This window comes from Salvelinus alpinus, chromosome 29, assembly GCF_045679555.1.
Source record: "Salvelinus alpinus chromosome 29, SLU_Salpinus.1, whole genome shotgun sequence".
Taxonomy (NCBI): domain Eukaryota; kingdom Metazoa; phylum Chordata; class Actinopteri; order Salmoniformes; family Salmonidae; genus Salvelinus; species Salvelinus alpinus.
Window position 1 is genome coordinate 5,345,219 of NC_092114.1, and position 129,846 is coordinate 5,475,064.

A 129,846-nucleotide genomic window follows, 5' to 3' on the forward strand; every position below is an offset into this window, starting at 1 on the left:
CCAGCTCACAAGCTAACGTGAGTAGTTCAGCTAACCACAGCTAGCGCTTATCAGCTATCCTTTAGCTCGGAAAACTATTGCCAGTTTTGTACAACGCGACTCAGACCAGAGCATACCAGACCTATTTTCTCTCCATATCCCCGGATTTTTACCGCAAGCTCTGGACATTTACACCTGGATCTTGCAGCTAACTAGCTGCTATCCGAGTGACTATTGGCTAACATCAATTCCGGAGCAAACACCAATTATCCCGGAGCTAGCCAGCTGAAGAGTTCCATCAGCCACTCCTGGGCTACAATCACCTATCCGGACCCGTTTTACTGCCGATGCGGAGCCCCACCGGGCCTTCACGACTGGGATACCGACGTTATCTGCCCGAGGGAGTTATTCATCTAGCCAGAAGTTAGCCAGCTCACAAGCTAACGTGAGTAGTTCAGCTAACCACAGCTAGCGCTTATCAGCTATCCTTTAGCTCGGAAAACTATTGCCAGTTTTGTACAACGCGACTCAGACCAGAGCATACCAGACCTATTTTCTCTCCATATCCCCGGATTTTTACCGCAAGCTCTGGACATTTACACCTGGATCTTGCAGCTAACTAGCTGCTATCCGAGTGACTATTGGCTAACATCAATTCCGGAGCAAACACCAATTATCCCGGAGCTAGCCAGCTGAAGAGTTCCATCAGCCACTCCTGGGCTACAATCACCTATCCGGACCCGTTTTACTGCCGATGCGGAGCCCCACCGGGCCTTCACGACTGGGATACCGACGTTATCTGCCCGAGGGAGTTATTCATCTAGCCAGAAGTTAGCCAGCTCACAAGCTAACGTGAGTAGTTCAGCTAACCACAGCTAGCGCTTATCAGCTATCCTTTAGCTCGGAAAACTATTGCCAGTTTTGTACAACGCGACTCAGACCAGAGCATACCAGACCTATTTTCTCTCCATATCCCCGGATTTTTACCGCAAGCTCTGGACATTTACACCTGGATCTTGCAGCTAACTAGCTGCTATCCGAGTGACTATTGGCTAACATCAATTCCGGAGCAAACACCAATTATCCCGGAGCTAGCCAGCTGAAGAGTTCCATCAGCCACTCCTGGGCTACAATCACCTATCCGGACCCGTTTTACTGCCGATGCGGAGCCCCACCGGGCCTTCACGACTGGGATACCGACGTTATCTGCCCGAGGGAGTTATTCAACTGGCCCCTCCATCGCGACGTAACCTGAACGCCCATATGCTAACTGCGGCCCGCTAATCGTTAGCTGTCTTGAGCATATCGGCTGCTATCTGAACAGGTCTATCGAACAATCTTACGCCGCGGGCTAGCTTAGTGGAGGCCTCACTGCTCCATCTACGGCTGCCCCCTGGACACTATGATCACTTGGCTACATAGCTGATGCTTGCTTGACTGTCCATTAATTCACGGTACTCCATTCCGTTTATTTGTGTTTTATCTGTCGGCTCTGTGCTTTAACTCAGGATCTGTGTGTAGTTAATCCGACCCTCTCTGCCTAGCCGTCGCCATTTTTACCTGCTGCTGCTGTGTTAACTGACTAGCTGCTGTTATCTCACCTGTTGTTTTAGCTAGCTCTCCCAATCAAGACCTGCAATCACTTTATGCCTTATTGTATGTCTCTCTCAAACATCAATATGCCTTGCATACTGTTGTTCAGGCTAGTTATCATTGTTTTGGTTTGCAATGGACCCTGTAGTTCCACTCTCCGTACCTCTGATACCTCCTTGGTCCCACCCCCCACACATGCGGTGACCTCACCCATTGAGACCAGCATGTCCAGAGATACAACCTCTCTTATCATCACCCAGTGCCTGGGCTTGCCTCCGCTGTACCCACGCCCCACCATACCCCTGTCTGCACATTATGCCCAGAATCTATTCTACCACGCCCATAAATCTGCTCCTTTTATTCTTTGTCCCCAACGCTCTAGGCGACCAGTTTTGATAGCCTTTAGCCGCACCCTCATCCTACTACTCCTCTGTTCCTCGGGTGATGTGGAGGTAAACCCAGGCCCTGCATGTCCCCAGTCACCCTCATTTGTTGACTTCTGTGATCGAAAAAGCCTTGGCCTCATGCATGTCAACATCAGAAGCCTCCTCCCTAAGTTTGCCTTACTCACCGCTTTAGCACACTCTGCCAACCCTGATGTCCTTGCCGTGTCCGAATCCTGGCTTAGGAAGGCCACCAAAAATTCTGAGATTTCCATACCCAACTATAACACTTTCCGTCAAGATAGAACTGCCAAAGGTGGAGGAGTTGCAATCTACTGCAGAGATAGCCTGCAAAGTTCTGTCATACTTTCCAGGTCTATGCCCAAACAGTTCGAACTTCTAATTTTAAAAATTAATCTCTCCAGAAATAAGTCTCTCACTGTTGCCGCCTGCTACCGACCCCCCTCAGCTCCCAGCTGTGCCCTGGACACCATCTGTGAATTGATCGCTCCCCATCTAGCTTCAGAGTTTGTTCTGTTAGGTGACCTAAACTGGGATATGCTTAACACCCCGGCAGTCCTACAATCCAAGCTTGATGCCCTCAATCTCACACAAATCATCAAGGAACCCACCAGGTACAACCCTAAATCCGTAAACATGGGCACCCTAATAGACATTATCCTGACCAACCTGCCCTCCAAATACACCTCTGCTGTCTTCAATCAAGATCTCAGCGATCACTGCCTCATTGCCTGTATCCGCCACGGGTCCGCGGTCAAACGACCACCCCTCATCACTGTCAAACGCTCCCTAAAACACTTCTGCGAGCAGGCCTTTCTAATCGACCTGGCCCGGGTACCCTGGAAGGATATTGACCTCATCCCGTCAGTTGAGGATGCCTGGTCATTCTTTAAATGTTACTTCCTCACCATATTAGACAAGCATGCTCCGTTCAAAAAATGCAGAACCAAGAACAGATATAGCCCTTGGTTCACTCCAGACCTGACTGCCCTCGACCAGCACAAAAACATCCTGTGGCGAACTGCAATAGCATCGAAGAGCCCCCGCGATATGCAACTGTTCAGGGAAGTCAGGAACCAATACACGCAGTCAGTCAGGAAAGCAAAGGCCAGCTTTTTCAAGCAGAAATTTGCATCCTGTAGCTCTAACTCCAAAAAGTTCTGGGATACTGTAAAGTCCATGGAGAACAAGAGCACCTCCTCCCAGCTGCCCACTGCACTGAGGCTAGGTAACACGGTCACCACCGATAAATCCGTGATAATCGAAGACTTCAACAAGCATTTCTCAATGGCTGGCCATGCCTTCCTCCTGGCGACTCCAACCTTGGCCAACAGCCCCGCCCCCCCCCGCTGCTACTCGCCCAAGCCTCCCCAGCTTCTCCTTTACCCAAATCCAGATAGCAGATGTTCTGAAAGAGCTGGAAAACCTGGACCCATACAAATCAGCTGGGCTTGACAATCTGGACCCCCTATTTCTGAAACTGTCCGCCGCCATTGTCGCACCCCCTATCACCAGCCTGTTCAACCTCTCCTTCGTATCATCTGAGATCCCCAAGGATTGGAAAGCTGCCGCGGTCATCCCCCTCTTCAAAGGGGGAGACACCCTGGACCCAAACTGTTACAGACCTATATCCATCCTGCCCTGCCTATCTAAGGTCTTCGAAAGCCAAGTCAACAAACAGATCACTGACCATCTCGAATCCCACCGTACCTTCTCCGCTGTGCAATCCGGTTTCCGAGCCGGTCATGGGTGCACCTCAGCCACGCTCAAGGTACTAAACGATATCATAACCGCCATCGATAAAAGACATTACTGTGCAGCCGTCTTCATCGACCTGGCCAAGGCTTTCGACTCTGTCAATCACCATATTCTTATCGGCAGACTCAGTAGCCTCGGTTTTTCTAATGACTGCCTTGCCTGGTTCACCAACTACTTTGCAGACAGAGTTCAGTGTGTCAAATCGGAGGGCATGTTGTCCGGTCCTCTGGCAGTCTCTATGGGGGTTCCACAGGGTTCAATTCTCGGGCCGACTCTTTTCTCTGTATACATCAATGATGTTGCTCTTGTTGCGGGCGATTCCCTGATCCACCTCTACGCAGACGACACCATTCTATATACTTCCGGCCCTTCCTTGGACACTGTGCTATCTAACCTCCAAACGAGCTTCAATGCCATACAACACTCCTTCCGTGGCCTCCAACTGCTCTTAAACGCTAGTAAAACCAAATGCATGCTTTTCAACCGTTCGCTGCCTGCACCCGCACGCCCGACTAGCATCACCACCCTGGACGGTTCCGACCTAGAATATGTGGACATCTATAAGTACCTAGGTGTCTGGCTAGACTGCAAACTCTCCTTCCAGACTCATATCAAACATCTCCAATCCAAAATCAAAGCAAGAATCGGCTTTCTATTCCGCAACAAAGCCTCCTTCACTCACGCCGCCAAACTTACCCTAGTAAAACTGACTATCCTACCGATCCTCGACTTCGGCGATGTCATCTACAAAATAGCTTCCAATACTCTACTCAGCAAACTGGATGCAGTTTATCACAGTGCCATTCGTTTTGTTACTAAAGCACCTTATACGACCCACCACTGCGACCTGTATGCCCTAGTCGGCTGGCCCTCGCTACATGTTCGTCGTCAGACCCACTGGCTCCAGGTCATCTACAAGGCTATGCTAGGTAAAGTGCCGCCTTATCTCAGTTCACTGGTCACGATGGCTACACCCACCCGCAACACGCGCTCCAGCAGGTGTATCTCACTGATCATCCCTAAAGCCAAAACCTCATTTGGACGCCTTTCCTTCCAGTTCTCTGCTGCCTGCGACTGGAACGAATTGCAAAAATCTCTGAAGTTGGAGACTTTTATCTCCCTCAACAACTTTAAAAATCTGCTATCCGAGCAGCTAACCGATCACTGCAGCTGTACATAGTCCATCTGTAAACTACCCACCCAATTTACCTACCTCACCCCCCATACTGCTTTTATTTATTTACTTTTCTGCTCTTTTGCACACCAGTATCTCTTCTTGCACATGATCATCTGATGATTTATCACTCCAGTGTTAATCTGCTAAATTGTAATTATTCGATTTATTGCCTACCTCATGCCTTTTGCACACATTGTATATAGATTCTCTTTTTTTCTTTTTTTTTCTACCATGTTATTGACTTGTTTATTGTTTACTCCATGTGTAACTCTGTGTTGTCTGTTCACACTGCTATGCTTTATCTTGGCCAGGTCGCAGTTGCAAATGAGAACTTGTTCTCAACTAGCCTACCTGGTTAAATAAAGGTGAAATAAAAAAATAAAAAAAATAAAAAATTTGACCTGGTCTATAGGGAATATGGGGCCATTTGACCTGGTCTATAGGGAATATGGGGCCTTTTGACCTATAGGGAATATGGGGCCATTTGACCTGGTCTATAGGGAATATGGGGCCATTTGACCTGGTCTATAGGGATTATGGGAACTTTTGACCTGGTCTATAGGGAATATGGGGCCATTTGACCTGGTCTATAGGGAATATGGGGCCATTTGACCTGGTCTATAGGGAATATGGGTTCATTTGACCTATAGGGAATATGGGGCCATTTGACCTGGTCTATAGGGAATATGGGGCCTTTTGACCTGGTCTATAGGGAGTATGGGGCCATTTGACCTGGTCTATAGGGAGTATGGGGCCATTTGACCTGGTCTATAAGGAATATGGGACCATTTGACCTGGTCTATAAGGAATATGGGACCTTTTGACCTGACCTATAGGGAGTATGGGGCCCTTTCACCTGGTCTATAGGGAATATGGGTCCATTTGACCTGGTCTATAGGGAATATGGGGCCTTTTGACCTGGTCTATAGGGAGTATGGGGCCTTTTGACCTGGTCTATAGGGAGTATGGGGCCTTTTGACCTGGTCTATAGGGAATATGGGGCCTTTTGACCTGGTCTATAGGGAGTATGGGGCCTTTTGACCTGGTCTATAGGGAATATGGGGCCATTTGACCTGGTCTTTTTGGAATATGGGGCCTTTTGACCTGGTCTATAGGGAAGATGGGGCCATTTCACCTATAGGGAATATGGGGCCATTTGACCTATATGGAATATGGGGCCATTTGACCTGGTCTATAGGGAATATGGGGCCATTTGACCTGGTCTATAGGGAATATGGGACCTTTTGACCTGGTCTATAGGGAATATGGGGCCATTTGACCTGGTCTATAGGGAATATGGGAACTTTTGACCTGGTCTATAGGGAATATGGTGCCATTTGACCTATAGGGAATATGGGGCCATTTGACCTAGTCTATAGGGAATATGGGGCCATTTGACCTGGTCTATAGGGAATATGGGGCCATTTGACCTGGTCTATAGGGAATATGGGGCCATTTGACCTATAGGGAATATGGGGCCATTTGACCTGGTCTATAGGGAATATGGGGCCTTTTGACCTGGTCTATAAGGAATATGGGACCTTTTGACCTGGTCTATAGGGAATATGGGGCCATTTGACCTGGTCTTTTGGGAATATGGGGCCTTTTGACCTGGTCCATAGGGATTATGGGGCCTTTTGACTTTTAGGGAATATGGGGCCATTTGACCTGGTCTATAGGGAATATGGGGCCATTTGACCTGGTCTATAGGGAATATGGGGCCATTTGACCTGGTCTATAGGGAATATGGGGCCTTTTGACTTTTAGGGAATATGGGGCCATTTGACCTGGTCTATAGGGAATATGGGGCCATTTGACCTGGTCTATAGGGAATATGGGGCCATTTGACCTGGTCTATAGGGAATATGGGGCCATTTGACCTGGTCTATAGGGAATATGGGGCCATTTGACCTGGTCTATAGGGAATATGGGGCCATTTGACCTGGTCTATAGGGAATATGGGGCCATTTGACCTGGTCTATAGGGAATATGGGGCCATTTGACCTGGTCTATAGGGAATATGGGGCCTTTTGACCTGGTCTATAGGGAGTATGGGGCCTTTTGACCTGGTTTATAGGGAATATGGGGCCTTTTGACCTGGTCTATAAGGAATATGGGACCTTTTGACCTAGTCTATAGGGAATATGGGGCCTTTTGACCTGGTCTATAGGGAATATGGGGCCATTTGACCTGGTCTTTTGGGAATATGGGACCATTTGACCTGGTCTATAGGGAATATGGGGCCATTTGACCTGGTCTTTAGGGAGTATGTGGCCATTTGACCTGGTCTTTAGGGAGTATGGGGCCATTTGACTTGGTCTATAGGGAATATGGGGCCATTTGACCTGGTCTATAGGGAATATGGGGCCTTTTGACCTGGTCTATAGGGAATATGAGGATTTTTGACCTGGTCTATAGGGAATATGGGGATTTTTGACCTGGTCTATAGGGAATATGGGACCATTTGACCTGGTCTATAGGGAGTATGGGGCCATTTGACCTGGTATTTAGGGAGTATGGGGCCATTTGACCTGGTCTATAGGGAATTTGGGGCCATTTGACCTGGTCTATAGTGAATATGGGGCCATTTGACCTGGTCTATAAGGAATATGGGACCTTTTGACCTAGTCTATAGGGAATATGGGGCCTTTTGAACTGGTCTATAGGGAATATGGGGCCATTTGACCTGGTCTTTTGGGAATATGGGGCCTTTTGACCTGGTCTATAGGGAATATGGGGATTTTTGACCTGGTCTATAGGGAATATGGGACCATTTGACCTGGTCTTTAGGGAGTATGAGGCCATTTGACCTGGTCTTTAGGGAGTATGGGGCCATTTGACCTGGTCTATAGGGAGTATGGGGCCTTTTGACCTGGTCTATAGGGAGTATGGGGCCTTTTGACCTGGTCTATAGGGAATATGGGGCCTTTTGACCTGGTCTATAGGGAATATGGGGCCTTTTGACCTGGTCTATAGGGAGTATGGGGCCTTTTGACCTGGTCTATAGGGAATATGGGGCCATTTGACCTGGTCTATAGGGAATATGGGGCCTTTTGACCTATAGGGAATATGGGGCCATTTGACCTGGTCTATAGGGAATATGGGGCCATTTGACCTGGTCTATAGGGAATATGGGAACTTTTGACCTATAGGGAATATGGGGCCATTTGACCTGGTCTATAGGGAATATGGGGCCTTTTGACCTGGTCTATAGGGAGTATGGGGCCATTTGACCTGGTCTATAGGGAGTATGGGGCCATTTGACCTGGTCTATAAGGAATATGGGACCATTTGACCTGGTCTATAAGGAATATGGGACCTTTTGACCTGACCTATAGGGAGTATGGGGCCCTTTCACCTGGTCTATAGGGAATATGGGTCCATTTGACCTGGTCTATAGGGAATATGGGGCCTTTTGACCTGGTCTATAGGGAGTATGGGGCCTTTTGACCTGGTCTATAGGGAGTATGGGGCCTTTTGACCTGGTCTATAGGGAGTATGGGGCCTTTTGACCTGGTCTATAGGGAGTATGGGGCCATTTGACCTGGTCTATAGGGAATATGGGGCCATTTGACCTGGTCTATAGGGAATATGGGGCCTTTTGACCTGGTCTATAGGGTGTATGGGGCCATTTGACCTGGTCTATAGGGAGTATGGGGCCATTTGACCTGGTCTATAGGGAATATGGGTCCATTTGACCTGGTCTATAGGGAATATGGGGCCTTTTGACCTGGTCTATAGGGAGTATGGGGCCATTTGACCTGGTCTATAGGGAATATGGGGCCATTTGACCTGGTCTATAGGGAATATGGGGCCTTTTGACCTGGTCTATAGGGAATATGGGGCCATTTGACCTGGTCTATAGGGAATATGGGGCCTTTTGACCTGGTCTATAGGGAATATGGGGCCATTTGACCTGGTCTATAGGGAATATGGGGCCATTTGACCTGGTCTTTTTGGAATATGGGGCTTTTTGACCTATAGGGAATATGGGTTCTTTTGACCTGGTCTATAGGGAATATGGGACCATTTGACCTGGTCTATAGGGAGTATGGGGCCTTTTGACCTGGTCTATAGGGAATATGGGGCCATTTGACCTGGTCTATAGGGAATATGGGGCCTTTTGACCTATAGGGAATATGGGGCCATTTGACCTGGTCTATAGGGAATATGGGGCCATTTGACCTGGTCTATAGGGAATATGGGACCATTTGACCTGGTCTATAGGGAATATGGGGCCTTTTGACCTATAGGGAATATGGGGCCTTTTGACCTGGTCTATAGGGAATATGGGGATTTTTGACCTGGTCTATAGGGAATATGGGACCATTTGACCTGGTCTATAGGGAGTATGGGGCCTTTTGACCTGGTCTATAGGGAATATGGGGCCATTTGACCTGGTCTATAGGGAATATGGGGCCTTTTGACCTATAGGGAATATGGGGCCATTTGACCTGGTCTATAGGGAATATGGGGCCATTTGACCTGGTCTATAGGGAATATGGGAACTTTTGACCTGGTCTATAGGGAATATGGGGCCATTTGACCTGGTCTATAGGGAATATGGGGCCATTTGACCTGGTCTATAGGGAATATGGGGCCATTTGACCTGGTCTATAGGGAATATGGGGCCATTTGACCTATAGGGAATATGGGGCCATTTGACCTGGTCTATAGGGAATATGGGGCCTTTTGACCTGGTCTATAGGGAGTATGGGGCCATTTGACCTGGTCTATAGGGAGTATGGGGCCATTTGACCTGGTCTATAAGGAATATGGGACCATTTGACCTGGTCTATAAGGAATATGGGACCTTTTGACCTGACCTATAGGGAGTATGGGGCCCTTTGACCTGGTCTATAGGGAATATGGGGCCATTTGACCTGGTCTATAGGGAATATGGGGCCTTTTGACCTGGTCTATAGGGAGTATGGGGCCTTTTGACCTGGTCTATAGGGAGTATGGGGCCTTTTGACCTGGTCTATAGGGAATATGGGGCCATTTGACCTGGTCTTTTTGGAATATGGGGCCTTTTGACCTGGTCTATAGGGAAGATGGGGCCATTTCACCTATAGGGAATATGGGGCCATTTGACCTATATGGAATATGGGGCCATTTGACCTGGTCTATAGGGAGTATGGGGCCATTTGACCTGGTCTATTGGGAATATGGGGCCTTTTGACCTGGTCTATAGGGAATATGGGGCCTTTTGACCTGGTCTATAGGGAATATGGGACCATTTGACCTGGTCTATAGGGAATATGGGGCCATTTGACCTGGTCTATAGGGAGTATGGGGCCATTTGACCTGGTCTATAGGGAATATGGGGCCTTTTGACCTGGTCTATAGGGAATATGGGGCCATTTGACCTGGTCTATAGGGAATATGGGAACTTTTGACCTGGTCTATAGGGAATATGGGGCCTTTTGACCTATAGGGAATATGGGGCCATTTCACCTGGTCTATAGGGAATATGGAGCCATTTGACCTGGTCTATAGGGAATATGGGAACTTTGACCTGGTCTATAGGGAGTATGGGGCCTTTTGACCTGGTCTATAGGGAGTATGGGGCCTTTTGACCTGGTCTATAGGGAGTATGGGGCCTTTTGACCTGGTCTATAGGGAGTATGGGGCCTTTTGACCTGGTCTATAGGGAGTATGGGGCCTTTTGACCTGGTCTATAGGGAGTATGGGGCCTTTTGACCTGGTCTATAGGGAATATGGGAACTTTTGACCTGGTCTATAGGGAATATGGGGCCTTTTGACCTATAGGGAATATGGGGCCATTTGACCTGGTCTATAGGGAATATGGGGCCATTTGACCTGGTCTATAGGTAATATGGGGCCTTTTGACCTGGTCTATAGGGAATATGGGGCCATTTGACCTGGTCTATAGGGAATATGGGGCCTTTTGACCTGACCTATAGGGAATATGGGGCCTTTTGACCTGGTCTATAGGGAATATGGGGCCTTTTGACCTGGTCTATAGGGAATATGGGGCCATTTGACCTGGTCTTTTGGGAATATGGCACCTTTTGTCCTGGTCTATAGGGAATATGGGGCCTTTTGACCTGGTCTTTTGGGAATATGGGGCCATTTGACCTGGTCTATAGAGAATATGGGTCCTTTTGTCCTGGTCTATAGGGAATATGGGGCCTTTTGACCTGGGACAGAACCTTTGTTCATTCATGAAGCATTGTCAGCTGGTGTTGACACCCTCCATGATAAATGCTACAACAAATAGATGAATTGGCCTAGGTTAATGTTCTGTGAAGAACATGTAAAATAACACATTCATGGAGTGTACATTTACACATTTATATTGTGTGTGGGTGGGTGAAAACAAGTCAAATGAAACAAAGGTTTGCTGTGTGCTTTCACTCTGTCTTCCTCCTCCCTGGGCCTGCTGTTTCAACATAACACCAAGAACCTGTCTGTCTCACTCTTTCTTCCTCCTCCCTGGGCCTGCTGTTTCAACATAGCACCAAGAACCTGTCTGTCTCACTCTTTCCCCATTGTAGTGTGTGAAACTACACAATGTCTTGTGGGAACCTGCACAATGTTATTACAAGAAATGTTTTGATACATTGTAAATTGATACACAGTATTTTCCCACTCCACCCTAGCCAGGTACAACAAATAAATAACTTTGCATGTGTAGCTCCTTACCACACTCAATCATGGCAAAAATAATCTACTCAGAGGGCCTTAGAAATATTTTTTGCAGAGAAGCATCTTACACTTTTGGAAGATAAAGAAATTGAATGGTCTTCTTACCCAAGGAATGAGCCCCCCCGCATGGCTGCCAATGTAATAAGGATGCGACCAGGGCCGACGCAGATGGCGGTTAGTCATGTGCAGGACATATTTTTCTTCTGAACTGTTCATCCCAGACACCACCATCATTCTGGACTAATTTAGAGGGAAGGTGTGTTGTTGGAGAGAGGTAGAAGGAGATGGACCAAACTCATTTACATGCATACTCTGGGGTTCTTCTCCTTGGTGTTTTCAGATCCAATGGGGAATCCACAGAATCCCTATGGGATGCAGAAACTGGCAGAGAACTTTTCTGTGCAACAACGTCTCTGATAAACTTTCCAGGATTATCTGCTTCGATAACCGAGACACCAGACCAGCTCGGCGGCAGAGAGACACCAGAGCAGCGGCAGAGAGACACCAGACCAGCTCGGCGGCAGAGAGACAAGCTATCTGCAATCAGATCAGTGAAGAGAGACAAGCTAGCTGCAATCAGATCAGTGCAGAGAGATAAGCTAGCTGCTATCAGGTCAGTGCAGAGAGACAAGCTAGCTGCAATCAGATCAGTGTGGGACAAGTGGGTGGACCTCCTTCCCCTGGTTTACAACCCTGGGACCAACGTTACTGTTGATGAGCAGCTTATGCCATTTAGGGGCTGCTGCCCCTTCAGGCAGTACATACTGTCTAAACCAACTAAATATGGAATCAAGATCTGAGCTGCCTGTGATGCTGGTTCATCATATGTGTGGATCTTGCAAGTGTATATGGGGAATCCAGATGGAGGAGGAACACAGGGACTCCGTCGCCACACCATCAGATGCGCTAACTTTTTTACTAAACACAAGCTGGGACAGGAGCTCCTCAAGCGTAGGTTGATGATGGTAGGAACGGTATGAAAAAACAAGCCAGAGCTCCCACCTCAGCTGTTGAATACACGGAACAGGCCTATCAATTCCTCTAAGTTTGTGTTCACGGTCGACACGTCTCTAAGTGTCCTAGAGGCAAAAATGTGGTACTCATGAGTACGCTGCATAGGGATGGGAGAATCTGTGGCCAGGAACATCAAAAACCAGAACTCATAATGGATTACAATGCCTCAAAAGGACATGTGGACTATTTAGACAAGCTGGTGACTGGCTACAGCTGCAAAAGAAGAACCCTACGCTGGCCATCTGTGATATTCTTCAACACCTTGGCGTACAACGCGTTTGAACCCAGATTGGAACAGAGGGAAGCTCCGGAGACAGCTCTTTCTCGAGGAGCTGGGCAAGGCCTTGGTTAGACCTCAAATCCAGAGGAGGAAACATCCCAAGGACCCCAGCTTCTGCAGCCATCATGAGGTCTCAGGAGGATGCTGGTGGCCCATCCGCACGACCCACAGAACCAACAACTCCAATACAGAAAGTGTGTGATGATGTTGCATGTGTGTGTGTCTGACTCTCCTACCTTGGCCTGCTGTAACTGTATATGTGAGTGAGATGTTAGTAAAATTCCTGAACAAAGTGTTTATCATTCTAGATTGCAGCCGGTAGCAACAAGAAGCACTGCGATGTGTGTGGACCCAAGGACAGGAAGACACAGTACACATCACGTGCAATAAATACATTGACAACACACACACAGTAAAACTCTGTCCCTCATGTGGTGTGTAGACCGGCCTTAATTAGTGTTCAATGGGGCTCATTTATCATTTCCATAATATACTGTATGTAGACTTCAATAGGGATGAAAACTTTGTTTCATTTATATTTGTTCAAGATTAACATGATTTGATTATAATTGATTTCTGTTTATATTGCTTGTAACTGATCGAAGCATTTTTGCATAAATTGTTAAGGCTGTATTGTTTTAAACCAATATTGTTGTGGGCCCATCAGACCTGCGAACAACAAAAACATGAACACCACACAGGGGTAAGAGAAAGGGCCAGTTGCTACTGAGTTCTGGGCAGCATGTAACCCGATACAGTCCTAGATTGCAGGGCTTATGGGAAAAGACAGCATTGTAACCCGATACAGTCCTAGATTGCAGGGTTTATGGGAATAGACAGCATTGGAATTCACTGATGCATGCATGGTAAGGTAAGCCAAGGTGTTTCCCAGATTCTGTTGCTAAGGAGTTTGGTCATGGAGGTGAACCCTTGAGTGTAGTCTGATGGTTGACATTTTAAAAAGCTAGTTGCTGTGTAGCCCAGCAATACAAGAGTAATTCAACTTAAAACAAAGTCAAAGGGTATTTAAGGAAACTAGATAAAACCAGTTTATTCTTAGATTACACTTTTACATAAAGGAATTGTATACTTGACAATTTCATTCAAAAGAAACTGGTCATGAAATTTTGTTTTGTCTTTTAAACCAAATACAATGCCTGTTTCCATTTTTGTACAATGAAAAATATTTTTCCACTTCTTAAAAAGTACAGTATGTACATCATGGAAACATTACATGTCACTCAACTCCTGTCCTCAGACATGGTAGGACATTTCAAGTCATTTCTTATAAAAAATATAACATTTCATTTTGCCCTCTGAAAACACATGAACAGCATTACAGATTGGCAACGCATAGCAGGTCTAGTTCAGAGCTCTGCCTTTTCAACCTAGATGCAAAGCAAAATAGAATGGACAACGTGAGGCTAAAACAATAAAACAACCACACTGGTGATGCATTATTGTGACTCCATTCCACTACGGGGTAGCGGAGGCTGTCATAGCTGGTGTTTTAGAGGGGGGGGGGGGAATAGGAGGGGGGATATAGAGAGAGAGGGGATATAGGGGGAGTGAGGGAGGATAGAGAGGGGATATAGGGGGAGTGAGGGAGGATAGAGGGGGAGTGAGGGAGGATAGAGGGGGAGTGAGGGAGGGGGGATAGAGAGGGAGGGATATAGAGGATAGAGGGATATAGAGGGAGGATAGAGGGATATAGAGAGAGAGGATAGAGGGGGAGGGGGGATATAGAGGGAGAGAGGATAGAGGGAGAGAGGGGGACACAGAGGAAGGGGGGACATAGGGAGAGTGAGTGAGGGAGAGAGGGTGGAGAGGGGGATAGAGAGGGAGGGAGGGGGGATAGAGAGGGAGGGAGGGGGGGATAGGGAGGGGGGGTATGAGGTGGAGGGGGGTGGGATTCCTGTCAACGTCATCTCAGCAGCCAGATCAGGAGGAAGCTGGAGCCACGGTGGAGTCAGTTAGCGGTCACTGGTTCTCGGCCTGTCACAACAGAGAGAGGATGGGAATGGGGAAAGGATGTTGATTTCAGAAGAACACAATATACGGACATGCCATTTGACAGACCACAATAACAGATGTACTAAATGTAGGACCAATGCCTGCTTTAGTTCCACAACCACTGACTGCTGTGCTTACAGGTGGTGTAATACTGGGATTGAAATGAGAGCTCTGTTACAACCAACCAGGTACAGTAGTTCTATAGCCTGGTTCCCGATCTGTTGATGTACTCACAACTCCACCGCTGTCCTTGGCATGACAATGAGTGATAGCACAAACAGACTGGTACTCAGGCTAGTAGTTTGAGGAATTTGAAATGGAAGTACATGTTTAGTGCTAGTCTATTGTCATCATCATCATCATCAACATCATCAAGGCATGGATAAAACAGGGAGCAGTAAGCAGCTGTTATGGTTTAAAAAGCAGGTACTACCGTCTGGAGCCTTGTTTGGTGATATGGGATGTGGGGACCCAGATAAGTAACTGATGTCTGTCTGCCTATCCACATTTCCACAACTAAAACCATACTTGCCAAGAAATGTACCCTTACCCAAAGGACTTTAACGGTAACAAGTTCTAACGACACACACAGGTTGCATAAGACATGATGACCAGGCTTTATCCTGACAACATTGATGCTGAACTACAGAAACCTTCAGGCCATTGAGGGAAGAAGTCACATGATGCTGAACAACAGAAACCTTCAGGCCATTGAGGGAAGAAGTCACATGATGCTGAACAACAGAAACCTTCAGGCCATTGAGGGATGAAGTCACATGATGCTGAACAACAGAAACCTTCAGGCCATTGAGGGAAGAAGTCACATGATGCTGAACAACAGAAACCTTCAGGCCATTGAGGGATGAAGTCACATGATGCTGAACAACAGAAACCTTGAGGCCATTGAGGGAAGAAGTCACATGATGCTGAACAACAGAAACCTTCAGGCCATTGAGGGAAGAAGTCACATGATGCTGAACAACAGAAACCTTCAGGCCATTGAGGGATGAAGTCACATGATGCTGAACAACAGAAACCTTCAGGCCATTGAGGGAAGAAGTCACATGATGCTGAACAACAGAAACCTTCAGGCCATTGAGGGAAGAAGTCACATGATGATACATTGCAGTGTCTCTTCCTATAATCAAGTAATTTCACTCAGTCAGGCAGAGTAGAGGAGCACAGATCGGGGACCAGGCTAGGATGACTATAGGAAGAGCAGAGGAGCACAGATCTGGGACCAGGCTAGGATGACTATAGGAAGAGCAGAGGAGCACAGATCTGGGACCAGGCTAGGATGACTATAGGAAGAGCAGAGGAACACAGATCTGGAACCAGGCTAGGATGACTATAGGAAGAGCAGAGGAACACAGATCTGGGACCAGGCTAGGATGACTATAGGAAGAGCAGAGGAACACAGATCTGGAACCAGGCTAGGATGACTATAGGAAGAGCAGAAGAACACAGATCTGGGACCAGGCTAGGATGACTATAGGAAGAGCAGAGGAACACAGATCTGGGACCAGGCTAGGATGACTATAGGAAGAGCAGAGGAACACAGATCTGGGACCAGGCTAGGATGACTATAGGAAGAGCAGAGGAGCACAGATCTGGGACCAGGCTAGGATGACTATAGGAAGAGCAGAGGAGCACAGATCTGGAACCAGGCAAGGATGACTATAGGAAGAGCAGAAGAACACAGATCTGGAACCAGGCTAGGATGACTATAGGAAGAGCAGAGGAACACAGATCTGGAACCAGGCTAGGATGACTATAGGAAGAGCAGAGGAACACAGATCTGGGACCAGGCTAGGATGACTATAGGAAGAGCAGAGGAACACAGATCTGGGACCAGGCTAGGATGACTATATGAAGAGCAGAGGAACACAGATCTGGAACCAGGCTAGGATGACTATAGGAAGAGCAGAGGAACACAGATCTGGGACCAGGCTAGGATGACACATGCCCACCTCTGGAGTGACAGCAGACCAACAGACCGGCATAAACACAATGACACAGCATGTAGAGCAGAGCACTCAGAGGGTAACTCCACAAGACATACCAACAGACCGGCATAAACAAACTCCACAAGAAAAGCAATCACAGAAACCAAACCAGCACTGCTGACCAGAACAGATCAGACACAAGCTGGGATCTTTACGATGACGTACAAGTTGGGGTGTTCTTTTTAAATCTGATAGTGAACTTCTTTGCGTTATAGAATCATCTTAAATCGGTAGGTACGGAAGTGGGGGTTGCTATTACAAGAGGACAGTTACAGCGCCCCCAACAGGCCAGCACAGCAGCAGCCTGCACCACTTTGATGTCATGTACAGCAAATGCAGCCAAAACTGTCCAAGAAAGGTTTAGGCCGGGAGCCATACATTAGGAAATACAATGCCTTCGGAAAGTATTCAGACCCCTTGACTATTTCCACGTTGTTACGTTATAGCCTTTTTCTAAAATGCATTGGGAAAAAAACATCTTCAGCAATCTACACACACTACCCCATAATGACATCACACTACCCCATAATGACATCACACTACCCCATAATGACATCACACTACCCCATAATGACATCACACTACCCCATAATGACATCACACTACCCCATAATGACATCACACTACCCCATAATGACATCACACTACCCCATAATGACATCACACTACCCCATAATGACATCACACTACCCCATAATGACATCACACTACCCCATAATGACATCACACTACCCCATAATGACATCACACTACCCCATAATGACATCACACTACCCCATAATGACATCACACTACCCCATAATGACATCACACTACCCCATAATGACATCACACTACCCCATAATGACATCACACTACCCCATAATGACATCACACTACCCCATAATGACATCACACTACCCCATAATGACATCACACTACCCCATAATGACATCACACTACCCCATAACGACAAAGTGAAAACGGGTCTTTAGAAATGTGTGCACATTTAAAAACGAAATCAACGTATTTACATAAGTATTCAGACCCGTTGCTATGAGACTCGAAATTGAGCTCAGCTGCATCCTGTTTCCATTGGTCATCCTTGAGATGTTTGTACAACTTGATTGGAGTCAACCTGGGGTAAATTCAATTGATTGGACATGATTTGGAAAGGCACACACCTGTCTATATAAGGTCCTACAGTTGACAGTGCATGTCAGAGCAAAAACAAAGCCATGAGGTCGAAGGAATTGTCAGTGGAATCCGAAACAGGATTGTGTCGAAGCACAGATCTGGGGAAGGGTACCAAAACATTTATGCAGCATTGAAGGTCCCCATCGTTCTTAAATGGAAGAAGTTTGGAACCACCAAGACTCTTCCTAGAGCTGGCCGCCCAGCCAAACTGAGCAATCGGGGGACAAGGGCCTTGGTCAGGGAGGTGAACAAGAACCTGATGATCACTCTGATAGAGCTCTAGAGTTCCTCTTTGGAGATGGGAGAACCTTCTAGATCGACAACCATCTCTGCAGCACTACACCAATCAGGCCTTTATGGTAAAGTGGCCAGACGGAAGCCACTCCTCAGTAAAAGGCACATGACAGCCTGCTTGGAGTTTGCCAAAAGGCACCTAAAGACTCTCAGACCATGAAAAACAAGATTCTCTGGTCTTATGAAACCAATATTGAACTCTTTGGCCTGAATGCCAAGCATCATGTCTGGAGGAAACCTGGCACCATCTTTACGGTGAAGCGTGGTGGCAGCATCATGCTGTGGGGATGTTTTTCAGCTGCAGGGACTGGGAGACTAGTCAGGATCGAAGCAAAGATGAACGGAGCAAAGTACAGAGATCCTTGATGAAAACCTGCTCCAGAGCGCTCAGGACGTCTGACTGTGACGAATGTTCACCTTCCAACAGAACAACGACCATAAGCACACAGTCAAGACAAAGCAGGAGTGGCTTCGGGACAAGTCTCTGAATGTCCTTGAGTGGCCCAGCCAGAGCCCGGACTTGAACCCGATAGAACATCTCTGGAGAGACTTGAAAATAGCTGTGCAGCAACGCTCCCCATCCAACCTGACAGAGCTTGAGAGGATCTGCAGAGAACAATGGGATAAACTCCCCAAATACAGGTGTGCCAAGCTTAGCGTCATACCCAAGAAGACTCGAGGCTGTAATCACTGCCAAAGGTGCTTCAACAAAGTACTGGCTAAAGGGTCTGAATACTTATGTAAATGTGATATTTCAGGGTTTTTTAATGCAAAAATGTCTAAAAACCTGTTTTTGCTTAGTCATTATGGTGTAATGTGGGTAGATTGAGGGAAAAAAACGATTTAAGCAATTTTAGAATAAGACTAACGTAACAAAATGTGGGAAAAGTCAAGGGGTCTGAATACTTCCTGAAGGCACTGAAATCTGTCAGACACTGTATAGTCCGTCAGACACCGTAGAGCAAGAAATATACTCTGGTTTAGGCTTAGACTACGCGTCCTTCAGGCTCCACAGCCTTCAAGGCTACGCGCCCTTCAAGGCTACGCGCCCTTCAAGGCTACGCGCCCTTCAAGGCTACACACTGACTGAAAGTGGCTTTGGATAGAATCATCTGCTAAATGCAATATATTATATATACACACAGTAGATATACACTGAGTATACCAAACACTAGGAAGCTACTGTCTGGAGACATTATACACTGAGTATACCAGTATACCAAACACTAGGAAGCTACTGTCTAGTGACATTATACACTGAGTATACCAAACACTAGGAAGCTACTGTCTAGAGACATTATACACTGAGTATACCAAACACTAGGAAGCTACTGTCTGGAGACATTATACACTGAGTATACCAAACACTAGGAAGCTACTGTCTGGAGACATTATATACTGAGTATACCAGTATACCAAACACTAGGAAGCTACTGTCTAGAGACATTATACACTGAGTATACCAAACACTAGGAAGCTACTGTCTAGAGACATTATACACTGAGTATACCAAACACTAGGAAGCTACTGTCTAGTGACATTATACACTGAGTATACCAAACACTAGGAAGCTACTGTCTGGAGACATTATACACTGAGTATACCAAACACTAGGAAGCTACTGTCTGGAGACATTATACACTGAGTATACCAAACACTAGGAAGCTACTGTCTGGAGACATTATACACTGAGTATACCAGTATACCAAACACTAGGAAGCTACTGTCTGGAGACATTATACACTGAGTATACCAAACACTAGGAAGCTACTGTCTGGAGACATTATACACTGAGTATACCAAACACTAGGAAGCTACTGTCTGGAGACATTATACACTGAGTATACCAAACACTAGGAAGCTACTGTCTGGAGACATTATACACTGAGTATACCAAACACTAGGAAGCTACTGTCTAGAGACATTATACACTGAGTATACCAAACACTAGGAAGCTACTGTCTGGAGACATTATACACTGAGTATACCAAACACTAGGAAGCTACTGTCTGGAGACATTATACACTGAGTATACCAAACACTAGGAAGCTACTGTCTAGAGACATTATACACTGAGTATACCAAACACTAGGAAGCTACTGTCTGGAGACATTATACACTGAGTATACCAAACACTAGGAAGCTACTGTCTGGAGACATTATACACTGAGTATACCAAACACTAGGAAGCTACTGTCTAGAGACATTATACACTGAGTATACCAAACACTAGGAAGCTACTGTCTGGAGACATTATACACTGAGTATACCAAACACTAGGAAGCTACTGTCTGGAGACATTATACACTGAGTATACCAAACACTAGGAAGCTACTGTCTAGAGACATTATACACTGAGTATACCAGTATACCAAACACTAGGAAGCTACTGTCTAGAGACATTATACACTGAGTATACCAAACACTAGGAAGCTACTGTCTGGAGACATTATACACTGAGTATACCAAACACTAGGAAGCTACTGTCTAGAGACATTATACACTGAGTATACCAAACACTAGGAAGCTACTGTCTGGAGACATTATACACTGAGTATACCAAACACTAGGAAGCTACTGTCTAGTGACATTATACACTGAGTATACCAAACACTAGGAAGCTACTGTCTAGAGACATTATACACTGAGTATACCAAACACTAGGAAGCTACTGTCTAGAGACATTATACACTGAGTATACCAGTATACCAAACACTAGGAAGCTACTGTCTAGAGACATTATACACTGAGTATACCAGTATACCAAACACTAGGAAGCTACTGTCTAGAGACATTATACACTGAGTATACCAAACACTAGGAAGCTACTGTCTAGAGACATTATACACTGAGTATACCAAACACTAGGAAGCTACTGTCTGGAGACATTATACACTGAGTATACCAAACACTAGGAAGCTACTGTCTAGAGACATTATACACTGAGTATACCAAACACTAGGAAGCTACTGTCTAGAGACATTATACACTGAGTATACCAAACACTAGGAAGCTACTGTCTGGAGGCATTATACACTGAGTATACCAAACACTAGGAAGCTACTGTCTAGTGACATTATACACTGAGTATACCAGTATACCAAACACTAGGAAGCCGCTGTCTGGAGACATTATACACTGAGTATACCAGTATACCAAACACTAGGAAGCCGCTGTCTGGAGACATTATACACTGAGTATACCAGTATACCAAACACTAGGAAGCCGCTGTCTGGAGACATTATACACTTAGTATACCAGTATACCAAACACTAGGAAGCTACTGTCTAGAGAAATTATACACTGAGTATACCAAACACTAGGAAGCTACTGTCTGGAGGCATTATACACTGAGTATACCAAACACTAGGAAGCTACTGTCTAGAGACATTATACACTGAGTATACCAAACACTAGGAAGCCGCTGTCTGGAGACAATATACACTGAGTATACCAGTATACCAAACACTAGGAAGCTACTGTCTGGAGACATTATACACTGAGTATACCAGTATACCAAACACTAGGAAGCCGCTGTCTGGAGACATTATACACTTAGTATACCAGTATACCAAACACTAGGAAGCTACTGTCTAGAGACATTATACACTGAGTATACCAAACACTAGGAAGCTACTGTCTAGAGACATTATACACTGAGTATACCAAACACTAGGAAGCTACTGTCTAGAGACATTATACACTGAGTATACCAGTATACCAAACACTAGGAAGCCGCTGTCTGGAGACATTATACACTTAGTATACCAGTATACCAAACACTAGGAAGCTACTGTCTAGAGACATTATACACTGAGTACCAGTATACCAAACACTAGGAAGCTACTGTCTAGAGACATTATACACTGAGTATACCAAACACTAGGAAGCTACTGTCTAAATCAAATCAAATCAAATTTTATTAGTCACATACACATGGTTAGCAGATGTTAATGCGAGTGTAGCGAAATGCTTGTGCTTCTAGTTCCGACAATGCAGTAATAACCAACAAGTAATCTAACCTACAATTCCACAACTACTACCTTATACACACACAAGTGTAAAGGGATAAAGAATATGTACATAAAGATATATGAATGAGTGGTGGTACAGAACGGCATAGGCAAGATGCAGTAGATGGTATAGAGTACGGTATATACATATGAGATGAGTACTGTAGGGTATGTAAACATAAAGTGGCATAGTTTAAAGTGGCTAGTGGTACATGTATTACATAAAGATGGCAAGATGCAGTAGATGATATAGAGTACAGTATATACATATGAGATGGGTAATGTAGGGTATGTAAACATTATATTAAGTGGCATTGTTTAAAGTGGCTAGTGGTACATTTTTACATAATTTCCATCAATTCCCATTTTTAAAGTGGCTGGAGTTGAGTCAGTATGTTGGCAGCGGCCGCTAAATGTTAGTGGTGGCTGTTTAACAGTCTGATGGCCTTGAGATAGAAGCTGTTTTTCAGTCTCTCGGTCCCTGCTTTGATGCACCTGTACTGACCTCGCCTTCTGGATGATAGCGGGGTGAACAGGCAGTGGCTTGGGTGGTTGTTGTCCTTGATGATCTTTATGGCCTTCCTGTGACATCGGGTGGTGTAGGTGTCCTGGAGGGCAGGTAGTTTGCCCCCGGTGATGCGTTCTGCAGACCTCACTACCCTCTGGAGAGCCTTACGGTTGTGGGCGGAGCAGTTGCCGTACCAGGCGGTGATACAGCCCGACAGGATGCTCTCGATTGTGCATCTGTAGAAGTTTGTGAGTGCTTTTGGTGACAAGCCGAATTTCTTCAGCCTCCTGAGGTTGAAGAGGCGCTGCTGCGCCTTCTTCACGACGCTGTCTGTGTGGGTGGACCAATTCAGTTTGTCCGTGATGTGTACACCGAGGAACTTAAAACTTTCCACCTTCTCCACTACTGACCCGTCGATGTGGATAGGGGGGTGCTCCCTCTGCTGTTTCCTGAAGTCCACAATCATCTCCTTTGTTTTGTTGACGTTGAGTGTGAGGTTATTTTCCTGACACCACACTCCGAGGGCCCTCACCTCCTCCCTGTAGGCCGTCTCGTCGTTGTTGGTAATCAAGCCTACCACTGTAGTGTCATCCGCAAACTTGATGATTGAGTTGGAGGCGTGCATGGCCACGCAGTCGTGGGTGAACAGGGAGTACAGGAGAGGGCTCAGAACGCACCCTTGTGGGGCCCCAGTGTTGAGGATCAGCGGGGTGGAGATGTTGTTACCTACCCTCACCACCTGGGGGCGGCCCGTCAGGAAGTCCAGGACCCAGTTGCACAGGGCGGGGTCGAGACCCAGGGTCTCGAGCTTGATGACGAGTTTGGAGGGTACTATGGTGTTAAATGCTGAGCTGTAATCGATGAACAGCATTCTCACATGGGTATTCCTCTTGTCCAGATGGGTTAGGGCAGTGTGCAGTGTGGTTGCGATTGCGTCGTCTGTGGACCTATTGGGTCGGTAAGCAAATTGGAGTGGGTCTAGGGTGTCCGGTAGGGTGGAGGTGATATGGTCCTTGACTAGTCTCTCAAAGCACTTCATGATGACGGAAGTGAGTGCTACGGGGCGGTAGTCGTTTAGCTCAGTTACCTTAGCTTTCTTGGGAACAGGAACAATGGTGGCCCTCTTGAAGCATGTGGGAACAGCAGACTGGGATAAGGATTGATTGAATATGTCCGTAAACACACCAGCCAGCTGGTCTGCGCATGCTCTGAGGACGCGGCTGGGAATGCCGTCTGGGCCTGCAGCCTTGCGAGGGTTAACACGTTTAAATGTTTTACTCACCTCGGCTGCAGTGAAGGAGAGCCCGCAGGTTTTGGTAGGGGGCCGTGTCAGTGGCACTGTATTGTCCTCAAAGCGGGCAAAAAAGTTGTTTAGCCTGTCTGGGAGCAAGACATCCTGGTCCGCGACGGGGCTGGTTTTCTTTTTGTAATCCGTGATTGACTGTAGACCCTGCCACATACCTCGTGTCTGAGCTGTTGAATTGCGACTCGATTTTGTCTCTGTACTGGGACTTAGCCTGTTTGATTGCCTTGCGGAGAGAATAGCTACACTGTTTGTATTCGGTCATGCTTCCGGTCACCTTGCCCTGGTTAAAAGCAGTGGTTCGCGCTTTCAGTTTCACGCGAATGCTGCCGTCAATCCACGGTTTCTGGTTTGGGAATGTTTTAATCGTTGCTGTGGGTACGACATCGTCAATGCACTTCCTAATGAACTCGCTCACCGAATCAGCATATTCGTCAATTTTGTTGTTGGACGCAATGCGGAACATATTCCAATCCGCGTGATCGAAGCAGTCTTGAAGCGTGGAATCAGATTGGTCGGACCAGCGTTGAACAGACCTGAGCGCGGGAGCTTGTTGTTTTAGTTTCTGTTTGTAGGCCAGAATCAACAAAATGGAGTCGTGGTCAGCTTTTCCGAAAGGGGGGCGGGGGAGGGCCTTATATGCGTCGCGGAAATTAGTATAACAATGATCTAGGGTTTTTCCAGCCCTGGTAGCACAATCGATATGCTGATAGAATTTAGGGAGTTTTGTTTTTAGATTAGCCTTGTTAAAATCCCCAGCTACGATGAATGCAGCCTCAGGGTGTGTGGTTTCCAGTTTACAAAGAGTCAGATAAAGTTCGTTCAGGGCCATCGATGTGTCTGCTTGGGGGGGAATATATACGGCTGTGATTATGATTGAAGAGAATTCCCTTGGTAGATAATGCGGTCGACATTTTATTGTGAGGAGTTCTAGATCAGGTGAACAGAATGACTTGAGTTCCTGTGTGTTGTTATGATGATCACACCACGTCTCGTTAATCATAAGGCATACCCCCCCGCCCCTCTTCTTACCAGAAAGATGTTTGTTTCTGTCGGCGCGATGCATGAAGAAACCAGCTGGCTGCACCGACTCCGTTAGCGTCTCTTGAGTTAGCCATGTTTCCGTGAAGCAGAGCACGTTGCAATCCCTGATGTCTCTCTGGAATGCTACCCGTGCTCGGATTTCATCAACCTTATTGTCAAGAGACTGGACATTGGCGAGTAGTATGCTAGGGAGTGGAGCGTGATGTGCCCGTCTCCGAAGCCTGGCCAGGAGACCGCCTCGTTTGCCCCTTTTACGGCGTCGCACAGGGTCGCCGGCTGGGATCAGATCCATTGTATTGGGTGGAAGGCAAAACACTGGATCCGTTTCGGGAAAGTCATATTCCTGGTAGGAACGATGATGAGTTGACGTTAATCGTATATTCAGTAGTTCCTCCCGACTGTATGTAATGAAACCTAAGATTACCTGGGGTACCGATGTAAGAAATAACACATAAAAAAACAAAATACTGCATATTTTCCAAGGAACGCGAAGCGAGGCGGCCATCTCGTTTCGGCGCCGGATGTAGAGACATTATACACTGAGTATACCAAACACTAGGAAGCTACTGTCTAGAGACATTATACACTGAGTATACCAAACACTAGGAAGCTACTGTCTGGAGGCATTATACACTGAGTATACCAAACACTAGGAAGGTACTGTCTAGAGACATTATACACTGAGTATACCAAACACTAGGAAGCCGGTGTCTGGAGACATTATACACTGAGTATACCAGTATACCAAACACTAGGAAGCTACTGTCTGGAGACATTATACACTGAGTATACCAGTATACCAAACACTAGGAAGCCGCTGTCTGGAGACATTATACACTTAGTATACCAGTATACCAAACACTAGGAAGCTACTGTCTAGAGACATTATACACTGAGTATACCAAACACTAGGAAGCTACTGTCTAGAGACATTATACACTGAGTATACCAAACACTAGGAAGCTACTGTCTAGAGACATTATACACTGAGTATACCAGTATACCAAACACTAGGAAGCCGCTGTCTGGAGACATTATACACTTAGTATACCAGTATACCAAACACTAGGAAGCTACTGTCTAGAGACATTATACACTGAGTATACCAGTATACCAAACACTAGGAAGCTACTGTCTAGAGACATTATACACTGAGTATACCAAACACTAGGAAGCTACTGTCTAGAGACATTATACACTGAGTATACCAAACACTAGGAAGCTACTGTCTAGAGACATTATACACTGAGTATACCAGTATACCAAACACTAGGAAGCCGCTGTCTGGAGACATTATACACTTAGTATACCAGTATACCAAACACTAGGAAGCTACTGTCTAGAGACATTATACACTGAGTATACCAGTATACCAAACACTAGGAAGCTACTGTCTAGAGACATTATACACTGAGTATACCAAACACTAGGAAGCTACTGTCTAGAGACATTATACACTGATATTACCAAACACTAGGAAGCTACTGTCTAGAGACATTATACACTGAGTATACCAGTATACCAAACACTAGGAAGCTACTGTCTAGTGACATTATACACTGAGTATACCAAACACTAGGAAGCTGCTGTCTAGAGACATTATACACTGAGTATACCAAACACTAGGAAGCTACTGTCTAGAGACATTATACACTGAGTATACCAGTATACCAAACACTAGGAAGTTACTGTCTAGAGACATTATACACTGAGTATACCAGTATACCAAACACTAGGAAGCCGCTGTCTGGAGACATTATACACTGAGTATACCAGTATACCAAACACTAGGAAGCTACTGTCTAGAGACATTATACACTGAGTATACCAGTATACCAAACACTAGGAAGCTGCTGTCTAGTGACATTTAAGCCTTTTAACCACTGATCTTCTTATTTATGTTCCAGTAACAGGAAGAAACTGCAGACTCATGTGTGTATAATATATAATATCATTGTGTGTGTGTGCCATTCAGAGGGTGAATGGGCAAGACAAAAGATTTATGCTCTTAATGATCGGCTATGAAAAGCCAACTGACATTTACTCCTGAGGTGCTGACTTGCTGCACCCTCGACAACCACTGTGATTATTATTATTTGACCATGCTGGTCATTTATGAACATTTGAACATCTTGGCCATGTTCTGTTATAATCTCCACCCGGCACAGGCAGAAGAGGACTGGCCCCCACTCATAGCCTGGTTCCTCTCTAGGTTTCTTCCTAGGTTTTGGCCTTTCTAGGGAGTTTGTCCTAGCCACCGTGCTTCTACACCTGCATTGCTTGCTGTTTGGGGTTTTACGCTGGGTTTCTGTACAGCACTTTGAGATATCAGCTGATGTAAGAAGGGCTATATAAATACATTTGATGTGCCTTTGAAATGGGTGTGATAGTAGGTGCCAGGCACACTGGTTTGTGTGTGTCAAGAACTGCAACGCTGCTGGGTTTTTCACGCTCTACAGTTTCCCGTGTGTATCAAGAATGGTCCACCACCCAAAGGACTTCCAGCCAACTTGACACAACTGTGGGAAGCATTGGAGTCAACATGGGTCAGCATCCCTGTGGGACGCTTTCGACACCTTATAGAGTCCACGCCCCGACCAACTGCAGCTGTTCTGAGGGCAAAAGGGGGAGGTGGGCATGTGACTGGCTGGCTGACTGGCTGGGGTGTAGGGTGAAGTTCCCCCTAGATGCTGAACTTCAGTCAGTTTTATATTTTCCCCACTAATGGTTAAGGTTAGGATATGAGGAGGGGGAGCTGATTCTAGATCTGTACGTAGGGGAAACTGGATAGCTATCAGATGAAGTAGTATTTGATCATCTCATCTCCCCAGCAGCTATTCTGCTTATTGGAGCCATTCCAGAACTAGCACACCTGATTCCACTAATAAGGGCTTGATGGTTAGTTTGTTGACCAGGTGATACTAGTCCAGAAATAGATATGTGGAATGGCTCGGGTACTGGAAAAGAGGTTTGTGAAACACTACAAGAGAAATTAAAGGGGAATATATTATCCCAAACAAGAAGCTACGTTATGTTGAGGTGATAGTAGAAATATAGTCTATACATGTTTTACACACAAACTATTACCCTTTAACACAGGAAGTCCTAGTGAACAGAAAAACAATAAAACAAATTGTCCCTGTGAATTAATCACCTTTCAATAGAGACATGTTTGGATCCAAAACGATATCCTGGTTATTTCATGTGATGATGAGGGTAATTTAGTTAATGGTACAGTGAGTGTAAGGATACTGTATTTTAAAGGTGCAGTGGCCTGAGATGAATCCTCACCTTTTCCTCTTCTTTTCAGAGTCTGTTATGCTGGGCTTCGTCTGCTTGGGGTCTGTAATCTTGGGGGTCCAGTTAGACACCCTCTCATCTCGCGGTCTCTTGCGAGCACTGTGACAAAAGCAGGAAAAAATGGATGCAAGTCAATCAAACCTTTTTGCCACTAAGTTTAGCACCCTGATCAGGACAGAGGCAATCAATACAGGAAGCTTCTCCTTACATCCCCAGACTCTTTGGGACAGTTTCCCGTATCAAAATGTAATTCATGTCGAAAAATTATTGAATATGTTTTAGTCAAGGAATACACTTAATCTGTGTCCAGGAAACCAGTCCTTAGAGAAGATAAACACTGCAAAGACAACCAGCTAAAAGCAGCAGTGTCTCTTACAGCACCTCATCCCCCTACTACCAGTCAGCCCGTCTCTACTACATCTCCCTACTACCAGTCAGCCCGTCTCTACTACATCTCCCTACTACCAGTCAGCCCGTCTCTACTACATCCCCCTACTACCAGTCAGCCCGTCTCTACTACATCCCCCTACTACCAGTCAGCCCGTCTCTACTACATCCCCCTACTACCAGTCAGCCCGTCTCTACTACATCCCCCTACTACCAGTCAGCCCGTCTCTACTACATCCCCCTACTACCAGTCAGCCCGTCTCTACTACCAGACAGGCCGTCTCTACTACATCCCCCTACTACCAGTCAGCCCGTCTCTACTACATCCCCCTACTACCAGACAGCCCGTCTCTACTACATCCCCCTACTACCAGTCAGCCCGTCTCTACTACATCCCCCTACTACCAGTCAGCCCGTCTCTACTACATCCCCCTACTACCATTTACATTTAAGTCATTTAGCAGACGCTCTTATCCAGAGCGACTTACAAATTGGTGCATTCACCTTATGATATCCAGTGGAACAACCACTTTACAATAGTGCATCTAACTCTTTAAGGGGGAGGGGGGGGTTAGAAGGATTACTTTATCCTATCCTAGGTATTCCTTAAAGAGGTGGGGTTTCAGGTGTCTCCGGAAGGTGGTGATTGACTCCGCTGACCTGGCGTCGTGAGGGAGTTTGTTCCACCATTGGGGTGCCAGAGCAGCGAACAGTTTTGACTGGGCTGAGCGGGAGCTGTACTTCCTCAGAGGTAGGGAGGCGAGCAGGCCAGAGGTGGATGAACGCAGTGCCCTTGTTTGGGTGTAGGGCCTGATCAGAGCCTGAAGGTACGGAGGTGCCGTTCCCCTCACAGCTCCGTAGGCAAGCACCATGGTCTTGTAGCGGATGCGAGCTTCAACTGGAAGCCAGTGGAGAGAGCGGAGGAGCGGGGTGACGTGAGAGAACTTGGGAAGGTTGAACACCAGACGGGCTGCGGCGTTCTGGATGAGTTGTAGGGGTTTAATGGCACAGGCAGGGAGCCCAGCCAACAGCGAGTTGCAGTAGTCCAGACGGGAGATGACAAGTGCCTGGATTAGGACCTGCGCTGCTTGCTGTGTGAGGCAGGGTCGTACTCTGCGAATGTTGTAGAGCATGAACCTACAGGAACGGGTCACCGCCTTGATGTGAGTTGAGAACGACAGGGTGTTGTCCAGGATCACGCCAAGGTTCTTAGCACTCTGGGAGGAGGACACAATGGAGTTGTCAACCGTGATGGCGAGATCATGGAACGGGCAGTCCTTCCCCGGGAGGAAGAGCAGCTCCATCTTGCCGAGGTTCAGCTTGAGGTGGTGATCCGTCAGTCAGCCCGTCTCTACTACATCCCCCTACTACCAGTCAGCCCGTCTCTACTACATCCCCCTACTACCAGTCAGCCCGTCTCTACTACATCCCCCTACCAGAGTCTCTACCACCAGACGACGGCCCGTCTCTACCACCAGACGACGGCCCGTCTCTACCACCAGACGACGGCCCGTCTCTACCACCAGACGACGGCCCGTCTCTACCACCAGACGACGGCCCGTCTCTACCACCAGACGACGGCCCGTCTCTACTACCAGACAGCCTGCCTCTACTACACCAATACTCACTTAGCTGTGCTCGCGTCCACATCCTGTTCCTTATTTGGTGACTCTGTCCCCGTCGTTCTCTCCCCCAGCTCTCCTTCACCCCCGTCTTCCCCCCGGGACACCCGGCTGCCATTGTATTTCTCCAGGGGACACTTGGAGGGTGGCTGGGTAGGAAGAAGGGATTCAGAATCAGACACTGGGTCCTGGTCCTCTTTAGATAGCTCACGCCACATTTTCTGGAGAAAACAGAGAAAGAGGGGAGAGAAAGATTAACTCAAATAGAAGTTTGATGAAATCACTTGCCTCTGAGCCAGCCGCCCCACAGGTGCTCTACTTGTACTAGAGAGGAGTCCCCTACGATGTCTCCTTACAGCTAGCTAGGTGCGTTAGCCGCCTGTAGCCAGGTGCGTTAGCCGCCTGTAGCCAGGTGCGTTAGCCGCCTGTAGCCAGGTGCGTTAGCCGCCTGTAGCCAGGTGCGTTAGCCGCCTATAGCCAGTTGCGTTAGCCGCCTATAGCTAGTTGCGTTAGCCGCCTGTAGCTAGTTGCGTTAGCCGCCTGTAGCTAGTTGCGTTAGCCGCATGTACATTTACATTTAAGTCATTTAGCAGACGCTCTTATCCAGAGCGACTTACAAATTGGTGCATTCACCTTATGATATCCAGTGGAACAACCACTTTACAATAGTGCATCTAACTCTTTTAAGGGGGAGGGGGGGGTTAGAAGGATTACTTTATCCTATCCTAGAGCAGTCCCCCATGATGTACTTGGCCCCCTCCAGGACAGCCCTGTAAGAGAAGTATCTACTTGTCCTAGAGAGGGTTAGCTGTGTTACCTGTACAGAGCAGTCCCCCATGATGTACTTGGCTCCCTCCAGGACAGCCCTGTAGGAGAAACGTAGCTGGTCAGGAGTCTGGATCAGACCCATACGGTACTTCCTCATGTCCAGCAGCACAGCCTTGATGTCCACAGACGATGGGTCTTTCCTCTTGTCCATCTGACACCACCGAGACAGACAGACACCACGAGACAGACAAAGACACCACAGAAACAGAAAAAGACACCACAGGGTTTAGTGGTTGAGTGCTGAAGACGTATTTGTTGGCTGTGAACATTCCTTTTGCTTAAAATGCTCATCATGCTTTTTCCATTTAATCTAATTCAATTCAACTATTTATTCCCTAAGGGGCAATTAAGAAAGGCAATTTAGGTTACAAAAATATCCACATAAAATACAGTATAGAGACATCACTCTCACAGTGTTTATAGCATGGGGAGTCGTTGGCTCTGAACGAGCGGTGCTGGAACCTACACTGGTCCTCCTCCCTTATGAAGGAGTACGTCAAACAAGATGTGTAGAAATGATAATGAGCCTACATGTAGTCTCTTCACTCTCCCCAGCTAGCTAATGAGCCTACATGTAGTCTCTTCACTCTCCCCAGCTAGCTAACAGACCTACATGTAGTCTCTTCACTCTCCCCAGCTAGCTAACAGACCTACATGTAGTCTCTTCACTCTCCCCAGCTAGCTAATGAGCCTACATGTAGTCTCTTCACTCTCCTCAGCTAGCTAACAGACCTACATGTAGTCTCTTCACTCTCCCCGGCTAGCTAATGAGCCTACATGTAGTCTCTTCACTCTCCCCAGCTAGCTAACAGACCTACATGTAGTCTCTTCACTCTCCCCAGCTAGCTAACAGACCTACATGTAGTCTCTTCACTCTCCCCAGCTAGCTAACAGACCTACATGTAGTCTCTTCACTCTCCCCAGCTAGCTAACAGACCTACATGTAGTCTCTTCACTCTCCCCGGCTAGCTAATGAGCCTACATGTAGTCTCTTCACTCTCCCCAGCTAGCTAACAGACCTACATGTAGTCTCTTCACTCTCCCCAGCTAGCTAACAGACCTACATGTAGTCTCTTCACTCTCCCCAGCTAGCTAATGAGCCTACATGTAGTCTCTTCACTAGCTAACGGTCATCGTAACAAACAGCCAGGGAGAATCTAAAATGCCAAAAGAGATGCATAGAGGACTATTATTATATATATTTTTTATTTTAATGGCGAGGATATACAGTGCAATAGGAAAGTATTCAGACCCCTTGACTTCTTCCACATTTTGTTATGTTACAGCCTTATTCTAAAATGTATTAAATTGATTAGGGAAAAAAACAAATCTAAACACAATCCCCCATAATGACTAAGCAAACACAGGTTTTTAGACATTTTTTAAATAAATTAAATATCACATTCACATAAGTATTCAGACCCTTAACTCAGTACTTTGTTGAAGCACCTTTGGCAGCGATTATAGCCTCAAGTCTTCTTGGGTATGACGCTACAAGCTTGGCACACCTGTATTTGGGGAGTTTATCCCATTGTTCTCTGCAGATCCTCTCAAGCTCTGTCAGGTTGGATGGGGAGCGTTGCTGCACAGCTATTTTCAAGTCTCTCCAGAGATGTTCGATCGGGTTCAAGTCCGGGCTCTGGCTGGGCCACTCAAGTACATTCAGAGACTTGTCCCGAAGCCACTCCTGCATTGTCTTGGCTGTGTGCTTAGGGTTGTTGTCCTGTTGGAAGATGAACTTTTGCCCCAGTCTGAGGTCCTGAGTGCTCTGGAGCAGGTTTTCATCAAGGATCTCTGTACTTTGCTACGTTCATCTTTGCTTCGATCCTGACTAGTCTCCCAGTCCCTGCTGCTGAAAAACATCCCTACAGCATGATGCTGCCACCATGCTTCACCGTAGAGATGGTGCCAGGGTTCCTCCAGACGTGACGCTTGGCATTCAGGCCAAAGAGTTCGATCTTGGTTTCATCAAACCAGAGAATCTTGTTTCTCATGGTCTGAGAGTCCTTTAGGTGTCTTTTGGCAAACTCCCAGCGGGCTGTCATGTGCCTTTTACTGAGGAGTGGCTTCCGTCTGGCCACTCTACCATAAAGGCCTGATTGGTGTAGTGCTGCAGAGATGGTTGTCGATCTGGAAGGTTCTCCCATCTCCAAAGAGGAACTCTAGAGCTCTATCAGAGTGATCATCAGGTTCTTGTTCACCTCCCTGACCAAGGCCCTTGTCCCCCGATTGCTCGGTTTGGCCGGGCAGCCAGCTCTAGGAAGAGTCTTGGTGGTTCCAAACTTCTTCCATTTAAGAACGATGGAGGCCACTGTGTTCTTGGGGACCTTCAATGCTGCAGAAATGTTTTGGTAATCTTCCCCTGTGCCCTGACAAAATCCTGTCTCGGAGCTCTACGGACAATTCCTTCATGGCTTGGTTTTTGCTCTGAAAGGTTCTGTCAACTCTGGGACCCTATATAGACAGTGTGCTTTTCCAAATCATGTCCAATCAATTGAATTTACCACAGGTGGACTCCAATCACGTTGTAGAAACATCTCAATGATGATCAATGGACACAGGATGCACCGGAGCTCAATTTCGAGTTTCATAGCAAATGGTCTGAATACTTATGTAAACAATGTATTTCAGTTTATTTTTAATAAATGTGTAAATATTTCTGAAAAGTTGTTTTCACTTCGTCATTATGGGGTATTGTGTGTAGATTTAAAAATGTAATCCTTTTTAAAATAAGGCTGTAACGTAACAAAATGTGGAAAAAGGGAAGGGGTCTGAATACTTTCCGAACACCCGGACCTTGGTGAAGACCGAATGCAGCCCACGAGGGAAACGAGTTTGACATCACTGGTTTATAGTGTCAACTATAAAGGGGGCAGGGCTTACCAGGACCAGACAGGTGTCAACCAATGAGAGGGTCCCTGAGCGGCCAATTCCAGCGCTGCAGTGCACTACCGCCGGTCCGTGGTCCGCCCCCAACGAGCCAGACTCCCGCACCTTGAACAGGAAGTTGAGGAAGGACGCCGGCGATTCTGGGACACCAAAGTCAGGCCAGGTGGTGTAGTGAAAGTGATAGATCTCTCTCTTCTCCCCCGTCTGGAAGACACAGCAGAGGACAAAATACATTGCTTGTGTCCCAAATGGCACCCTATTCCCTAGTACATTACTTTTGGCCAGAGCCCCGTGGGCCCCGGTCTAAACTGCACCATAAATGGAATAGGGTGCCATTTGGGGCCTACTGTACAAATGGACAGGAGCAGGAATGCACTCAATTCCATTTCAATTCAGGAAGCAAACTGAAATACCAATTCTCATCCTTGAAAATAATAGACAGTGGTACACTGCATTGACCCTAACCCTATATAGTAGTACACTGCATTGACCCTAACCCTGGAGATAGTGGAACACTGCATTGACCCTAACCCTGGAGATAGTAGTACACTGCATTGACCCTAACCCTGGAGATAGTAGTACACTGCATTGACCCTAACCCTGGAGATAGTAGTACACTGCATTGACCCTAACCCTGGAGATAGTAGTACACTGCATTGACCCTAACCCTGGAGATAGTAGTACACTGCATTGACCCTAACCCTGGAGATAGTAGTACACTGCATTGACCCTAACCCTGGAGATAGTAGTACACTGCATTGACCCTAACCCTGGAGATAGTGGAACACTGCATTGACCCTAACCCTGGAGATAGTAGTACACTGCATTGACCCTAACCCTGGAGATAGTAGTACACTGCATTGACCCTAACCCTGGAGATAGTAGTACACTGCATTGACCCTAACCCTGGAGATAGTAGTACACTGCATTGACCCTAACCCTGGAGATAGTAGTACACTGCATTGACCCTAACCCTGGAGATAGTAGTACACTGCATTGACCCTAACCCTGGAGATAGTAGTACACTGCATTGACCCTAACCCTGGAGATAGTAGTACACTGCATTGACCCTAACCCTGGAGATAGTGGAACACTGCATTGACCCTAACCCTGGAGATAGTAGTCCACTGCATTGACCCTAACCCTGGAGATAGTGGAACACTGCATTGACCCTAACCCTAGATAGTAGTCCACTGCATTGGCCCTAACCCTAGATAGTAGTACACTGCATTGACCCTAACCCTGGAGACAGTGGTACACTGCATTGACCCTAACCCTGGAGATAGTGGAACACTGCATTGACCCTAACCCTGGAGATAGTAGTCCACTGCATTGACCCTAACCCTAGATAGTAGTACACTGCATTGAACCTAACCCTGGAGATAGTGGTACACTGTATGCGGTCCCTGGGGAGGAAGGGAGGGGATAATAGATCGAGATTAAAGCTTGGACGATAAACTGAAAGTTACCGAGACTGACATGTCCTTCCTCTAACCAAAGCAATTTTACTGACGTCCGTAATTTCGATGATTCTAAATGGTTCAAAAACCATTATTTGCCCTAAACCTGCTTCTTGCATCGAAAGTATCTGCCCTGTCTCACTGTAGGCTCTCACTCCCTCTTTGCACACGGAGTGAAGGGAGGGATGCATTTACTGTTGTTAAGAAAGAGGAGAGTGTCAGCTTTATGAGAGTATAGAACGTATTTCTCAACTCTCAATGTTAAGGAAATAACACCACTTTACTGAGTATGTAATTTAGATGATGCACCGGCGGTATGAAGTGTAGGCATTTGTTTATTTGTAGGACATTAAATGTACTGTTAGATCAATTGTATGGCTATTTAGCAACAGCTATATGCTACACAATTCACCACCTGAGGAAGTGGGACCTCAAAACACTTGAGTTCCTACTTCCTCAGGTGGTGAATTGTGTAGCATATAGCCTTGGCCAGCAATATGCACAAAAACAGGCAGGCACATGCCTGAACGTGTTAGATGAAATAGCTAACTTATTTCATGTCTTACTTGAGACTGGAAAAAGTAATTCTAGAGCCCTGCCGCTAATGATTTAAAAAAGATGAGCTGGGCTGGAGAGGCCTCTGCTGCTACCTACTGTAGTAACAGCTGGAGGTCGACCGATTAAATCGGAATGGACGATTAATTAGGGCCGATTTCAAGTGTTCATAACAATCGGTAATTGCCATTTTTGGACACCGATTATGGCCGATTACATTGCACTCCACGAGGAGACTGCGTGGCAGGCTGACTACCTGTTACGCATGTGCAGCAAGGAGCCAAGGTAAGTTGCTAGCTAGCATTAAACTTATCTTATAAAAAAACAATCAATCTTAACATAATCACTAGTTAACTACACATGGTTGATGATATTACTAGTTTATCTAGCTTGTTCGGTGTTGCATATAATGAAATCACAGCCTACTTCGCCAAACGGGTGATGATTTAACAAGCGCATTCGTGAAAAAAGCACTGTCGTTGCACAAATGTGTACCTAACCATAAACATCAATGCCTTTCTTAAAATCAATACACAAGTATACATTTTTAAAACTGCATATTTAGTTAATATTGCCTGCTAACATGAATTTCTTTTAGCTAGGGAAATTGTGTCACTTCTCTTGCATTCTGTGCAAGCAGAGTCAGGGTATATGCAGCAGTTCTGTACCACCTGGCTCATTGCGAACTGTGTGAAGACCATTTCTTCCTAACAAAGACCGTAATTAATTTGCCAGAATTGTACATATTTATGACATAACATTGAAGGTTGTCCAATGTAACAGGAATATTTAGACTTATGGATACCACCCATTAGATAAAATACGGAACGGTTCCGTATTTCACTGAAATAATAAATGTTTTGTTTTCTAAATTATAGTTTCCGGATTTGACCATATTAATGACCTAAGGCTCGTATTTCTGTGTGTTATTATATTATAATTAAGTCTATGATTTGATATTTGATAGAGCAGTCTGACTGGGCGGTGGTAGGCAGCAGCAGGATCGTAAGCATTCATTCAAACAGCACTTTCCTGCATTTGCCAGCAGCTCGTCGCTGTGCTTCAAGCATTGCGCTGTTTATGACTTCAAGCCTATGAACTCCTGAGATTAGGCTGGCAATACTATAGTGCCTATAAGAACATCCAATAGTCAAAGATATATGAAATACAAATGGTGAGAGAAATAGTCCTATAATAACTACAACCTAAAACTTCTTACTTGGGATTATTGAAGACTCATGTTATAAGGAACCACCAGCTTTCTCATGTTCTGAGCAAGGAACTTAAACATTAGCTTTTTAACATGGCAAATATTAAACTTTTACCTTCTTCACCAACACTTTGTTTTTGCAGTATTTAAACCAAATTGAACATGTTTCATTATTTATTTGAGACTAAATAGATTTTATTGATGTATTATATTAAGTTTAAATATATATAAATAGGCAGATTAATCGGTATCGGCTTTTTTTGGTCCTCCAATAATCGGTATCGGCGTTGAAAAATCATAATCAGTCGACCTCTAGTAACAGCAGAGGTGTACAGTAGGCATCCTGATAAATAAAAATACTAAATGTTCCCTAATATCCCAGCACATTAACCAAGAAGGCAATTTTCTTATGTTGAATTGTACTTTACATGGTGAAAAAAACACATTGATTTCATTGTATATCCCATCAGGGGCAAATCTAGATCACATCCACACAGGAAGTATTATTTTAGCAGGTGACCTAAATCATACATTCGACAAGATTAACAGACGTAGCAATAAAAAAAAAGCACATTTAGGAGCCTCCAAAGAGGCAAAAAATGTAATCTCTACAAATAATTAATAGGACACATGGAGATGTTCCCAACACCAAAAGACGACTCCTTTTTTCCCCTCAAAGTAAAAAAAGCTATTCAAGAATTGACTACATTTTTTCTCTCCAAAAATTCACTCAACAATTTACTGGAAAAAAAAAAAAATATGATATAGTGATATCGAATCATTCTCCGGCATCGTGCTTAATTACACCAAGAGAAAATAATCTTCTGGACCCAAAATTGTATAAATAGGTAAATAAATGTAGACAGAGGACAGACAGAGAAAAGCCAACCCCTGATACAATTTGGGATGCCTTTAAGGTGTACATTAGGGGAATGATAATTTCATACTCGGCAAAAGTTAAATCTGATTTAGAAATTTAAATGAAAGAAAATCAATCTTACAAAAAGCCCATAAATCTTTACAAGGTAAAGAAGTAAATACAATTTCTGAACTGAAGCAGGAATACAATCTTTAACTTTTGAAGAGAGCCAACAACTACAGGTTCAACTCAAATAAAGCATACTACTTAATGGAAAATAAACCTGGTAAATATCTCGCAGCTCTCACAAAATGAACACATGGTAAACCAAAGTGGTAATTAGAAACAATTCGATTAATTAACAATTTAAAAGCTTCTATGAAAATGTATATACATTAGAATTAAACAGTTTGACGGATCCGATAGCTTTCTTAGACTCAACAACTCCGAAGCAAATATCAGCAGACAAAAAAAAGCTTAAAACCGTGATCACTCAAGAAGAAATATTAGATACTGTTAAAATCACCAGGAACGGATGGCTTTCCCAAAGAAATCTATTCAACATTTTGGGACAAAGTAGTCCCCCTATTTACACAAATGACCACACACTGTCACACAATTCAGTACTTCCTAGTTCCATGTATCAAACAGTTATTTCAGTTCAATTGAAACCAGGAAAATCTGGAGAGTCCCCTGCTGATTATAGACATAAGTTCAATAAATTGTGACAAAATTATAACAAAGCTTATAAGCAATAGAATGGCAAACGTCTTACCAGACTTGTTACATATCAAACAGATGTTTCAGTTTAATACAATATGCAAAAAAACAAGATCTAGATTATTCAATTATGGCTGTTGATGCCAAAAAGGTTTTTGATCGTCTTGAATAGCCTTCTGTATTCAACACTTTGGAAGCTTTCAACTTTCCAGCTGAAATAATACATTTAATAAAACATATTTAATAATTGTCCTAAAGCAAAAATATACACAAATAATATATTATCTGGTGGAATTGCTTTAGAAAAGGGGGACAAGACAGGGATGTCCTCTCTCCCCTTCCTGTTTCCTGTTTGCACTGGCAATTGAACCGCTTGCAGAAAGAATTACACAGGACACAAACGTAACAGGTATCAGTATTGATAAACATGAAAATAAACTAAACTTATTTGCAGATGATCTCCTGAAATACCTGACAAATATCGAAAACTCAATGCCCCCCTTGCTAAAAATATTTTCAGAATACTAAAATCTCAGGTTATAGGAAAACAGCAATCCTTTCAGTAGACCACAAAAAATATGAACTACATAGGATGCTTAATAAGTGACAAAAAACAACAATTATATCAAATAACTTTACTCCATTACTCAACAATATGAAAGCAGATCTAACTAAATTGAATAATCTTCCCATAAATCTTACAGGTACAATAAACCTCTTTAGAATGGCTGCCAAAGTTTTGGTATTTATTTTCGGTAATACCAATTACCCCACAAAGACATTCTTTAAAAAAAGTATACTCGGTCATAAGACTTTTTATATGGGCAAATAAAATTCATAGAATAAAATGGAAAGCTTAACATCTTCCTAAGTCTGAGGGTGGTTTTAACCTTCCAGATTGTAATTGTATCAACTCACTACCCAAGGCTTTTACTTGTGACATATAGTTAAATGCACTAAAGAGGAACAATGGGTACATATTCAAGATGCGCATGCTCATCCCCAGAATCTTTTTCCATCTCTATTTTCAAAAGATAAATCTAAAAACATGAACAATTTCATAGTTAAGAACACTATAAACATATTCTACAAGAACCAATATCACTCCCTAGAAACACTACAACAATATGGAACACTACAACAATATGGAACACTACAACAATATGGAACACTACAACAATATGGAACACTACAACAATATGGAACACTACAACAATATGGAACACTACAACAATATGGAACACTACAACAATATGGAACACTACAACAATATGGAACACTACAACAATATGGAACACTACAACAATATGGAACACTACAACAATATGGAACACTACAACAATATGGAACACTACAACAATATGGAACACTACAACAATATGAAACACTACAACAATATGGAACACTACAACAATATGGAACACTACAACAATATGGAAGAAAATTAAACGGATTCTACAAGAACCAATATCCTTCCCTAGAAACACAATCCTATGGAGCAATCCTTGGATAGCTTTCCAGAATTCACTGATAAATTGGAAAATAGATTTCTTTACATGATAGAATGTAGATCGTTTCAAATACATACAACTTATAAGTTACATATACCTTCATTTTGATTTGAAATATATGTTAGACATCATCATTGAGTCAGAAAAGGATGCTCATATAATAGGGAAGATATACAAAACCTTGCAGAGATTATATCCAACTGACAATCTTTTAGAATTTTGGGGGGGAAACAAGACTTAAAAAGAACTGACGTTTAGACAAGATGGAGGGAAAGTTGGAGAATAACGAACGAAATTACAGTTAACAAAAATGTATATTAAATCCAGTGTAAACTAATGTATAGAATGTATTATACAAGAGACAAAATTCATAAATTCTACAGCACAATGGCAGAGTCATGTCTTAAGTGTAAAACTAGAAATGACTCAATAATTCATACCTTCTGGGAATGCTATAAAATCCAAAAGTTATGGATGGAGCTAGAAAGTTGGCTGTCAGAATTATTACAACGTAAACTTACTTTTAATACATCTGTCTGCATATTTCAAGACGTGGCATATGGGGGTGTAGTGAGATACCCAATGGACTGGACGATTCTCTTCTCATCACTCATCTTTGAAAAAAAGTATACTAAAAACTTGGACATCAATCATGGAAAATTAGTCTAGAGCCCTGCCACTAACGGAAAAGTCTGTATTTTATCGCTATATTACTTATTGTCCATATCGCCCAGCTCCAATAGAGATGTATGGAAACAATCTCTAATGCATCATATCACACCATTTTAGACATATGACTCGTTAGCATTCTGCTACTCCAGCACCTTGATCTAGCATCAGATTTAAGTTGTAGATCACACTGACCTGATCCTAGATTACACTCCTGCATTACTCAGACTTCCACCATGTTAAAGAGACTCACCTTATCATTTTGCAGCTCCAGCACTCTGGTTGTGTAGTAAGACTTGACGTCTTCTGAAACCAGCGTTATCAGGAAATGTGTATCTCTGAACGGCATCTCATGCTCGTCCTGCGTTGGCCAATACTGAGCACACTTTTCCTGTCAGGCGGGAAATACAGAAGACAGTCAGCCAGTCAGTCAGTCAGCCAGTCAGTCAGCCAGCCAGCCAGTCAGTCAGCCAGCCAGTCAGTCAGCCAGTCAGTCACCTTAGTTTAACGGTGAAGAAAAGAGAGGTGTTTCCAGTCTTAATAATATTCTGAATAAGCACTATAAGTCATGTTTTATTATAATGATTATTATTATCAACGTATGTGTAGCCCAGCATTCTACTTAATGCAGTGACAGTCCCTATAAAGACTAAAGCTACAAGGTTTCACTACATTTGATCAAGTGAATCATTCATTTTCTACAAGTCCTTCTAAAATATGGACAACTAGGTTACGTAATGTCATGCTATTAAAAGGCATCTGTTGGCCGTAACAAGACTGAATAGAACCTCATGACAACAATATTCACCCCTGGCTCCTCCTCTTCCAGGAAGAAGGGAAACTAAACTCATGATCCAACACCTACTGCTGCTACTGTGACACAAGATCGCATGAAGGAGAGGTCGGCTCAAGTAGCATCTGAGGCATAAAAGCCTGTGCTTGGGGAACTGTCAGGTCTCCTCTCACAGACCTACAGTAGTACAGACCTAACTGCCATCTCAACACCAGACCAGGAATTCACTCTCAACCACACAGAGTAGGAGGAAATACCACTCCACAGAAAGTGGCTTTTCACTCCCCCACCTTACCAAAAATAGTGTGATCTGTGTACCACATGCAGGCAATACTAGAAGATAGTAGTTATGTACTCACTGATCCCTTCTCTATGACTCTGTTCAGCATGATGACAGCCTTGGTATTCTGTTCCCAGATCATCAACCAGAAGTGACCACAGGTGTTCCTCAGAGGACCCTGTGGATAACACACAGACAGACCATACAGACACAAACCCATTAGCTAACCAAGATTACGCATTGGGAAATGTAAGTGCATTTGGGGGTCAGTCAAGTAATAAATAATACAAGATATCAACAGTTCTATTTGTAACTTTTCAGGCTTAGAAACATCATTCATATAATATCACACCACCAGGTCAGAGTGCAAACAGATTGTTTTAGTCAATGTGGTAACATTCAGTTCCTCCCCTCAACCCCTTCATCCATTTCCTGTTTTCCAGTCATTGCTCTGTAACAACATCACTGTGGCTGTGGTTAAACAGATCTTCCATAACAACCTGTAAAAACGTCACTGTGGTTGTTGTTAAACAGAACCTTCATAACAACCAGTAACAACACCCCTGTGGTTAACCAGAACCTTCATAACAACCAGTAACAACACCCCTGTGGTTAAACAGAACCTTCATAACAACCAGTAACAACACCCCTGTGGTTAACCAGAACCTTCATAACAACCAGTAACAACACCCCTGTGGTTAACCAAAACCTTCATAACAACCAGTAACAACACCCCTGTGGTTAACCAGAACCTTCATAACAACCAGTAACAACACCCCTGTGGTTAACCAGAACCTTCATAACAACCAGTAACAACACCCCTGTGGTTAACCAAAACCTTCATAACAACATCACTGTGGTTAACCAAAACCTTCATAACAACATCACTGTGGTTAACCAGAACCTTCATAACATCACTGTGGTTAACCAGAACCTTCATAACAACCAGTAACAACACCCCTGTGGTTAACCAGAACCTTCATAACAACCAGTAACAACACCCCTGTGGTTAACCAAAACCTTCATAACAACCAGTAACAACACCCCTGTGGTTAACCAGAACCTTCATAACAACCAGTAACAACACCCCTGTGGTTAACCAGAACCTTCATAACAACCAGTAACAACACCCCTGTGGTTAACCAAAACCTTCATAACAACCAGTAACAACACCCCTGTGGTTAACCAGAACCTTCATAACAACCAGTAACAACACCCCTGTGGTTAACCAGAACCTTCATAACAACCAGTAACAACACCCCTGTGGTTAACCAAAACCTTCATAACAACCAGTAACAACACCCCTGTGGTTAACCAAAACCTTCATAACAACCAGTAACAACACCCCTGTGGTTAACCAGAACCTTCATAACAACCAGTAACAACACCCCTGTGGTTAACCAGAACCTTCATAACAACCAGTAACACCCCTGTGGTTAACCAGAACCTTCATAACAACCAGTAACAACACCCCTGTGGTTAACCAGAACCTTCATAACAACCAGTAACAACACCCCTGTGGTTAACCAGAACCTTCATAACAACCAGTAACAACACCCCTGTGGTTAACCAGAACCTTCATAACAACCAGTAACAACACCCCTGTGGTTAACCAAAACCTTCATAACAACATCACTGTGGCTAAACAGAACCTTCATAACCTGTGTGTTCTGTGATTCACTCACTGTTAATCAAGTGTTCAGTTAATCAAGTGTTCAGTTACATCAAGTGTTCAGTTACATCAAGTGTTCAGTTACATCAAGTGTTCTGTTACATCAAGTGTTCTGTTAAATCAAGTGTTCTGTTAAATCAAGTGTTCTGTTAAATCAAGTGTTCTGTTAAATCAAGTGTTCTGTTAAATCAAGTGTTCTGTTAATCGTTACATTGGTTAATCAAGTGTTCTGTTAATCAAGTGTTCGTTCTGAAATTCTTCGGGACCGGTGTCCCTTCCACGGGACAGTTGAGCTAACGTAGGCTAATGTGATTAGCATGAGGTTGTAAGTAACAAGAACATTTCCCAGGACATAGACATATCTGATGTTGGCAGAAAGCTTACATTCGTGTTAATCTCACTGCACTGTCCAATTTACAGTAGCTATTACAGTGAAATAATACCATGCTATTGTTTGAGGAGAGTGCACCATTTGGAACATAAAAAGTTATTAATAAACAAATTAGGCACATTTGGGTAGTCTTGACAAAATGTTGAACATAAATAAAATGGTTCATTGGATCAGTCTAAAACTTTGCACATACACTGATGCCATCTAGTGGTCAAAATCTAAATTGCAGCTGGGCTGGTATAATACACTATGGCCTTTCTCTTGCATTTCAAACATGATTGTACAAAACAAATACAAAAGAACGGTTCATTTTTTCTTTGTATTATCTTTTACCAGATCTATTGTGTTATATTCTTCTACATTCCTTTCACATTTCGATAAACTTCAGTGTTTCCTTTCAAATGGTACCAAGAATATGCATATCCTTGATTCAGGGCCTGAGTTACAGGCAGTTAGATTTGGGTATGTAATTTTAGGAGAAAATTGAAAAAAATGGGCTTGTTCTGTTAATCAAGTGCTTGTTCTGTTAACAAGTAATCTGAGAATCAATTATTCTGTTCATCAAGTGTTCGTTGTGTTCATCAAGTGTTCGTTCGGGTTAATCAAGTGTTCTGTTAATTAGTGTTCATTCTGTTAATTAGTGTCGGTGCTGTTCATCAAGTGTCGGTGCTGTTCATCAAGTGTCGGTGCTGTTCATCAAGTGTCGGTGCTGTTCATCAAGTGTCGGTGCTGTTCATCAAGTGTCGGTGCTGTTCATCAAGTGTCGGTGCTGTTCATCAAGTGTCGGTGCTGTTCATCAAGTGTCAGTGCTGTTCATCAAGTGTCAGTGCTGTTCATCAAGTGTCAGTGCTGTTCATCAAGTGTCAGTGCTGTTCATCAAGTGTCAGTGCTGTTCATCAAGTGTCAGTGCTGTTCATCAAGTGTCAGTGCTGTTCATCAAGTGTCAGTGCTGTTCATCAAGTGTCAGTGCTGTTCATCAAGTGTTAGTGCTGTTCATCAAGAACTGATATAGAAGTCAGACGTAGTTGGAAAGAAACAATACAAAGAGGAAAACATACGAGAGGACTGTAGATGGGTGCAATAAAAACAAAGTAGACAAAAACTGAACGGACAACAATACGAAGAGAGCGGACAACAATACGAAGAGAGCGGACAACAATACGGAGAGAGCGGACAACAATACGGAGAGAGCGGACAACAATACGGAGAGAGCGGACAACAATACGGAGAGAGCGGACAACAATACGAAGAGAGCGGACAACAATACGAAGAGAGCGGACAACAATACGAAGAGAGCGGACAACAATACGAAGAGAGCGGACAACAATACGAAGAGAGCGGACAACAATACGAAGAGAGCGGACAACAATACGAAGAGAGCGGACAACAATACGAAGAGAGCGGACAACAATACGAAGAGAGCGGACAACAATACGAAGAGAGCGGACAACAATACGAAGAGAGCGGACAACAATACGAAGAGAGCGGACAACAATACGAAGAGAACGGACAACAATACGAAGAGAGCGGACAACAATACGGAGAGAGCGGACAACAATACGGAGAGAGCGGACAACAATACGGAGAGAGCGGACAACAATACGGAGAGAGCGGACAACAATACGGAGAGAGCGGACAACAATACGGAGAGAGCGGACAACAATACGAAGAGAGCGGACAACAATACGAAGAGAGCGGACAACAATACGAAGAGAGCGGACAACAATACGAAGAGAGCGGACAACAATACGAAGAGAGCGGACAACAATACGAAGAGAGCGGACAACAATACGAAGAGAGCGGACAACAATACGAAGAGAGCGGACAACAATACGAAGAGAGCGGACAACAATACGAAGAGAGCGGACAACAATACGAAGAGAGCGGACAACAATACGAAGAGAACGGACAACAATACGAAGAGAGCGGACAACAATACGAAGAGAACGGACAACAATACGAAGAGAGCGGACAACAATACGAAGAGAGCGGACAACAATACGAAGAGAGCGGACAACAATACGAAGAGAGCGGACAACAATACGAAGAGAGCGGACAACAATACGAAGAGAGCGGACAACAATACGAAGAGAGCGGACAACAATACGAAGAGAGCGGACAACAATACGAAGAGAGCGGACAACAATACGAAGAGAGCGGACAACAATACGAAGAGAGCGGACAACAATACGAAGAGAGCGGACAACAATACGAAGAGAGCGGACAACAATACGAAGAGAGCGGACAACAATACGAAGAGAGCGGACAACAATACGAAGAGAGCGGACAACAATACGAAGAGAGCGGACAACAATACGAAGAGAGCGGACAACAATACGAAGAGAGCGGACAACAATACGAAGAGAGCGGACAACAATACGAAGAGAGCGGACAACAATACGAAGAGAGCGGACAACAATACGAAGAGAACGGACAACAATACGAAGAGAGCGGACAACAATACGAAGAGAGCGGACAACAATACGAAGAGAGCGGACAACAATACGAAGAGAGCGGACAACAATACGAAGAGAGCGGACAACAATACGAAGAGAGCGGACAACAATACGAAGAGAGCGGACAACAATACGAAGAGAGCGGACAACAATACGAAGAGAGCGGACAACAATACGAAGAGAGCGGACAACAATACGAAGAGAGCGGACAACAATACGAAGAGAACGGACAACAATACGAAGAGAGCGGACAACAATACGAAGAGAGCGGACAACAATACGAAGAGAGCGGACAACAATACGAAGAGAGCGGACAACAATACGAAGAGAGCGGACAACAATACGAAGAGAGCGGACAACAATACGAAGAGAGCGGACAACAATACGAAGAGAGCGGACAACAATACGAAGAGAGCGGACAACAATAAGAAGAGAGAGGACAACAATAAGAAGAGAGAGGACAACAATAAGAACAGAATGGACAACAATAAGAAGAGAGCGGACAACAATAAGAAGAGAGCGGACAACAATAAGAAGAGAGCGGACAACAATACGAAGAGAACGGACAACAATACGAAGAGAGCGGACAACAATAAGAAGAGAGCGGACAACAATAAGAAGAGAGCGGACAACAATAAGAACAGAATGGACAAGTCACCTGAGTTAAAATGTAGCTCCTCTGGGCCTCCTCCATGACCACCAGGCTGGCGTTGATGTAGTCGTTCTCTGTGTTCTCCAGTTTAACTCTGCTGTGATCAACTACACAGACAACCACAGAGGAGAGAAGTAATATATGAACAACATATCCAAGTGAAAGACAAGTTCATGTATGTATTGCATTGCTGCAAAATGAATTGCCTCATTGAGGGCAAAGTTTTCTGAATCTGAAGTTGGTATCATACTGCAATCAATGTGGTATGGTTCAAGACAACAACAACAAAACATTTTAAAGAACAAGATATAAAGGAGTATGAAGTCACTTACATGGACTGACATCTCTGTATCGGTTCCGGTTGCGATTTTCTGGATATTTAGCAACTTTTAAAGGGCATTCATGGGACTGATTCCGTATTTCCTGCAAACAAACGGTTTAGTCATCACAGACTAATAGACTATGAATTGTTCCTCTGTAGGCCTACTGTACCATGAGGTTTCTGAAGACACACAGGGTCAGACTACTTTCGATATTTACAGAATCAGAACATGTTGAGTTACTGTAGATCCTCTGGTCACACTTGCTGATTGGATGGACGATGCTGTGGGAACTCAATAGAGCCTTATGCATTACTGGTAGGATAATGGTTTAGGTTTGGGGGCCAATTTGAGTAGTTTGTGAATAGTGGATGTCAGAAGAGCAGGAATTCCTTATCGATCAGGAATAATCTCATCCCTAAAAATAATCATGACAAAGGCAGGTTTCATCAGCACAACTAACTGGTCAAGGAGGGGAAACAAATTTACGGCGAATGGCAGTTCATCATCTTTAGGAGTGTCGTTAAAAGAATTAAACACAGCGGATTGCTATCAAATCATGATAACACAATTTGCCACACTAGGCAGAAACCAATGGATGTTTAAAAGGTTAAAACCGTTGACCAACAAATGCAGGAAATAGTTGTAATCTGCGATTCCTCAAATAAACACTTGTGCTAACTAGTTGGAACCACCAGCAAGGGTTTGAAGCTGTTGACAAACGACGTGTTTGTAGCTGTCAATCTAATCGTACTATGGATAAGAGAACAACCGTCAGCCAAATAGCTAGCTAGCTAGATAAACCTCTTAGCGAGGATATCGTTAGTAACCGCATGCATGCGCATGCATGCGCACGCTAAAAACTCCAGATTGCTGGCACTCGGCTTTGGAGTCTGGCTGAGTATTGTTGTGCGCCATCACCGAAAAGAGATGTCTAAAGACAGCAAAGTAAAAGGCAACAAGAGAACAATAAACATCCGTGCGTATTTCTACAAATAGCTGCTTTTTGCGTGCGTAAATAGCAGCTGACACTGGTGCTGCTAGCTGCATCAGCTAAGCTAACAGACAGGCCAACAGCTAGCTAACTTACTATGTATAAGTTCTGCCACCGGCCCTCTGAATCCATGTCCTCAAAGTCCTGGTCCATTTTTAAAGTGTTATTTTATCAATATGGATGATAACTAGAAATGATTTAAGTCATTACTTGTTATAAAACAAAGCCATTCGCCAAAAAAAAAAAAAAAACGATACAGACTTTGTCAGTGTAGTTGACGTCTAATACGGGCGTAATGTACGCATGCGCCAGAAAGGGTCCTTCGGTATCGTTTTTCCCTACTTACCACAGCCACAAACCCCGCCCATTTCTACAATTTCTCATTTTAAACTGTGATTTTGAATCTAGCCTTAACCCTAAACCAAACTGCTAACATTATGCCTAACCTTAAATTAAGACCGAAAATCTATTTGTATGCATTTTTACGTTATTGACTTTGTGGTTACTAGAGGAAACCTTCGGTATCTTTCAAAAACAAAGATTTTTTATGTCATTCGAGATAATAAATGCTCACTTTAAGGCACATAGTGACTACGGCCTGGTTTCGAGAGAATAATTCATTAATATAGTTTGGGACTATGATATAGTTTGCATCGGCACAATTGGGCAGACAAATATTATGAAGATAGAGGTGGCGTATTTCAGCTAAAGCTTGGCAGTGAAACTACTTTTTATAAAAATGGCGCCGACCAATGCAACCTGTCCCATAGTATAGTAAACTCACATGTAACGTGGTTTATTTGTTGCTACATTTATCGAGCAGGCTTTTCACCAAACAGCAATGTTTGTCGCTCGAAGTATTGCAGCGGACCACAAGGATCTTATTCATGATGTTTCATATGATTTCCATGGCCGGAGAATGGCAACTTGCTCTAGTGACCAAAGTGTCAAGGTAAAGTAAAGAAAGCTCTGAACTAGTTAGCCAGCTAACAACAAACCAATCCTTTTGAATCCCCTGATCTTACATTTACTTTCTAAGTACAAGCCAGCTAGTTAGTTCTTCTTGGCAAACCCATCTGTTTGAAATAACCCTGTCCCTTATATCCATCATTTAAGGTGTGGGACAAGAGTGACAACGGAGAGTGGAACTGCACTGCCAGTTGGAAGGTAACGTTTGTATTCCGTTTCACTGCCAGTTGGAAGTTAACGTTTATATTCCGTTTCACTGCCAGTTGGAAGGTAACGTTTATATTCCGTTTCACTGCCAGTTGGAAGGTAACGTTTATATTCCGTTTCACTGCCAGTTGGAAGGTAACGTTTGTATTCCGTTTCACTGCCAGTTGGAAGTTAACGTTTATATTCCGTTTCACTGCCAGTTGGAAGGTAACGTTTGTATTCCGTTTCACTGCCAGTTGGAAGGTAACGTTTATATTCCGTCTCACTGCCAATTGAAAGGTAACGTTTATATTCCGTTTCACTGCCAGTTGGAAGGTAACGTTTATATTCCGTTTCACTGCCAGTTGGAAGGTAACGTTTATATTCCGTTTCACTGCCAGTTGGAAGGTCACGTTTATATTCCGTTTCACTGCCAGTTGGAAGGTAACGTTTATATTCCGTTTCACTGCCAGTTGGAAGGTAGCTAGGTAACGCTTCTGTTCATTTTCAGTTCATCAGTATGACCATCACAATTAGACTAGGGATGCACCAATATGACATTTTGGCCGATACGATATCCGATATTTTACTTGCCAAAAAAAACGATACCGATAAAAAGAAAATGTGCGGTTAAGCATTCTAGTACAGTTAAATAGTTGAAACACACACAGGGACCAAAAAGTTATTTTGTTGGTAATTTATGCATGTCCCCATTACCAGTAAAATCAAAACCCATTTCTTTCACTTTTCTGTGCTGTTTCATTGTTCAGTTGTTTCATTCTCAACCAGGATTTCATCATACATGTCTAGCAGGGAAGTTTCAGCTCTGTCTGTCTGTGGCTTCTTCTCTCGTGTGTCCTCTTCCTCACTGTCACTGTGTCCGTTTCCCTCTTGTCCAGCTATGTCTAATATTTCACGTAAACCCTGTTTCTTGTCTGCATCAAAGTAGAAGTCCTTGTACCTAGCATCGAACATGGTGGCGACCCAGTAAAGAGGCTCAGAGAGAATGCCACCAAATTGCTTGTTCACAGCTTCTAGTAGAGTACTTTTGCAAGTTTTAACCCCACGGTCTATGTCGGCAGTTTTGTTGAGCAGGCGTTTCAATGCCATGACCGAGGGTATCACGTCTGCTGCAAACGCAGTTCATGAGATTATTTCTTGAGTCAGTTGTTCGAATGGAGCTAGGAGTGTGTTCATGTTTTCAATGAGAGTCCACTGGTTTGTACTGATTGTTGCAGGTAACTCATAGTTGGCTGCGTACACGCCAAGCAATCGTTTTTGTTCCAGCAGGCTCTCCATCATGTAAAAAGTACTGTTCCGTCTTGCTTAAGCCTTTTCGTTGTCACTCCAAGCTGCTCCTGTATTGCTTGACGGCGGCTGTATGCTAGCTGTGTGTTTAAAAGGACCCTTCCTACCTGTTGCCACTGTCAGATGTGCTGCGTTGGGCCAAAACACCTTCGTTCACAGCCAGTTGCAGCGTGCGTGCCATGCATGGCAAACTGGCCACTCCGCATTGTTCCAAAGCCTTTGTCATGTTCCGTGCGTTATCACGTAGCGTAGCACAGCGTGTACTTTGTTCTTGGAGATTTTCCAAGTTTCAAACATGTTCTGAAATGCCATTGAAATGGCAGCAGCGGTATGAGAACCAGCACATTCTTGAGCATGCAATACGGCTTTCCTCAGTATGAAATCCTGGTCGACCCACTGTGCTGTCAGACTCAGCATGCTCATGGGGCTGACATCGCTGGTCCAAATGTCAGTCGTGAAGCTAATAGCAGTGACGCCCATAGCAAGTAGCTCATGGATGTGCGTTTCAACAATCCTGTGTAACTCCGGTAGGGCAACATCTGAAAAATAGCGCCTACTTGGTAGTGTGTACCGGGGCCCGAGGTGCTCGACCAGTCGGCAAAAGCCAACATCATCCACGACAGAGAACAATTTATTGTCAAGGGCAATGAATTCCATTATCTTGGCGTTAATGAATTTTGCCTTAAAGTTGTCCAGCTGAAATGTTCTTACGCTTTCAAATGACTGCTGGACTTGAACTTGTTTAGTTGTTGGAAGTGTGCGCTTAGTTTATTCTGCTTTTGTTCTGAGTAGTCGCTGAACGTCTGGGGGTGATGCAACTTCAAATGAGTAATTAGGTTTGTGGTGTTGAAAAATGTCACTCTCCTCGTGAAATAATAGCAGCACAAACGTTGCATATGGCCTTTTTGTTATCTTCCTTTGAAACTAACAAAATAGATCCATACAGCAGACATTGTGGGCTAAGTTAGGAATGCTGTGTTGCATATGTAGCGTCATTACGTCATCTACCTATGTTATACAGGTATGCATGTCAGCTTCGACATCGGTTTTGCACATCGGCGTTAAACTATACATGGAGCCGATGCCGATTTTGGCGTTGTTAGCTAATATCGTCCGATTCCGATATGCTTACCGACTATATCGTGCATCCCTAAATTGGACACATTTCACAAGAGAGAAACGCAGTATATTTGTTCTGCTGAAGAAAAGTCTGAACTAATTAGGCTACATAAAGACAAATGCTTTTGTGTTATTGTATGTTGAAAGTGGAGGTGGTGGAGGCAGGGCATGACATCATCTTTATTCTCTCTGTCCAGACCCATAGTGGATCAGTATGGAGGGTGACCTGGGCCCATCCTGAGTTTGGTCAGGTGCTGGCCTCCTGCTCCTTCGACCGGACCGCTGCTGTGTGGGAGGAGATAGTTGGGGAGTCCAATGACAAACAGAGAGGACTCAGTCACTGGGTGAGAATTGAGAAGGAAAGAGCCAGTTAGAGGACAAGTTTACCCAAAATGCAGAAACTCAAGTGATTCCATACATTTAAACTAGTTTAAGTGGAGTTTTCCCCCTCTTTGACTTTTTATTTTATTTCACCTTTATTTAACTCGACTTGACAATCAACTTGACAACAACAGCCAGTGAAAGTGCAGGTCGCCAAATTCAAACAACAGAAATCTCATAATTCAAATTCCTCAAACATAGAAGTATTTTACACCATTTTATAGATAAACTTGTTGTTAATCCCACCACAGTGTCCGATTTTCAAAAAGGCTTTATGACAAAAGCACACCATCTGATTATGTTAGGTCAGTACCTAGTCACAGAAAAACACAGCCATTTTTCCAGCCAAAGAGAGGAGTCACAAAAAGCAGAAATAGAGAAAAAATTAATCACTAACCTTTGATCTTCATCAGATGACACTCATAGGACTTCATGTTACACAATACATATATGTTTTGTTCGATAAAGTTCATATTTATATCCAAAAATCTCAGTTTACATTGGCGCGTTATGTTCAGTAATGTTTTGCCTCCAAAACATCCGGTGATTTTGCAGAGAGCCACATCAATTTACAGAAATACTCATAATAAACATTGATAAAAGATACAAGTGTTACACGTGGAACTTTAGATAAACCTCTCCTTAATGCAACCGCTGTGTCAGATTTCAAAAAAACTTTACGGAAAAAGCACACCATGCAATAATCTGAGTACGGCGCTCAGACACAAAACAAGCCATACAAATATCCGCCATGTTGTGGAGTCAACAGAAGTCAGAAATAGCATTATAAATATTCACTTACCTTTGATCTTCATCAGAATGCACTCCCAGGAATCCCAGTTCCACAATAAATGTTTGTTTTGTTCGATGAAGTCCAAATATCTCCTTTTTGTTCATGCGTTTAGTTCAAAAATCCAAATTCATGATGCGCAGGCCAGACGAAAGTCAAAAAATTCCATTACAGTTCGTAGAAACATGTCAAGCGATGTAGAGAATCAATCTTTAGGATGTTTTTAACATAAATCTTCAATAATGTTTCAACCGGAGAATTCCTTTGTCTTTAGAAATGAAAAGGAACGCAGCTACCTCTCACGGGGGAGCGCCTGAGTGAGCTCATGGCATTCTGCCAGACCCCTGGTTGAAACAGCTCTCATTCCCTCATCCTTCACAGTAGAAGCCTGAAACAAGGTTCTAAAGACTGACATCTAGTGGAAGCCTTAGGAAGTGCAATATGACCCCATAGACACTGTGTATTTGATAGGCCATGAGTTGAAAAACTACAAGCCTCAGATTTCCCACTTCCTGGTTGGATTTCTTTCTCATGTTTTTGCCTGCCATATGAGTTCTGTTATACTCACAGACATCATTCAATCAGTTTTAGAAACTTCAGAGTGTTTTCTATCCAAATCTACTAATAATATGCATATCTTAGCTTCTGGGCCTGAGTAGCAGGCAGTTTACTCTGGGCACATTATTCTGGGCACAAACTACTCAATACTGCCCCCAGCCATAAGAAGTTATCCAGGTAGGCCAGTTGAAAACAAGATCTCATTTGCAACTGCGACCTGGCCAAGATCAAGCAAAGCAGTGCGACAAAAACAACAACAGAGTTACACATGGAATAAACAAACGTATAGTCAATAACACAATAGAAACATCTATATACAGTGTGTGCAAATGTAGTAAGATTAGGGAGGTAAGGCAATAAATAGTCCGTGGAGGAAAAGTAATTACAATTTAGGATTAACACTGGAGTGATAGATGTGCAAGTAGAGATACTGGTGTGCAAAATAGCTAAATTAATAAATAACAATATGGGGATGAGGTAGTTGGATGGGCTATTTACAGATTGGCTATGTACAGGTACAGTGATCGGTAAGCTCCTCTGACAGCTGATGCTTAAGGTTAGTGAGGGAGCTAATAGTCTCCAGCTTCAGTAATTTTTGCAATTCGTTCCAGTCATTGGCAGCAGAGAACTGGAAGGAAAGGCGGCCAAAGGGGGTGTTGGATTTGGGGATGACCAGAGTTTTCCCTCTCTCTCCTTGTAGTGCTGTATTGAAACAGCTTTGGGGATGATCAGAGAGGTTTCCATCTCTCTCCCTGTAGTTCTGTATTGAAACAGCTTTGAAAACGAGTCAAGTGCCTGAGGATGTTGCTGGATGCAGGCCTCGCTCTGCTCCGTTGCCAGTGAATTCATGATTCAGAAATACCTGAAGTGTGGACAAATTGGTTGTTTTATTTAAAGCATACGGCCAAATTAGCTATTTTTGTCAAAAGTACTATCAGTTTTGAGTCAGGAAATGTGTACTTCTCCACCTAAAACATTTGCGATTATTTTATGTAGCCAACTGCTACGGCAGCAGAAATGGGTGACAAGTGCGTATGTGCACCCTTGTGGGGGTAAGCCTGTTGCGTAGATCTTTGGGGGGGAGAAGGGGCTGGTGCGAAACTTGATAGTTAGGCATATCGCAGGTAAAGGTAGATACCCGAAGTGGAAAAAGGGATGGTAGCAAGAACAAACTAGTTTTCTGGTCCCTTGCTGCACTTTATACATTAAGGGAAGAAGGCACCGAATTGTTTTCCGATTAAAGATACACAGAGATGCAGAAGATGGTGAGTAGCAATTAGAAATGGTAAATATGATGTAAATACAGCCAACCTTGCATCGCTGCGTGTGTAGCAAGCACTTGAGCAACGAGGCATATGAACGAGATATGCAAACTGAAATTACCAAAAAACGAAGGATACTGAAAGAAAGCTGTTGCTACTGTATGTCCATGACTGGATCTGGAGCAGTGTTACTGTATGACTGGATCTGGAGCAGTGTTACTATATGTCTGGATCTGGAGCAGTGTTACTATATGACTGGATCTGGAGCAGTGTTACTATATGACTGGATCTGGAGCAGTGTTACTATATGACTGGATCTGGAGCAGTGTTACTATATGACTGGATCTGGAGCAGTGTTACTATATGTCTGGATCTGGAGCAGTGTTACTATATGACTGGATCTGGAGCAGTGTTACTATATGACTGGATCTGGAGCAGTGTTACTATATGACTGGATCTGGAGCAGTGTTACTATATGACTGGATCTGGGGCAGTGTTACTATATGTCTGGATCTGGAGCAGTGTTACTATATGTCTGGATCTGGAGCAGTGTTACTATATGACTGGATCTGGAGCAGTGTTACTATATGACTGGATCTGGAGCAGTGTTACTATATGACTGGATCTGGAGCAGTGTTACTATATGTCTGGATCTGGAGCAGTGTTACTATATGACTGGATCTGGAGCAGTGTTACTATATGACTGGATCTGGAGCAGTGTTACTATATGACTGGATCTGGAGCAGTGTTACTATATGACTGGATCTGGAGCAGTGTTACTATATGTCTGGATCTGGAGCAGTGTTACTATATGACTGGATCTGGAGCAGTGTTACTATATGACTGGATCTGGAGCAGTGTTACTATATGACTGGATCTGGAGCAGTGTTACTGTATGTCTGGATCTGGAGCAGTGTTACTATATGACTGGATCTGGAGCAGTGTTACTATATGTCTGGATCTGGAGCAGTGTTACTGTATGACTGGATCTGGAGCAGTGTTACTATATGACTGGATCTGGAGCAGTGTTACTATATGACTGGATCTGGAGCAGTGTTACTATATGACTGGATCTGGAGCAGTGTTACTATATGACTGGATCTGGAGCAGTGTTACTATATGACTGGATCTGGAGCAGTGTTACTATATGACTGGATCTGGAGCAGTGTTACTATATGTCTGGATCTGGAGCAGTGTTACTATATGACTGGATCTGGAGCAGTGTTACTGTATGTCTGGATCTGGAGCAGTGTTACTATATGACTGGATCTGGAGCAGTGTTACTATATATCTGGAGCAGTGTTACTATATGACTGGATCTGGAGCAGTGTTACTATATGTCTGGATCTGGAGCAGTGTTACTATATGACTGGATCTGGAGCAGTGTTACTATATGACTGGATCTGGAGCAGTGTTACTATATGACTGGATCTGGAGCAGTGTTACTATATATCTGGAGCAGTGTTACTATATGACTGGATCTGGAGCAGTGTTACTATATGTCTGGATCTGGAGCAGTGTTACTATATGACTGGATCTGGAGCAGTGTTACTGTATGTCTGGATCTGGAGCAGTGTTACTATATGACTGGATCTGGAGCAGTGTTACTATATGACTGGATCTGGAGCAGTGTTACTATATGTCTGGATCTGGAGCAGTGTTACTATATGACTGGATCTGGAGCAGTGTTACTATATGTCTGGATCTGGAGCAGTGTTACTATATGACTGGATCTGGAGCAGTGTTACTATATGACTGGATCTGGAGCAGTGTTACTATATGACTGGATCTGGAGCAGTGTTACTATATGACTGGATCTGGAGCAGTGTTACTATATGACTGGATCTGGAGCAGTGTTACTATATGACTGGATCTGGAGCAGTGTTACTATATGACTGGATCTGGAGCAGTGTTACTATATGACTGGATCTGGAGCAGTGTTACTATATGTCTGGATCTGGAGCAGTGTTACTATATGACTGGATCTGGAGCAGTGTTACTATATGACTGGATCTGGAGCAGTGTTACTGTATGACTGGATCTGGAGCAGTGTTACTATATGACTGGATCTGGAGCAGTGTTACTATATGACTGGATCTGGAGCAGTGTTACTATATGACTGGATCTGGAGCAGTGTTACTATATGACTGGATCTGGAGCAGTGTTACTGTATGACTGGATCTGGAGCAGTGTTACTATATGTCTGGATCTGGAGCAGTGTTACTATATGACTGGATCTGGAGCAGTGTTACTATATGTCTGGATCTGGAGCAGTGTTACTATATGACTGGATCTGGAGCAGTGTTACTATATGACTGGATCTGGAGCAGTGTTACTGTATGACTGGATCTGGAGCAGTGTTACTATATGTCTGGATCTGGAGCAGTGTTACTATATGACTGGATCTGGAGCAGTGTTACTATATGACTGGATCTGGAGCAGTGTTACTATATGTCTGGATCTGGAGCAGTGTTACTATATGTCTGGATCTGGAGCAGTGTTACTATATGACTGGATCTGGAGCAGTGTTACTATATGACTGGATCTGGAGCAGTGTTACTATATGTCTGGATCTGGAGCAGTGTTACTATATGACTGGATCTGGAGCAGTGTTACTATATGACTGGATCTGGAGCAGTGTTACTGTATGACTGGATCTGGAGCAGTGTTACTGTATGACTGGATCTGGAGCAGTGTTACTATATGACTGGATCTGGAGCAGTGTTACTATATGTCTGGATCTGGAGCAGTGTTACTATATGACTGGATCTGGAGCAGTGTTACTATATGACTGGATCTGGAGCAGTGTTACTATATGACTGGATCTGGAGCAGTGTTACTATATATCTGGAGCAGTGTTACTGTATGACTGGATCTGGAGCAGTGTTACTATATGACTGGATCTGGAGCAGTGTTACTATATGTCTGGATCTGGAGCAGTGTTACTGTATGACTGGATCTGGAGCAGTGTTACTGTATGACTGGATCTGGAGCAGTGTTACTATATGACTGGATCTGGAGCAGTGTTACTATATGACTGGATCTGGAGCAGTGTTACTATATGACTGGATCTGGAGCAGTGTTACTATATGACTGGATCTGGAGCAGTGTTACTATATGACTGGATCTGGAGCAGTGTTACTGTATGTCTGGATCTGGAGCAGTGTTACTATATGACTGGATCTGGAGCAGTGTTACTATATGTCTGGATCTGGAGCAGTGTTACTATATGACTGGATCTGGAGCAGTGTTACTATATGACTGGATCTGGAGCAGTGTTACTATATGACTGGATCTGGAGCAGTGTTACTGTATGACTGGATCTGGAGCAGTGTTACTATATGACTGGATCTGGAGCAGTGTTACTGTATGTCTGGATCTGGAGCAGTGTTACTATATGTCTGGATCTGGAGCAGTGTTACTATATGACTGGATCTGGAGCAGTGTTACTATATGTCTGGATCTGGAGCAGTGTTACTATATGACTGGATCTGGAGCAGTGTTACTATATGACTGGATCTGGAGCAGTGTTACTATATGACTGGATCTGGGGCAGTGTTACTATATGACTGGATCTGGAGCAGTGTTACTGTATGACTGGATCTGGAGCAGTGTTACTATATGACTGGATCTGGAGCAGTGTTACTATATGTCTGGATCTGGAGCAGTGTTACTATATGACTGGATCTGGAGCAGTGTTACTATATGTCTGGATCTGGAGCAGTGTTACTATATGACTGGATCTGGAGCAGTGTTACTATATGTCTGGATCTGGAGCAGTGTTACTGTATGACTGGATCTGGAGCAGTGTTACTGTATGACTGGATCTGGAGCAGTGTTACTATATGACTGGATCTGGAGCAGTGTTACTATATGACTGGATCTGGAGCAGTGTTACTATATGTCTGGATCTGGAGCAGTGTTACTATATGTCTGGATCTGGAGCAGTGTTACTATATGACTGGATCTGGAGCAGTGTTACTATATGACTGGATCTGGAGCAGTGTTACTATATGACTGGATCTGGAGCAGTGTTACTATATGTCTGGATCTAGAGCAGTGTTACTATATGACTGGATCTGGAGCAGTGTTACTGTATGACTGGATCTGGAGCAGTGTTACTATATGACTGGATCTGGAGCAGTGTTACTATATGACTGGATCTGGAGCAGTGTTACTATATGACTGGATCTGGAGCAGTGTTACTATATGACTGGATCTGGAGCAGTGTTACTATATGACTGGATCTGGAGCAGTGTTACTGTATGTCTGGATCTGGAGCAGTGTTACTATATGACTGGATCTGGAGCAGTGTTACTATATGTCTGGATCTGGAGCAGTGTTACTATATGACTGGATCTGGAGCAGTGTTACTATATGACTGGATCTGGAGCAGTGTTACTATATGACTGGATCTGGAGCAGTGTTACTGTATGACTGGATCTGGAGCAGTGTTACTATATGACTGGATCTGGAGCAGTGTTACTGTATGTCTGGATCTGGAGCAGTGTTACTATATGTCTGGATCTGGAGCAGTGTTACTATATGACTGGATCTGGAGCAGTGTTACTATATGTCTGGATCTGGAGCAGTGTTACTATATGACTGGATCTGGAGCAGTGTTACTGTATGACTGGATCTGGAGCAGTGTTACTATATGACTGGATCTGGAGCAGTGTTACTATATGACTGGATCTGGAGCAGTGTTACTATATGACTGGATCTGGAGCAGTGTTACTATATGACTGGATCTGGGGCAGTGTTACTATATGACTGGATCTGGAGCAGTGTTACTGTATGACTGGATCTGGAGCAGTGTTACTATATGACTGGATCTGGAGCAGTGTTACTATATGTCTGGATCTGGAGCAGTGTTACTATATGACTGGATCTGGAGCAGTGTTACTATATGTCTGGATCTGGAGCAGTGTTACTATATGACTGGATCTGGAGCAGTGTTACTATATGTCTGGATCTGGAGCAGTGTTACTGTATGACTGGATCTGGAGCAGTGTTACTGTATGACTGGATCTGGAGCAGTGTTACTATATGACTGGATCTGGGGCAGTGTTACTATATGACTGGATCTGGAGCAGTGTTACTATATGACTGGATCTGGAGCAGTGTTACTATATGACTGGATCTGGAGCAGTGTTACTATATGACTGGATCTGGAGCAGTGTTACTATATGACTGGATCTGGAGCAGTGTTACTGTATGACTGGATCTGGAGCAGTGTTACTATATGTCTGGATCTGGAGCAGTGTTACTATATGACTGGATCTGGAGCAGTGTTACTGTATGACTGGATCTGGAGCAGTGTTACTATATGACTGGATCTGGAGCAGTGTTACTATATGACTGGATCTGGAGCAGTGTTACTGTATGTCTGGATCTGGAGCAGTGTTACTATATGACTGGATCTGGAGCAGTGTTACTGTATGACTGGATCTGGAGCAGTGTTACTATATGACTGGATCTGGAGCAGTGTTACTATATGACTGGATCTGGAGCAGTGTTACTATATGACTGGATCTGGAGCAGTGTTACTATATGACTGGATCTGGAGCAGTGTTACTATATGACTGGATCTGGAGCAGTGTTACTATATGACTGGATCTGGAGCAGTGTTACTATATGTCTGGATCTGGAGCAGTGTTACTATATGTCTGGATCTGGAGCAGTGTTACTATATGACTGGATCTGGAGCAGTGTTACTATATGACTGGATCTGGAGCAGTGTTACTATATGACTGGATCTGGAGCAGTGTTACTATATGACTGGATCTGGAGCAGTGTTACTATATGACTGGATCTGGAGCAGTGTTACTATATGACTGGATCTGGAGCAGTGCCAAAATATAAAGGTGTACTTGAGAAGGCGACAAAGCAATGGGACACTGCAGCGGTATGTAGCCTAGCCTGATTCTTGACGTTGGAGGTATGTAGTCTAGCCTGATTCTTGACGTTGGAGGTATGTAGCCTAGCCTGATTCTTGACGTTGGATGTATGTAGCCTAGCCTGATTCTTGACTTTGGAGGTATGTAGCCTGATTCTTGACGTTGGAGGTATGTAGCCTGATTCTTGACGTTGGAGGTATGTAGCCTGATTCTTGACGTTGGAGGTATGTAGCCTGATTCTTGACGTTGGAGGTATGTAGCCTGATTCTTGACGTTGGAGGTATGTAGCCTGATTCTTGACGTTGGAGGTATGTAGCCAAGCCTGATTCTTGATGTTGGAGGTATGTAGCCTGATTCTTGACGTTGGAGGTATGTAGCCTGATTCTTGACGTTGGAGGTATGTAGCCTGATTCTTGACGTTGGAGGTATGTAGCCTGATTCTTGACGTTGGAGGTATGTATGTAGTCTAGCCTGATTCTTGATGTTGGATGTATGTATGTAGTCTAGCCTGATTCTTGATGTTGGATGTATGTATGTAGTCTAGCCTGATTCTTGACGTTGGAGGTATGTAGCCTAGCCTGATTCTTGAAGTTGGAGGTATGTAGCCTGATTCTTGACGTTGAAGGTGTTATTGTGTTATTACCATTACACCATATCATGTAAACATAGAGGCCTAGGATTTTTAAGGGCATAAGGTGCTGATTCTATGTAGCAGGGATTCCCCCCGATGCTGCACATTAGCAGTTACCCATCTCCACTGCTGTGGCTGTCGGCTACATAAAACATTTCTATAAAATAATCACACATGTTTTAGGTGGAAAAGTACACATTTCCTGACTCATAGTACTTTTCTTTTTTTTGTTGACAAAAATAGCTCATTCGGCCGTACTCTTTCAATAAAACAACAATTTGTCCACACTTCAGGGATTTCTGAATCATGAATTCACTGGCAACGGAGCAGAGCGAGGCCTGCATCCAGCAACAGCAGCTGTTTTTGCAGCTGTTTCAGTACAGCACTACAGGGGGAGAGGGCAAACTCCACTGAACTAGTTTCAATGTATGGGTGAACTTCTCCTTTAACAGAGAGGACTCGGTCACTGGGTGAGAACTAAAGGGGAAAAAACATGTTTATTTTTTCACATACGCTGATGGGTGCAGTGAAATGTTGAAGGAGATGGTCAGTTATAAGAGAGGGCTCAGTCACAGGGTGAGAACTGTGGGAAAGGGGAGAGTCTAGCTCAGTGAACAGAGAGGACTCAGTAACCGGGTGAAAGGTAGTCTAGATCAGTTAAGAGACAACCCAGCCCAGAGTGTCGACTGGCCCGGCCCCGGGGGACAACTAACCCTTACCCAGCCCTGCTGTCCCTCTCCCTGTGCGTCTCCCTCTCACACTCTTGTCTCTTTCCAGATCAAGAGGACCACTCTGGTGGACAGCAGGACGTCGGTGACTGACGTGAAGTTTGCTCCTAAACACATGGGTCTGATGCTGACCACTTGCTCAGCAGACGGGGTTATGAGGATCTATGAAGCTCCAGACGTGATGAACCTCAGCCAGTGGTCCCTGCAGCAGGAGATCTCCTCTAAACTCAGCTGCTCCTGTATCTCCTGGAGCCCCTCCAGGTTGGGCCCTCCTATGATGCCACATGATCATTTAGCAAACCATACTCAGATTTATCAGAACAAACTTACACATAGGTATGTTCAAGATATGTGGGCAGTACCAACCCAACAGACCCATTGTCTCTCTGTGTAGACCTGTGTGGAAATGAGGACAGTAATGAGTGGTCTGAGCATAGCACATTGTTCTGACCACTAGGTGGTGGTCAACACCACAGTAGTTCTGTTTCTTGTTGCTATGTTTAGAAGCAGGAAGGAGCGGAAGCTCCCAGACTCCATTGTGGCTGCATGTTGAAACACAAAAGTGCTTGAGCCAATCATCAGAGGTGATGTTAGTTTGTAGAGTATAACTGTGTGGCTGCATGTTGAAACACAAGGAAGAGACAAACCTGCTGTACCTAGAACATCATCATCCTATGGTTGTGCTTGCAGCTCCCGTGCCCACGCCCCCATGATAGCAGTGGGCTCTGATGACAGCAACACAGCATACAGCGGGAAAGTTCACATCTATGAATACATTGAAAACACAAGGTTTGTATCATGGTAGCACCACCTCTCCTCATCCCATTTGACACATCTGTGCCTTACCTAATGGTATTGCTATCTAACAGCTACCTACACCCTGAAGCATGGCCGGAGACCTAGGCTGTGTCCCAAATGTCACCTAGTGTCCCTATGGACCCTGGTCAAACAGGGTGCCATTTGGTACTCCACTATAGGAGCCATGTCTCAAACAACCCTAGACTCCACTATAAGAGCCATGTCTCAGGACAAACAACCCTAGACGCCACTATAGGAGCCATGACTCAAACAACCCTAGACTCCACTATAGGAGCCATGTCTCAGGACAAACAATCCTAGACGCCACTATAGGAGCCATGACTCAAACAACCATAGACGCCACTATAGGAGCCATGACTCAGGACAAACAACCCTAGACTCCACTATAGGAGCCATGTCTCAGGACAAACAACCCTAGACGCCACTATAGGAGCCATGTCTCAGGACAAACAACCCTAGACTCCACTATAGGAGCCATGTCTCAGGACAAACAACCCTAGACTCCACTATAGGAGCCATGTCTCAGGACAAACAACCCTAGACTCCACTATAGGAGCCATGTCTCAGGACAAACAACCCTAGACGCCACTATAGGAGCCATGACTCAAACAACCCTAGACGCCACTATAGGAACCATGTCTCAGGACAAACAACCCTAGACTCCACTATAGGAGCCATGTCTCAGGACAAACAACCCTAGACTCCACTATAGGAGCCATGTCTCAGGACAAACAACCCTAGACGCCACTATAGGAGCCATGTCTCAGGACAAACAACCCTAGACTCCACTATAGGAGCCATGTCTCAGGACAAACAACCCTAGACTCCACTATAGGAGCCATTACTCAAACAACCCTAGACGCCACTATAGGAGCCATGTCTCAGGACAAACAACCCTAGACTCCACTATAGGAACCATGTCTCAGGACAAACAACCCTAGACTCCACTATAGGAGCCATGTCTCAGGACAAACAACCCTAGACTCCACTATAGGAGCCATTACTCAAACAACCCTAGACGCCACTATAGGAGCCATGTCTCAGGACAAACAACCCTAGACGCCACTATAGGAACCATGTCTCAGGACAAACAACCCTAGACTCCACTATAGGAGCCATGTCTCAGGACAAACAACCCTAGACGCCACTATAGGAGCCATGTCTCAGGACAAACAACCCTAGACGCCACTATAGGAGCCATGACTCAAACAACCCTAGACTCCACTATAGGAGCCATGACTCAAACAACCCTAGACGCCACTATAGGAGCCATGTCTCAGGACAAACAACCCGAGACTCCTCTATAGGAGCCATGACTCAAACAACCCTAGACGCCACTATAGGAGCCATGTCTCAGGACAAACAACCCTAGACGCCACTATAGGAGCCATGTCTCAGGACAAACAACCCGAGACTCCTCTATAGGAGCCATGACTCAAACAACCCTAGACTCCACTATAGGATCCATGTCTCAGGACAAACAACCCAAGACTCCACTATAGGAGCCATGTCTCAGGACAAACAACCCGAGACTCAACTATAGGAGCCATGACTCAAACAACCCGAGACTCCACTATAGGAGCCATGACTCAAACAACCCTAGACGCCACTATAGGAGCCATGTCTCAGGACAAACAACCCGAGACTCCTCTATAGGAGCCATGACTCAAACAACCCTAGACGCCACTATAGGAGCCATGTCTCAGGACAAACAACCCTAGACGCCACTATAGGAGCCATGTCTCAGGACAAACAACCCGAGACTCCTCTATAGGAGCCATGACTCAAACAACCCTAGACTCCACTATAGGATCCATGTCTCAGGACAAACAACCCAAGACTCCACTATAGGAGCCATGTCTCAGGACAAACAACCCTAGACTCCACTATAGGAGCCATGTCTCAGGACAAACAACCCGAGACTCCTCTATAGGAGCCATGTCTCAGGACAAACAACCCTAGACGCCACTATAGGAGCCATGTCTCAGGACAAACAACCCTAGACGCCACTATAGGAGCCATGTCTCAGGACAAACAACCCTAGACTCCACTATAGGAACCATGTCTCAGGACAAACAACCCTAGACGCCACTATAGGAGCCATGTCTCAGGACAAACAACCCGAGACTCCTCTATAGGAGCCATGACTCAAACAACCCTAGACTCCACTATAGGATCCATGTCTCAGGACAAACAACCCAAGACTCCACTATAGGAGCCATGTCTCAGGACAAACAACCCGAGACTCCTCTATAGGAGCCATGTCTCAGGACAAACAACCCTAGACGCCACTATAGGAGCCATGTCTCAGGACAAACAACCCTAGACGCCACTATAGGAGCCATGTCTCAGGACAAACAACCCTAGACGCCACTATAGGAGCCATGTCTCAGGACAAACAACCCTAGACTCCACTATAGGAACCATGTCTCAGGACAAACAACCCTAGACGCCACTATAGGAACCATGTCTCAGGACAAACAACCCTAGACTCCACTATAGGCGCCATGTCTCAGGACAAACAACCCTAGACGCCACTATAGGAGCCATGTCTCAGGACAAACAACCCTAGACGCCACTATAGGAGCCATGTCTCAGGACAAACAACCCTAGACGCCACTATAGGAGCCATGTCTCAGGACAAACAACCCTAGACGCCACTATAGGAGCCATGTCTCAGGACAAACAACCCTAGACGCCACTATAGGAGCCATGTCTCAGGACAAACAACCCTAGACGCCACTATAGGAGCCATGACTCAAACAACCCTAGACTCCACTATAGGAGCCATGACTCAAACAACCCTAGACGCCACTATAGGAGCCATGTCTCAGGACAAACAACCCGAGACTCCTCTATAGGAGCCATGACTCAAACAACCCTAGACGCCACTATAGGAGCCATGTCTCAGGACAAACAACCCTAGACGCCACTATAGGAGCCATGTCTCAGGACAAACAACCCGAGACTCCTCTATAGGAGCCATGACTCAAACAACCCTAGACTCCACTATAGGATCCATGTCTCAGGACAAACAACCCAAGACTCCACTATAGGAGCCATGTCTCAGGACAAACAACCCTAGACTCCACTATAGGAGCCATGTCTCAGGACAAACAACCCGAGACTCCTCTATAGGAGCCATGTCTCAGGACAAACAACCCTAGACGCCACTATAGGAGCCATGTCTCAGGACAAACAACCCTAGACGCCACTATAGGAGCCATGTCTCAGGACAAACAACCCTAGACGCCACTATAGGAGCCATGTCTCAGGACAAACAACCCTAGACTCCACTATAGGAACCATGTCTCAGGACAAACAACCCTAGACGCCACTATAGGAGCCATGTCTCAGGACAAACAACCCGAGACTCCTCTATAGGAGCCATGACTCAAACAACCCTAGACTCCACTATAGGATCCATGTCTCAGGACAAACAACCCAAGACTCCACTATAGGAGCCATGTCTCAGGACAAACAACCCTAGACTCCACTATAGGAGCCATGTCTCAGGACAAACAACCCGAGACTCCTCTATAGGAGCCATGTCTCAGGACAAACAACCCTAGACGCCACTATAGGAGCCATGTCTCAGGACAAACAACCCTAGACGCCACTATAGGAGCCATGTCTCAGGACAAACAACCCTAGACGCCACTATAGGAGCCATGTCTCAGGACAAACAACCCTAGACTCCACTATAGGAACCATGTCTCAGGACAAACAACCCTAGACGCCACTATAGGAACCATGTCTCAGGACAAACAACCCTAGACTCCACTATAGGAGCCATGTCTCAGGACAAACAACCCTAGACGCCACTATAGGAGCCATGTCTCAGGACAAACAACCCTAGACGCCACTATAGGAGCCATGTCTCAGGACAGACTGCCACCATGTTGTGATTGAATACATGGAGTCTGAATAGCTTCTTCCTATTGTCTGTTGTTGTAGAAGGGAAGTATATGAATCCCATGTTTTATTGATTATTCTAATCATTTTTATCAGGAAGTATGCTAAGGCAGAAAATCTGATGACGGTGACAGATCCAGTCCATGACATTGCCTTTGCTCCCAACTTGGGACGCTCTTTTCACGTGCTCGCCATCGCCACCAAAGACGTATGCATCTTCAAGCTGATACCAATGAGGTGAGTTTATTTAAAGGACATGCTCCTACACGCATCCAGTAGCCAGATCTCTTCTGAGGCAGGATTCACAACCAGCCAGGTCACAGTGGAGCGTCATCATGCTGGTTATTGTTTGCAGTGCAAGTCATTTCCAGGCTGACTCGGTGTGAGTTCTTAACTGATGTTTCTGAAGTGGCCATTGTATCTTTTGTCACTGACTTACCCCTAAACAAATATCCTACTTGATTGTCTGGTGTCCCGATCACATCCCTTCTACAGGAGAGAGGTCACAGCATCCTCCGGTCCCACTAAGCTGCAGGTTCAGATCTTGGCCCAGTTTTACCCTATCCTCTAACCCTATCCTGCTGGTCTCTGTGTTTCTACAGGAAAGAGTCTGCAGCGGGGTCCTCCGGTCCTACTAAGCTGCAGGTTCAGATCTTGGCCCAGTTTGACCCTATCCTCTAACCCTATCCTGCTGGTCTCTGTGTTTCTACAGGAAAGAGTCTGCAGCGGGATCCTCCGGTCCCACTAAGCTGCAGGTTCAGATCCTGGCCCAGTTTGACCCTATCCTCTAACCCTATCCTGCTGGTCTCTGTGTTTCTACAGGAAAGAGTCTGCAGCGGGGTCCTCCGGTCCCACTAAGCTGCAGGTTCAGATCTTGGCCCAGTTTGACCCTATCCTCTAACCCTATCCTGCTGGTCTCTGTGTTTCTACAGGAAAGAGTCTGCAGTGGGGTCCTCCGGTCCCACTAAGCAGCAGGTTCAGATCTTGGCCCAGTTTGACCCTATCCTCTAACCCTATCCTGCTGGTCTCTGTGTTTCTACAGGAAAGAGTCTGCAGCAGGATCCTCCGGTCCCACTAAGCAGCAGGTTCAGATCTTGGCCCAGTTTGACCCTATCCTCCAACCCTATCCTGCTGGTCTCTGTGTTTCTACAGGAAAGAGTCTGCAGTGGGGTCCTCCGGTCCCACTAAGCTGCAGGTTCAGATCCTGGCCCAGTTTGACAACCACAACTCCCAGGTGTGGAGAGTCTCCTGGAACATCACCAGCACCTTGCTGGCCTCGTCAGGGGATGATGGCTGTGTCCGACTCTGGAAAGGTAGAGTGCATATACCTAGTATTAGTATAGACCTAGTATAGTATGTACCTATTATTAGTATGTACCTGGTATTAGTACAGACCTGGTATTAGTACAGAGCTAGTGTTAGTATAGACCTAGTATTAGTGTAGTACTGAGCTAGTATTAGTATAGCATAGAGCTAGTGTTATTGTAGACTTAGTATGTACCTAGTATTAGTATGTACCTAGTATTAGTATGTACCTAGTATTAGTATGTACCTAGTATTAGTATGTACCTGGTATTAGTACAGACCTGGTATTAGTACAGAGCTAGTGTTTAGTATAGACCTAGTATTAGTACAGACCTAATATAGACCTAGTCTTAGTATAGACCTAGTGTTAGTACAGACCTAGTGTTAGTATAGACCTAGTGTTAGTATAGACCTAGTATAGACCTAGTGTTAGTATAGACCTAGTGTTAGTATAGACCTAGTGTTAGTATCGACCTAGTATAGACCTAGTGTTAGTATAGACCTAGTGTTAGTATAGACCTAGTGTTAGTATAGACCTAGTGTTAGTATAGACCTAGTGTTAGTATAGACCTAGTGTTAGTATAGACCTAGTGTTAGTATAGACCTAGTGTTAGTATAGACCTAGTGTTAGTATAGACCTAGTGTTAGTATCGACCTAGTATAGACCTAGTGTTAGTATAGACCTAGTGTTAGTATCGACCTAGTATAGACCTAGTGTTAGTATCGACCTAGTGTTAGTATAGACCTAGTGTTAGTATAGACCTAGTGTTAGTATAGACCTAGTGTTAGTATCGACCTAGTATAGACCTAGTGTTAGTATAGACCTAGTGTTAGTATAGACCTAGTGTTAGTATAGACCTAGTGTTAGTATAGACCTAGTGTTAGTATAGACCTAGTGTTAGTATAGACCTGGTGTTAGTATAGACCTAGTGTTAGTATAGACCTAGTGTTAGTATAGACCTAGTGTTAGTATAGACCTAGTATAGACCTAGTGTTAGTATAGACCTAGTGTTAGTATAGACCTAGTGTTAGTATAGACCTAGTATAGACCTAGTGTTAGTATAGACCTGGTGTTAGTATAGACCTAGTATAGACCTAGTGTTAGTATCGACCTAGTGTTAGTATCGACCTAGTGTTAGTATAGACCTAGTGTTAGTATAGACCTAGTGTTAGTATCGACCTAGTATGGACCTAGTGTTACTTTAGACCTAGTGTTAGTATAGACCTAGTGTTAGTATAGACCTAGTATAGACCTAGTGTTAGTATAGACCTAGTATAGACCTAGTGTTAGTATAGACCTAGTATAGACCTAGTGTTAGTATAGACCTAGTGTTAGTATAGACCTAGTATAGACCTAGTGTTAGTATAGACCTAGTGTTAGTATAGACCTAGTATAGACCTAGTGTTAGTATAGACCTAGTGTTAGTATAGACCTAGTGTTAGTATAGACCTGGTATAGACCTAGTGTTAGTATAGACCTAGTGTTAGTATAGACCTGGTATAGACCTAGTATAGACCTAGTGTTAGTATAGACCTAGTGTTAGTATAGACCTAGTGTTAGTATCGACCTAGTGTTAGTATAGACCTGGTATAGACCTAGTATAGACCTGGTGTTAGTATAGACCTAGTGTTAGTATAGACCTAGTGTTAGTATCGACCTAGTGTTAGTATCGACCTAGTATGGACCTAGTGTTACTTTAGACCTAGTGCTAGTATAGACTTAGTATAGACCTAGTGTTAGTATAGACCTAGTGTTAGTATAGACCTGTTAAGATCTCTTTTAAATGTGTCCACAGTTTAAGCCCCCCTCAGGTTCTCTATTAGGCTGTTTCACAGGCTGGGGACATAACAACTAAAGGCTGCCTCTCCATGCCTCTTGGTCCTAGGTCTTGGCCAGTGTCAGAGGACCTGAGGGACCTACTGGGTACATAACGTAAAATCATGTCTGACATGTATTGTGGTGCACAATCGTGGATTGATTTAAAAACCAATAGAAGAATCCTAAAATGATTTCTAAAACTCACAGGCATCCAGTGCAGAGACCTTTAAACCGGTGTAATGTGTGCTCTCTGTCTGGTCTTGGTCAGTACCCGTCCTGCAGCATTCTGTATGTTTTGGAGTTGATCAATGGCATTCTTGGGTAGACCAGACATTTTTCGCTTTGCTAGCGAGGGTGTTTAAAAATAATGTTTGTAGTCCTCCCTCAGTTCCTCAGATTGCATAAAACGAAAGTCGTTAAAACCTAATGGCGTGACAATGGTGACAATATTGGAGTAGGTCATTAAAACCTAATGGAGTAGTTGACCAGAACCGTGGGCAGGAGAGAGTTGATGTCATGATCACAGGCTTCTGGGTGACAGTGGACCATGGTCGGTCCACAGATCGTAGGCAGGCCAAAATCTGTTACCATCGAGCACCTTGCTGGTCATCCTCTTGGCATTTTTCCGATTTTGTTGCCTTACAACCTGGAATGAAAATGCATTTTTGGGGGGGTTGTATCATTTGATTCACACAACATTCCTACCACTTTGAAGATGCAAAATATTTTTATTGTGAAACAAACAAGAATTTAGACAAAAAAAATGGAACTTGAGTGTGCATAACTATTCACTCCCCCAAAGTCAATACTTTGTAGAGCCACCTTTTGCAGCAATTACAGCTGCAAGTCTCTTGGGGTATGTTTCTATAAGCTTGGCACATCTAGCCACTGGGATTTTTGCCCATTCTTCAAGGAAAAACTGCTCCAGCTCCATGTTGGATGGGTTCTGCTGGTGTATAGCAATCTTTAAGTCATACCACAGATTCTCAATTGGATTGAGGTCTGGGCTTTGACTAGGCCATTCCAAGACATTTAAATGTTTCCCCTAAACCACTCCAGTGTTGCTTTAGCAGTATGCTTAGGGCCATTGTCCTGCTGGAAGGTGAACCTCCGTCCCAGTCTCAAATCTCTGGAAGACTGAAACTGGTTTCCCTCAAGAATTTCCCTGTATTTAGCGCCATCCATCATTCCTTCAATTCTGACCAGTTTCCCAGTCCCTACCGATGGAAAAACATCCCCACAGCACGATGCTGCCACCACCATGCTTCACTGTGGGGATGGTGCTCTTGGGGTGATGAGAGGTGTTGCGTTTTTGCCAGACATATCGTTTTTCCTTGATGGCCAAAAATCAACATTTTTGTTTCATCTGACCAGAGTACCTTCTTCCATATGTTTGGGGCATCTCCCACATGCCTTTTGGCGAACACCAAACGTGTTTGCTTATTTTTTTCTTTAAGCAATGGCTTTTTTCTGTCCACTCTTCCGTAAGCCCAGCTCTGTGGAGCTTAAAGTGGACCTGTGGACAGATACTCCAATCTCCGCTGTGGAGCTTTGCAGCTCCTTCAGGGTTATCTTTGGTCTCTTTGTTGCCTCTGATTAATGCCCTCCTTGCCTGGTCTGTGAGGTTTGGTGGGTTTGTTGTGGTGCCATATTCTTTCCATTAAAAAAAAAAATGAATTTAATGGTGTTCAAAGTTTCTGATATTTTTTTTATAACCCAACCCTGATCTGTACTTCTCCACAACTTTGTCCCTGACCTGTTTGGAGAGCTCCTTGGTCTTCATGGTACCCCTTGCTTAGTGGTGCCCCTTGCTTAGTGGTGTTGCAGACTCAGGGGGCCTTTCAGAACAGGTGTGTATATATACAGAGATCATGTGACAGATCATGTGACACTTAGATTGCACACAGATTGACTTTATTTAACTAATTATGTGACGTCTGAAGGTAATTGGTTGCACCAGATCTTGTTTAGGGGCTTCATAGCAAAGGGGGTGAATACATATACATGCACCACTTTTCCGTTTTTTTATTTTTTTAAACAAGTTATTTTTTTTCCGTTTTACCTTTTCACGAATTTGGACTATTTTGTTTATGTCCATTACAGGAAATCCAAATAAATAAATAAAAAACATTTAAATTACAGGTTGTAATGCAACAAAAAGGAAAAATGCCAAGGGGATGAATACTTTATATACGTAGTAGTGTACAGTGGAAGTCTGAAGTCATTAAACCTCATTTTTCAACCACTCCACAGATTTCTTGTTAACAAACTATAGTTTTGGCAAGTCGGTTAGGACATCTACTTTGTGCATGACACAATTTTTCCAACAAATGGTTACAAACAGATTATTTCACTTATAAATGCACTGTATCACAATTCCAGTGGGTCAGTAGTTTACATACACTAAGTTGACTGTGCCTTTAAACGGCTTGGAAAATTCCAGAAAAGGATGTCATGGCTTTAGAAGTTTCTGATAGGCTAATTGACATGATTTGAGTCAATTGGAGGTGTACCTGTGGATATATTTCAAGGTCTACCTTCAAACTCTACCTTCAAACATTGCCTCTTTGCTTGACATCATGGGAAAATTTAAATCAGCTAAGACTTTAGAAAAAAATTGTAGACCTCCACAGGTCTGGTTCATCCTTGGCAGCAATTTCCAAACGCCTGAAGGTACCACATTCACCTGTACAAACAATAGTACGCAAGTATAAATGCCATGGGACCACGCAGCCGTCATACCGCTCGTACTTTGGTGCGAAAAGTGCAAATCAATCCCAGAACAGCAAAGGACCTTGTGAAGATGCTGGAGGAAACCGGTACAAAAGTATCTATATCCACAGTAAAACGAGTCCTATATCGACATAACCTGAAAGGCCGCTCAGCAAGGAAGAAGCCACTGCTCCAAAACCGCCATAAAAAAACTAGACTACGGTTTGCAACTGCACATGGGGACAAAGATCATACTTTTTGGAGAAATGTCCTCTGGTCTAATGAAACAAAAATAGAAGTGTTTGGCAATAATGACCATTGTTATGTTTGGAGGAAAAAGGGGGATGCTTGCAAGCCGAAGAACACCACCCCAACCGTGAAGCACGGGAGTGGCAGCATCATGTTGTGGGGGCACTTTGCTGCAGGAGGGACTGGTGCACTTCACAAAATAGATGGCATCATGAGGATGGAAAATTATGTGGATATATTGAAGTAACATCTCAAGACATCAGTCAGGAAGTTAAAGCTTGGTCGCAAATGGGTCTTCCAAATGGACAATGACCCCAAGCATACTTCCAAAGTTGTGGCAAAATGGCTTAAAGACAACAAAGTCAAGGTATTGGAGTGGCCATCACAAAGCCCTGACCTCAATCCCATAGAACATTTGTGGGCAGACCTGAAAAAGGGTGTGCGAGTACGGAGGCCTACAAACCTGACTCAGTTACACCAGGTCTATCAGGAGGAATGGGCCAAAATTCACCCAACTTATTGTGGGAAGCTTGAGGAAGGCTACCCGAAACGTTTGACCCAAGTCAAACAATTTTAAGGCAATGCTACCAAATACTAATTGAGTGTATGTAAACTTCTGACCAACTGGGAATGTGATGAAATAAATAAATAAATCATTCTCTCTACTATTATTCTGACATTTCACATTCTTAAAATAAAGTGGTGATCCTAACTGACCTAAAACAGGGAATTTTTACTAGGATTAAATGTCAGGAATTGTGAAAGCCAAATACATTTACACTCAGGTTATGTAAACTTCCGACTTCAACTGTACCTAGTGTAGTATCAGTATATACCTAGTATTAGTATCGTGTATAGACTGGAACATCACCAGCACCCTGCTGGCCTCCTTAGGGGACGACGGATGTGTCTGACTCTGGAAAGGTCAGGGGGCACGGGGTCAATACAGCCCTGGGGCGCGGGGTCAATACAGCCCTGGGGCGCGGGGTCAATACAGCCCTGGGGCGCGGGGTCAATACAGCCCTGGGGCACGGGGTCAATACAGCCCTGGGGCGCGGGGTCAATACAGCCCTGGGGCGCGGGGTCAATACAGCCCTGGGGCGCGGGGTCAATACAGCCCTGGGGCGCGGGGTCAATACAGCCCTGGGGCGCAGATTTCTTATAAGTGTAGCTCAGTTGGTAGAGCATGGTACACCCATTCATTAAGAAAAATGTACACTCACATGACTAAGTTGCTTTGGATAAAAGCATCTGCTAAATGGCATATATTATATAAGACAAAAGAAGTGAATAGTTTACATTATAAACTGTTTACAGTAGGTGTCTCAAAGATGTCAGTCTTCCCATCCATCCTTTTGACTCTGTTCTCTCCTCTCCTTCTCCCTGTCCTTCCATCCACCCTTTTGACTCTGTTCTCTCCTCTCCTCTCCTTCTCCCTGTCCTTCCATCCACCCTTTTGACTCTGTTCTCTCCTCTCCTCTCCTTCTCCCTGTCCTTCCATCCACCCTTTTGACTCTGTTCTCTCCTCTCCTTCTCCCTGTCCTTCCATCCACCCTTTTGACTCTGTTCTCTCCTCTCCTTCTCCCTGTCCTTCCATCCACCCTTTTGACTCTGTTCTCTCCTCTCCTTCTCCCTGTCCTTCCATCCACCCTTTTGACTCTGTTCTCTCCTCTCCTTCTCCCTGTCCTTTGTCATCGCTGTGTCTTATCTCTCTCCCCAGCCAATTACATGGATAACTGGAAGTGTACGGCCATCCTGAGAGGAGATGGTAGCCCAGTGACTGGCTCTTCCAGTCAGGCTGCAGTCCCCAGTACAGCAGGGGGACCACAACACGTCCTGCTGCAAGCATCCTCCGCTGGAAGGTAGGGTCTTGATTGATTGATTGATTGATTGATTGATTGATTGATTTGGAGAAGGCTGCTCCAGCCTGAGACAACACATGCATAAAAATGGTGGAGGATAAAAACAGAGCTGGAAGGGTTATTTCCATTGTGGTCCTCTAGGTTCATTACAAAATATTAACCAGTAATCAATTAATAATTTAATTTATATGAATGATCAGAGCATTCTAGGAAGTCCTTGAGGCTTTCCAAGAACTAACATTTGCATTCTGTTTGATTTCCTCTGTTGTGAGTCATTTGTATGGAGAGGAATGTACCGTGTATAGATCTAGAGCTATGATTTATGAAGTGTCTAATCATTAGTTGCGTCAATTCTTTGACTATAGACACTCATTGTTTAAGTTGTAATTGACACATTCAAGTAATACTTGGAATTTGTCTCTGTTAGTAAAATACCCACGAGTCAGAACATGATGTTCCTGTGTAAAATCATGTCTGACTGATCGATGAGTGGTTTGCTTTTCTTGTGTTTCCTTAAACAGAAAGAAAGCTCAGCTGATGCCTAGCTAACGGAGTGGCTTGATGATGCTGCTTGTTGCATGAACACACACACACACAGGAATGGAAAGAGAACTCCCTCCCCTGCAGACCTCCCAGAAACACCTCGGAACCCTTTTTTATACTAATCTAGAACCACACTGACTGCTCAGGGTTCTAGATCAAAGTTCTAGAGTGGGTTTTATGTCAGTATTGACTGTTATGCTAGTGAATGAAGTATCCTGTTGGTGTATCAGACTGGTTGAGGCATTATGGGGTGTCTGATATTTTGCTGGAGAACTACATGGGAGTATGGGTTATGGTTTAGGTATGGTGAGAGAGGGAACCACTGGTGATATTGGGGTGGGCTCTAAGACATAATGGGTTTAGAGTAACTTTCCAAAAATGTCCTGGTTTTCCATAAATCCAGGTTGAAACATTCCTGGAATTAGGAGAGAATAAGCAGGAAATGCCAGAACCTTTTTTCCCTTGAAAACCAGGGAACTTTTGGAAGGTTACCAGAGTTTTGCAACCTAAGTGGGTTCCAGTGAGTTCTAGGTAATATTGTGGAGGGGTCTGCATAATGTAAATTACCCTGTGGTTCTGCCTGACTGACTGACTGGTGGATGAGGTGGTTCTGACTGGTGGATGAGATGGGACTGACTGACTGACTGGTGGATGAGATGGTTCTGACTGGTGGATGAGGTGGTTCTGACTGACTGACTGGTGGATGAGGTGGTTCTGACTGATTGGTGGATGAGATGGTTCTGACTGGTGGATGAGGTGGTTCTGCCTGACTGACTGGTGGATGAGGTGGTTCTGACTGACTGACTGGTGGATGAGGTGGTTCTGACTGGTGGATGAGGTGGTTCTGACTGACTGACTGGTGGATGAGGTGGTTCTGACTGACTCGTGGACGAGATGGTTCTGACTGGTGGATGAGGTGGTTCTGCCTGACTGACTGGTGGATGAGGTGGTTCTGCCTGACTGACTGGTGGATGAGGTGGTTCTGACTGGTGGATGAGGTGGTTCTGCCTGACTGACTGGTGGATGAGGTGGTTCTGCCTGATTGACTGGTGGATGAGATGGTTCTGACTGACTGACTGGTGGATGAGGTGGTTCTGCCTGACTGACTGACTGGTGGATGAGGTGGTTCTGCCTGACTGACTGGTGGAGGAGGTGGTTCTGACTGACTGACAGTGGATCAGGTGGATGAGAAGATGACATCTGAGACTAACGTTAAAATCTTTGGGGTGATGAATAATTTATGAAAAACAATTAATTCTGTATAATAAAGTTTAATCCAGTGTTTTCAGTCTCTTGGTGCATGGTGTTCAATTAATCCAGTGTTTTCAGTCTCTTGGTGCATGGTGTTCAATTAATCCAGTGTTTTCACAGTCTCTTGGTGCATGGTGTTCAATTAATCCAGTGTTTTCAGTCTCTTGGTGCATGGTGTTCAATTAATCCAGTGTTTTCAGTCTCTTGGTGCATGGTGTTCAATTAATCCAGTGTTTTCAGTCTCTTGGTGCATGGTGTTCAATTAATCCAGTGTTTTCAGTCTCTTGGTGCATGGTGTTCAATTAATCCAGTGTTTTCAGTCTCTTGGTGCATGGTGTTCAACTGGGTTGGTGGTCAAGTGTAGACTGTTTCATACTCATTTGCATTTAATTTTTAATTCACCTATTCCATCAATCTTTTTTATTTTAAACAAAAAACATTTTTTTACGTGAGAAGTGGGCATTGGTCTGAGACGGTTTTTCTTTTCTTTTTTCAGCAGACCGCTTTGACCTACTACAGTAGCTATGTTGATCTAATGTACTCCAAACTATGTGTAGGCAGGTTGCTCAGGTGTCAAACCTTATCAAACAGCCTAAATCATTAGTCTTAGAGGAGGTGCTCCCACAATCGTGATTCGTACCCCATACAAGGTAAAGAACTGGATTCTTCACACAACTCACTAATCCCATTCCATTACCTTTTTAAGCTTTTTTAAATGATATTAAAGCTTTGCTTTTATACTTACAAGACCATCATGCTTGAGAGAGAGAGAGAGCTGTTTTGTCTGCCTTTATTTCCTTAAACCTTTTATTTTAGCAATACATGTCATTGAGAAAAAGTGAATAGGATCCTTTTTCTGTCAGTAAATGTCCAGCATAACAACAGGTGGTGGTTTGTTGGACAGTCACTCATACATAGAGGTCTATAGAGCCTGTCTCCATTCCTGATTCCTGGAACCGTTAGCTTACCTGTGTAATATTGACAAACTCAGAAACAATCGGTATTCACTGATTCTGTAAAGACTCCACCACCACACTATGACTCTGTAGACTCCACCACCACACTATGACTTTGTAGACTCCACCACCACACTGTGACTGCACTATGACTTTGTAGACTCCACCACCACACTGTGACTGCACTATGACTCTGCAGACTCCACCACCACACTGTGACCTCAGTATGACTCTGTAGACTCCACCACCACACTGTGACTGCACTATGACTCTGTAGACTCCACCACCACACTGTGACTGCACTATGACTCTGTAGACTCCACCACCACACTGTGACTGCACTATGACTCTGTAGACCACCACCACACTGTGACTGCACTAGGACTCTGTAGACTCCACCACCACACTGTGACTGCACTAGGACTCTGTAGACTCCACCACCACACTGTGACTGCACTAGGACTCTGTAGACTCCACCACCACACTGTGACTGCACTATGACTCTGCAGACTCCACCACCACACTATGACTCTGCAGACTCCACCACCACACTGTGACCTCAGTATGACTCTGTAGACTCCACCACCACACTGTGACTGCACTATGACTCTGCAGACTCCACCACCACACTATGACTCTGCAGACTCCACCACCACACTGTGACCTCACTATGACTCTGTAGACTCCACCACCACACTGTGACCTCAGTATGACTGTAGACTCCACCACCACACTGTGACTGCACTATGACTCTGCAGACTCCACCACCACACTATGACTCTGCAGACTCCACCACCACACTATGACTCTGTAGACTTCACCACCACACTGTGACTGCACTATGACTCTGCAGACTCCACCACCACACTATGACTCTGTAGACTCCACCACAAAACTGTGACTGCACTATGACTCTGCAGACTCCACCACCACACTGTGACTGCACTATGACTCTGCAGACTCCACCACCACACTGTGACTGCACTATGACTCTGCAGACTCCACCACCACACTGTGACTGCACTATGACTCTGCAGACTCCACCACCACACTGTGACTGCACTATGACTCTGCAGACTCCACCACCACACTATGACTCTGCAGACTCCACCACCACACTATGACTCTGTAGACTTCACCACCACACTGTGACTGCACTATGACTCTGTAGACTCCACCACCACACTGTGACTGCACTATGACTCTGCAGACTCCACCACCACACTGTGACTGCACTATGACTCTGCAGACTCCACCACCACACTATGACTCTGCAGACTCCACCACCACACTATGACTCTGTAGACTTCACCACCACACTGTGACTGCACTATGACTCTGCAGACTCCACCACCACACTATGACTCTGTAGACTTCACCACCACACTGTGACTGCACTATGACTCTGTAGACTCCACCACCACACTGTGACTGCACTATGACTCTGCAGACTCCACCACCACACTGTGACTGCACTATGACTCTGTAGACTCCACCACCACACTGACTGCACTATGACTCTGCAGACTCCACCACCACACTGTGACTGCACTATGACTCTGCAGACTCCACCACCACACTATGACTCTGCAGACTCCACCACCACACTATGACTCTGTAGACTTCACCACCACACTGTGACTGCACTATGACTCTGCAGACTCCACCACCACACGGTGACTGCACTATGACTCTGCAGACTCCACCACCACACTATGACTCTGTAGACTCCACCACCACACTGTGACTGCACTATGACTCTGCAGACTCCACCACCACACTATGACTCTGCAGACTCCACCACCACACTGTGACTGCACTATGACTCTGCAGACTCCACCACCACACTATGACTCTGTAGACTCCACCACACTGTGACTGCACTATGACTCTGTAGACTCCACCACCACACTGTGACTGCACTATGACTCTGCAGACTCCACCACCACACTTTGACTCTGTAGACTCCACCACCACACTGTGACTGCACTATGACTCTGCAGACTCCACCACCACACTATGACTCTGTAGACTCCACCACCACACTGTGACTGCACTATGACTCTGCAGACTCCACCACCACACTATGACTCTTTAGACTCCACCACCACACTGTGACTGCACTATGACTCTGTAGACTCCACCACCACACTGTGACTGCACTATGACTCTGCAGACTCCACCACCACACTATGACTCTAGACTCCACCACCACACTGTGACTGCACTATGACTCTGCAGACTCCACCACCACACTGTGACCTCACTATGACTCTGTAGACTCCACCACCACACTGTGACTGCACTATGACTCTGTAGACTCCACCACCACACTGTGACTGCACTATGACTCTGTAGACTCCACCACCACACTATGACTCTGTAGACTCCACCACCACACTGTGACTGCACTATGACTCTGCAGACTCCACCACCACACTATGACTCTGCAGACTCCACCACCACACTATGACTCTAGACTTCACCACCACACTGTGACTGCACTATGACTCTGTAGACTCCACCACCACACTGTGACTGCACTATGACTCTGCAGACTCCACCACCACACTGTGACCTCAGTATGACTCCACCACCACACTGTGACTGCACTATGACTCTGCAGACTCCACCACCACACTGTGACTGCACTATGACTCCACCACCACACTATGACTCTGTAGACTCCACCACCACACTGTGACTGCACTATGACTCTGCCACCACACTATGACTCTGTAGACTCCACCACCACACTGTGACTGCACTATGACTCTGCAGACTCCACCACCACACTATGACTCTGCAGACTCCACCACCACACTATGACTCTGTAGACTTCACCACCACACTGTGACTGCACTATGACTCTGCAGACTCCACCACCACACTATGACTCTGTAGACTCCACCACCACACTGTGACTGCACTATGACTCTGCAGACTCCACCACCACACTGTGACTGCACTATGACTCTGCAGACTCCACCACCACACTATGACTCTGCAGACTCCACCACCAAACTATGACTCTGTAGACTTCACCACCACACTGTGACTGCACTATGACTCTGTAGACTCCACCACCACACTGTGACTGCACTATGACTCTGCAGACTCCACCACCACACTGTGACTGCACTATGACTCTGCAGACTCCACCACCACACTATGACTCTGCAGACTCCACCACCACACTATGACTCTGTAGACTTCACCACCACACTGTGACTGCACTATGACTCTGCAGACTCCACCACCACACTATGACTCTGCAGACTCCACCACCACACTATGACTCTGTAGACTTCACCACCACACTGTGACTGCACTATGACTCTGTAGACTCCACCACCACACTGTGACTGCACTATGACTCTGCAGACTCCACCACCACACTGTGACTGCACTATGACTCTGCAGACTCCACCACCACACTATGACTCTGCAGACTCCACCACCACACTGACTCTGTAGACTTCACCACCACACTGTGACTGCACTATGACTCTGCAGACTCCACCACCACACTATGACTCTGTAGACTCCACCACCACACTGTGACTGCACTATGACTCTGCAGACTCCACCACCACACTATGACTCTGTAGACTTCACCACCACACTGTGACTGCACTATGACTCTGTAGACTCCACCACCACACTGTGACTGCACTATGACTCTGCAGACTCCACCACCACACTGTGACTGCACTATGACTCTGTAGACTCCACCACCACACTGACTGCACTATGACTCTGCAGACTCCACCACCACACTGTGACTGCACTATGACTCTGCAGACTCCACCACCACACTATGACTCTGCAGACTCCACCACCACACTATGACTCTGTAGACTTCACCACCACACTGTGACTGCACTATGACTCTGCAGACTCCACCACCACACTGACTGCACTATGACTCTGCAGACTCCACCACCACACTATGACTCTGTAGACTCCACCACCACACTGTGACTGCACTATGACTCTGCAGACTCCACCACCACACTATGACTCTGCAGACTCCACCACCACACTGTGACTGCACTATGACTCTGCAGACTCCACCACCACACTATGACTCTGTAGACTCCACCACACTGTGACTGCACTATGACTCTGTAGACTCCACCACCACACTGTGACTGCACTATAACTCTGCAGACTCCACCACCACACTTTGACTCTGTAGACTCCACCACCACACTGTGACTGCACTATGACTCTGCAGACTCCACCACCACACTATGACTCTGTAGACTCCACCACCACACTGTGACTGCACTATGACTCTGCAGACTCCACCACCACACTATGACTCTGTAGACTCCACCACCACACTGTGACTGCACTATGACTCTGTAGACTCCACCACCACACTGTGACTGCACTATGACTCTGCAGACTCCACCACCACACTATGACTCTGTAGACTCCACCACCACACTGTGACTGCACTATGACTCTGCAGACTCCACCACCACACTCTGACCTCACTATGACTCTGTAGACTCCACCACCACACTGTGACTGCACTATGACTCTGTAGACTCCACCACCACACTGTGACTGCACTATGACTCTGTAGACTCCACCACCACACTATGACTCTGTAGACTCCACCACCACACTGTGACTGCACTATGACTCTGCAGACTCCACCACCACACTATGACTCTGCAGACTCCACCACCACACTCTGACCTCACTATGACTCTGTAGACTTCACCACCACACTGTGACTGCACTATGACTCTGTAGACTCCACCACCACACTGTGACTGCACTATGACTCTGCAGACTCCACCACCACACTGTGACCTCAGTATGACTCCACCACCACACTGTGACTGCACTATGACTCTGCAGACTCCACCACCACACTGTGACTGCACTATGACTCCACCACCACACTATGACTCTGTAGACTCCACCACCACACTGTGACTGCACTATGACTCTGCCACCACACTATGACTCTGTAGACTCCACCACCACACTGTGACTGCACTATGACTCTGCAGACTCCACCACCACACTATGACTCTGCAGACTCCACCACCACACTATGACTCTGTAGACTTCACCACCACACTGTGACTGCACTATGACTCTGTAGACTCCACCACCACACTGTGACTGCACTATGACTCTGCAGACTCCACCACCACACTGTGACTGCACTATGACTCTGCAGACTCCACCACCACACTATGACTCTGCAGACTCCACCACCACACTATGACTCTGTAGACTTCACCACCACACTGTGACTGCACTATGACTCTGCAGACTCCACCACCACACTATGACTCTGTAGACTCCACCACCACACTGTGACTGCACTATGACTCTGCAGACTCCACCACCACACTGTGACTGCACTATGACTCTGCAGACTCCACCACCACACTGTGACTGCACTATGACTCTGCAGACTCCACCACCACACTATGACTCTGCAGACTCCACCACCACACTATGACTCTGTAGACTTCACCACCACACTGTGACTGCACTATGACTCTGTAGACTCCACCACCACACTGTGACTGCACTATGACTCTGCAGACTCCACCACCACACTGTGACTGCACTATGACTCTGTAGACTCCACCACCACACTGACTGCACTATGACTCTGCAGACTCCACCACCACACTGTGACTGCACTATGACTCTGCAGACTCCACCACCACACTATGACTCTGCAGACTCCACCACCACACTATGACTCTGTAGACTTCACCACCACACTGTGACTGCACTATGACTCTGCAGACTCCACCACCACACTGTGACTGCACTATGACTCTGCAGACTCCACCACCACACTATGACTCTGTAGACTCCACCACCACACTGTGACTGCACTATGACTCTGCAGACTCCACCACCACACTATGACTCTGCAGACTCCACCACCACACTGTGACCACACTATGACTCTGCAGACTCCACCACCACACTATGACTCTGTAGACTTCACCACCACACTGTGACTGCACTATGACTCTGCAGACTCCACCACCACACTGACTGCACTATGACTCTGCAGACTCCACCACCACACTATGACTCTGTAGACTCCACCACCACACTGTGACTGCACTATGACTCTGCAGACTCCACCACCACACTATGACTCTGCAGACTCCACCACCACACTGTGACTGCACTATGACTCTGCAGACTCCACCACCACACTATGACTCTGTAGACTCCACCACCACACTGTGACTGCACTATGACTCTGTAGACTCCACCACCACACTGTGACTGCACTATGACTCTGCAGACTCCACCACCACACTATGACTCTGTAGACTCCACCACCACACTGTGACTGCACTATGACTCTGCAGACTCCACCACCACACTATGACTCTGTAGACTCCACCACCACACTGTGACTGCACTATGACTCTGCAGACTCCACCACCACACTATGACTCTGTAGACTCCACCACCACACTGTGACTGCACTATGACTCTGTAGACTCCACCACCACACTGTGACTGCACTATGACTCTGCAGACTCCACCACCACACTATGACTCTGTAGACTCCACCACCACACTGTGACTGCACTATGACTCTGCAGACTCCACCACCACACTGTGACCTCACTATGACTCTGTAGACTCCACCACCACACTGTGACTGCACTATGACTCTGTAGACTCCACCACCACACTGTGACTGCACTATGACTCTGTAGACTCCACCACCACACTATGACTCTGCAGACTCCACCACCACACTGTGACCTCAGTATGACTCCACCACCACACTGTGACTGCACTATGACTCTGCAGACTCCACCACCACACTATGACTCTGTAGACTCCACCACCACACTGTGACTGCACTATGACTCCACCACCACACTATGACTCTGTAGACTCCACCACCACACTGTGACTGCACTATGACTCTGCCACCACACTATGACTCTGCAGACTCCACCACCACACTATGACTCTGCAGACTCCACCACCACACTATGACTCTGTAGACTCCACCACCACACTGTGACTGCACTATGACTCTGCAGACTCCACCACCACACTGTGACTGCACTATGACTCTGCAGACTCCACCACCACACTGTGACTGCACTATGACTCTGTAGACTCCACCACCACACTGTGACCTCAGTATGACTCTGTAGACTCCACCACACTGTGACTGCACTATGACTCTGCAGACTCCACCACCACCCTATGACTCTGTAGACTCCACCACCACACTGTGACTGCACTAGGACTCTGTAGACTCCACCACCACACTGTGACTGCACTAGGACTCTGCAGACTCCACCACCACACTGTGACTGCACTATGACTCTGTAGACTCCACCACCACACTGTGACTGCACTATGACTCTGCAGACTCCACCACCACACTGTGACCTCAGTATGACTCTGTAGACTCCACCACCACACTGTGACTGCACTATGACTCTGCAGACTCCACCACCACACTGTGACTCTGTAGACTCCACCACCACACTGTGACTGCACTATGACTCTGCAGACTCCACCACCACACTATGACTCTGTAGACTCCACCACCACACTGTGACTGCACTATGACTCTGTAGACTCCACCACCACACTATGACTCTGTAGACTCCGCACCACACTGTGACTGCACTATGACTCTGCAGACTCCACCACCACACTATGACTCTGTAGACTCCACCACCACACTGTGACTGCACTATGACTCTGCAGACTCCACCACCATTTACATTTAAGTCATTTAGCAGACGCTCTTATCCAGAGCGACTTACAAATTGGTGCATTCACCTTATGATATCCAGTGGAACAACCACTTTACAATAGTGCATCTAACTCTTTTAAGGGGGAGGGGGGGGGGTTAGGAGGATTACTTTATCCTATCCTAGGTATTCCTTAAAGAGGTGGGGTTTCAGGTGTCTCCGGAAGGTGGTGATTGACTCCGCTGACCTGGCGTCGTGAGGGAGTTTGTTCCACCATTGGGGTGCCAGAGCAGCGAACAGTTTTGACTGGGCTGAGCGGGAACTGTACTTCCTCAGAGGTAGGGAGGCGAGCAGGCCAGAGGTGGATGAACGCAGTGCCCTTGTTTGGGTGTAGGGCCTGATCAGAGCCTGAAGGTACGGAGGTGCCGTTCCCCTCAGCTCCGTAGGCAAGCACCATGGTCTTGTAGCGGATGCGAGCTTCAACTGGAAGCCAGTGGAGAGAGCGGAGGAGCGGGGTGACGTGAGAGAACTTGGGGAGGTTGAACACCAGACTGGCTGCGGCGTTCTGGATGAGTTGTAGGGGTTTAATGGCACAGGCAGGGAGCCCAGCCAACAGCGAGTTGCAGTAATCCAGACGGGAGATGACAAGTGCCTGGATTAGGACCTGCGCCGCTTCCTGTGTGAGGCAGGGTCGTACTCTGCGAATGTTGTAGAGCATGAACCTACAGGAACGGGTCACCGCCTTGATGTGAGTTGAGAACGACAGGGTGTTGTCCAGGATCACGCCAAGGTTCTTAGCACTCTGGGAGGAGGACACAATGGAGTTGTCAACCGTGATGGCGAGATCATGGAACGGGCAGTCCTCACCCGGGAGGAAGAGCAGCTCCGTCTTGCCGAGGTTCAGCTTGAGGTGGTGATCCGTCATCCACACTGATATGTCTGCCAGACATGCAGAGATGCGATTCGCCACCTGGTTATCAGAGGGGGGAAAGGAGAAGATTAATTGTGTCGTCTGCATAGCAATGATAGGAGAGGCCATGTGAGGATATGACAGAGCCAAGTGACTTGGTGTATAGCGAGAATAGGAGAGGGCCTAGAACAGAGCCCTGGGGGACACCAGTGGTGAGAGCACGTGGTGCGGAGACAGATTCTCGCCACGCCACCTGGTAGGAGCGACCTGTCAGGTAGGACGCAATCCAAGCGTGGGCCGCGCCGGAGATGCCCAGCTCGGAGAGGGTGGAGAGGAGGATCTGATGGTTCACAGTATCAAAGGCAGCCGATAGGTCTAGAAGGATGAGAGCAGAGGAGAGAGAGTTAGCTTTAGCAGTGCGGAGCGCCTCCGTGACACAGAGAAGAGCAGTCTCAGTTGAATGACTAGTCTTGAAACCTGACTGATTTGGATCAAGAAGGTCATTCTGAGAGAGATAGCAGGAGAGCTGGCCAAGGACGGCACGTTCAAGAGTTTTGGAGAGAAAAGAAAGAAGGGATACTGGTCTGTAGTTGTTGACATCGGAGGGATCGAGTGTAGGTTTTTTCAGAAGGGGTGCAACTCTCGCTCTCTTGAAGACGGAAGGGACGTAGCCAGCGGTCAAGGATGAGTTGATGAGCGAGGTGAGGTAAGGGAGAAGGTCTCCGGAAATGGTCTGGAGAAGAGAGGAGGGGATAGGGTCAAGCGGGCAGGTTGTTGGGCGGCCGGCCGTCACAAGACGCGAGATTTCATCTGGAGAGAGAGGGGAGAAAGAGGTCAAAGCACAGGGTAGGGCAGTGTGAGCAGAACCAGCGGTGTCGTTTGACTTAGCAAACGAGGATCGGATGTCGTCGACCTTCTTTTCAAAATGGTTGACGAAGTCATCCGCAGAGAGGGAGGAGGGGGAGGAGGATTCAGGAGGGAGGAGAAGGTGGCAAAGAGCTTCCTAGGGTTAGAGGCAGATGCTTGGAATTTAGAGTGGTAGAAAGTGGCTTTAGCAGCAGAGACAGAAGAGGAGAATGTAGAGAGGAGGGAGTGAAAGGATGCCAGGTCCGCAGGGAGGCGAGTTTTCCTCCATTTCCGCTCGGCTGCCCGGAGCCCTGTTCTGTGAGCTCGCAGTGAGTCGTCGAGCCACGGAGCAGGAGGGGAGGACCGAGCCGGCCTGGAGGATAGGGGACATAGAGAGTCAAAGGATGCAGAAAGGGAGGAGAGGAGGGTTGAGGAGGCAGAATCAGGAGATAGGTTGGAGAAGGTTTGAGCAGAGGGAAGAGATGATAGGATGGAAGAGGAGAGAGTAGCGGGGGAGAGAGAGCGAAGGTTGGGACGGCGCGATACCATCCGAGTAGGGGCAGTGTGGGAAGTGTTAGATGAGAGCGAGAGGGAAAAGGATACAAGGTAGTGGTCGGAGACTTGGAGGGGAGTTGCAGTGAGATTAGTGGAAGAACAGCATCTAGTAAAGATGAGGTCAAGCGTATTGCCTGCCTTGTGAGTAGGGGGGGAAGGTGAGAGGGTGAGGTCAAAAGAGGAGAGGAGTGGAAAGAAGGAGGCAGAGAGGAATGAGTCAAAGGTAGACGTGGGGAGGTTAAAGTCGCCCAGAACTGTGAGAGGTGAGCCATCCTCAGGAAAGGAACTTATCAGGGCGTCAAGCTCATTGATGAACTCTCCAAGGGAACCTGGAGGGCGATAAATGATAAGGATGTTAAGCTTGAAAGGGCTGGTAACTGTGACAGCATGGAATTCAAAGGAGGCGATGGACAGATGGGTCAGGGGAGAAAGAGAGAATGTCCACTTGGGAGAGATGAGGATCCCAGTGCCACCGCCCCGCTGACCAGAAGCTCTCGGGGTGTGCGAGAACACGTGGGCAGACGAGGCGAGAGCAGTAGGAGTAGCAGTGTTGTCAGTGGTAATCCATGTTTCCGTCAGTGCCAAGAAGTCGAGGGACTGGAGGGACGCATAGGCTGAGATGAACTCTGCCTTGTTGGCCGCAGATCGGCAGTTCCAGAGGCTGCCGGAGACCTGGAACTCCACGTGGGTCGTGCGCGCTGGAACCACCAGGTTAGAATGGCAGCGGCCACGCGGTGTGAAGCGTTTGTATGGTCTGTGCAGAGAGGAGAGAAGAGGGATAGACAGACACATAGTTGACAGGCTACAGAAGAGGCTACGCTAATGCAAAGGAGATTAGAATGACAAGTGGACTACACGTCTCGAATGTTCAGGAAGTTAAGCTTACGTTGCAAAAATAAAATAAAATCTTATTGACTAAAATGATATAGTACTGCTGGCGGTGAAGTAGGCTGGCTAGCAGTGGCTGCGTTGTTGACTTTGTTTGAACGTGTAGCTGGCTAGGTAACCTCTAACTGGCTAGGTAACCTCGACAATTTCTCAAAACTACACAATTATCTTGGATACAAGGACAGCAAAGACAACTATGTAGCTAGCTAACACTACGCTAATCAAGTCGTTCCGTTGTAATGTAAGTTGTAATGTGAGTTTCTACAGTGCTGCTATTCGGTAGAAGTTGGCTAGCTAGCAGTGTTAGCTAGCAGTGTTAGCTAGCAGTGTTGACTAGGTAGGAGACGGCAGCGCAGCGCGGCGGACGAAAATAGCTGGCTAGTTAACCGAATAATTACTCTAACCAACTCTAAGCTACACAATTATCTTAGATACAAAGATAGCAAAGACAACTATGTAGCCAGCTAACACTACACTAATCAAGTCGTTCCGTTGTAATGTAATCGTTTCTCCAGTGCTGCTATGCTGCTGTTCGGTGGCTAGCTGGCTAGCTAGCAGTGTTGACTACGTTACGTTACGTTCGGACGAAAATAGCTGGCTAGCGAACCTCAATAACTACACAATAACTACACAATTATCTTTGATACAAAGACGGCTATGTAGCTAGCTAAGATCAAACAAATCAAACCGTTGTACTGTAATGAAAATGAAAATGGTAACCACCACACTATGACTCTGTAGACTCCACCACCACACTGTGACTGCACTATGACTCTGTAGACTCCTCCACCACACTGTGACTGCACTATGACTCTGCAGACTCCACCACCACACTATGACTCTGTAGACTCCACCACCACACTGTGACTGCACTATGACTCTGCAGACTCCACCACCACACTGTGACTGCACTATGACTCTGTAGACTCCACCACCACACTGTGACTGCACTATGACTCTGCAGACTCCACCACCACACTATGACTCTGTAGACTCCACCACCACACTGTGACTGCACTATGACTCTGCAGACTCCACCACCACACTGTGACTGCACTATGACTCTGCAGACTCCACCACCACACTATGACTCTGTAGACTCCACCACCACACTGTGACTGCACTATGACTCTGCAGACTCCACCACCACACTGTGACCTCACTATGACTCTGTAGACTCCACCACCACACTGTGACTACACTATGACTCTGTAGACTCCACCACCACACTGTGACTGCACTATGACTCTGTAGACTCCACCACCACACTATGACTCTGTAGACTCCACCACCACACTGTGACTGCACTATGACTCTGCAGACTCCACCACCACACTGTGACTGCACTATGACTCTGTAGACTCCACCACCACACTATGACTCTGCAGACTCCACCACCACACTATGACTCTAGACTTCACCACCACACTGTGACTGCACTATGACTCTGTAGACTCCACCACCACACTGTGACTGCACTATGACTCTGCAGACTCCACCACCACACTGTGACCTCACTATGACTCTGTAGACTCCACCACCACACTGTGACTGCACTATGACTCTGTAGACTCCACCACCACACTGTGACTCTGTAGACTCCACCACCACACTGTGACCTCACTATGACTCTGTAGACTCCACCACCACACTGTGACTGCACTAGGACTCTGTAGACTCCACCACCACACTGTGACTGCACTAGGACTCTGTAGACTCCACCACCACACTGTGACCTCAGTATGACTCCACCACCACACTGTGACTGCACTATGACTCTGCAGACTCCACCACCACACTGTGACCTCAGTATGACTCCACCACCACACTGTGACTGCACTATGACTCTGCAGACTCCACCACCACACTATGACTCTGTAGACTCCACCACCACACTGTGACTGCACTATGACTCTGCCACCACACTATGACTCTGTAGACTCCACCACCACACTGTGACTGCACTATGACTGCAGACTCCACCACCACACTATGACTCTGTAGACTCCACCACCACACTGTGACTGCACTATGACTCTGTAGACTCCACCACCACACTATGACTCTGTAGACTCCACCACCACACTGTGACTGCACTATGACTCTGCAGACTCCACCACCACACTATGACTCTAGACTTCACCACCACACTGTGACTGCACTATGACTCTGTAGACTCCACCACCACACTGTGACTGCACTATGACTCTGCAGACTCCACCACCACACTGTGACTGCACTATGACTCTGTAGACTCCACCACCACACTGTGACCTCACTATGACTCTGTACACTCCACCACCACACTGTGACTGCACTATGACTCTGTAGACTCCACCACCACACTGTGACCTCACTATGACTCTGTAGACTCCACCACCACACTGTGACTGCACTAGGACTCTGTAGACTCCACCACCACACTGTGACTGCACTAGGACTCTGTAGACTCCACCACCACACTGTGACTGCACTATGACTCTGCAGACTCCACCACCACACTGTGACCGCACTATGACTCTGCAGACTCCACCACCACACTGTGACTCTGTAGACTCCACCACCACACTGTGACTGCACTATGACTCTGCAGACTCCACCACCACACTGTGACCTCACTATGACTCTGTAGACTCCACCACCACACTGTGACTCTGTAGACTCCACCACCACACTGTGACTGCACTATGACTCTGCAGACTCCACCACCACACTGTGACTGCACTATGACTCTGTAGACTCCACCACCACACTGTGACCTCACTATGACTCTGTAGACTCCACCACCACACTGTGACTGCACTATGACTGTAGACTCCACCACCACACTGTGACTCTGTAGACTCCACCACACTGTGACCTCACTATGACTCTGTAGACTCCACCACCACACTGTGACTGCACTAGGACTCTGTAGACTCCACCACCACACTGTGACTGCACTAGGACTCTGTAGACTCCACCACCACACTGTGACTGCACTATGACTCTGCAGACTCCACCACCACACTGTGACTGCACTATGACTCTGCAGACTCCACCACCACACTGTGACTCTGTAGATTCCACCACCACACTGTGACTGCACTATGACTCTGTAGACTCCACCACCACACTGTGACTCTGTAGACTCCACCACCACACTGTGACTGCACTATGACTCTGTAGACTCCACCACCACACTGTGACTGCACTATGACTCTGCAGACTCCACCACCACACTATGACTCTGCAGACTCCACCACCACACTGTGACTCTGTAGATTCCACCACCACACTGTGACTGCACTATGACTCTGTAGACTCCACCACCACACTGTGACTCTGTAGACTCCACCACCACACTGTGACTGCACTATGACTCTGTAGACTCCACCACCACACTGTGACTGCACTATGACTCTGCAGACTCCACCACCACACTATGACTCTGCAGACTCCACCACCACACTATGACTCTGTAGACTCCACCACCACACTGTGACTGCACTATGACTCTGCAGACTCCACCACCACACTATGACTCTGTAGACTCCACCACCACACTGTGACTGCACTATGACTCTGTAGACTCCACCACCACACTATGACTCTGTAGACTCCACCACCACACTGTGACTGCACTATGACTCTGTAGACTCCACCACCACACTGTGACTGCACTATGACTCTGCAGACTCCACCACCACACTGTGACTGCACTATGACTCTGCAGACTCCACCACCACACTATGACTCTGCAGACTCCACCACCACACTATGACTCTGTAGACTTCACCACCACACTGTGACTGCACTATGACTCTGTAGACTCCACCACCACACTGTGACTGCACTATGACTCTGCAGACTCCACCACCACACTGTGACTGCACTATGACTCTGCAGACTCCACCACCACACTGTGACTGCACTATGACTCTGCAGACTCCACCACCACACTGTGACTGCACTATGACTCTGTAGACTCCACCACCACACTGTGACTGCACTATGACTCTGCAGACTCCACCACCACACTGTGACTGCACTATGACTCTGCAGACTCCACCACCACACTGTGACTGCACTATGACTCTGCAGACTCCACCACCACACTATGACTCTGTAGACTCCACCACCACACTGTGACTGCACTAGGACTCTGTAGACTCCACCACCACACTGTGACTGCACTAGGACTCTGTAGACTCCACCACCACACTGTGACTGCACTATGACTCTGCAGACTCCACCACCACACTGTGACCTCAGTATGACTCTGTAGACTCCACCACCACACTGTGACTGCACTATGACTCTGCAGACTCCACCACCACACTGTGACTGCACTATGACTCTGCAGACTCCACCACCACACTATGACTCTGTAGACTCCACCACCACACTGTGACTGCACTATGACTCTGTAGACTCCACCACCACACTGTGACTGCACTATGACTCTGCAGACTCCACCACCACACTATGACTCTGTAGACTCCACCACCACACTGTGACTGCACTATGACTCTGCAGACTCCACCACCACACTATGACTCTGTAGACTCCACCACCACACTGTGACTGCACTAGGACTCTGTAGACTCCACCACCACACTGTGACTGCACTAGGACTCTGTAGACTCCACCACCACACTGTGACTGCACTATGACTCTGCAGACTCCACCACCACACTATGACTCTGTAGACTCCACCACCACACTGTGACTGCACTATGACTCTGCAGACTCCACCACCACACTATGACTCTGTAGACTCCACCACCACACTGTGACTGCACTATGACTCTGCAGACTCCACCACCACACTATGACTCTGTAGACTCCACCACCACACTGTGACTGCACTATGACTCTGCAGACTCCACCACCACACTGACTGCACTATGGCTCTGTAGACTCCACCACCACACTGTGACTGCACTATGACTCTGCAGACTCCACCACCACACTGTGACCTCACTATGACTCTGTAGACTCCACCACCACACTGTGACTGCACTATGACTCTGCAGACTCCACCACCACACTATGACTCTGCAGACTCCACCACCACACTATGACCTCACTATGACTCTGTAGACTTCACCACCACACTGTGACTGCACTTTGACTCTGTAGACTCCACCACCACACTGTGACTGCACTATGACTCTGCAGACTCCACCACCACACTGTGACTGCACTATGACTCTGCAGACTCCACCACCACACTGTGACCTCACTATGACTCTGTAGACTCCACCACCACACTGTGACTGCACTATGACTCTGTAGACTCCACCACCACACTGTGACTGCACTATGACTCTGTAGACTCCACCACCACACTGTGACTGCACTATGACTGTAGACTCCACCACCACACTGTGACTCTGTAGACTCCACCACCACACTGTGACCTCACTATGACTCTGTAGACTCCACCACCACACTGTGACTGCACTATGACTCTGCAGACTCCACCACCACACTGTGACCTCAGTATGACTCCACCACCACACTGTGACTGCACTATGACTCTGCAGACTCCACCACCACACTATGACTCTGTAGACTCCACCACCACACTGTGACTGCACTATGACTCTGCAGACTCCACCACCACACTATGACTCTGTAGACTCCACCGCCACACTGTGACTGCACTATGACTCTGCCACCACACTATGACTCTGTAGACTCCACCACCACACTGTGACTGCACTATGACTGCAGACTCCACCACCACACTATGACTCTGTAGACTCCACCACCACACTGTGACTGCACTATGACTCTGTAGACTCCACCACCACACTGTGACTGCACTGTGACTGTAGACTCCACCACCACACTATGACTCTGTAGACTCCACCACCACACTGTGACTGCACTATGACTGCAGACTCCACCACCACACTATGACTCTGTAGACTCCACCACCACACTGACTGCACTATGGCTCTGTAGACTCCACCACCACACTGTGACTGCACTATGACTCTGTAGACTCCACCACCACACTGTGACTGCACTGTGACTGTAGACTCCACCACCACACTATGACTCTGTAGACTCCACCACCACACTGTGACTGCACTATGACTCTGCAGACTCCACCACCACACTGTGACTGCACTATGACTCTGCAGACTCCACCACCACACTGTGACTGCACTAGGACTCTGCAGACTCCACCACCACACTGTGACTGCACTATGACTCTGTAGACTCCACCACCACACTGTGACTGCACTATGACTCTGCAGACTCCACCACCACACTGTGACCTCAGTATGACTCTGTAGACTCCACCACCACACTGTGACTGCACTATGACTCTGCAGACTCCACCACCACACTGTGACTCTGTAGACTCCACCACCACACTGTGACTGCACTATGACTCTGCAGACTCCACCACCACACTATGACTCTGTAGACTCCACCACCACACTGTGACTGCACTATGACTCTGTAGACTCCACCACCACACTATGACTCTGTAGACTCCGCACCACACTGTGACTGCACTATGACTCTGCAGACTCCACCACCACACTATGACTCTGTAGACTCCACCACCACACTGTGACTGCACTATGACTCTGTAGACTCCACCACCACACTGTGACTGCACTATGACTGTAGACTCCACCACCACACTGTGACTCTGTAGACTCCACCACCACACTGTGACCTCACTATGACTCTGTAGACTCCACCACCACACAGTGACTGCACTAGGACTCTGTAGACTCCACCACCACACTGTGACTGCACTAGGACTCTGTAGACTCCACCACCACACTGTGACTGCACTATGACTCTGCAGACTCCACCACCACACTGTGACCTCAGTATGACTCCACCACCACACTGTGACTGCACTATGACTCTGCAGACTCCACCACCACACTATGACTCTGTAGACTCCACCACCACACTGTGACTGCACTATGACTCTGCCACCACACTATGACTCTGTAGACTCCACCACCACACTGTGACTGCACTATGACTGCAGACTCCACCACCACACTATGATTCTGTAGACTCCACCACCACACTGTGACTGCACTAGGACTCTGTAGACTCCACCACCACACTGTGACTGCACTAGGACTCTGTAGACTCCACCACCACACTGTGACTGCACTAGGACTCTGTAGACTCCACCACCACACTGTGACTGCACTAGGACTCTGTAGACTCCACCACCACACTGTGACTGCACTATGACTCTGCAGACTCCACCACCACACTGTGACCTCAGTATGACTCCACCACCACACTGTGACTGCACTATGACTCTGCAGACTCCACCACCACACTGTGACCTCAGTATGACTCCACCACCACACTGTGACTGCACTATGACTCTGCAGACTCCACTACCACACTATGACTCTGTAGACTCCACCACCACACTGTGACTGCACTATGACTCTGCCACCACACTATGACTCTGTAGACTCCACCACCACACTGTGACTGCACTATGACTGCAGACTCCACCACCACACTATGACTCTGTAGACTCCACCACCACACTGTGACTGCACTATGACTCTGTAGACTCCACCACCACACTGTGACTGCACTATGACTCTGCAGACTCCACCACCACACTGTGACTACACTATGACTCTGTAGACTCCACCACCACACTGTGACTGCACTATGACTCTGTAGACTCCACCACCACACTATGACTCTGTAGACTCCGCACCACACTGTGACTGCACTATGACTCTGCAGACTCCACCACCACACTATGACTCTGTAGACTCCACCACCACACTGTGACTGCACTATGACTCTGCAGACTCCACCACCACACTATGACTCTGTAGACTCCACCACCACACGGTGACTGCACTATGACTCTGTAGACTCCACCACCACACGGTGACTGCACTATGACTCTGCAGACTCCACCACCACACTATGACTCTGTAGACTCCACCACCACACTGTGACTGCACTATGACTCTGCAGACTCCACCACCACACTATGACTCTGTAGACTCCACCACCACACTGTGACTGCACTATGACTCTGTAGACTCCACCACCACACTATGACTCTGTAGACTCCGCACCACACTGTGACTGCACTATGACTCTGCAGACTCCACCACCACACTATGACTCTGTAGACTCCACCACCACACTGTGACTGCACTATGACTCTGTAGACTCCACCACCACACTGTGACTGCACTATGACTGTAGACTCCACCACCACACTGTGACTCTGTAGACTCCACCACCACACTGTGACCTCACTATGACTCTGTAGACTCCACCACCACACAGTGACTGCACTAGGACTCTGTAGACTCCACCACCACACTGTGACTGCACTAGGACTCTGTAGACTCCACCACCACACTGTGACTGCACTATGACTCTGCAGACTCCACCACCACACTGTGACCTCAGTATGACTCCACCACCACACTGTGACTGCACTATGACTCTGCAGACTCCACCACCACACTATGACTCTGTAGACTCCACCACCACACTGTGACTGCACTATGACTCTGCCACCACACTATGACTCTGTAGACTCCACCACCACACTGTGACTGCACTATGACTGCAGACTCCACCACCACACTATGATTCTGTAGACTCCACCACCACACTGTGACTGCACTAGGACTCTGTAGACTCCACCACCACACTGTGACTGCACTAGGACTCTGTAGACTCCACCACCACACTGTGACTGCACTAGGACTCTGTAGACTCCACCACCACACTGTGACTGCACTAGGACTCTGTAGACTCCACCACCACACTGTGACTGCACTATGACTCTGCAGACTCCACCACCACACTGTGACCTCAGTATGACTCCACCACCACACTGTGACTGCACTATGACTCTGCAGACTCCACCACCACACTGTGACCTCAGTATGACTCCACCACCACACTGTGACTGCACTATGACTCTGCAGACTCCACTACCACACTATGACTCTGTAGACTCCACCACCACACTGTGACTGCACTATGACTCTGCCACCACACTATGACTCTGTAGACTCCACCACCACACTGTGACTGCACTATGACTGCAGACTCCACCACCACACTATGACTCTGTAGACTCCACCACCACACTGTGACTGCACTATGACTCTGTAGACTCCACCACCACACTGTGACTGCACTGTGACTCTGTAGACTCCACCACCACACTATGACTCTGTAGACTCCACCACCACACTGTGACTGCACTATGACTCTGCAGACTCCACCACCACACTGTGACTACACTATGACTCTGTAGACTCCACCACCACACTGTGACTGCACTATGACTCTGTAGACTCCACCACCACACTATGACTCTGTAGACTCCGCACCACACTGTGACTGCACTATGACTCTGCAGACTCCACCACCACACTATGACTCTGTAGACTCCACCACCACACTGTGACTGCACTATGACTCTGCAGACTCCACCACCACACTATGACTCTGTAGACTCCACCACCACACGGTGACTGCACTATGACTCTGTAGACTCCACCACCACACTGTGACTGCACTATGACTCTGCAGACTCCACCACCACACTATGACTCTGTAGACTCCACCACCACACTGTGACTGCACTATGACTCTGCAGACTCCACCACCACACTATGACTCTGTAGACTCCACCACCACACTGTGACTGCACTATGACTCTGTAGACTCCACCACCACACTGTGACTGCACTATGATTCTGTAGACTCCACCACCACACTATGACTCTGTAGACTCCACCACCACACTGTGACTGCACTATGACTCTGCAGACTCCACCACCACACTATGACTCTGCAGACTCCACCACCACACTATGACTGCACTATGACTCTGTAGACTCCACCACCACAATGTGACTGCACTATGACTCTGCAGACTCCACCACCACACTGTGACTGCACTATGACTCTGCAGACTCCACCACCACACTGTGACCTCACTATGACTCTGTAGACTCCACCACCACACTGTGACTGCACTATGACTCTGTAGACTCCACCACCACACTGTGACTGCACTATGACTGTAGACTCCACCACCACACTGTGACTCTGTAGACTCCACCACCACACTGTGACCTCACTATGACTCTGTAGACTCCACCACCACACAGTGACTGCACTAGGACTCTGTAGACTCCACCACCACACTATGACTCTGTAGACTCCACCACCACACTGTGACTGCACTATGACTCTGCAGACTCCACCACCACACTATGACTCTGTAGACTCCACCACCACACGGTGACTGCACTATGACTCTGTAGACTCCACCACCACACTGTGACTGCACTATGACTCTGCAGACTCCACCACCACACTATGACTCTGTAGACTCCACCACCACACTGTGACTGCACTATGACTCTGCAGACTCCACCACCACACTATGACTCTGTAGACTCCACCACCACACTGTGACTGCACTATGACTCTGTAGACTCCACCACCACACTGTGACTGCACTATGATTCTGTAGACTCCACCACCACACTATGACTCTGTAGACTCCACCACCACACTGTGACTGCACTATGACTCTGCAGACTCCACCACCACACTATGACTCTGCAGACTCCACCACCACACTATGACTGCACTATGACTCTGTAGACTCCACCACCACAATGTGACTGCACTATGACTCTGCAGACTCCACCACCACACTGTGACTGCACTATGACTCTGCAGACTCCACCACCACACTGTGACCTCACTATGACTCTGTAGACTCCACCACCACACTGTGACTGCACTATGACTCTGTAGACTCCACCACCACACTGTGACTGCACTATGACTCTGCAGACTCCACCACCACACTATGACTCTGCAGACTCCACCACCACACTATGACTCTGTAGACTTCACCACCACACTGTGACTGCACTATGACTCTGTAGACTCCACCACCACACTGTGACTGCACTATGACTCTGCAGACTCCACCACCACACTGTGACTGCACTATGACTCTGTAGACTCCACCACCACACTGACTGCACTATGACTCTGCAGACTCCACCACCACACTGTGACTGCACTATGACTCTGCAGACTCCACCACCACACTATGACTCTGCAGACTCCACCACCACACTATGACTCTGTAGACTTCACCACCACACTGTGACTGCACTATGACTCTGCAGACTCCACCACCACACTGTGACTGCACTATGACTCTGCAGACTCCACCACCACACTATGACTCTGTAGACTCCACCACCACACTGTGACTGCACTATGACTCTGCAGACTCCACCACCACACTATGACTCTGCAGACTCCACCACCACACTGTGACCACACTATGACTCTGCAGACTCCACCACCACACTATGACTCTGTAGACTTCACCACCACACTGTGACTGCACTATGACTCTGCAGACTCCACCACCACACTGACTGCACTATGACTCTGCAGACTCCACCACCACACTATGACTCTGTAGACTCCACCGCCACACTGTGACTGCACTATGACTCTGCAGACTCCACCACCACACTATGACTCTGCAGACTCCACCACCACACTGTGACTGCACTATGACTCTGCAGACTCCACCACCACACTATGACTCTGTAGACTCCACCACCACACTGTGACTGCACTATGACTCTGTAGACTCCACCACCACACTGTGACTGCACTATGACTCTGCAGACTCCACCACCACACTATGACTCTGTAGACTCCACCACCACACTGTGACTGCACTATGACTCTGCAGACTCCACCACCACACTATGACTCTGTAGACTCCACCACCACACTGTGACTGCACTATGACTCTGCAGACTCCACCACCACACTATGACTCTGTAGACTCCACCACCACACTGTGACTGCACTATGACTCTGTAGACTCCACCACCACACTGTGACTGCACTATGACTCTGCAGACTCCACCACCACACTATGACTATGTAGACTCCACCACCACACTGTGACTGCACTATGACTCTGCAGACTCCACCACCACACTGTGACCTCACTATGACTCTGTAGACTCCACCACCACACTGTGACTGCACTATGACTCTGTAGACTCCACCACCACACTGTGACTGCACTATGACTCTGTAGACTCCACCACCACACTATGACTCTGCAGACTCCACCACCACACTGTGACCTCAGTATGACTCCACCACCACACTGTGACTGCACTATGACTCTGCAGACTCCACCACCACACTATGACTCTGTAGACTCCACCACCACACTGTGACTGCACTATGACTCCACCACCACACTATGACTCTGTAGACTCCACCACCACACTGTGACTGCACTATGACTCTGCCACCACACTATGACTCTGCAGACTCCACCACCACACTATGACTCTGCAGACTCCACCACCACACTATGACTCTGTAGACTCCACCACCACACTGTGACTGCACTATGACTCTGCAGACTCCACCACCACACTGTGACTGCACTATGACTCTGCAGACTCCACCACCACACTGTGACTGCACTATGACTCTGTAGACTCCACCACCACACTGTGACCTCAGTATGACTCTGTAGACTCCACCACACTGTGACTGCACTATGACTCTGCAGACTCCACCACCACCCTATGACTCTGTAGACTCCACCACCACACTGTGACTGCACTAGGACTCTGTAGACTCCACCACCACACTGTGACTGCACTAGGACTCTGCAGACTCCACCACCACACTGTGACTGCACTATGACTCTGTAGACTCCACCACCACACTGTGACTGCACTATGACTCTGCAGACTCCACCACCACACTGTGACCTCAGTATGACTCTGTAGACTCCACCACCACACTGTGACTGCACTATGACTCTGCAGACTCCACCACCACACTGTGACTCTGTAGACTCCACCACCACACTGTGACTGCACTATGACTCTGCAGACTCCACCACCACACTATGACTCTGTAGACTCCACCACCACACTGTGACTGCACTATGACTCTGTAGACTCCACCACCACACTATGACTCTGTAGACTCCGCACCACACTGTGACTGCACTATGACTCTGCAGACTCCACCACCACACTATGACTCTGTAGACTCCACCACCACACTGTGACTGCACTATGACTCTGCAGACTCCACCACCATTTACATTTAAGTCATTTAGCAGACGCTCTTATCCAGAGCGACTTACAAATTGGTGCATTCACCTTATGATATCCAGTGGAACAACCACTTTACAATAGTGCATCTAACTCTTTTAAGGGGGAGGGGGGGGGGGGTTAGGAGGATTACTTTATCCTATCCTAGGTATTCCTTAAAGAGGTGGGGTTTCAGGTGTCTCCGGAAGGTGGTGATTGACTCCGCTGACCTGGCGTCGTGAGGGAGTTTGTTCCACCATTGGGGTGCCAGAGCAGCGAACAGTTTTGACTGGGCTGAGCGGGAACTGTACTTCCTCAGAGGTAGGGAGGCGAGCAGGCCAGAGGTGGATGAACGCAGTGCCCTTGTTTGGGTGTAGGGCCTGATCAGAGCCTGAAGGTACGGAGGTGCCGTTCCCCTCAGCTCCGTAGGCAAGCACCATGGTCTTGTAGCGGATGCGAGCTTCAACTGGAAGCCAGTGGAGAGAGCGGAGGAGCGGGGTGACGTGAGAGAACTTGGGGAGGTTGAACACCAGACGGGCTGCGGCGTTCTGGATGAGTTGTAGGGGTTTAATGGCACAGGCAGGGAGCCCAGCCAACAGCGAGTTGCAGTAATCCAGACGGGAGATGACAAGTGCCTGGATTAGGACCTGCGCCGCTTCCTGTGTGAGGCAGGGTCGTACTCTGCGAATGTTGTAGAGCATGAACCTACAGGAACGGGTCACCGCCTTGATGTGAGTTGAGAACGACAGGGTGTTGTCCAGGATCACGCCAAGGTTCTTAGCACTCTGGGAGGAGGACACAATGGAGTTGTCAACCGTGATGGCGAGATCATGGAACGGGCAGTCCTCACCCGGGAGGAAGAGCAGCTCCGTCTTGCCGAGGTTCAGCTTGAGGTGGTGATCCGTCATCCACACTGATATGTCTGCCAGACATGCAGAGATGCGATTCGCCACCTGGTTATCAGAGGGGGGAAAGGAGAAGATTAATTGTGTCGTCTGCATAGCAATGATAGGAGAGGCCATGTGAGGATATGACAGAGCCAAGTGACTTGGTGTATAGCGAGAATAGGAGAGGGCCTAGAACAGAGCCCTGGGGGACACCAGTGGTGAGAGCACGTGGTGCGGAGACAGATTCTCGCCACGCCACCTGGTAGGAGCGACCTGTCAGGTAGGACGCAATCCAAGCGTGGGCCGCGCCGGAGATGCCCAGCTCGGAGAGGGTGGAGAGGAGGATCTGATGGTTCACAGTATCAAAGGCAGCCGATAGGTCTAGAAGGATGAGAGCAGAGGAGAGAGAGTTAGCTTTAGCAGTGCGGAGCGCCTCCGTGACACAGAGAAGAGCAGTCTCAGTTGAATGACTAGTCTTGAAACCTGACTGATTTGGATCAAGAAGGTCATTCTGAGAGAGATAGCAGGAGAGCTGGCCAAGGACGGCACGTTCAAGAGTTTTGGAGAGAAAAGAAAGAAGGGATACTGGTCTGTAGTTGTTGACATCGGAGGGATCGAGTGTAGGTTTTTTCAGAAGGGGTGCAACTCTCGCTCTCTTGAAGACGGAAGGGACGTAGCCAGCGGTCAAGGATGAGTTGATGAGCGAGGTGAGGTAAGGGAGAAGGTCTCCGGAAATGGTCTGGAGAAGAGAGGAGGGGATAGGGTCAAGCGGGCAGGTTGTTGGGCGGCCGGCCGTCACAAGACGCGAGATTTCATCTGGAGAGAGAGGGGAGAAAGAGGTCAAAGCACAGGGTAGGGCAGTGTGAGCAGAACCAGCGGTGTCGTTTGACTTAGCAAACGAGGATCGGATGTCGTCGACCTTCTTTTCAAAATGGTTGACGAAGTCATCCGCAGAGAGGGAGGAGGGGGAGGAGGATTCAGGAGGGAGGAGAAGGTGGCAAAGAGCTTCCTAGGGTTAGAGGCAGATGCTTGGAATTTAGAGTGGTAGAAAGTGGCTTTAGCAGCAGAGACAGAAGAGGAGAATGTAGAGAGGAGGGAGTGAAAGGATGCCAGGTCCGCAGGGAGGCGAGTTTTCCTCCATTTCCGCTCGGCTGCCCGGAGCCCTGTTCTGTGAGCTCGCAGTGAGTCGTCGAGCCACGGAGCAGGAGGGGAGGACCGAGCCGGCCTGGAGGATAGGGGACATAGAGAGTCAAAGGATGCAGAAAGGGAGGAGAGGAGGGTTGAGGAGGCAGAATCAGGAGATAGGTTGGAGAAGGTTTGAGCAGAGGGAAGAGATGATAGGATGGAAGAGGAGAGAGTAGCGGGGGAGAGAGAGCGAAGGTTGGGACGGCGCGATACCATCCGAGTAGGGGCAGTGTGGGAAGTGTTAGATGAGAGCGAGAGGGAAAAGGATACAAGGTAGTGGTCGGAGACTTGGAGGGGAGTTGCAGTGAGATTAGTGGAAGAACAGCATCTAGTAAAGATGAGGTCAAGCGTATTGCCTGCCTTGTGAGTAGGGGGGGAAGGTGAGAGGGTGAGGTCAAAAGAGGAGAGGAGTGGAAAGAAGGAGGCAGAGAGGAATGAGTCAAAGGTAGACGTGGGGAGGTTAAAGTCGCCCAGAACTGTGAGAGGTGAGCCATCCTCAGGAAAGGAACTTATCAGGGCGTCAAGCTCATTGATGAACTCTCCAAGGGAACCTGGAGGGCGATAAATGATAAGGATGTTAAGCTTGAAAGGGCTGGTAACTGTGACAGCATGGAATTCAAAGGAGGCGATGGACAGATGGGTCAGGGGAGAAAGAGAGAATGTCCACTTGGGAGAGATGAGGATCCCAGTGCCACCGCCCCGCTGACCAGAAGCTCTCGGGGTGTGCGAGAACACGTGGGCAGACGAGGCGAGAGCAGTAGGAGTAGCAGTGTTGTCAGTGGTAATCCATGTTTCCGTCAGTGCCAAGAAGTCGAGGGACTGGAGGGACGCATAGGCTGAGATGAACTCTGCCTTGTTGGCCGCAGATCGGCAGTTCCAGAGGCTGCCGGAGACCTGGAACTCCACGTGGGTCGTGCGCGCTGGAACCACCAGGTTAGAATGGCAGCGGCCACGCGGTGTGAAGCGTTTGTATGGTCTGTGCAGAGAGGAGAGAAGAGGGATAGACAGACACATAGTTGACAGGCTACAGAAGAGGCTACGCTAATGCAAAGGAGATTAGAATGACAAGTGGACTACACGTCTCGAATGTTCAGGAAGTTAAGCTTACGTTGCAAAAATAAAATAAAATCTTATTGACTAAAATGATATAGTACTGCTGGCGGTGAAGTAGGCTGGCTAGCAGTGGCTGCGTTGTTGACTTTGTTTGAACGTGTAGCTGGCTAGGTAACCTCTAACTGGCTAGGTAACCTCGACAATTTCTCAAAACTACACAATTATCTTGGATACAAGGACAGCAAAGACAACTATGTAGCTAGCTAACACTACGCTAATCAAGTCGTTCCGTTGTAATGTAAGTTGTAATGTGAGTTTCTACAGTGCTGCTATTCGGTAGAAGTTGGCTAGCTAGCAGTGTTAGCTAGCAGTGTTAGCTAGCAGTGTTGACTAGGTAGGAGACGGCAGCGCAGCGCGGCGGACGAAAATAGCTGGCTAGTTAACCGAATAATTACTCTAACCAACTCTAAGCTACACAATTATCTTAGATACAAAGATAGCAAAGACAACTATGTAGCCAGCTAACACTACACTACTCAAGTCGTTCCGTTGTAATGTAATCGTTTCTCCAGTGCTGCTATGCTGCTATTCGGTGGCTAGCTGGCTAGCTAGCAGTGTTGACTACGTTACGTTACGAAAATAGCTGGCTAGTTAACCGAATAATTACTCTAACCAACTCTAAGCTACACAATTATCTTAGATACAAAGATAGCAAAGACAACTATGTAGCCAGCTAACACTACACTAATCAAGTCGTTCCGTTGTAATGTAATCGTTTCTCCAGTGCTGCTATGCTGCTGTTCGGTGGCTAGCTGGCTAGCTAGCAGTGTTGACTACGTTACGTTACGTTCGGACGAAAATAGCTGGCTAGCGAACCTCAATAACTACACAATAACTACACAATTATCTTTGATACAAAGACGGCTATGTAGCTAGCTAAGATCAAACAAATCAAACCGTTGTACTGTAATGAAAATGAAAATGGTAACCACCACACTATGACTCTGTAGACTCCACCACCACACTGTGACTGCACTATGACTCTGTAGACTCCTCCACCACACTGTGACTGCACTATGACTCTGCAGACTCCACCACCACACTATGACTCTGTAGACTCCACCACCACACTGTGACTGCACTATGACTCTGCAGACTCCACCACCACACTGTGACTGCACTATGACTCTGTAGACTCCACCACCACACTGTGACTGCACTATGACTCTGCAGACTCCACCACCACACTATGACTCTGTAGACTCCACCACCACACTGTGACTGCACTATGACTCTGCAGACTCCACCACCACACTGTGACTGCACTATGACTCTGCAGACTCCACCACCACACTATGACTCTGTAGACTCCACCACCACACTGTGACTGCACTATGACTCTGCAGACTCCACCACCACACTGTGACCTCACTATGACTCTGTAGACTCCACCACCACACTGTGACTGCACTATGACTCTGTAGACTCCACCACCACACTGTGACTGCACTATGACTCTGTAGACTCCACCACCACACTATGACTCTGTAGACTCCACCACCACACTGTGACTGCACTATGACTCTGCAGACTCCACCACCACACTATGACTCTGCAGACTCCACCACCACACTATGACTCTAGACTTCACCACCACACTGTGACTGCACTATGACTCTGTAGACTCCACCACCACACTGTGACTGCACTATGACTCTGCAGACTCCACCACCACACTGTGACCTCACTATGACTCTGTAGACTCCACCACCACACTGTGACTGCACTATGACTCTGTAGACTCCACCACCACACTGTGACTCTGTAGACTCCACCACCACACTGTGACCTCACTATGACTCTGTAGACTCCACCACCACACTGTGACTGTACTAGGACTCTGTAGACTCCACCACCACACTGTGACTGCACTAGGACTCTGTAGACTCCACCACCACACTGTGACCTCAGTATGACTCCACCACCACACTGTGACTGCACTATGACTCTGCAGACTCCACCACCACACTGTGACCTCAGTATGACTCCACCACCACACTGTGACTGCACTATGACTCTGCAGACTCCACCACCACACTATGACTCTGTAGACTCCACCACCACACTGTGACTGCACTATGACTCTGCCACCACACTATGACTCTGTAGACTCCACCACCACACTGTGACTGCACTATGACTGCAGACTCCACCACCACACTATGACTCTGTAGACTCCACCACCACACTGTGACTGCACTATGACTCTGTAGACTCCACCACCACACTATGACTCTGTAGACTCCACCACCACACTGTGACTGCACTATGACTCTGCAGACTCCACCACCACACTATGACTCTGCAGACTCCACCACCACACTATGACTCTAGACTTCACCACCACACTGTGACTGCACTATGACTCTGTAGACTCCACCACCACACTGTGACCTCAGTATGACTCCACCACCACACTGTGACTGCACTATGACTCTGCAGACTCCACCACCACACTATGACTCTGTAGACTCCACCACCACACTGTGACTGCACTATGACTCTGCCACCACACTATGACTCTGTAGACTCCACCACCACACTGTGACTGCACTATGACTGCAGACTCCACCACCACACTATGACTCTGTAGACTCCACCACCACACTGTGACTGCACTATGACTCTGTAGACTCCACCACCACACTATGACTCTGTAGACTCCACCACCACACTGTGACTGCACTATGACTCTGCAGACTCCACCACCACACTATGACTCTGCAGACTCCACCACCACACTATGACTCTAGACTTCACCACCACACTGTGACTGCACTATGACTCTGTAGACTCCACCACCACACTGTGACTGCACTATGACTCTGCAGACTCCACCACCACACTGTGACTGCACTATGACTCTGTAGACTCCACCACCACACTGTGACCTCACTATGACTCTGTACACTCCACCACCACACTGTGACTGCACTATGACTCTGTAGACTCCACCACCACACTGTGACCTCACTATGACTCTGTAGACTCCACCACCACACTGTGACTGCACTAGGACTCTGTAGACTCCACCACCACACTGTGACTGCACTAGGACTCTGTAGACTCCACCACCACACTGTGACTGCACTATGACTCTGCAGACTCCACCACCACACTGTGACCGCACTATGACTCTGCAGACTCCACCACCACACTGTGACTCTGTAGACTCCACCACCACACTGTGACTGCACTATGACTCTGCAGACTCCACCACCACACTGTGACCTCACTATGACTCTGTAGACTCCACCACCACACTGTGACTCTGTAGACTCCACCACCACACTGTGACTGCACTATGACTCTGCAGACTCCACCACCACACTGTGACTGCACTATGACTCTGTAGACTCCACCACCACACTGTGACCTCACTATGACTCTGTAGACTCCACCACCACACTGTGACTGCACTATGACTGTAGACTCCACCACCACACTGTGACTCTGTAGACTCCACCACACTGTGACCTCACTATGACTCTGTAGACTCCACCACCACACTGTGACTGCACTAGGACTCTGTAGACTCCACCACCACACTGTGACTGCACTAGGACTCTGTAGACTCCACCACCACACTGTGACTGCACTATGACTCTGCAGACTCCACCACCACACTGTGACTGCACTATGACTCTGCAGACTCCACCACCACACTGTGACTCTGTAGATTCCACCACCACACTGTGACTGCACTATGACTCTGTAGACTCCACCACCACACTGTGACTCTGTAGACTCCACCACCACACTGTGACTGCACTATGACTCTGCAGACTCCACCACCACACTATGACTCTGCAGACTCCACCACCACACTATGACTCTGTAGACTCCACCACCACACTGTGACTGCACTATGACTCTGCAGACTCCACCACCACACTATGACTCTGTAGACTCCACCACCACACTGTGACTGCACTATGACTCTGTAGACTCCACCACCACACTGTGACTGCACTATGACTCTGCAGACTCCACCACCACACTATGACTCTGTAGACTCCACCACCACACTGTGACTGCACTAGGACTCTGTAGACTCCACCACCACACTATGACTCTGTAGACTCCACCACCACACTGTGACTGCACTATGACTCTGTAGACTCCACCACCACACTGTGACTGCACTATGACTCTGCAGACTCCACCACCACACTGTGACTGCACTATGACTCTGCAGACTCCACCACCACACTATGACTCTGCAGACTCCACCACCACACTATGACTCTGTAGACTTCACCACCACACTGTGACTGCACTATGACTCTGTAGACTCCACCACCACACTGTGACTGCACTATGACTCTGCAGACTCCACCACCACACTGTGACTGCACTATGACTCTGCAGACTCCACCACCACACTGTGACTGCACTATGACTCTGCAGACTCCACCACCACACTGTGACTGCACTATGACTCTGTAGACTCCACCACCACACTGTGACTGCACTATGACTCTGCAGACTCCACCACCACACTGTGACTGCACTATGACTCTGCAGACTCCACCACCACACTGTGACTGCACTATGACTCTGCAGACTCCACCACCACACTATGACTCTGTAGACTCCACCACCACACTGTGACTGCACTAGGACTCTGTAGACTCCACCACCACACTGTGACTGCACTAGGACTCTGTAGACTCCACCACCACACTGTGACTGCACTATGACTCTGCAGACTCCACCACCACACTGTGACCTCAGTATGACTCTGTAGACTCCACCACCACACTGTGACTGCACTATGACTCTGCAGACTCCACCACCACACTATGACTCTGTAGACTCCACCACCACACTGTGACTGCACTATGACTCTGCAGACTCCACCACCACACTATGACTCTGTAGACTCCACCACCACACTGTGACTGCACTATGACTCTGTAGACTCCACCACCACACTGTGACTCTGTAGACTCCACCACCACACTGTGACTGCACTATGACTCTGCAGACTCCACCACCACACTATGACTCTGTAGACTCCACCACCACACTGTGACTGCACTATGACTCTGTAGACTCCACCACCACACTGTGACTGCACTATGACTCTGCAGACTCCACCACCACACTATGACTCTGTAGACTCCACCACCACACTGTGACTGCACTATGACTCTGCAGACTCCACCACCACACTATGACTCTGTAGACTCCACCACCACACTGTGACTGCACTAGGACTCTGTAGACTCCACCACCACACTGTGACTGCACTAGGACTCTGTAGACTCCACCACCACACTGTGACTGCACTATGACTCTGCAGACTCCACCACCACACTATGACTCTGTAGACTCCACCACCACACTGTGACTGCACTATGACTCTGCAGACTCCACCACCACACTATGACTCTGTAGACTCCACCACCACACTGTGACTGCACTATGACTCTGCAGACTCCACCACCACACTATGACTCTGTAGACTCCACCACCACACTGTGACTGCACTATGACTCTGCAGACTCCACCACCACACTGACTGCACTATGGCTCTGTAGACTCCACCACCACACTGTGACTGCACTATGACTCTGCAGACTCCACCACCACACTGTGACCTCACTATGACTCTGTAGACTCCACCACCACACTGTGACTGCACTATGACTCTGCAGACTCCACCACCACACTATGACTCTGCAGACTCCACCACCACACTATGACCTCACTATGACTCTGTAGACTTCACCACCACACTGTGACTGCACTTTGACTCTGTAGACTCCACCACCACACTGTGACTGCACTATGACTCTGCAGACTCCACCACCACACTGTGACTGCACTATGACTCTGCAGACTCCACCACCACACTGTGACCTCACTATGACTCTGTAGACTCCACCACCACACTATGACTCTGTAGACTCCACCACCACACTGTGACTGCACTATGACTCTGCAGACTCCACCACCACACTATGACTCTGCAGACTCCACCACCACACTATGACTCTAGACTTCACCACCACACTGTGACTGCACTATGACTCTGTAGACTCCACCACCACACTGTGACTGCACTATGACTCTGCAGACTCCACCACCACACTGTGACCTCACTATGACTCTGTAGACTCCACCACCACACTGTGACTGCACTATGACTCTGTAGACTCCACCACCACACTGTGACTCTGTAGACTCCACCACCACACTGTGACCTCACTATGACTCTGTAGACTCCACCACCACACTGTGACTGCACTAGGACTCTGTAGACTCCACCACCACACTGTGACTGCACTAGGACTCTGTAGACTCCACCACCACACTGTGACCTCAGTATGACTCCACCACCACACTGTGACTGCACTATGACTCTGCAGACTCCACCACCACACTGTGACCTCAGTATGACTCCACCACCACACTGTGACTGCACTGTGACTCTGCAGACTCCACCACCACACTATGACTCTGTAGACTCCACCACCACACTGTGACTGCACTATGACTCTGCCACCACACTATGACTCTGTAGACTCCACCACCACACTGTGACTGCACTATGACTGCAGACCCCACCACCACACTATGACTCTGTAGACTCCACCACCACACTGTGACTGCACTATGACTCTGTAGACTCCACCACCACACTATGACTCTGTAGACTCCACCACCACACTGTGACTGCACTATGACTCTGCAGACTCCACCACCACACTATGACTCTGCAGACTCCACCACCACACTATGACTCTAGACTTCACCACCACACTGTGACTGCACTATGACTCTGTAGACTCCACCACCACACTGTGACTGCACTATGACTCTGCAGACTCCACCACCACACTGTGACTGCACTATGACTCTGTAGACTCCACCACCACACTGTGACCTCACTATGACTCTGTACACTCCACCACCACACTGTGACTGCACTATGACTCTGTAGACTCCACCACCACACTGTGACCTCACTATGACTCTGTAGACTCCACCACCACACTGTGACTGCACTAGGACTCTGTAGACTCCACCACCACACTGTGACTGCACTAGGACTCTGTAGACTCCACCACCACACTGTGACTGCACTATGACTCTGCAGACTCCACCACCACACTGTGACCGCACTATGACTCTGCAGACTCCACCACCACACTGTGACTCTGTAGACTCCACCACCACACTGTGACTGCACTATGACTCTGCAGACTCCACCACCACACTGTGACCTCACTATGACTCTGTAGACTCCACCACCACACTGTGACTCTGTAGACTCCACCACCACACTGTGACTGCACTATGACTCTGCAGACTCCACCACCACACTGTGACTGCACTATGACTCTGTAGACTCCACCACCACACTGTGACCTCACTATGACTCTGTAGACTCCACCACCACACTGTGACTGCACTATGACTGTAGACTCCACCACCACACTGTGACTCTGTAGACTCCACCACACTGTGACCTCACTATGACTCTGTAGACTCCACCACCACACTGTGACTGCACTAGGACTCTGTAGACTCCACCACCACACTGTGACTGCACTAGGACTCTGTAGACTCCACCACCACACTGTGACTGCACTATGACTCTGCAGACTCCACCACCACACTGTGACTGCACTATGACTCTGCAGACTCCACCACCACACTGTGACTCTGTAGATTCCACCACCACACTGTGACTGCACTATGACTCTGTAGACTCCACCACCACACTGTGACTCTGTAGACTCCACCACCACACTGTGACTGCACTATGACTCTGCAGACTCCACCACCACACTATGACTCTGCAGACTCCACCACCACACTATGACTCTGTAGACTCCACCACCACACTGTGACTGCACTATGACTCTGCAGACTCCACCACCACACTATGACTCTGTAGACTCCACCACCACACTGTGACTGCACTATGACTCTGTAGACTCCACCACCACACTGTGACTGCACTATGACTCTGCAGACTCCACCACCACACTATGACTCTGTAGACTCCACCACCACACTGTGACTGCACTATGACTCTGTAGACTCCACCACCACACTATGACTCTGTAGACTCCACCACCACACTGTGACTGCACTATGACTCTGTAGACTCCACCACCACACTGTGACTGCACTATGACTCTGCAGACTCCACCACCACACTGTGACTGCACTATGACTCTGCAGACTCCACCACCACACTATGACTCTGCAGACTCCACCACCACACTATGACTCTGTAGACTTCACCACCACACTGTGACTGCACTATGACTCTGTAGACTCCACCACCACACTGTGACTGCACTATGACTCTGCAGACTCCACCACCACACTGTGACTGCACTATGACTCTGCAGACTCCACCACCACACTGTGACTGCACTATGACTCTGCAGACTCCACCACCACACTGTGACTGCACTATGACTCTGTAGACTCCACCACCACACTGTGACTGCACTATGACTCTGCAGACTCCACCACCACACTGTGACTGCACTATGACTCTGCAGACTCCACCACCACACTGTGACTGCACTATGACTCTGCAGACTCCACCACCACACTATGACTCTGTAGACTCCACCACCACACTGTGACTGCACTAGGACTCTGTAGACTCCACCACCACACTGTGACTGCACTAGGACTCTGTAGACTCCACCACCACACTGTGACTGCACTATGACTCTGCAGACTCCACCACCACACTGTGACCTCAGTATGACTCTGTAGACTCCACCACCACACTGTGACTGCACTATGACTCTGCAGACTCCACCACCACACTATGACTCTGTAGACTCCACCACCACACTGTGACTGCACTATGACTCTGCAGACTCCACCACCACACTATGACTCTGTAGACTCCACCACCACACTGTGACTGCACTATGACTCTGTAGACTCCACCACCACACTGTGACTCTGTAGACTCCACCACCACACTGTGACTGCACTATGACTCTGCAGACTCCACCACCACACTATGACTCTGTAGACTCCACCACCACACTGTGACTGCACTATGACTCTGTAGACTCCACCACCACACTGTGACTGCACTATGACTCTGCAGACTCCACCACCACACTATGACTCTGTAGACTCCACCACCACACTGTGACTGCACTATGACTCTGCAGACTCCACCACCACACTATGACTCTGTAGACTCCACCACCACACTGTGACTGCACTAGGACTCTGTAGACTCCACCACCACACTGTGACTGCACTAGGACTCTGTAGACTCCACCACCACACTGTGACTGCACTATGACTCTGCAGACTCCACCACCACACTATGACTCTGTAGACTCCACCACCACACTGTGACTGCACTATGACTCTGCAGACTCCACCACCACACTATGACTCTGTAGACTCCACCACCACACTGTGACTGCACTATGACTCTGCAGACTCCACCACCACACTATGACTCTGTAGACTCCACCACCACACTGTGACTGCACTATGACTCTGCAGACTCCACCACCACACTGACTGCACTATGGCTCTGTAGACTCCACCACCACACTGTGACTGCACTATGACTCTGCAGACTCCACCACCACACTGTGACCTCACTATGACTCTGTAGACTCCACCACCACACTGTGACTGCACTATGACTCTGCAGACTCCACCACCACACTATGACTCTGCAGACTCCACCACCACACTATGACCTCACTATGACTCTGTAGACTTCACCACCACACTGTGACTGCACTTTGACTCTGTAGACTCCACCACCACACTGTGACTGCACTATGACTCTGCAGACTCCACCACCACACTGTGACTGCACTATGACTCTGCAGACTCCACCACCACACTGTGACCTCACTATGACTCTGTAGACTCCACCACCACACTGTGACTGCACTATGACTCTGTAGACTCCACCACCACACTGTGACTGCACTATGACTCTGTAGACTCCACCACCACACTGTGACTGCACTATGACTGTAGACTCCACCACCACACTGTGACTCTGTAGACTCCACCACCACACTGTGACCTCACTATGACTCTGTAGACTCCACCACCACACTGTGACTGCACTATGACTCTGCAGACTCCACCACCACACTGTGACCTCAGTATGACTCCACCACCACACTGTGACTGCACTATGACTCTGCAGACTCCACCACCACACTATGACTCTGTAGACTCCACCACCACACTGTGACTGCACTATGACTCTGCAGACTCCACCACCACACTATGACTCTGTAGACTCCACCGCCACACTGTGACTGCACTATGACTCTGCCACCACACTATGACTCTGTAGACTCCACCACCACACTGTGACTGCACTATGACTGCAGACTCCACCACCACACTATGACTCTGTAGACTCCACCACCACACTGTGACTGCACTATGACTCTGTAGACTCCACCACCACACTGTGACTGCACTGTGACTGTAGACTCCACCACCACACTATGACTCTGTAGACTCCACCACCACACTGTGACTGCACTATGACTGCAGACTCCACCACCACACTATGACTCTGTAGACTCCACCACCACACTGACTGCACTATGGCTCTGTAGACTCCACCACCACACTGTGACTGCACTATGACTCTGTAGACTCCACCACCACACTGTGACTGCACTGTGACTGTAGACTCCACCACCACACTATGACTCTGTAGACTCCACCACCACACTGTGACTGCACTATGACTCTGCAGACTCCACCACCACACTGTGACTGCACTATGACTCTGCAGACTCCACCACCACACTGTGACTGCACTAGGACTCTGCAGACTCCACCACCACACTGTGACTGCACTATGACTCTGTAGACTCCACCACCACACTGTGACTGCACTATGACTCTGCAGACTCCACCACCACACTGTGACCTCAGTATGACTCTGTAGACTCCACCACCACACTGTGACTGCACTATGACTCTGCAGACTCCACCACCACACTGTGACTCTGTAGACTCCACCACCACACTGTGACTGCACTATGACTCTGCAGACTCCACCACCACACTATGACTCTGTAGACTCCACCACCACACTGTGACTGCACTATGACTCTGTAGACTCCACCACCACACTATGACTCTGTAGACTCCGCACCACACTGTGACTGCACTATGACTCTGCAGACTCCACCACCACACTATGACTCTGTAGACTCCACCACCACACTGTGACTGCACTATGACTCTGCAGACTCCACCACCACACTATGACTCTGTAGACTCCACCACCACACGGTGACTGCACTATGACTCTGTAGACTCCACCACCACACTGTGACTGCACTATGACTCTGCAGACTCCACCACCACACTATGACTCTGTAGACTCCACCACCACACTGTGACTGCACTATGACTCTGTAGACTCCACCACCACACTGTGACTGCACTATGATTCTGTAGACTCCACCACCACACTATGACTCTGTAGACTCCACCACCACACTGTGACTGCACTATGACTCTGCAGACTCCACCACCACACTATGACTCTGCAGACTCCACCACCACACTATGACTGCACTATGACTCTGTAGACTCCACCACCACAATGTGACTGCACTATGACTCTGCAGACTCCACCACCACACTGTGACTGCACTATGACTCTGCAGACTCCACCACCACACTGTGACCTCACTATGACTCTGTAGACTCCACCACCACACTGTGACTGCACTATGACTCTGTAGACTCCACCACCACACTGTGACTGCACTATGACTGTAGACTCCACCACCACACTGTGACTCTGTAGACTCCACCACCACACTGTGACCTCACTATGACTCTGTAGACTCCACCACCACACAGTGACTGCACTAGGACTCTGTAGACTCCACCACCACACTGTGACTGCACTAGGACTCTGTAGACTCCACCACCACACTGTGACTGCACTATGACTCTGCAGACTCCACCACCACACTGTGACCTCAGTATGACTCCACCACCACACTGTGACTGCACTATGACTCTGCAGACTCCACCACCACACTATGACTCTGTAGACTCCACCACCACACTGTGACTGCACTATGACTCTGCCACCACACTATGACTCTGTAGACTCCACCACCACACTGTGACTGCACTATGACTGCAGACTCCACCACCACACTATGATTCTGTAGACTCCACCACCACACTGTGACTGCACTAGGACTCTGTAGACTCCACCACCACACTGTGACTGCACTAGGACTCTGTAGACTCCACCATCACACTGTGACTGCACTAGGACTCTGTAGACTCCACCACCACACTGTGACTGCACTAGGACTCTGTAGACTCCACCACCACACTGTGACTGCACTATGACTCTGCAGACTCCACCACCACACTGTGACCTCAGTATGACTCCACCACCACACTGTGACTGCACTATGACTCTGCAGACTCCACCACCACACTGTGACCTCAGTATGACTCCACCACCACACTGTGACTGCACTATGACTCTGCAGACTCCACTACCACACTATGACTCTGTAGACTCCACCACCACACTGTGACTGCACTATGACTCTGCCACCACACTATGACTCTGTAGACTCCACCACCACACTGTGACTGCACTATGACTGCAGACTCCACCACCACACTATGACTCTGTAGACTCCACCACCACACTGTGACTGCACTATGACTCTGTAGACTCCACCACCACACTGTGACTGCACTGTGACTCTGTAGACTCCACCACCACACTATGACTCTGTAGACTCCACCACCACACTGTGACTGCACTATGACTCTGCAGACTCCACCACCACACTGTGACTACACTATGACTCTGTAGACTCCACCACCACACTGTGACTGCACTATGACTCTGTAGACTCCACCACCACACTATGACTCTGTAGACTCCACCACCACACTGTGACTGCACTATGACTCTGCAGACTCCACCACCACACTATGACTCTGTAGACTCCACCACCACACGGTGACTGCACTATGACTCTGTAGACTCCACCACCACACTGTGACTGCACTATGACTCTGCAGACTCCACCACCACACTATGACTCTGTAGACTCCACCACCACACTGTGACTGCACTATGACTCTGCAGACTCCACCACCACACTGTGACTACACTATGACTCTGTAGACTCCACCACCACACTGTGACTGCACTATGACTCTGTAGACTCCACCACCACACTATGACTCTGTAGACTCCACCACCACACTGTGACTGCACTATGACTCTGCAGACTCCACCACCACACTATGACTCTGTAGACTCCACCACCACACGGTGACTGCACTATGACTCTGTAGACTCCACCACCACACTGTGACTGCACTATGACTCTGCAGACTCCACCACCACACTATGACTCTGTAGACTCCACCACCACACTGTGACTGCACTATGACTCTGCAGACTCCACCACCACACTATGACTCTGTAGACTCCACCACCACACTGTGACTGCACTATGACTCTGTAGACTCCACCACCACACTGTGACTGCACTATGATTCTGTAGACTCCACCACCACACTATGACTCTGTAGACTCCACCACCACACTGTGACTGCACTATGACTCTGCAGACTCCACCACCACACTATGACTCTGCAGACTCCACCACCACACTATGACTGCACTATGACTCTGTAGACTCCACCACCACAATGTGACTGCACTATGACTCTGCAGACTCCACCACCACACTGTGACTGCACTATGACTCTGCAGACTCCACCACCACACTGTGACCTCACTATGACTCTGTAGACTCCACCACCACACTGTGACTGCACTATGACTCTGTAGACTCCACCACCACACTGTGACTGCACTATGACTGTAGACTCCACCACCACACTGTGACTCTGTAGACTCCACCACCACACTGTGACCTCACTATGACTCTGTAGACTCCACCACCACACAGTGACTGCACTAGGACTCTGTAGACTCCACCACCACACTATGACTCTGTAGACTCCACCACCACACTGTGACTGCACTATGACTCTGCAGACTCCACCACCACACTATGACTCTGTAGACTCCACCACCACACGGTGACTGCACTATGACTCTGTAGACTCCACCACCACACTGTGACTGCACTATGACTCTGCAGACTCCACCACCACACTATGACTCTGTAGACTCCACCACCACACTGTGACTGCACTATGACTCTGCAGACTCCACCACCACACTATGACTCTGTAGACTCCACCACCACACTGTGACTGCACTATGACTCTGTAGACTCCACCACCACACTGTGACTGCACTATGATTCTGTAGACTCCACCACCACACTATGACTCTGTAGACTCCACCACCACACTGTGACTGCACTATGACTCTGCAGACTCCACCACCACACTATGACTCTGCAGACTCCACCACCACACTATGACTGCACTATGACTCTGTAGACTCCACCACCACAATGTGACTGCACTATGACTCTGCAGACTCCACCACCACACTGTGACTGCACTATGACTCTGCAGACTCCACCACCACACTGTGACCTCACTATGACTCTGTAGACTCCACCACCACACTGTGACTGCACTATGACTCTGTAGACTCCACCACCACACTGTGACTGCACTATGACTGTAGACTCCACCACCACACTGTGACTCTGTAGACTCCACCACCACACTGTGACCTCACTATGACTCTGTAGACTCCACCACCACACAGTGACTGCACTAGGACTCTGTAGACTCCACCACCACACTGTGACTGCACTATGACTCTGCAGACTCCACCACCACACTGTGACCTCAGTATGACTCCACCACCACACTGTGACTGCACTATGACTCTGCAGACTCCACCACCACACTATGACTCTGTAGACTCCACCACCACACTGTGACTGCACTATGACTCTGCCACCACACTATGACTCTGTAGACTCCACCACCACACTGTGACTGCACTATGACTGCAGACTCCACCACCACACTATGATTCTGTAGACTCCACCACCACACTGTGACTGCACTAGGACTCTGTAGACTCCACCACCACACTGTGACTGCACTAGGACTCTGTAGACTCCACCACCACACTGTGACTGCACTAGGACTCTGTAGACTCCACCACCACACTGTGACTGCACTAGGACTCTGTAGACTCCACCACCACACTGTGACTGCACTATGACTCTGCAGACTCCACCACCACACTGTGACCTCAGTATGACTCCACCACCACACTGTGACTGCACTATGACTCTGCAGACTCCACCACCACACTGTGACCTCAGTATGACTCCACCACCACACTGTGACTGCACTATGACTCTGCAGACTCCACTACCACACTATGACTCTGTAGACTCCACCACCACACTGTGACTGCACTATGACTCTGCCACCACACTATGACTCTGTAGACTCCACCACCACACTGTGACTGCACTATGACTGCAGACTCCACCACCACACTATGACTCTGTAGACTCCACCACCACACTGTGACTGCACTATGACTCTGTAGACTCCACCACCACACTGTGACTGCACTGTGACTCTGTAGACTCCACCACCACACTATGACTCTGTAGACTCCACCACCACACTGTGACTGCACTATGACTCTGCAGACTCCACCACCACACTGTGACTACACTATGACTCTGTAGACTCCACCACCACACTGACTGCACTATGGCTCTGTAGACTCCACCACCACACTGTGACTGCACTGACTCTCCAGACTCCACCACCACACTGTGACCGCACTATGACTCTGCAGACTCCACCACCACACTGTGACTGCACTATGACTCTGTAGACTCCACCACCACACTGTGACTCTGCAGACTCCACCACCACACTGTGACCTCACTATGACTCTGCAGACTCCACCACCACACTGTGACTACACTATGACTCTGTAGACTCCACCACCACACTGACTGCACTATGGCTCTGTAGACTCCACCACCACACTGACTGCACTATGGCTCTGTAGACTCCACCACCACACTGTGACTGCACTATGACTCTGCAGACTCCACCACCACACTGTGACTACACTATGACTCTGTAAACTCCACCACCACACTGACTGCACTATGGCTCTGTAGACTCCACCACCACACTGACTGCACTATGGCTCTGTAGACTCCACCACCACACTGTGACTGCACTGACTCTCCAGACTCCACCACCACACTGTGACCGCACTATGACTCTGCAGACTCCACCACCACACTGTGACTCTGTAGTCTCCACCACCACACTGTGACTGCACTATGACTCTGTAGACTCCACCACCACACTGTGACTCTGCAGACTCCACCACCACACTGTGACCTCACTATGACTGCAGACTCCACCACCACACTGTGACCTCACTATGACTCTGTAGACTCCACCACCACACTGTGACTGCACTATGACTCTGCAGACTCCACCACCACACTGTGACTGCACTATGACTCTGTAGACTCCACCACCACACTGTGACTGCACTATGACTCTGTAGACTCCACCACCACACTGTGACTGCACTATGACTGTAGACTCCACCACCACACTGTGACTGCACTATGACTGTAGACTCCACCACCACACTGACTGCACTATGACTGCAGACTCCACCACCACACTGTGACCTCACTATGACTCTGTAGACTCCACCACCACACTGTGACTGCACTATGACTCTGTAGACTCCACCACCACACTGTGACTCTGTAGACTCCACCACCACACTGTGACTGCACTATGACTCTGTAGACTCCACCACCACACTATGACTCTGCAGACTTCACCACCACACTATGACTCTAGACTTCAGCACCACACTGTGACTGCACTATGACTCTGTAGACTCCACCACCACACTGTGACTGCACTATGACTCTGTAGACTCCACCACCACACTATGACTCTGTAGACTCCACCACCACACTGTGACTGCACTATGACTCTGCAGACTCCACCACCACACTATGACTCTGCAGACTCCACCACCACACTATGACTCTAGACTTCACCACCACACTGTGACTGCACTATGACTCTGTAGACTCCACCACCACACTGACTGCACTATGGCTCTGTAGACTCCACCACCACACTGTGACTGCACTGACTCTCCAGACTCCACCACCACACTGTGACCGCACTATGACTCTGCAGACTCCACCACCACACTGTGACTCTGTAGACTCCACCACCACACTGTGACTGCACTATGACTCTGTAGACTCCACCACCACACTGTGACTCTGCAGACTCCACCACCACACTGTGACCTCACTATGACTCTGCAGACTCCACCACCACACTGTGACCTCACTATGACTCTGTAGACTCCACCACCACACTGTGACTGCACTATGACTCTGTAGACTCCACCACCACACTGTGACTGCACTATGACTGTAGACTCCACCCCCACACTGTGACTGCACTATGACTGTAGACTCCACCACCACACTGTGACTGCACTATGACTGTAGACTCCACCACCACACTGTGACTGCACTATGAGTCTGCAGACTCCACCACCACACTGTGACCTCACTATGACTCTGTAGACTCCACCACCACACTGTGACTCTGCAGACTCCACCACCACACTATGACTCTAGACTTCACCACCACACTGTGACTGCACTATGACTCTGTAGACTCCACCACCACACTGTGACTGCACTATGACTCTGTAGACTCCACCACCACACTATGACTCTGTAGACTCCACCACCACACTGTGACTGCACTATGACTCTGCAGACTCCACCACCACACTATGACTCTGCAGACTCCACCACCACACTATGACTCTAGACTTCACCACCACACTGTGACTGCACTATGACTCTGTAGACTCCACCACCACACTGACTGCACTATGGCTCTGTAGACTCCACCACCACACTGTGACTGCACTGACTCTCCAGACTCCACCACCACACTGTGACCGCACTATGACTCTGCAGACTCCACCACCACACTGTGACTGCACTATGACTCTGTAGACTCCACCACCACATTGTGACTCTGCAGACTCCACCACCACACTGTGACCTCACTATGACTCTGCAGACTCCACCACCACACTGTGACCTCACTATGACTCTGTAGACTCCACCACCACACTGTGACTGCACTATGACTCTGTAGACTCCACCACCACACTGTGACTGCACTATGACTGTAGACTCCACCACCACACTGTGACTGCACTATGACTGTAGACTCCACCACCACACTGTGACTGCACTACGACTGTAGACTCCACCACCACACTGTGACTGCACTATGACTCTGCAGACTCCACCACCACACTGTGACCTCACTATGACTCTGTAGACTCCACCACCACACTGTGACTGCACTATGACTCTGTAGACTCCACCACCACACTGTGACTGCACTATGACTCTGTAGACTCCACCACCACACTATGACTCTGCAGACTCCACCACCACACTATGACTCTGCAGACTCCACCACCACACTATGACCTCACTATGACTCTGTAGACTTCACCACCACACTGTGACTGCACTATGACTCTGCAGACTCCACCACCACACTGTGACTGCACTATGACTCTGCAGACTCCACCACCACACTGACCTCACTATGACTCTGTAGACTCCACCACCACACTGTGACTGCACTATGACTCTGTAGACTCCACCACCACACTGTGACTCTGCAGACTCCACCACCACACTGTGACCTCACTATGACTCTGCAGACTCCACCACCACACTGTGACTGCACTATGACTCTGTAGACTCCACCACCACACTGTGACTGCACTATGACTCTGCAGACTCCACCACCACACTGTGACTGCACTATGGCTCTGTAAACTCCACCACCACACTGTGACTGCACTGACTCTCCAGACTCCACCACCACACTGTGACCGCACTATGACTCTGCAGACTCCACCACCACACTGTGACTCTGTAGACTCCACCACCACACTGTGACTGCACTGACTCTCCAGACTCCACCACCACACTGTGACCGCACTATGACTCTGCAGACTCCACCACCACACTGTGACTCTGCAGACTCCACCACCACACTGTGACTACACTATGACTCTGTAGACTCCACCACCACACTGACTGCACTATGGCTCTGTAAACTCCACCACCACACTGTGACTGCACTGACTCTCCAGACTCCACCACCACACTGTGACCGCACTATGACTCTGCAGACTCCACCACCACACTGTGACTCTGTAGACTCCACCACCACACTGTGACTGCACTATGACTCTGTAGACTCCACCACCACACTGTGACTCTGCAGACTCCACCACCACACTGTGACCTCACTATGACTCTGCAGGCTCCACCACCACACTGTGACCTCACTATGACTCTGTAGACTCCACCACCAAACTGTGACTGCACTATGACTCTGCAGACTCCACCACCACACTGTGACTGCACTATGACTCTGTAGACTCCACCACCACACTGTGACTGCACTATGACTGTAGACTCCACCACCACACTGTGACTGCACTATGACTCTGCAGACTCCACCACCACACTGTGACCTCACTATGACTCTGTAGACTCCACCACCACACTGTGACTGCACTATGACTCTGTAGACTCCACCACCACACTGTGACCTCACTATGACTCTGTAGACTCCACCACCACACTGTGACTGCACTATGACTCTGTAGACTCCACCACCACACTGTGACTGCACTATGACTCTGCAGACTCCACCACCACACTATGACTCTGCAGACTCCACCACCACACTATGACTCTAGACTTCACCACCACACTGTGACTGCACTATGACTCTGTAGACTCCACCACCACACTGTGACTGCACTATGACTCTGTAGACTCCACCACCACACTATGACTCTGTAGACTCCACCACCACACTGTGACTGCACTATGACTCTGCAGACTCCACCACCACACTATGACTCTGCAGACTCCACCACCACACTATGACTCTAGACTTCACCACCACACTGTGACTGCACTATGACTCTGTAGACTCCACCACCACACTGACTGCACTATGGCTCTGTAGACTCCACCACCACACTGTGACTGCACTGACTCTCCAGACTCCACCACCACACTGTGACCGCACTATGACTCTGCAGACTCCACCACCACACTGTGACTCTGTAGACTCCACCACCACACTGTGACTGCACTATGACTCTGTAGACTCCACCACCACACTGTGACTCTGCAGACTCCACCACCACACTGTGACCTCACTATGACTCTGCAGACTCCACCACCACACTGTGACCTCACTATGACTCTGTAGACTCCACCACCACACTGTGACTGCACTATGACTCTGTAGACTCCACCACCACACTGTGACTGCACTATGACTCTGTAGACTCCACCACCACACTGTGACTGCACTATGACTGTAGACTCCACCACCACACTGTGACTGCACTATGACTGTAGACTCCACCACCACACTGTGACTGCACTATGAGTCTGCAGACTCCACCACCACACTGTGACTGCACTATGACTGTAGACTCCACCACCACACTGTGACTGCACTATGACTGTAGACTCCACCACCACACTGTGACTGCACTATGACTGTAGACTCCACCACCACACTGTGACTGCACTATGACTCTGTAGACTCCACCACCACACTGTGACTGCACTATGACTCTGTAGACTCCACCACCACACTGTGACTCTGCAGACTCCACCACCACACTATGACTCTAGACTTCACCACCACACTGTGACTGCACTATGACTCTGTAGACTCCACCACCACACTGTGACTGCACTATGACTCTGCAGACTCCACCACCACACTATGACTCTGTAGACTCCACCACCACACTGTGACTGCACTATGACTCTGCCACCACACTATGACTCTGTAGACTCCACCACCACACTGTGACTGCACTATGACTGCAGACTCCACCACCACACTATGACTCTGTAGACTCCACCACCACACTGTGACTGCACTATGACTCTGTAGACTCCACCACCACACTATGACTCTGTAGACTCCACCACCACACTGTGACTGCACTATGACTCTGCAGACTCCACCACCACACTATGACTCTGCAGACTCCACCACCACACTATGACTCTAGACTTCACCACCACACTGTGACTGCACTATGACTCTGTAGACTCCACCACCACACTGTGACTGCACTATGACTCTGCAGACTCCACCACCACACTGTGACTGCACTATGACTCTGCAGACTCCACCACCACACTGTGACCTCACTATGACTCTGTAGACTCCACCACCACACTGACTGCACTATGACTCTGTAGACTCCACCACCACACTGTGACTGCACTATGACTGTAGACTCCACCACCACACTGTGACTCTGTAGACTCCACCACCACACTGTGACCTCACTATGACTCTGCAGACTCCACCACCACACTATGACTCTAGACTTCACCACCACACTGTGACTGCACTATGACTCTGTAGACTCCACCACCACACTATGACTCTGTAGACTCCACCACCACACTGTGACTGCACTATGACTCTGCAGACTCCACCACCACACTATGACTCTGCAGACTCCACCACCACACTATGACTCTAGACTTCACCACCACACTGTGACTGCACTATGACTCTGTAGACTCCACCACCACACTGTGACTGCACTATGACTCTGCAGACTCCACCACCACACTGTGACTGCACTATGACTCTGCAGACTCCACCACCACACTGTGACCTCACTATGACTCTGTAGACTCCACCACCACACTGTGACTGCACTATGACTCTGTAGACTCCACCACCACACTGTGACTGCACTATGACTCTGTAGACTCCACCACCACACTGTGACTGCACTATGACTGTAGACTCCACCACCACACTGTGACTCTGTAGACTCCACCACCACACTGTGACTGCACTAGGACTCTGTAGACTCCACCACCACACTGTGACTGCACTAGGACTCTGTAGACTCCACCACCACACTGTGACTGCACTATGACTCTGCAGACTCCACCACCACACTGTGACCTCAGTATGACTCCACCACCACACTGTGACTGCACTATGACTCTGCAGACTCCACCACCACACTGTGACTGCACTATGACTCTGCAGACTCCACCACCACACTATGACTCTGTAGACTCCACCACCACACTGTGACTGCACTATGACTCTGCCACCACACTATGACCCTGTAGACTCCACCACCACACTGTGACTGCACTATGACTGCAGACTCCACCACCACACTATGACTCTGTAGACTCCACCACCACACTGTGACTGCACTATGACTCTGTAGACTCCACCACCACACTATGACTCTGTAGACTCCACCACCACACTGTGACTGCACTATGACTCTGCAGACTCCACCACCACACTATGACTCTGCAGACTCCACCACCACACTATGACTCTAGACTTCACCACCACACTGTGACTGCACTATGACTCTGTAGACTCCACCACCACACTGTGACTGCACTATGACTCTGCAGACTCCACCACCACACTGTGACTGCACTATGACTCTGCAGACTCCACCACCACACTGTGACCTCACTATGACTCTGTAGACTCCACCACCACACTGTGACTGCACTATGACTCTGTAGACTCCACCACCACACTGTGACTGCACTATGACTGTAGACTCCACCACCACACTGTGACTCTGTAGACTCCACCACCACACTGTGACCTCACTATGACTCTGTAGACTCCACCACCACACTGTGACTGCACTAGGACTCTGTAGACTCCACCACCACACTGTGACTGCACTATGACTCTGCAGACTCCACCACCACACTGTGACCTCAGTATGACTCCACCACCACACTGTGACTGCACTATGACTCTGCAGACTCCACCACCACACTGTGACCTCAGTATGACTCCACCACCACACTGTGACTGCACTATGACTCTGCAGACTCCACCACCACACTATGACTCTGTAGACTCCACCACCACACTGTGACTGCACTATGACTCTGCCACCACACTATGACTCTGTAGACTCCACCACCACACTGTGACTGCACTATGACTGCAGACTCCACCACCACACTATGACTCTGTAGACTCCACCACCACACTGTGACTGCACTATGACTCTGTAGACTCCACCACCACACTGTGACTGCACTATGACTCTGTAGACTCCACCACCACACTGTGACTGCACTAGGACTCTGTAGACTCCACCACCACACTGTGACTGCACTAGGACTCTGTAGACTCCACCACCACACTGTGACTGCACTAGGACTCTGTAGACTCCACCACCACACTGTGACTGCACTAGGACTCTGCAGACTCCACCACCACACTGTGACCTCAGTATGACTCCACCACCACACTGTGACTGCACTATGACTCTGCCACCACACTATGACTCTGTAGACTCCACCACCACACTGTGACTGCACTATGACTGCAGACTCCACCACCACACTATGACTCTGTAGACTCCACCACCACACTGTGACTGCACTATGACTCTGTAGACTCCACCACCACACTGACTGCACTATGACTCTGCAGACTCCACCACCACACTATGACTCTGTAGACTCCACCACCACACTGTGACTACACTATGACTCTGTAGACTCCACCACCACACTGACTGCACTATGGCTCTGTAGACTCCACCACCACACTGTGACTGCACTGACTCTCCAGACTCCACCACCACACTGTGACCGCACTATGACTCTGCAGACTCCACCACCACACTGTGACTCTGTAGACTCCACCACCACACTGTGACTGCACTATGACTGTGTAGACTCCACCACCACACTGTGACTGCACTATGGTCCTGCTGCATTATTCCACAATTAGTAACAACAGAAGTGTTAATTACATTTTGCTAAGGAGAAAGCTTGATGGCGTCTATTCTCTCCTCATTCACCATCTTATTCTGTTACTGTATGTCTGAGTGGTTCAAGATTTGTCTTGTGGGTCGATTGGTCCTTGCCCGCTTTCCCTCCCTCTTCCTTAATACCTCCCTCCCACTCTCCCTCCCACCTTCCCGCTCTCTCTCTCCTTCCCGCTCTCGCTCCCTTCCACTCTCCCTCTACCCGTCTCTTCCTCACCCCCCCTTCCTCACCCTTCCCCCTCTTCCCATCTCTGAAATTAGACCTGACTCAGTCTTATTTTCAATTCATCCAAAAGGTGTTAGATGGAGTTGAGGTCAAAGCTCTGTGCAGGCCATTCAAGTTCTTCCACACCGATCTCAAAAACCCATTTCTGTATGGACCTCGCTTTGTGCATGGGGGTATTGTCATGCTGAAACAGGAAAGGGCCTTCCCCAAACTGTTGCCACAAAGTTGAAGCACAGAATCATCTCGAATATCATTGTATGCAGTAGCGTTAAGATTTCCCTTCATTGGAACTAAGGGGCCCAAA

The 129,846-nt window shown here is 47.5% G+C and overlaps 2 protein-coding genes across 9 annotated transcripts; one reads left to right on the plus strand and one right to left on the minus strand.

The window, feature by feature from the left end:
- Window positions 1–13,902: 13,902 nt before the first annotated feature.
- Window positions 13,903–49,094, minus strand: ptpn2b (protein tyrosine phosphatase non-receptor type 2b). Its single transcript, XM_071373494.1, has 10 exons — window positions 48,899–49,094; window positions 47,821–47,911; window positions 47,495–47,595; window positions 42,397–42,495; window positions 41,498–41,635; window positions 34,255–34,464; window positions 31,361–31,522; window positions 30,550–30,764; window positions 28,526–28,633; window positions 13,903–14,872 (listed from the first exon to the last, which is right to left on the minus strand). Exons 1-10 carry the CDS (start codon window positions 48,953–48,955, stop codon window positions 14,851–14,853), a joined length of 1,203 nt encoding a protein of 400 aa, XP_071229595.1. The 5' UTR covers window positions 48,956–49,094; the 3' UTR covers window positions 13,903–14,850.
- Window positions 49,095–49,112: 18 nt separating this feature from the next.
- On the plus strand, window positions 49,113–77,142 carry seh1l (SEH1-like (S. cerevisiae)). Of its 8 annotated transcripts, none has more exons than XR_011671562.1 (11): window positions 49,156–49,754; window positions 49,919–49,969; window positions 52,582–52,728; window positions 62,684–62,895; window positions 63,325–63,423; window positions 67,465–67,605; window positions 68,521–68,681; window positions 75,174–75,315; window positions 75,837–76,726; window positions 76,775–76,834; window positions 76,981–77,142. XR_011671562.1 is itself a non-coding variant. In XM_071373496.1 (9 exons), the coding sequence occupies exons 1-9, from the start codon at window positions 49,644–49,646 to the stop codon at window positions 75,862–75,864; spliced, it is 1,092 nt and encodes a 363-aa protein (XP_071229597.1). In that variant the 5' UTR covers window positions 49,113–49,643; the 3' UTR covers window positions 75,865–77,142. The 8 variants fall into 8 exon arrangements, 2 of the variants coding, with proteins under 2 accessions (XP_071229597.1, XP_071229598.1); XR_011671563.1 differs by having other exon boundaries at window positions 75,837–76,674; XR_011671558.1 differs by having other exon boundaries at window positions 75,837–76,946.
- The last annotated feature ends 52,704 nt before the right edge of the window (window positions 77,143–129,846 follow it).

What these genes read in the sequence shown, in the direction of transcription:
- seh1l (XM_071373496.1), top strand. Translation starts at nt 49,644, where the DNA reads ATGTTTGTCGCTCGAAGTATTGCAGCGGACCACAAGGATCTTATTCAT. An exon ending in AGAGAGGACTCAGTCACTGG is followed by an intron (nt 52,729 to 62,683) that starts GTGAGAATTGAG and finishes GTCTCTTTCCAG; the next exon opens with ATCAAGAGGACCACTCTGGT. An exon ending in TTCAAGCTGATACCAATGAG is followed by an intron (nt 67,606 to 68,520) that starts GTGAGTTTATTT and finishes GTGTTTCTACAG; the next exon opens with GAAAGAGTCTGCAGTGGGGT.
- ptpn2b (XM_071373494.1), bottom strand. Translation starts at nt 48,955, where the DNA reads ATGGACCAGGACTTTGAGGACATGGATTCAGAGGGCCGGTGGCAGAAC. An exon ending in TGGGGGACTGCTCTGTACAG is followed by an intron (nt 30,765 to 31,360) that starts GTAACACAGCTA and finishes TGTTTTCTCCAG; the next exon opens with AAAATGTGGCGTGAGCTATC. An exon ending in GTGGACGCGAGCACAGCTAA is followed by an intron (nt 28,634 to 30,549) that starts GTGAGTATTGGT and finishes CTTTTGTCACAG; the next exon opens with TGCTCGCAAGAGACCGCGAG.